The 125,825-nt window shown below is 46.2% G+C and overlaps 1 protein-coding gene across 1 annotated transcript; it reads left to right on the top strand.

Moving 5' to 3' along the window:
* Positions 1-4,288: 4,288 nt before the first annotated feature.
* On the top strand, positions 4,289-60,609 carry PCGF6 (polycomb group ring finger 6). The gene is made up of 10 exons (XM_073685336.1): positions 4,289-4,874; positions 11,194-11,293; positions 11,709-11,805; positions 15,134-15,189; positions 16,080-16,139; positions 16,431-16,539; positions 26,796-26,823; positions 38,099-38,197; positions 49,876-49,962; positions 58,010-60,609. The coding sequence occupies exons 1-10, from the start codon at positions 4,728-4,730 to the stop codon at positions 58,064-58,066; spliced, it is 840 nt and encodes a 279-aa protein (XP_073541437.1). The 5' UTR covers positions 4,289-4,727; the 3' UTR covers positions 58,067-60,609.
* Positions 60,610-125,825: the final 65,216 nt, after the last annotated feature.

Raw genomic sequence — 125,825 nt, 5'->3', positions numbered from 1 at the left:
GCTGCATTCCTGTGCCATGCAGGCGATCAGAGAAAAAAAAGTGAAAGTCCCATAGTGGGACAAAGTAATAAAGTATAAAAACTATCAGAAAGTGAAAAAAAAAAAAATTGTAAAAATAAAAAAAATAATCCACCAAAAATAAAAATATAATGTACCCATCAATAAATATTATTATAAAAAAAAACAATAAAAGTACACATATTTGGTATCGCCGCGTCCGGAACAACCTGACCTATAAAACTGTCCCACTAATTAACCCCTTCAGTGAACACGGTAAAAAATAAAAAACGAAGCAAAAAACAATGCTTTATCACCATACCGCCAAACAAAAAATGGAATAACACGCGACCAAAAACACAAATATAAATATAAATGGTACCGCTGAAAACGTCATCTCGTCCCGCAAAAAACAAGCCGCCATACAGCTCCATCAGCTGAAAAATAAAAAAGTTATAGCTCTCAGAATAAAGCTATGCTAAAAAATAATTTTTTATATAAAATTGCTTTTATTATGTAAAAGTGCAAAACATAGAAATACGATATAAATGTGGTACCGCTGTAAACGTACTGACCCGAAGAATAAAGCTGCCTTATCAATTTTACCACACGCGGAACAGAATAAAAAAAAAAAAACAATTCCTGAATTGTTGGTTTTTGTTTATTCTGCCTCCCAAAAATCGGAATAGAAAGCGATCAAAAAATGTCACGTGTGTGAAAATGGCACCAATAACAACGTCGACTCATCCCGCAAAAAACAAGCCGTCAAATGACTGTCTGACAAAATCTGGAAAAATTATAGCTCTCAAAATATGGCGATGCAAAAACTAGATTTTACAAAAAATGCGTCTTTTAGTGTGTGACAGCTGTAAGTCATAAAAACCCCATATGATTCTGGTATCGCTGTAGTCTCACCGACTCGAAGAATAAGGTCGTCTAATCACTTATACCGCATAAGGAACGGCGTCAAAAATAAACTCTTGGGTTAGGGTTGTGCTAGGGTTAGGGTTGTGCTACGGTTAGGGCTGGGTTTGGGGTTAGGGTTGTGATGGGGTTGGGATTTTTTTCAAAAGTAAGAAAAAAAGATGACGATATGGTGACTAGTGTTGAGCGCAAGTGCTCGCTACTTGAGTTTGCATCGGGTGTTCTGGTATGCATTGAGTATCGTGGGTATTTGAGTGACATACTCGAGTCTCCGGCCCATATGCTTCACGGCCCAAAAAACTTTACGGGGATTGACTGCCATGCACAAGCGATCCCCGCATGTTTTTTTTTGGGTGTCTAATAACCGTGAAACATCCGGGCGGGGACTCGAGCATGTCACTCGAGCACACGCAGTACATCGTGCATACCTGAGTACCCGATGCAAACTCAAGTAGCGAGCACTTGCGCTCAAGACTAATGACAACTTATTCAATATGATGACCTAATGTTATCAAATTCTGTGTCGTACCTCTGGGTTCAAAATGTTCACTATACATCTTAATAAAATTCTTGAGGGGTATAGTTTCCAAAATGGGGTCACTTGTGGGGGAGCTCCACTGTTTAGGCACATCAGGGGCTCTCCAAATGCGACATGGTGCCCGCTAACAAATTGAATGGAAAATCGTCTCAAATTGTTGGCGGACGCCATGTTGCGTTTGGAGAGCCCCTGCATGCCTAAACTTTGGAGCTGCCCCACAAGTGACCCCATTTTGGAAACTAGACCACCCAAGGCACCTATCTAGATGCATAATGAGCACTTGGAACCCCCAGGTGCTTCACAAATTGATTCGAAAAAGTGGAAAAAAAATACTTTTTCATTTTTCCGAATCAATTTGTGAAGCACCTGGGGGTTCCAAGTGCTCACTATGCATCTAGATAGGTGCCTTGGGGGGTCTAGTTTCCAAAATGGGGTCACTTGTGGGGGAGCTCCAATGTTTAGGCACACAGGAGCTCTCCAAACGCGACATAGTGTCCGCTAACAAATTGGAACCATGTCGCGTTTGGAGAGGCCCTGTGTGACTAAACATTGGAGCTCCCCCACAAATGACCCCATTTTGGAAACTAGACCACCCAAGGCACCTATCTAGATGCATAATGAGCACTTGGAACCCCCAGGTGCTTCACAAATTGATTCGTAAAAATGAATAAGTGAAAAAAAAAAACACTTTTTCATTTTTACGAATCAATTTGTGAAGCACCTGCGGGTTCCAAGTGCTCACTATGCATCTAGATAGGTGCCTTGGGTGGTCTAGTTTCCAAAATGGGGTCACTTGTGGGGGAGCTCCAATGTTTAGGCACACAGGAGCTCTCCAAACGCAACATGGTGTCCGCTAACAATTTGAGCCGATTTTCCATTCAATTTGTTAGCGGACACCATGTTGCATTTGGAGAGTCCCTGTGTGCCTAAACATTGGAGCTCCCCCACAAGTGACCACATTTTGGAAACTAGCCCCCCCCCAAGGCACCTATCTTGATGCATAGTGAGCACTTGGAACCCCCAGGTGCTTCACAAATTGATTCGTAAAAATCAAAGTGTTTTTTTTTTCACTTTTTCATTTTTACGAATCAATTTGTGAAGCACCTGGGGGTTCCAAGTGCTCACTATGCATCTAGATAGGTGCCTTGGGGGGTCTAGTTTCCAAAATGGGGTCACTTGTGGGGGAGCTCCAATGTTTGGGCACACAGGGGCTCTCCAAACGCAACATGGTGTCCGCTAACAATTTGAGCCGATTTTCCTTTCAATTTGTTAGCGGACACCATGTTGCATTTGGAGAGTCCCTGTGTGCCCAAACATTGGAGCTCCCCCAGAAGTAACCCCATTTTGGAAACTAGACCCCCTAAGGCACCTATCTAGATGCATAGTGAGCACTTGGAACCCCCAAGTCTAGTTTCCAAAATGGGGTCACTTGTGGGGGAGCTCCAATGTTTAGGCACATCAGGGGCTCTCCAAACGCAACATGGCGTCCGCTAATTATTCAAGCAAATTTTACAATCAAAAAGTCAAATGGCGCTCCTTCCCTTCCGAGCCCTGCCGTGCGCCCAAACAGTGTTTTTTCCCCACATATGGAGTATCTGCGTGCCCAGGGGAAATTGCACAACAAATTTTGGGGTCCATTTTTTCTTGTTACCCCTGCGAAAATAAAAAAAATGTGGTCTAAAGTAACATTTTTGTGAAAAAAGTTAAATGTTCATTTTTTTTCTTCCACATTCCAAAAATTCCTGTGAAGCACCTGAAGGGTTAATAAACTTATTAAATGTGGTTTTGAGCACCTTGAGGGGTGCAGTTTTTAGAATTGTGTCACTTTTGGGTATTTTCTGTCATAAAGACCTCTCAAAGTGACTTCAAATGTGATGTGGTCCCTAAAAAAATGGTTTTGTAAATTTTGCTGGAAAAATGAGAAATCGCTGGTCAACTTTTAACCCTTATAGCTCCATAACAAAAAAAAATTTGGTTCCAAAATTGTTCTGATGTAAAGTAGACATGTGGGAAATGTTATTTATTAACTCTTTTGTGTGACATATCTCTCTGATTTAAGGGCATAAAAATTCAAATTTTGAAAATTGCAAAATTTTCAAAATTTTTGCCAAATTTCAGTTTTTTTCACAAATAAACGCAAGTGATATCGAAGAAATTTTACCAAAATCATGAAGTACAATATGTCACGAAAAAACAATCTCAGAATCAGGGGAATCCGTTGAAGCATTCCAGAGTAATTACCTCATAAAGTGACAGTGGTCAGAATTGTAAAAATTGGCCTGGTCATTAACGTGCAAACCACCCTCGGGGGTTAAGGGGTTAAAAACAGGCAGTGAAATGTTTTACCTCACAAAATGAATCCTCTGCGACCCCCTGCTGTAATGTCTGTGTTGTCTTTTGCCTCCTCACCTGCCCAGGAGATGTGGTATGTTCTGTACACGGTCAGTCACAGACAATTTTTAAAATGAACTTTTGTACATGGGAAAACCCCTTTAATGATCAGTATTGTATTCGGTCACTATGTGGTGGTAATATGTGGTCTGGTCATGGTGTGGAGGTATTTCGCACATGTTTGGTTTGTGGCAGCTAAGGCCAGAGATTAGGTGCAGAAAACAGTAGAGGTGCTCGTCCTTTCCTATTTCAGTAGGTTCCTTTAGTACTAATTTTAAAACTTGTTTGAGACTCCTTTAATACCATTCACCATAGTAAGAAGTGACGGGCATGAGGGTACCTGCAGGGCAAGAAGGGGAAAGCGCTTTTACTTTTAGCTCCCCTAGTAGATTGAGGAAAGTGGGTGTGGTTTAAAATGGGCGTGGCTTCTTAACATAAACAGGGAACCTGTTGTTCAAGCTTTGCCTCTCACCCCTGTGCTGTGGTTTAGCAGTCACACATTTGGGACCCTAACACGGTTTTTTTTTTTTCATATACATTTCTGGAAAATTGGAAGGGTTGTTAATTTACACCCTGCACCTAATTGGGTGGGTGTGGGCAGGACCTGGACCTGCACGTTGGGAGTGATCCCTTTAAACCATCAGGTACCAGTGACCCACAGCATCACGGGTATTTCACGGTCGGCGCTCGCTTTGCAGCAGTACAGCCCATGGTCATCCTGACACATGATAGTTTTTATAGTTTTGCCACAAAACTACGATCGCTATAGGTAGCAATGAAAACTACAGTTCCCAGCAAGCCTGGCGCCACCTCACATGCGCAGATCTGTGTCGAAAAGAAAGTACCGCGCTGTTTGTAGAGCTGCTGCAGGGGAGGAATGGAGCTGGAGTTCGTGAACTCGGTAAAGTGTGAGGAGGAGGAGAGGACGGGGACGGCTCTGAGCTTTGCAGCCGCCGACATCACCCGCTCCTCGTTTGGAGATGAAGATGTCGGGCGCAGCGGGAGAGAGGAAGCGCTGCGCGAGGTGAGACCGGGCCCACGTGATCCGCGTGCAGTGACGTCACGCGCCTGTTTGACTGTTGTGTGTTTCTGGTCATGTGACAATAATACGATCTGATGACGTAATCAGACCATAGTAGTATATTACGTCATGTGGGGGCAGGTGTGATAGCTGAGGAAGTGTCAGACTCTGCACATACTATGTGCGATATTGTGCACTCTGATAAGTTATTGTGTCAGAACAAGTAAAGAAATGTGAGGTTTGTGTGGAGAAAGGTGTCATGGGAAGGTCCCGGTCCTGACTGTACAGAAAGGTGTAATGGGAAGGTCCCGGTCCTGACTGTACAGAAAGGTGTAATGGGAAGGTCCCAGTCCTGACTGTACAGAAAGGTGTAATGGGAAGGTCCCGGTCCTGACTGTACAGAAAGGTGTAATGGGAAGGTCCCGGTCCTGACTGTACAGAAAGGTGTAATGGGAAGGTCCTGGTCCTGACTGTACAGAAAGGTGTAATGGGAAGGTCCCGGTCCTCACTGTACAGAAAGGTGTAATGGGAAGGTCCCGGTCCTGACTGTACAGAAAGGTGTAATGGGAAGGTCCCGGTCCTCACTGTACAGAAAGGTGTAATGGGAAGGTTCCGGTCCTGACTGTGCAGAAAGGTGTAATGGGAAGGTTCCGGTCCTGACTGTACAGAAAGGTGTAATGGGAAGGTCCAGGTCCTGACTGTACAGAAAGGTGTAATGGGAAGGTTCCGGTCCTGACTGTTCAGAAAGGTGTAATGGGGAGGTCCCGGTCCTGACTGTACAGAAAGGTGTAATGGGGAGGTCCCGGTCCTCACTGTACAGAAAGATGTCATGGGAAGGTCCCGGTCCTCACTTTACAGAAAGGTCCCGGTCCTGACTGTACAGAAAGGTGTAATGAGAAGGTCCCGGTCCTGACTGTACAGAAAGGTGTAATGGAGAGGTCCCGATCCTGACTGTACAGAAAGGTGTAATGGGGAGGTCCCGATCCTGACTGTACAGAAAGGTGTCATGGGAAGGTCCCGGTCCTGACTGTATAGAAAGGTGTCATGGGAAGGTCCCGGTCCTGACTGTACAGAAAGGTGTAATGGGAAGGTTCCGGTCCTGACTGTACAGAAAGGTGTAATGGGAAGGTTCCGGTCCTGACTGTACAGAAAGGTGTAATGGGAAGGTCCCGGTCCTGACTGTACAGAAAGGTGTAATGGGAAGGTCCCGGTCCTGACTGTACAGAAAGGTGTAATGGGAAGGTCCCGGTCCTGACTGTACAGAAAGGTGTAATGGGGAGGTCCCAGTCCTGACTGTACAGAAAGGTGTCATGGGGAGGTCCCGGTCCTCACTGTACAGAAAGGTGTAATGGGGAGGTCCCGGTCCTGACTGTACAGAAAGGTGTCATGGGGAGGTCCCGGTCCTCACTGTACAGAAAGGTGTCATGGGAAGGTCCCGGTCCTCACTGTACAGAAAGGTATCATGGGAAGGTCCCGGTCCTCACTGTACAGAAAGGTGTAATGGGAAGGTCCCGGTCCTCACTGTACAGAAAGGTGTAATGGGAAGGTCCCGGTCCTGACTTTACAGAAAGATGTAATGGGAAGGTCCCGGTCCTGACTTTACAGAAAGATGTAATGGGAAGGTCCCGGTCCTGACTGTACAGAAAGGTGTAATGGGGAGGTCCCGGTCCTCACTGTACAGAAAGGTCCCGGTCCTGACTGTACAGAAAGGTGTAATGGGGAGGTCCCGGTCCTGACTGTACAAAAAGGTGTAATGGGGAGGTCCCGATCCTGACTGTACAGAAAAGTGTCATGGGAAGGTCCCGGTCCTGACTGTATAGAAAGGTGTCATGGGAAGGTCCCGGTCCTGACTGTACAGAAAGGTGTCATGGGAAGGTCCCGGTCCTGACTGTACAGAAAGGTGTAATGGGAAGGTCCTGGTCCTGACTGTACAAAAAGGTGTAATGGGAAGGTCCCGGTCCTGCCGGTGGGGAATGGTGTAATGGGAAGGTCCCGGTCCTGCCGGTGGGGAATGGTGTAATGGGGAGGTCCCTGTCCTGCCGGTGGGGAATGGTGTAATGGGGAGGTCCCTGTCCTGCCGGTGGGGAATGGTGTAATGGGGAGGTCCCTGTCCTGACTGTACAGAAAGGTGTAATGGGAAGGTTCCGGTCCTGACTGTACAGAAAGGTGTAATGGGAAGTTCCCGGTCCTGACTGTACAGAAAGGTGTAATGGGGAGGTCCCGGTCCTGACTGTACAGAAAGGTGTAATGGGAAGGTTCCGGTCCTGACTGTACAGAAAGGTGTAATGGGAAGTTCCCGGTCCTGACTGTACAGAAAGGTATAATGGGAAGGTCCCGGTCCTGACTGTACAGAAAGGTGTAATGGGGAGGTCCCGGTCCTGACTGTACAGAAAGGTGTAATGGGAAGGTCCCGGTCCTGACTGTACAGAAAGGTGTAATGGGAAGGTTCCGGTCCTGACTGTACAGAAAGGTGTAATGGGGAGGTCCCGGTCCTGACTGTGCAGAAAGGTGTAATGGGAAGGTCCTGGTCCTGACTGTGCAGAAAGGTGTAATGGGAAGGTCCCGGTCCTGCTGGTGGGGAATGGTGTAATGGGAAAGTCCCGGTCCTGACTGTACAGAAAGGTGTAATGGGAAGGTCCCGGTCCTGCTGGTGGGGAATGGTGTAATGGGAAAGTCCCGGTCCTGACTGTACAGAAAGGTGTAATGTGCCAGTCAAAATAAAAATCCAAAGAAACAGACTTATGCTATGTTCCCACATGTTGTGGACAGAGAATTCTGGTTTCTCATAGACTTTGCTGGTACTGCAAAACGCAGCTGAAAATTTGCATAAAAATCTGCAGCAAGATATGCTGAAAAAACCAACATTGCTGTTAGAGTAGAGCCTGGCCATGGAGCCATCTCTCTGCCCCCCACTATATACAGGTGCATCTCACTAAATTAGAATATCATCAAAAAGTTAATTTATTTCAGTTCTTCAATACAAAAAGTGAAAATCGTATATTATATAGAGTCATTACAAACAGAGTGATCTATTTCAAGTGTTTATTTCTGTTAATGTTGATGATTATGGCTTACAGCCAATGACAACACAAACGTCATTATCTCAGTAAATTAGAATACTTTATAACAACAGCTTGAAAAATGGTTTTAAAATCTGAAATGTTGGCCTACTGAAATGTATGTTCAGTAAATGTCCTCAGTACTTGGTCGGGGCTCCTTTTACGTCAATTACTGCATCAATGCGGCGTGACATGGAGGTGATAGATTCTCTATGGGGTTATGGTCAGGCGAGTTTGCTGCCAATCAAGCACAGTGATACTGTTGTTTGTAAACCAGGTATTAGTACTTTTGGCAGTGTGGACAGGGGCCAAGTCCTGCTGGAGAATGACATTTCCATCTCCAAAAAGCTTGTTGGCAGAGGGAAGCATGAAGTGCTCTAAAATTTCCTGGTAGACGGCTGCGCTGACTTTGGTCTTGATAAAACACAGTGGACCTACACCAGCAGATGACATGGCTCCCCAAACCATCACTGATTGTGGAAACTTCACACTAGACCTCAAGCAGCTTGGATTGTGTCCTCTCCACTCTTCCTCCAGACTCTGGGACCTTGATTTCCAAATGAAAATTGGAACTCTGGGCCTTTGTAGAGTGCGTCAATGACTGCCTTCTGGACATCTGTCAAGTCAGCAGACTTCCCCATGATTGTGGAGCCTACTGAAACAGACTAAGGGACATTTTTAAACGCTTAGGAAGCCTTTGCAGGTGTTTTTTGTTAATTATTTTAATTTACTGAGATAATGACTTTTGTGTTTTCATTGGCTGTAAGCCATAATCATCAACATTAACAGAAATAAACACGTGAAATAGATCCCTCTGATTGTAATGACTATATAATATATGAGTTTCACTTTTTGTATTGAAGAACTGAAATTAATTTACTTTTTGATGATATTCTAATTGAGTGAGATGCACCTGTATTTCACAGTCATGCAGCCATTAGCCCATCATGGTTGGGTGGAGCTCCTTTCGTGCTGCCATTGCAGAGCGCTGCCCCCTGTGATTTGTTTGTGAAGTGCTGAAATTTCTCTTAAATTTTTGTTTTACTGCTCCCTTTAGTAACAGGAAAATAAAAATGACAACAGAGCAGGATCCTTTACCTCGGCGGAAGCACTGACTGTCATGGGGAAGGAGATCTATGGGTCTTCTATCATGGTGCAGCCAATCACTGGCCTCATTGATGATGTTATTAGTGATTGTCTGCAGTGGTCATGTGTACATGATCAACTCTTATTTTATTCCCAATGCTCCCCTGAGTTTTCTGTTTAGTTTTTTTTTTTTATCCGCCATACAGTTCCAGACATACGGGCCTTTTAGTTTGTGCTATTTTTATATTTTTTACCAAGAGGGTGTGGCCGCAGGGCAATTATGCAGACCACACCCCCAAATAGTCCTTTGAGCCACGGCCCGTTGATAAAGACCACAAAAATAAAAAGGCCCCATATCTCTGGAACCGTTTGGCGGATTTGAAGGAAACCTGTCCGGCAATTCGTATTTCCCAAACCTCAAGCAGGACAAATCGAAATGTTCACATCCGATCAGTGCTGGAGCTGATATATGGGGCTGCCGGGTGTCGGACCCCCATCGATGTGATATTAATGACCTACCCAAGGATAGATCATCAGTATCATAAGCCTGGACAGCCCCTTAACGATCATATATGTTATACAGCCATTAATGATATTGAAGGAGGTTGTGCAGAAATCCAGCAGGGTTGGTTTTCTGCTGGTTATTGGGTTGTGGCATCTTGCCGGTCACCACATGACGCCATTAGTTTTCATTGTGATCTTATGTCGCTTGACCACCTTTCATCTTTTAGTCCCAGTCTTACTGTATGGTTTAGAGCTCACCCATTAGGACAGACCGGGGCATTATATTTTTGCTGGTGACAACGGGCTGCTCTCATCTACATAGATATTCATATCAGACGTTGTCCACTGTGACCCCCCCCCCCCCCCATCTACACGTTTTCACAGCCATCGATACCAGAGTAGTTTGCTGGTGCCAATCACAAATGTTTCAGCCATGTTGGTGTAACGTATCACGGAGCTGTAGCCATGTGCAAATACTTGTCTCTGATGCCCCGACACGTTACCTGAAAGTGTGCGTCCTGGCTGGATGTGTGGACTTGTGCTCTGAGGGCGCTACGCCCGTGCAGGCCATATGTAACCGATGTTGCTGGTTGGCCAGGACCAGATGTTTTGCAGTACCATGCTGGAGACCACCGTTTGAAAATAAACTTTTTACTGAATGGGAACTTGGTAAGATATATACAGGAGATAGCGGGTACAAAGTCTTATGAACTTTTCCTTCACAACTCAAAGTATTTCCCACACACAGATTCCTTCCTCTTTCCTCTATTCTCCTTTTTTTTCTTCTCCTCTTTACTCTCTCTACTTGTCCTCTGTATCCGCTGTTTCTCACTGTTTCACCACAAGCCAGCTCAGTACTACAGTCGTGTTTCGCAAGAGTCCTTTACTCATCCTGCAGTTTTGCGTCTTCTCTCCCCTTAGGGTGCTAGTATGGTCAGGCTTCAATCTCTCTGACGCTCTGGAACTCCCACTCGGGACTTTCAACTCGTCTGACGTACTTCGTCCTGTCCAGGTCTAATCGTCTGACGTACACTGTCCTGTCCAGGTCCGTTACCTTCAAGAGTTATAAATTCTGGACCTTTCTGCTAGTCGTCCTCTCCCACGGCTTGTCTCCGGTAGATCACTCTGTCTTTTAGTCACTTCTTTTCCAGATCATGCTATCTTTCTTTCGGTCTCCTCTCACATTATGGACACCCGATAATATGGCTCTGCTCACAATGGACCTTAAGTCCTCTTTCTATTCACTCCAGGCCCTATCTAACTTTCTAACAGGAAATTTTCATTTTCCCTTCAACTCAGCCCCTCCCACTTTGGGCTAGTCCTAAACATTAACTCTCACTATCCCTACTGTCAAACTACACACACTATCAATATTACTAACACTTTCTAACAAGCATCATGATTCACAGTCTACATCACATTTTGCATTACACCACATAACATTGGACTTGTTTCTTCAAGACTGAAACGTGGGCAGTATGTCCATCCCCTTACATTGGCACTTCTTAAATTTACAGAACACATTTCTTATTTTTTTTACCAATAGGGAATAATAGTTGAAAGATTGTAGTATTTTAATTCTTAAAGTAACCAGAACAGAAATAAACCAGTAGTACTCTTACCTTTCTACGCGTGTCATGGTGAGATACTGTCTCCTTATTCTGTACCCACAGCATATGATTGGCCTCGCTGACCTGAATCCCTACATCTTGTGCTCCATATGCCAGGGTTACTTCATCGATGCCACTACCATAACCGAATGCCTACATACATGTAAGTACTGGGCTGCGGAATCATACATGGCGGTGTGTTGTAGGTGTCCACCACTCTCATCTTTGGCTCATACACAGTATATAGACACTACGCGTTTCATGGACGGCCCTTCCCTTTCATCAGGTAAGTATATACAGTATATGGACCACCCATTTAAAGGGGTTGTCCACTGCCAGAAAATTTAGGAGCCAATTAATATAATAAGTGACGTGACTTGTTGTGTCACTTGTCAGCTGCGGCCTTTAGGCTTATTATTGTAATTGGGCTCCTGATACGCCGGGGTTGTCCATTAGTGGACAACCCCTTAAATTAGGCAACATATAAAATGTAATATAAAAATATTTTAATTTTGCTGAAATCGGTGGTATTCTACCAACTCTATAGTAATGTTTTTTTTCTGTTGTTTTTGTTCCAGTTTGTAAAAGCTGTATTGTGCGGCACTTCTATTACAGTAATCGGTGTCCGAAATGCAATGTTATAGTGCATCAAACACAGCCGCTTTATAACATCAGGTGGGTGTTATTACTGCGTAAAACCTCATTCAGACGGCTGTGATTCATATAAGAGTTGTAGGGGTCTGTTCACATGTCCATGTTTTATTACTGGCCCAGTTTCCACTATAAAACAAAAAAAATCAAAGTCGTGAATCAAACTCGCCAATAAAGGTCTATGGGTGTGTGAAAAACTCAGCGCCCTGGTGGCATCACAGTTGCATCTTAGTGCTGTCCGTTTTCACTGACTATTGATCTTTTTTGTCTTATTTGTTACTTTTGAACACCATTCATACCCCCCTCTAAGATGTCGCTCCACATGGGAAACCCAATGGGTGTCCACATCTACCACAGATGCGGTATTTTTTGTCTGCATCATAATAAAGATTAGGATGCCTTGTGCAGGGTCTTAGTGAGCAGACAATGACACCGAGGAGAGCATGCCCGTGTCGTGCTTTATGTCATAACAGAATATTGAGTTTCCCTAAGTAGAGAATAAAAAGAAAGTATAACCTCAATATGGGTTTGTAGGCCCCGGCAAGTACCAACCTACCCAAGAACCGCTCACGCTAGGGGGTCGTGCAATAAGCAAGCACAACACTGGGGGTCTGCGAATGGTGTAGGACAAAGCACTATAGGAATCTGCCGTGCCCGCTGCTTAGGAGCGAGCATTTGTGATGATCCATGCAAATAATTAAAAAGAACCTATTACAAATTTTACATGTTGAACTGGACACACAGTATAATAGTGGCTGCATATGTGTGTGTATATATATATATATATATATAATAAACCCTCAATACAGCAGCAAGACTATTAAAATGCCTTTTATTATACTCACCTAAGGGGCGGTCGGGTCCAATGGGCGTCACTGGTCTTGATCCAGTGCCTCCCCTCTTCTTTCGATGCCGTCCTCCTACACCGCTTCTTGTGGACGACACATTCTATGTCATTCACACAGGGTCTCCGGCATTGCGCTCCTGCGCAGGTGTACTTCTCTCTGCGCTGTCAAGGGGAGAGTAAAGTACAGCAGTGTGCATGCACCGTGGCTCTTTGGCGGCCTTTTCCTGTGCATTCGCACTACAGTACTTTACTCTGCCCTCGAAAGGGCAGAGAGAAGTACTCCTGCACAGGAGCGTGCTGCTGGACACTGTGTGTAAAGATACAGAGCTGTTCTCCTTGTCTATCCTCTTGTATGATTAGACAGTACTACAAGATAAACTTTTTGACTTTTTGACAGTTAGGGTGATTAATGAGTGGAACAGGCTGCCACGAGAGGTGGTGAGTTCCCCTTCAATGGACGTCTTCAAACAGAGGCTGGACAGACATCTGTCTGAGATGATCTAGTGAATCCTGCTTTGAGCAGGGGGTTGGACCAGATGACCCAGGAGGTCCCTTCCAACTCTACCATTCTATGATTCTAAGAGTAGAGATGTAACACCTTTCAGATAAGGTCCAAGTGGACAGAGGGGCAGCACAGTTTCATTTAGGCTATGTGCCCACGATGCAGAAATGCTCCGGATTTTTTCCTGAGCGTTTCTGCATCTCCCTGGTAGACAAAACGCATGCGGAGTGTACATGCGGATTGTACATGCGTTTTCCTGCCAGGGACAAGCGGATGTGAAGCGTTCTTCACTTGCATTTCCGCATGCGGGTGTCAAGCGCTTTCCAAGTGATTTTAGCACCACTTGGAAAGTGCTTGTCAACTTGGTCACACTATATAAATCATAAATCCATGCAAACAGCATGGATTTATATAGTGTGACCCAAGAGAATGTCAAAAAATAAAAAAATAAATATATACTTATCCTCCGATGGCCCGCGCTGTCTTGCTTCGCTCGGTCCCGGCTGCCGGCAGCGGTAGAGTGAAGGACCTGCCGACGTCAGCGTCGCGTGACCCGTCACATGACTCTGACGTCAGCGCAGGTCCTTCATTCCATCGCAAAGTGCCGGGAAGCAAGGAGGAGCGCAGCGCGGGCCGCCAGAAGGTAAGTATATATTTATTTTTTATTTTATTCTTTTTTTTACAGCTTTTTTAATGGTACCTGGGTGTGGATGAGTCTCTCCTCTCCTCCACACCCGGGTACCATCCGCACATTAGAACTCGCCAATTATGCAAGTACAGATGCAGTCTTGCGGAATTGGCGCGTTCTAATGCAAGTCAATGGCGGCGAAGACGCAGCACTTCCGCAAAATAATTAGTAGTGCTGCGTTTTTTTCCGCAATGATAATCCGCAGCGGAAATCTCCGCAGCATGTGCACAGCACATGCAGATTATCATTGGGGGACATGGCAGGCCTTCTACCATGCGTTTTTTAAGCGTTTCTGCAGCGTTTTTGCCGCTGCGAAAACGCTTAAAAAAAACGCATCGTGGGCACACAGCCTTAGTTGTGTCACATTGTAATCCTTTCTATCAGCTCTGCTGTACTGGCTCTCCTTCCACACTTGCTGTCCAGAGATGGGGCTACACTTTGTCTATTGTGTTCAAAGCAACTTTTGAGCACAGCAGACATAAGTGAGATTACTGACTCATCTCCAGACAGACAGTGTGGGGGAAGTGGCAGTACAACAGAGCTGATCGTGCTGTGAGAGTAGGAGAGCTGGTAGAAGGGTTTATATTGTGACACAGCTAAACTCAGCTATGATGCCCGTCCCCCCCACAGGAACCTTATCTGAAAGGTGTTAGAACTGTGCTCTAATCTCCCAGCACTGTCTAATTATGCAGGTGGATAGACTAGGAGATCATCTTTGTATACTTATATCTCACACACTGAGAAACCTAAGCTATGGTGGGGGCGTGTTCTTCTTTCTCCAGTGTTTTGCTGCCTGCTTATGATTGGTCAGCGTCCTACAGGAGGAAGAAGTACATGCCCCAAGTGAAAACTGTGTGATCCAACCCACTTGTCTTAACTAAAGTTAACTCATTAGGTGACAAATACTTTTATTGCTAATTTCTCCGCAACAGAGAGGCAAGATAAAACAAAAAACAAATAAATGTTTTATTCCTGTCTGCATCCACTATTACATTGTGTGTCCAGTTCAATATAAAAAATTTGGTGATGGGTCCTCTTTAACACATGTTGCACTGAAAATGACCAGGGCTTGGGTGCTATAAAGTCAGTATTTTTCTCCAGACTACGAGTTGTAAATGAGGGGGAGATGGGGGAAGAAAATATTTTCTTTCTGCCTCATTTGGCATCCTTATGTATTCAATAGAAATGAACAGAATCTGCAGCGTTTGGTGCCATCTTCCAAGATTAAAGCGTCTGTCGCTGGCATATAGTATATGGGCAATGCAGACCTGTTTGCTTTGCACACGGAATAATTGTGTAATCATTTATTTTTTAGGTTGGATAGACAGCTGCAGGACCTGGTCTTCAAATTAGTCGTTAATTTAGAAGATCGTGAGTGTTTCTTTCTTTTCGCTTGACTTAAAATGATATACTGTAAAATCTACAAAAAAATCCACTTTGGATGCAGATTATTCTGTGGATTTTTATCTTTTGCAATGCTGCTGATTCTTCCTATGTAAAGCGTCTTGCATGCAGTGAGTTTAGTCACTAATGTGCTGTCTGTAGCCCCTCAAGAGTCACATACATTCATAACACCATTTTTTTTTTTTTGGAATGTTTGTTTGCTTCAAATTCATTATGGTTTTTCCATTATTATGCAAATAGTTTTTAGTCTTCATCATTTTTGATGTTTACTCACTTATTGTGGTTTTCATTTTTCTGATTTTTTTCATGATTGAAACTTTTTAAGATATCGCAAACCTTTGATGAATTGAACTCTAGTGAAAGTAGAAAATCTGTCTCTTACATGGGACTGCTAGTCATTTTAACCCCTTCACCCCCCAACCATTTCTTTTGTTATTTATTTTCCTTCCCTTCTTCCAAGAGCCATTTTTTTTTCATATATGTCCATCAATATGGCCATGTGCGGGTTTATTTTTTGCTGACCGAGTTATACCAATGACACCATTGATTTTACCATATAGTGTATTGGACAATGGGAAATAAAATTCCAGGTGCAGTAAAATTGCAAAAAAAAAGTGGAATTCCACAATTTGTTTTTTTTAATTTTTATTTCTAAATGATAAAATTGACTTGGTAATGTGATTCCCCAGGTCATTGGCGCCATGCGATCACGTCACAGGAGCAGCTACTCCTCATTTCCTTTTGCATTACTTTTCTTTTATCTGCCCTATTGTCTGACTATGTAGCTCAATTATTGATATAAACGCTTCTCGTACAATGTAAAATATATAGATATATAATTTTTTTTTTTCTTTTAGGTGAGAAAAATCAAATGTATGATTTCTACAGAGAAAGAGGTCTTGAGGTGCCTAAACCTGGTGAGTAGCGTACATTTTTAACATACTGATAGGGAATGTAGATTGTGAGCCCCAATGGGGACAGTGCCAATAATGTCTGTAAATTGTCTGAATTGTAAAGCACTGCGGAATATGTTGGCGCTATATAAATAAAAAGATTATTATTATTATTATTTTTGCACCAGGCCCAATTATTTTCCTGCACCACTCATATTATTTTTACTTTCTATATTACTATTATTACTGTCCTATGTATTATCTTTGTTTCTTTATACATATACATGTATTATATTTATTTCTCTTTATACACAGTAGTGCCACATTCTGTGTCCACTGGTCGAGGAAGACAAAAGAAACCTCTTGGTCCTTTATTCCAGATTCCACCAGAGCTGGATGTGTCTCTTCTTCTGGAATTTATTGGGTGAGTAAACTTTAATTTTTTTCTTTTTAATTTATTTTATTATGTAATTATTTTATTTATTTTTGTTACGGGGTAAGTAATGTGTGCTAATCTATCAATGACACGTCTAACAGCATGAAAGGGAGTCTGTTTGCCAAAACTGACAGTATAAACTAAGCACATAAGTTTGTGGAGATATAGCCCTCATTAAAATCACACTTTCAGGCCTCCGGTAGACTTCTGTAAAACTGGGTCTAAGCACGGACTGTCCGCGGGCCTCCTGAGCTGAACGCGACAGTCTCATAGACATGTAGGAGACTGTCCAATTCTGGTGAGCACACCCATGCACCGTCCGTGCAATGCTTTGCAGTTTGTGCTTAGACCGAGTTCCATGGATGTTTGTAGGAGCCATTAGGGTTATGTGCAGAGGGGGTATTTTTGCTGGATTTTTGGTGCAGAAACTGAGCATTACTTAGTTTTTGAGAATTATTTCTTCTTCAAAAACTCCTCGAAAAACTCTGTATGCGCATATTTTTTTGTGTTGTAATCGCTGCCTCTTCTGCAGAAACTGAAGTTTAATCAGATATGCTAATTATGGTGCTTAGTGCATCCTGGGCGTGGCCACGAAGATGTTTTGCATGCCTCGTCTTTCTCATTTGTGATTGACAGCACTGGCTGCGCTGAGATTTCTCTGCCAACTATGCTTGCACTAGGTGTGACGATACAGCTTGTAATCTTATTCAGCCGGACATCTAGATTTGATAAGCCAAGAGAAATACCCTATTGTGTTTGTGTTGACTTGTGAATGTATGTGTGTTTCTATGGCTGGTCAAGAAGGACAGACCAGTATTTGTGTAACCCTGATTGTTTCAGAACCAGGAGAAGACAACAATGATGTTTCTTACTATGCTAATTGCATATTATATTAAGCTAGCTAGTTTATTTACAAGAGCCCCCTGCTATACCAACTATGTAAATTGATTAAAGGCTCAAACAGTGAAACCTGAGCCCTGTGGAATAATACCCTCCCTAACCCTTGCCCTGTGGATGTGTACCTGACAGAAAAAATGTGAACTATTTAAAGAACATATGCCTCTGTAGCAGTGAGATTTGAAGTAGAATCAGAGAGTCACTTTTTAAGACCATCAACTTGGTAGTATGGCTTTATCTAAAGAGACATAGATTTGGATTCTACATGATTCCAGCCTAAGTGTACACGGCCCTGACTGGAAAGATACAGATCTGCTCCACTGACCATCAGAGAACCCATGGATACATTTGGGGAGACCAAGTTGGGACGATGAAGTCACCTGGCCCCATGGATATGTTGTTTGGGGTTGCCAGGAGGGACCCTCCGGTCGCCTGGAACCCATGGAGACATTTGGAGAAGCCAGATTGAGACCAGCCGGTCATCTGGCCCCATGGAAACTCTCGGAGAGCCCAAGGTGGGACCCTCGAGTTTCCTGGTCTTGTACCTCGATGGATTGTCAGCTTCCTAAGCTTCCCGCTACCTTCTCTCTGTGGGAACCCTCCAGAAGCGCAGGGAAGGGGGTGGCACAAGTTGATGTAGTCGGCCCTGGAAGTCTCCAAAGTCTCAGCGGTTCTATCTCAGGCGGGCGGAAAAGGAAGGGTGAGACTGTGTAATATTATACCATCTTGGGTATTTGCTGGGATGATTCTATGTGTTTTATTGTCCGTTTGGTGGCTTAATAAAGTATTGCCACAATGTCTTACCCTCACCCTGAGTAGTATTATGCCCACTAAAGACCCTGGGTCTTCACATTTTGGTGTAGGCAAACCAGCAAATTCTCAGTTTCTGTAGAAATTAAACCACTAAAAGAGCAATATTTTTATTTTTGTATGGAGGAGGACTTTTTCCCTTACAAGGCTACAGTATGTACTTACGTTATATCATCAGTCTGGGCTGACAGATTTCCTTTACAGGCAGCATATGGATGTTATAGAGGAAAGTCCCTCTCTCAGGACCCCTCTATAAGCAGCTAACAAGGAGCGTCTCTTGCGTTGGTGGATTATGGCCTTCTGTTTCGTACATAGTTGGACAGAGCTGTGTCTAGTAGTGATGAGCGAGCATGCTCGCCACTGCTCGGTACCCGCCCGAGCATCTCCGTACTCGAGATGCTCGGAGCTCACCGAGTACTTTCGAGATGCTCGGGCCAGAGCTTGGGTCCCCGTCCTGCATGTTTGGCGCTATTTAGAGCACCAATCATGCAGGGATTGTCTGCCACTCACTGTAATGCTGCTGCCATGGTGGTTGTGGCATTACAGTGATTGCCCAAATCGATGGGAACAGTGCTCACAGTGAAACATGAAAAGCTGGCAATTCAGCAGCGGCATACACCGGTACCCGACAATTTAGAACAGAAAGAATAGAGCATCACACATAGATTAGATAGATAGAAACATGTCAGTCACATATATAATAAGTACAGTGATAGTGTTGGTTACTGTAGTTGTCATTTAGTGTTAAAATAAAGGATTTATTAAAAAAAAAATTGGTGTAGGGTTCCCCGTAATTTTAGTCTCTAGCGGAGGTTAAGCAGATGACTGGGGCAGATGTTTGAAGCCTGGGAAGGGGGTAATACCCACGGAGCTTCCCAGGCTACTAATATCAGCCCCCAGCTGAATACCTAGCCTTTACCAGCTATTAAAATGGGGGACCCCCCAAAACAATGACGTGGGGTCCCCCCTATTTTAATAGCTAACAAAGGCTAGGCGGACAGCTGGGGGCTGATATTAATAGCCCAGGAAGGGTGCCATGAATATTGGCCCCCTCCCAGGCTAGAAACACCAGCCGTCAGCCGCCCCAGAAATGGCGCATCCATAGGATGCGCCAATTCTGGCACTTAGCCTCGCTCTTCCCACTGCCCTGTAGCGGTGGCAGTGGGGTAATAGGGCTGGGGTTGATGCCAGCTGACATCAAGCCCAGGTTAGTAATGGAGAAGTGTCTATAAGACACCCCCATTACTAACCCCATAGTCAAAGTTAAAAAAAAAACACAAACACCCAGAATAAAGTCCTTTAATTGAAATAAACACACAATTCTTTATTGTTCTAAATTAAACCACACTTACCATCACACCCATTCCAGCTGAAGCCAACGATCTCCTGCAATAAAAATAAAATAATAAACCAACATCATCCTTACCTTTCCATGGTTCCCAGGATGGCTCCCGCTCTGCTACATTCACATGACAGGCTGGATCGCAGCTGAAAGCTGCCATCCAGCTTGCCATGCCGCAGACACTGAGAAGCGCAGGCATGCTTGCGCTCCTCAGTTTCTGGCTGTGACGGCATCCCGATGAGCCGAGTTCATGTCCAATGAACTCAGCTCACCTCATGCACGTCACTGACAGCGTGGGATAATTCTCCTGCCCATGTGGTGAGCGTGAGAGAATTCTACTGCGCTCACGGTAAGCGCAGGAGAATTCTCCCACGCTGTCAGTGACGTGCATGAGGTGAGCTGAGTTCATTGGACATGAACTCGGCTCATCTGGATGCCGTCACAGCCAGACACTGAGGAGCGCAAGCATGCCTGCGCTTCCCAGTGTCTGCGGCATGGCAAGCTGGATGGCAGCTTTCAGCTGCGATCCAGCCTGTCATGTGAATGTAGCAGAGCGGGAGCCGTCCTGGGAACCATGGAAAGGTAAGGATGATGTTGGTTTATTATTTTATTTTTATTGCAGGATATCGCTGGCTTCAGCTGGAATGGGCGTGATGGTAAGTATGGTTTAATTTAGAACAATAAAGAATTGTGTGTTTATTTCAATTAAAGGACTTTATTCTGGGTGTTTGTGGGTTTTTTTTTTTAACTTTGACTATGGGGTTACTAATGGGGGTGTCTTATAGACGCCTCTCCATTACTAACCTGGGCTTGATGTCAGCTGGCATTATAAGCTGACATCAACCCCAGCCCTATTACCCCACTGCCACCGCTACAGGGCAGTGGGAAGAGCGAGGCTAAGTGCCAGTGCATGATAATGCCCCGTCTCATGCTGCACATAACACATCTGCATCTCTGGCTGCTATGGGCATAAAAGGGGACAAACTTATGGTGTGGCCCCCATGCTCCCCTGACCTCAACCCCATTGAGAACCTCTGGAGCACCATCAAAAGGAGTGTCTATGATGGTGGGAGGCAGTTCACATCTAAGCAACAGCTCTGGGAGGGTATTCTGTCCTCATGCAAAACAAATGAAGCAGAAACCATCCAAAACCTGACAAATTGAATGGACTAGAGAGTTCAGAAGCTCCTTTCGAACAAGGGGTCCTATGTGCAAATGTAACATCACCTAGAATAAAGTTTTGAGTTGAAAACTGTTTGATTTCAGTTTGTGATAACCTGCTAATGCTTATAATTTCAAAAATGACCATTTTTTTGTTCTTTATTAAAATAAAAAGGTTGAAAACTCTGCTGTGCATAATAATTTGGAACATGCATTTTGAGTGCAGTTTGAGTTTTTTATTTTTTTTTAAATATACTGTTATCATAGGCAGTTTGTGCAAAAACCTTTCAATTGTACTCTAATAGTTATTTGACTGGAAAATTACAATGACTGCAATTCATATAGGTAATTTGGGAAAATCTGAGAAAATATTTTTTGCATAATAATTTGGAACACAGTGTATTACCCAGTGAGCCACCGCACCAGGGCCCTGGATGAGTTTGGTACAGCGCCAGAAGATGGCGCTTCTATGAACGGGCCATTTTCTGGGGTGGCTGCGGACTGCAATTTGCAGCGGGTGGGGGGGCAGAAAGCTTGGGTCTCCCTGCGCTGCGGATTCCAGCCCCCAGCTGCCTAGTTGTACCTGGCTGGACACAAAAATAGGGCGAAGCCCCACGTCAATTTTTTTTTAATTATTTCATGAAATTCATGAAATAATATAAAAAAAATTGACGTGGGGCTTCGCCCTATTTTTGTGTCCAGCCAGGTATAGCATCCAGGAACGGGCTGCCCCCAACCACCAGCTGCCTATTTGTACCTAGCCGGACACAACAATATAGGGAAGCCCTTTTTTTTATTATTATTTCATGAATTTAATGAAATAATTAAAAAAAAAAATACGTGGGGCTTCTCCCTATTTTTGTGTCCAACCAGGTACAACTAGGCATCTTGGGGCTGGAATCCGCAGCGCAGGGAGGCCCAAGATTTCTGCCCCACCCCCGCTGCAAATTGCAGTCCGCAGCCACGCCGGAAAATGGCTCGTTCATATAAGCGCCATCTTCTGGCGCTGTACCCAACTCATCCTGGGTTCTGGTGCGGTGGCTCACTGGGTAATAAAGGGGTTAGGGCCAGCTTGGCATTATCAGCTGGCCCTAAGCCCAAAATTCATGGGGTCACGCCAATATTAGACATGACCGCCATGAATTTCTAGTAAAGTATTAAAAAAAAACACAACACCCAGAATAAAGTCCTTTAATGTTCTGAATTAAACCATATTTACCATCATGCCCATTCCAGCTGAAGCCAATGTCTTCTGCAATAAAAGTAAAATAATAAACCAACTGACAGCGTAGGAGAATTCTCTTACGCTCACTGCATGGGCAGGAGATTTCTCCCACGCTGTCAGTGACGTGCATGAGGTGAGCTGAGTTCATTGGACATGAACTCGGCTCATCTGGATGCCGTCACAGCCAGACACTGAGGAGCGCAAGCATGCCTGCGCTTTCTCAGTGTCTGCGGCATGGCAAGCTGGATGGCAGCTTTCAGCTGTGATCCAGCCTGTCATATGAGTGTAGCAGAGCTGGAGCCGTCCTGGGAACCATGGAAAGGTAAGGATGAGGTTGGTTTATTATTTTACTTTTATTGCAGGAGATCGTTGGCTTCAGCTGGAATGGGCGTGATGGTAAGTATGGTTTAATTTAGAACAATAAAGAATTGTGTGTTTATTTCAATTAAAGGACTTTATTCTGGGTGTTTGTGGTTTTTTTTTAACTTTGACTATGGGGTTAGTAATGGGGGTGTCTTATAGACGCCTCTCCATTACTAACCTGGGCTTGATGTCAGCTGGCATTATAATCTAACATCAACCCCAGCCCTATTACCCCACTGCCACCGCTACAGGGCAGTGGGAAGAGTGAGGCTAAGTGCCAGAATTGGCGCATCCTATGGATGCGCCATTTCTGGGGCGGCTGACGGCTGGTGTTTCTAGCCTGGGAGGGGGCCAATATTCATGGCACCCTTACTGGGCTATTAATATCAGCCCCCAACTGTCTGCCTAGCCTTTGCTAGCTATTAAAATAAGGGGGACTCCACGTCATTTTTTTTTGGGGTCCCCCATTTTAATAGCTGGTAAAGGCTAGGTATTCAGCTGGGGGCTGATATTAGTAGCCTGGGAAGCTCCGTGGGTATTACCCCCTTCCCAGGCTTCAAACATCTGCCCCAGTCGTCTGCTTAACCTCCGCTAGAGACTAAAATACGGGGAACCCCACGTCAATTTTATTTTTAATAAATCCTTTATTTTAACACTAAATGACAACTACAGTAACCAACACTATCACTGTACTTAATATATATGTGACTGACATGTTTCTATCTATCTAATCTATGTGTGATGCTCTATTCTTTCTGTTCTAAATTGTCGGGTACCGGTGTATGCCGCTGCTGAATTGCCGGCTTTTTAAAAGAGACGGGTGCATGAAAATCGGAGGGCACTAGTTTGTTCCAAGTGCTCTGCTATGTTTTTCATGCACCTTCCTATATACCCTGCCTGCCTATATATTCTGCCTGCCTGACGTTTAATCGAGCACCTTTTCCATCGATTTGGGCAATTTTTGACCTTCTGCAGACCGCCGGGGGGGGGGGGGGACACCGCCAGAGAAATGCTCGAGTTTCCCATAGACTTGCATTGGGCTCTTTGCTCGGGTCGAGCACCCGAGTATTCCAATGTGCTCAACGCGAGCTTCGAGCACCCGAGCATTTTAGTGCTTGCTCATCACTAGTGTCTAGTACAAAAATAAATTTTCCCTGTTTTCTTATATAAAAAAGGGATATCTGCGAGTAAGCACACCAATCCCGGGGTCAGACAGCCATATTAAACCTCAGGCCAGTCCTGTGCGCAGCTCCAAGTGCTCATCTGGATAGTGGACGGAGCTGCCCACTGTGATATCATTGCTCCACTGCACACACTGCAAGAATTAATGCTGCACACTCGTGCCACCACCATTAGCTGTATATTGGAATTTACATTAGCTATCAGGATTTGCGTTCCTTACAGATCGCACTGATGATCAGACATTTCTCTAAGGGTTCGATTCATGTTTCTTTGGAAATGTTGTAGGCATCTAAAGCCATGTTCACACAGATTTTTTTGAGGCGTTCAAAAACCATGAGTTTTTCAACCAGAAAACGCTTCTGGAAACTCTCCAGTCCTTTGGATTTTTTTTAGGAGGATTTTTTTTTTTTCTTGAAGCTGTTTTGAATAGTTGTTTTTTTTACTGGACATTTGCTCAGAATGGAGTGGTTTCCTTCAGGATCCTGCACTTCAATTTTTCTTTTTCTTTTTTTTCACAAGGCATTTTGCAAAACGTCTGCAGAAAAGCCTAAAGAAGACCATTCAGTATTTACGAGAATCTGCCTTTTTTTTCTCATAGACATTACACAATACCTATTCCACTATTGGGCCTCGTTCAGACGTCAGTTTTTCACTTACCAGTACAATCAGTGGTTTTCACAGATAGAACTCGTACTGATTGTTGTCTATCGAGCTGTACACATGTCCGTGTATTTTTGCAGACCGAATGGTCCACACATAATCCTGGTGACATGTCTGGTTATTGATCCGTGTCACAGATCAGTCTCATCAATGAAAACATGGGATAGCTTTCAGATGCGAGAAAAATCATCACCTTCTGACTGAGCTCTTATTCTGTATTCTAAATGTTAAACGATGACCACAAGGGGGCAGAAGACACCAGCATTGGTTACAGGGTGGGTCATCTCTTAATCTCCTGTCTTCATGTGTACTTGGTGTTGCATCAGGTTCTAGGAATCTTTCTCTTTCACCAAAACATAAAGTGATAAATGCAAGATTCTCATCCCTAATAAAAGAAATCTCGAGCACTCCGAAATATTCGGCGAGCACCCGAGTGTGCTCGCCGGAAAGGGTTAATAAAACATACTCGATCATCACTAATATCTATCTTCTAAAGAACATACCTGCCCAGGATTGGAAAGTGTTATCAGTTATTTTTTTGGTTTGATGATCATTTCTGGATTAATATCCCAAAAACGAGGACCTGATTGCATCGAACTGTGATTTACTCTGTACAGCAGCCTTTCAGATTGTCACGGGAGATGGGTCCAGTGGAGGCTCCGAATAACTGATGACTATAGGGATGTAGATTCCTTAGCACATATATGTACACTGTATGGACAAACCTGTTGTGCCGCCTCCACATTACACCTGCAGGAGCTTTTATCACCTCCCATTCTGAATCCACAGATATTAATATGGAGCTAGTCCCCCCACCGTTTACAGCTATAACCGCTTCAGCTCTTCTGGGAAGATTTTCTTCAAGATTTTGGAGACGTCTTGTAGAAATTTTTACACCTTCATCCAGAAGAGCATTTGTGAGGTCAGACTGTGCCGGGCTTGTAATCTCCATTGTTGTTCATCTCCATGATGTTGGATGGGGTTGAGGTTCTGGGCTCTGTGCGGCCAATCACGTTCTTCCACACCAAACTCCTTCAACCATGCCTTTATGGATCTTGCTTTGGGCACAATAACGGGAAACAGAAAAGGGCCCTCTCCAAACTGTTCCCACAAAGCTGGAAGCTACAATTGTTCAAAATGTCTCCTATGTTGAGGCATTAAAGGGATCCCATCTCCCAAGATCCTACCCCAATATATTGTAGGTGTAATAACAATAATATTAGCAAATTCCTCCAATTATAAATGTATAGTTTTTCTGATTCGCTATGTCTCTTTCCTCATGTGCAGGCATTGCAGGACCTTAGGTACCCATGGTTACAACCACTGATATAGTGACAGCTAGTTTCTAGTGCTCGTAAACATGGATACCTAAGGTCCTGCAATGCCTGCACATGAGGAAAGAGACATAGAAATGTAGCATAGTTTTTCTGATTCGCTACTTTTTTTATTTAAGGGGTATTCCCATCTCCAAGATCCTATCCCAATATGTAGTAGGTGTAATAATAATAATATTAGCAAATACCTCTAATTAGAAATGTAGTATAGTTTTTCTGATTCGCGATCTCTCTTACCTCATGTTGAGGTATTGCAGGACCTTAGCTATCCACGGTTACAACCACTAGCAGCTAGCTAGCTGTGACTTTATCAGTGGACATAACCCTGAATACCTAAGGACCTGCAATGCCTGCACATGAGGAAAGAGACATAGCGAATCAAAAATTCTATACTACATTTCTAATTGAAGGTATTTGCTAATATTATTCCACCTACTACATATTGGGATAGGATCTTGGAGATGGGAATACCCCTTATAAATTTACTATATATTGGGGTAGCATCTTGGAGATGGGAATACCCTTTTAAGATTTCCCGTTACTGGAACGAAGTGGCCTAGGTCGACCCCTGAATAGCGACCCCATAGCATTATCTCTTCCATTTTTCATTAATATCATTCACAGGTGATCGTGGATTATTTAAGGAAGAAATTTCACATGCTGGCTTGTTAGCAGCACTGTCCTCGGAGCCACTGATGTATCAGTGATCTCCATAGAACGATTTTATATACCTGTGCAATGGGACTGAATGAAACATCTGAATTCAGTGATTGACAAGTGACCTAATGCTTTGTCCATGCAGTGTGAACATGTGTTTATTTGGGTAACATTACCTCTGTTGTGTGCTGTATGTTACAGCTGCTGTATTATATTTTGCTTCATTAGTATTTTTGCACTCTGGTTTGGCCTCGCAGCGCCGGTTAGGATGGATTCAATTACCCTGATGTATTGAAGCTGACGTTAAGAACTCCCTGGGATATAATCGCCTTCCCTGATGTGGGTCTTGTGACACACTACCCTGTTTTTTTCCTTCTTTAGTGATTGCTCCATACGAGGAGCTGGAAGTGCTTGTCGTCCACGTGACGCGCTGCATTATTTATGACAATGAAATGGTTCTGGAAGTGCATTAGGACCTCAAATGAAAAGACTTGTCATTATATGGAGAGAGTTTCACGTCGGCTTCCAACGTTTAAAAAATTTACAATGTCTGTCCTGGGAATTAGGTGATTGCCTTGTAGGTTTATTAAAGGTTTTTATGTTTTTCTTTTAGGGCTGATGAAGGCACTGGAAGCTTTAAGGTAAGGTTGTTACTATGAATTCTAACCTGACGATTATTTCTTGTATGGCATATGGGCATCACAAGGGAGGGTCATGACCACATGTTAGGTGGTTGGCCATCGTCAGTCCTATTGTACTACACTGTCTGATCTCTCTATGCGACCTATGATGGGAGTTTCCTAGGTTTGCAGAGAGAGACTGACTTTCAGTCAAAAGAGCAGATGCTTAGGAATTGGGCAGTCTGCGTAAGGGGCCGCGTAGAATAATGGCGGAACAGAATAAATGGACTAAAGCTCTCGGTAATAACAGCACTACTTTTTAGATGATGCACTGTGAAAGAAACACTTCAAGAAAAATGTTCCCTCTCCTTTTGCAAATTGTGACCAACAACTGTCTTCTGCCTCTCCAAAACATACACATTTGGCCTAATGTTGTTTCAGTAACAGAGGAAAGTTAATGACTCCCAGACATGTGGCACAGCTATCTGTTTTGGAAATAGAGGGTGTAGCAAAGTCAGGTTGGACAGGGTTAAATCCTTGCACTGCAGATCTTGATGCACCTGACTAGCTTTGACTAAGAACCAGGGCCAGTGATCACTAGGTGTCATTCTGCTGGATGGAGCAGAGTCAAGTGTGCTGAAGCTGGTGAGTGACCAGCCAAAATGTGAGCTGTAGCTGGGAGAGAGACAAAGCCCTAGTTTCTCTCTGAATGGAGACTGCACGAGTCACTTAGGAAAGCTGTACAGTGGGTGTGTTGGTGCTGCAGAGAACATGTGGAAGCTGCAACCTGTTAAGTGTGAACTGTGCATGGAGATGAACATGTCTGTTTGGCGCTGGAAGCTGCTGGAGCTGAGGCTGAATGTGATACCAAGATTGGTAGGAATGTACCTCTACTTTGTATAAAGTTTGCTCCAATAGAAAGGACTGTAATCTGTTTGTATGAGCCCGCACTGATATTTATGTGCCTACTGAATTAACTGTTTATTTCAGGGCTGTGGAGTCGGTACAAAATGGACGAACTCCGACTACTAAAATATATAATAAATTGAGTACATTAGTTCAATGCAGTTTGTGGGGAATATTTTTTCATAAGAATTTGGGAAAGTTATGAAATGTCCTATAAATGTCTGTCCTATTCCTGATCTAAGGGTCTAGTACGGTGTCCATTTTAGGACATGATCAGATGTCAAAATCAAACATCAGAATAATGTCAGTTTGAGGCTAAATACCCTGTCTGACGAGTGGTTCTGACGAGTGACTTTTACAACTGTAATAATAATAAAAAAAAAAAAAAAAAAAGTAACTGTTCGCTGATGGGACTTGAACCCAAAATTCTGTGTCCCAACGCCAGTACACTAACCACTGAGCTATAAACTCAGTTGTAAAAACCTCTGAGTTCTATTTGGTTATATGATTTTCCGTGCAAACTTGTCTAAAACTCATTGGGACTTATATACAGACTGCAAGCAAGCCAAATTCAAATGATGCTTGATTTTGATGTGTGACTTTCTTCAAACTTCAGAATCAGAATGACTTTTAGTCACCCTGAATATTTTCATGATTGATGTCATAAGACAAGAAAAGCTATCAGTTAGTATCACTTGACTGGATAGCTTAATGGTAAGGCATCAGCCTCTGAAACTACAGTGTTAGATTTCAAATCCCAGTAGGAATAAGATTTTTTTTTTTAATTATGGCTATTAAGCTCAGAAACTACAGGGGTGTTTTACTTTTAATATCTGACACTCTGATTGTCATCCTGATGTGTTAAGAGTTTCAGACACGCTGTCTATTTGCATGGTAAATTACATGCATTTTCCTGTAGAGTACAGCTTCAGGAACATGGCCGCGGCCACCGGAAGCTGCTCACTCTGCTCTGCAAACTCCGCTCACAGCAATATACCGGCCCCGGTACCCGGCCAGGCTCGGCCCCCAGCCAGATACCGGACCACCTCCCCTATTCTTCCGCCGCCGCGCCGCCCTGCGATCCCTCTCCACGACAACCGGCAAGTTGCGTTCGGACCATAAGACACCCCCCCCCATTTTCCTCCCAAATTTGGGGAGAAAAAAAGTTCATTCACACTGAAGGCATCAAAACTATGAATTAACACATGTGGAATTATATACTTAACAAAAAAGTGTGAAACAACTGAAAATATGTCTTATATTCTAGGTTCTTCAAAGTAGCCACCTTTTGCTTTGATGACTGCTTTGTACACTCTTGGCATTATCTTGATGAGCTTCAAGAGGTAGTCACCGGAAATGGTTTTCACTTCACAGGTGTGCCTTGTCAGGTTTAACAAGTGGGATTTCTTGCCTTATAAATGGGGTTGCGACGATCAGTTGTGTTGTGCAGAAGTCTGGTGGTTACACAGCTGATAGTCCTACTGAATAGACTGTTAGAATTTGTATTATGGCAAGAAAAAAGCAGCAAAGTAAAGTAAAACGAGTGGCCATCATTACTTTAAGAAATGAAGGTCAGTCAATGCGAAAAATTGGGAAAACTTTGAAAGTGTCCCCAAGTGCAGTTGCAAAAACCATCAAGCACTACAAAGAAACTGGCTCACATGAGGACCGCCCCAGGAAAGGAAGACCAAGAGTCACCTCTGCTTCTGAGGATAAGTTTATCCGAGTCACCAGCCTCAGAAATCGCAGGTTAACAGCAGCTCAGATTAGAGACCAGGTCAATGCCACACAGAGTTCTAGCAGCAGACACATCTCTACAACAACTGTTAAGAGGAGAATTTGTGCAACAGGCCTTCATGGTAAAATAGCTGCTAGGAAACCACTGCTAAGGACAGGCAACAAGCAGAAGAGACTTGTTTGGGCTAAAGAACACAAGGAATGGACATTAGACCAGTGGAAATCTGTGCTTTGGTCTGATGAGTCCAAATTTGAGATCTTTGGTTCCAACGACCGTGTCTTTGTGCGACGCAGAAAAGGTGAACGGATGGACTCTACATGCCTGGTTCCCACCGTGAAGCATGGAGGAGGAGGTGTGATGGTGTGGGGGTGCTTTGCTGGTGACACTGTTGAGGATTTATTCAAAATTGAAGGCATACTGAACCAGCATGGCTACCACAGTATCTTGCAGCGGCATGCTATTCCATCCGGTTTGCATTTAGTTGAACCATGATTTATTTTTCAACAGGACAATGACCCCAAACACACCTCCAGGCTGTGTAAGGGTATTTGACCAAGAAGGAGAGTGATGGGGTGCTACGCCAGATGACCTGACTTCCACAGTCACCAGACCTGAACCCAATCGAGATGGTTTGGGGTGAGCTGGACCGCAGAGTGAAGGCAAAAGGGCCAACAAGTGCTAAGCATCTCTGGGAACTCCTTCAAGACTGTTGGAAGACCATTTCCGGTGACTACCTCTTGAAGCTCATCAAGAGAATGCCAAGGGTGTGCAAAGCAGTCGTCAGAGCAAAAGGTGGCTACTTTGAAGAACCTAGAATATAAGACATATATTTTCAGTTGTTTCACACTTTTTTGTTAAGTATATAACTCCACATGTGGTAATTCATAGTTTTGATGCCTTCAGTGTGAATGTTTGTTCAATTTTCATAGTCATGAAAATACAGAAATATCTTTAAATGAGAAGGTGTGTCCAAACTTTTGGTCAGTACTGTGTGTGTGTATATATATACACAGTACAGACCAAAAGTTTGGACACACGTGCGGGGGGGGGGGGAGTGGTGGAAGAGCGGGGCACAGGAGGCAGCAGCCTACACTGTCCCTGCTGCTAAGGAAAATGAATATTCACTGCTCCCCACGCTCACGAGTCGGCGGCCATTTTCCTGTAGAGCACAACTTCAGAAAGATGGCCGTGGCCACTGGAAGCCGCTCACTCTGCAAACTTCGCTCACAGCAATACACCGGCCCTGGTACCCGGCCAGGCCCGACCCCCCCCAGCCAGATTCCAGCCCGCCTCACCTCTTCTTCCGCCGCCGCCCTGCGATGCCGCTCCGCCACCACAGCAATACATCTGAACCAGGCCCCCGGCTCCCTGGCACCCCAGGTACGAGGCCACCAGGCACCATCACCCCTGCCCTCAGCACCCCAGGTACCAGGCCACCAGCACCCCAGGTACTAAGCACCAGTCCACCAGCACCCTGGCCCCCAGCATCAGGGCACCAGGCCCCCAGGTACCAGAGCACCAAGCCCCCAGCGCCAGGCCCCCAGCCACCAGGTACCAGCATGCCTCTACTTCCGCCGGCTTCCTGAAGGACCCTGCCTCCTGTGACCCCAGTTCCACTGCCCCCCAAGTAAGATACCTATTCAGACTATAAGACGGACCCCGTATAAAAAATATTTTTTTTCCTATTTTCCACCCTAAAATTTGGGGTGCGTCTTATGGTCCGGTGCATCTTATAGTCCGAAAAATACGGTATACTACTATATATTACACATAATACACTCAAGGTCCAATTATAATTGCTTCCCAATTATGATATAATCACAACAAGAAGGTAGTGTCCTGTTACACTAGTTTCAAAAATAGGAAGATACCCAACATAATTTTAAAATGAATATTTTTATTGTATGCAATTTAAAATAAACTTTAGAAAAATCCAGGTACTTTTGGAAGAAGCCCAAGGCGAAACGGCGTCGTAAAAGACCGGCACCACCATCCACTCTCTGACACTGCTAATCTGTAAGTACATTCTCCATATCATTGGTCACACAGATGATAACATGGCAGAAACATCAACAAAAAAGCCCTAGCCTGACCCCTGTATATATTTGACTACTTATACCTGAATAGATTTTGGTCACTTGCACTTTATATTTGTATACGGAATTGTGTTTTTCACATACTATAACTTCTATTGATGGTCAATGGGACGGGGGGTATGAAAGGGCCTTTTGTTAAATGAACCTGGCCTTTGCACTTTACAGGTTTTTTGCACCTTTAATATGGGGATAGGTGCAAGTAAACATTAATTTATAGAATACAAATCTGTGGCAGTCATTGTGATTTCAGCTTGTGGTTGGTAGTGGTTGTATTTTGAAAGTACCTGGATTTTTCTAATGTTTGTTTTAAATTGCATAAAATAAAAATATTTATTTTAAAATTATGTTGGGTATCTTCCTATTTTTGAAACTAGTGTTACAGGATATTAGCTTCTTGTTGTGATTATATATTACACAGGTATATTTATGTACATATACATATTTATATATAGTAAGAGAGAATGCTATACGTATATACACATACGTGTGTTATATAGACAGAGGGGCTCAACCATAATGTGCAGTTACATTATGTTGCGCTATATATAAATCTGTAGATATAGAGAGTCAAAATTGGAACAGCACCATATCTTCAAAATATCAGGTGCAAGGTCCCCAAACAGATATCCATAAGTATAGACAGTATAGCAAAAAAACGGCAGACAGCACTCCTAAAGTTCTTTGAAAAAATATGGACTTTAATAGCCGTGCGGCGACGTTTCAGAGAGCTAACTTGATTTGTGATTCCAATCCTCTCCAGATCTGCCATTGTTGGTCCAATTAAATAAAAACGATACATCGGAGGCAAGAAAGCAAACACAGCCAGTGTCTGGCCCTCAGATGCCAAGTAACAAGCATAGTATTTTATTACACCCATAGAAGAAAGGGCAATGGCTAAGTACATTATCTATGGAAAAAGATATGCAAGTTGGGAAAAACAAAGTCGTTAATTATGGATTCTGCTGAATTCCTTGAAACTAGTTCTACCAAGTTTCCTATGCCTTCTGTAATAAAGAAAATTTAACACAGACACCTCTATATCAGAGACAACGCGCTGTGTTATTGCTTTTATGAATTACATGTATTAAGATAATACAAACACACAAAATTATCAAAGATATATACAGTAAGTTGTCAACGTGATAATCAAAACAAAGTTTACAATTATTTACCATAACAGCTGCATAGTTTTGGTTACTGCAGGGGAAATGTTCAGCAAGAATCATGAATTATCACAGTTTAGTAGAGAGATGTCATCACATGAAACATCCCCTTTAAGTTATATCTTGGTCCTATTAGAGGGGTGTATGTTGAATATATTTTTTTGTCTTCATCGTTAGAAGTCTGAACCCCTCAGGTTAAGAATCCCAGACTTAAATCAACACAACCAAATCAACAGCGAAATCTTACAAGGAGAAAACTGAACATGAGCATAACTAAAATGCACCCCTTCTTCCTATACTTTTATCGTATTAACTTTCCTTGCCGGCTCAAAGGGCTACACAGAACGTGCCTTGTTCACTTGCTTTACACTGATCACCAGTGATGGCAGCTCCGGTCAATATTATAGACTGTTTGTGATCAGTAGAAGACGATACAAATTATTCTCCTGTTTTATATAGACTGTGTCTATATATAAACTGTATTATTATTTATTATTATTATAGCGCCATTTATTCTATGGCGCTTTACATGTGAAAGGGGTATACATAATAAAAATAAGTACAATAATCTTTGAACAATACAAGTCAGTGACTGGTACAGGAGGAGCGAGGACCCTGCCCACGAGGGCTTAGAGTCTACAAGGGATGGGTGAGGATACAGTAGGTGAGGGCAGAGCTGGTCATGCAGCGATATGGTGGAGCGAGGGTTACTGCAGGTTGTACGCTGGGTCGGAAGAGGTGGGTCTTCAGGTTCCTTTTGAAGGTTTCCATGGTAGGCGAGAGTCTGATGTGTTGGGGTAGAGCGTTCCAGAGTAAGGGGGATGCTCAAGAGAAATCTTGTATGCGATTGTGAGAAGAGGAGGTAAGAGGGGAGTAGAGAAGGAGATCTTGTGAGGATCGGAGGTTGCGTGGAGGTCAGTACCAGGAGACTAGGTCACAGATATATGGAGGAGACAGGTTACGAATGGCTTTGTATGTCATGGTTAAGGTTTTGAACTGGAGTCTCTTGGCAATGGGGAGCCAGTGAAGAGATTGACAGAGATGAGAGGCCGGGGAATAGCGTGGGACAGGTGGATTAGTCGGGCAGCAGAGTTTAGGATAGATTGGAAATGTGCGAGAGTGTTGGAGGGGAGGCCACAGAGCAGGAGGTTGCAGTAGTTGAGGCGGGAGATGATGAGGGTGTGCACTAGTGTTTTTGAAGATTCGTGGTTGAGGAATGTGCAGATCCGGGAGATATTTTTGAGTTGGAGTCGGCAGGAAGTAGAAAGGGCTTGGCTGTGTGGATTGAAGGAGAGATTGGAGTCCAGGCTTACCCTGAGGCAGATGAAAATCAGTTGCAATGACTTCCAATGCCGATTTCTACCCTTAATGGCAAAACGATAATATTTTGATCAATCAGAAGATATACTAATAGCCAAATCTGAGAATCTGCAGGGGAGCCAAGAACCTTTAGTAATAGAAACAAAATTGCCAAACTAAGGCTGAGTTCACACGATGCGTATTTCATGCGTTTCCGCGGCGTTTTTGCAGTTGCGTAAACGCCGCGGAAACGCATGAAAAACGCATGGTAGAAGGGAAGCAATGTTCCCCAATTGAAATCCACATGTGCTGTGCCCATGATACGGATTTTTCCGCAGCGTGAACGCTGCGGTCAAAAATCCGCGGCGTGTCAATTAATTAAATAATTTTGCGGAAACGCGGCGATTTCGCCGTCATTGACTTGCATTAGAACGCGCCAATTCCGCAAGACCGCATCTGTACTTGCGTAATTGGTGCGTTCTAATGTGCGGATGGTACCCGGGTGTGGAGGAGAGGAGAGTCTCATCCACACCCAGGTACCATTAAAAAAGCTGTAAAAACAAGAATAAAATAAAAAATATATATATACTTACCATCTGTCGGCCCGCGCAGCGCTCGTACTTTGTTCCCGGCACTTGCAGTGAGTTGTAGGACCTGCGGTGACGTCAGAGTCTTGTGACGGGTCACGTGACGCTGACGTCGGCAGGTCTTTCAATTCAAAGTTGCTGGCAGCCGGGAGAACGGAGTGTAAGCAGGACAGCGCGGGCCATCGGAGGTAAGTATATACACTCTCTCGGGTCACACTATATATGCTGTTTGCATGGATTTATATAGTGTGACCTAGTTGTCAAGCACTTTCCAGGTGATGCTAAAATCGCCTGGAAAGCGCTTGTCAATCTGCATGCGTTTTTTCTGCCAGGGAGATGCAGAAATTATGCAGAAATTTTCTGCTTCATTTCTGCATCGTGTGCACATACCCTTAAAGTAGCAGTCCAGTTTTATTTCTAATACCACCTTAAGGTCACCACAGTGAGGGACAGAAACTTTTATCACTGTTACTGCTGATGATTACACAGCTTCCTTCAAACAATTATCACAAGACACCTCAATTTGGATAATAATTCAACTTCCTGACCGTATATTTGTAATATATTAGCTTATTTAAGACAATATATAGAGAAGGATAATCCTACTGTTCCCACAGCTGGCAGAGACTGCACTGGCTCTAGATGCCAATGTTATGTTGTACTGGTGCATCATGGGACTCTTACCATAGTGGAATCTGGGAATCAGAGGCTGCGCTGTATGGATGAAAGAACATTATGTATAAGCAAAAAAAAGTGTTGTGTGATAGACAATTAAAGTTGGGGGAGGAGGAGTTCAGAGATGGGAAAATAAATAGCTGGATCGCTTCTATAATTTACTAGTATACAACATTGACATATTATCAGTGGTCTTGTGTAATGAATAGTGACAAGCTGCCAGTATAAGAGATCAGATATTTCCCAACAATATACCAGCTGAAATCTACTCTGAAAGTACATGCATGTTATTCCTCTGGGAAGAATTGATATAGACTGCCAACTGGGCGTTACCGTTCCTTTTTCCAATAGGATATGTTCTTATAGTGTGACAGTCATCTCTGATTGGGCATTATGCAGGGACACGCCCCCATGAGAATTTTGCCCCCAGTTTATTCATACATTTCCAGGGAGAATAACAGAGGAATGACACAATGCAGAGTTTATTCTAAAGATACCAGTTATTTTATGGGAAATTCAAGTATTTAGAACAGATGTCAGGGACGCTCACAACTTTTTGTTACTGTCTGGTAAACTTGCTGTTATGTATCTGCTTGTCAGGCGACCTGAGAATACGTAGGCGAGGGTGTATTATTGCTGTCCTGCCCAACTCGGCTCGTTGTAAAAAACCCATAAAGATGCGGTTTCTTCTTTGTTGTTTTTTTTGCCGCTCGGAGATGAAGGAGCTGAAGTGAGCGGATGCGGAGTCCTGGCACTAACCACCGCAGCGACTGGACTCTGCTCATAAATGATTAATATCTATTTTTCTTATCGCTGGAGGAGCGGAGCTGTCCGTCTCATAGTGAAGACGGGGCATTAATGTGACAAGTCGTATTGTCGGAGGGGATGTTGCACTGTCATTTATTGTCCTCTGACTTCTCATGAACCCAGTTATCATTTTACTCCCCAGCTGACCTTACTTTAGATTGCTGAGCATTCGGTGGACATCTATTCCTCCTAATTCCTCCTCCGCATACACAGGCGTGCGTGCTCAGCTCAGCCAGGCATGCATGTGATTTCAATGGGAAGAGGGGGAAGCACGCAGCTGTCGGATACCTCTGGTGGTGGCTTATCTCCAGTGAAAACAAAGGATCAGGCATGCTGAAATACAATGCGCCATCCCATGCTTTCCCTGACATTTGCTGTTAGAGTGTTGGATTACCCCCATTAGATCTCGCTAAAATCAGCGATCTGGCCTACATTTAACTAGTCTTCAACCACCTTTGAACCAAGTATGGAAGTTGTACCCTATCCTTGGGACAGGGGATAATTTTGTGATCTCAGAGGTTCTGACTAGTGGGACCCCCACTAATCCAGAGAAAGGGGTTTTGCAGTGGCCCATCTAAATAGTTGAGGTCAAGCAAGTACCTCAACTGCCCGATGGATCACTGGTTGGACTAGCAGCGATCAGGAAGTCAACAGGGGATAACTTGCATACTAGGTCCGAAGGCTTTAAAGGATAAGTTGAGATTGGCCCCAATTTATGCTTATTTTTATGCCTATTCTTTTTATCCTGTTTTTCTGTCTGTTTTTAATCCTACATAAGCCCATACAACATGATGCTTAGGCTACAGATGAGCAAAGAAATTTGCAGGACCCTGTTGTGGTGGCCATTGGCAGGGAGCCCTGAGAACTGCCTTATAGCTACAGTAATCCCTGGCAGCTCTTCTGATCTGTAGACCTGGCTCCATATCATCGTTGGGCCTGACACATGCATGACGTCACACCGGACCGACTGATCAGAAGGGGCAGATCCCTGGTCCAACAGCCATTTCAGTATTCTGTGGCTGCTGGATTGGTATCCTCATCTCTCATTAAAGGGAATCTGTCAGCAGACTTTTGCTATTTAATCTCATAATCGTGTGACGTAGGGGCAGAGATCCTGATTCCAGCGATGTGTCACTTACTAGGCTGCGTGTTGTAGTTTCAATACAATGAGTGTTTTCTAACAGGAGATTATTACTACAGGACTAGGTCTCTCCTGCCAGGCAGTCCAGCTCATCTGCTTAACCACGCCCCCACCACTGATTGGCAGAGTACACAGGAAGCAGCCAATCAGAGGTGTGGGCAGGACTATTCACTGCTCAGCATTCTGAGCACTGCTACAGCAGAGAAAACAGGGATTCTATCCAAACTAAACCAAGCAGCCCAGTAAGTGACACAACGCTGGATTCAGGGTCTCTGCCTCTAAATTATACTGCTCTCAGATTACATGGCAAAAACCTGCTGACATATTCCCTTTTTCACCTCATTCAGATGTCCATATTTAACAGACGTGTTCTCTCCATGTCTTTCACGGACAGGGCACGTACCAGTTAAAGTTTATATGAGTGTTCTCATGTCTAGTATTTTTGGGCGGACACGCGTCCATTTACAATCCGATATGCGGATCAGACTCGCCCATTCAAATAAATAAGTCCATGAAAAAATAAGTAGCACTCATGCGCCGTTCGTGTCATCTGAGGGCTGTCCATTTTTAGTTCTTATTGTTTAATATGTTGGAGAAGCTTGGAAAATGTTATTTTCTTCTTTTTCCATCAGTTTGGCATAAATTTTTCTAGTATTAAAAAATATATATATTTTATCCTGCACACTGATGAAAAACTGTCCGTGTTTCTCATACGCAGAAAAGAAGGATATTTGTGAATAAATATCTTTATCGAAGGAATATTATCTGTTATCTTTGTCACAGCTATCAGTTCTTACTCTGTGACTAAAAAGCTAGAATCTGTACAATGTTGTGCCATCTGCACCGGCTCTAATATACCGGTCATTGTCTTCTATCTCTATTAGCCTTTGGAGAAAAAGTTTGTACACGTCTCAGGAGAAGCTACTATTGGACATGTTGAGAAATTCCTAAGAAGGAAGATGGAATTGAACGCAGGCTGTCAGGTGAGTGAACCAAAGCCGGAGCAGGTATGGGAGACTCAATGGGCAGATTTGATTTTTAGATATAGTGACCTTTTTTTTTTTACATAGCGGAAGGATATTACTGCGTACCAAGGAAGACTTGGCTTTCAAGAATCTAGAAGCCGACAACTTTTGCGTAAACTGTGTTTTCAGCCATAGTGGTTGTCAGGAGTACTATACTTCATTTTATAATTTTTATATAATATATATATATATATATATATATATATATATATATATATCTTTGACCCTACAGGACAGTGGAGGTTCAGGTCCTGAGACCCCCTCCACCGATTGCTCTGTAAAGCACTGAGAGGTGGGGAGGCTGTGCTTTGTGCCTACCCAGCTGCGCACTTCCGACCAAACTAGGTAATTAAAGGCTGTAAATATATAAAAAGATGAGTCAAAAGTTTAGTTATCATCAGAAAATGACCCATTGTTTATAGTACCATTCCAGTTTTTTTTTTATTATTTCAGTGATGGCACTAATGTTCCCTGACCCTAGTATTATACTCACCACCCGCAGTCTTCAGCTCTTCCCAGCGCTGCTTTGGTCCCAATCCGACATCATGTAACTGCAACTTCTGATTGACCAGAAGTCAGAGGTAACGGTCACAAGCTCTCAGTGTAAGTCTATGGGAACTTCGTTCTGGCTCTCAGACTTACATTGAGTTGTGACTTCAAGATCGCCCAGTAAACACTGGAGCGACACAGCAGGTCACAAACTGCTGGAGATGACTGGAGCGGCACTGGGAACAGATGAAGACAGCAGCTGGTTAGTATAAGACTAGGGGCAGAGAACTTAAATTAGTGACACCACACCAGTTGGGGGGAAAAAAATGCTGGATGGTACTTTAAATTAGGTTTTTGTGTTACATGTATTTAAAAATAAGTGGTAAATTTTTTTTATTACAGATTTTGCCATATAAAAAAATAAAAAATATAAATCTTGCAATTTTCACACTGGCCACTGGGGCTTTTTTAAACTGTACTTTCTCATTGTTTTAGGGAACACATGTACATTAGCAGCAATGAACAGACTCTGACCCTGTCTTTGCTTTGAAGCATCTAATGAGCGTCTACAATGGTCACTGTGACGGGAGGAGGAGCAGGGTCAGCTGTGATTGGTGGATCCTTTATTAGTTCATGAAAGAACATGCAGTAGAACTCTATAAAAAAAAAGATTTCTAGTTTTGTTTTTTTGTTTTTTTTTTGGTTTGTTTTATAAGATCTGGATATGTAAAAAAAAAAAACACTCCCAACATTTTTTTCTTTAAAATACATGTAACACAAAAGTCTGATTTAAACCATAGTTCATTTTTTGATGACACATTCCCTTTAAAGTGAACCTATCATCTATTTATATATTGATTCAGAAGCCCCTCTACTTGCCAAAATGTGCAAATGAGGCACTTGAGGGCGACCACTTGAAGCTGTATACTAATTGAGCCGTGCCTTTAATTGTGTCACCTTTAATTGTGAGCGTTGGTTCAGCTGCAGGGATCAGCCAATTTCTGTCCTGCAGTAATGCATGTGAGCCATAAATCCTCTTATCTTGTTTCCTTTGTGCCTGTGCTTACAATTTATGACTGTGACATACAATCATCTCCAGATGATTACTAGCCGGAATTCTGCTCAGAAGAAAACCCTCGGCATCGTCTCTACAAGGAGATCTCAATCCGCTTCTCCGCATGTAAAAACCAGCATCCGTTCTTCCATTGCAGGATTTCTCGGTGTGGTTTTCTTTAGTGCATTTCTTCCCCTGTTATTGTTGTTTATTAGGGTATTCGTGGTTGTGGTATAGTATTATTTCTGTGGCCGCTATTTCTTAGGAAACAATCTGTATGCGGTGGAGATCTAACGGCACTGATATTGATTGTGATCACTACACAGAAATGGAAGGCTTCACTATTCACTGAACTATTCACTGTAATATTTCCCAAAATATATATATATGCGCACACACACGTCACCAATTTTCTAAGTAAATCTATTTCTATAGCTGCTATTGACAGGAAATTCTCACCAGATGTCGTTAACAACCCATCCAATCCACACAGGCAAAGAAATCAAATCATAGATGTCTATAAATTGTCAGTAATAATGACACAGGGAAAAAGTATTGAACACGCTTACTGAAATTTATTAAATACTTTGTAAAAAAAAAAAAAAAAAAAAGCATTTGTTGGTGATGACATCTTCAGGATGCCGCCTGTATGGAGAAACTAGTTGCAGGCATTGCTCAGATGTGATTTTGGCCCATTCTTCAACACAAACACTTTTCACATCCTGAATGTGTCACGGGTGTGTCGCCACGAAGATCGTCACTATTACACAGCCTGACTTCTCGCAGCTGAGTTTTTGGTGCTTTGTGTTTTTCGGCAGTGAGGGAGTTAACTCTCTCTCTCTCTGTGCTAGACGAGGTCCAGCCTCGCCCAGCTGCAATCAATGCTGCTGTAGTGGGACTCCTTCAAATGCCTGCCGGTCTGTTAGGGAAGTGTCGGTGAAAGCATTTCATACAGACAAACAGAGCGGATCGTGGTGTTTTGGAGTTCTGAGCTAAGTGTATTTGGTGTGATTTTTCCCTTCCTCGCTTTATCATTTATCTCCTTTCCCGTTGGTGTTCCCTCTGTAGTTATGATGTAGTTTTTGTATGCAAGGTGGTTTTTGGTTTGACCCTTGTACTGTCTCGTTCGTCTAAGTACTGAGTGTTGGCATATTATTTCCTGTCCCCTATTGTTGTGATCGGGGTCCTTCTCAGGACTAGATTACTGAGGTGCAGGGATCCTCAGGAGGTAGGGGTTACGCTGGCGGCCTGGACCTCTGTACCTTTAACAGTACCTCCAGGTAGAGGGATTAGTCAGGGCCCCAGCTTAGGGTCAGCTTAGGCCCCTGACCTCCTGTACGCAGAGACAGCGTGACATTTTCACCGACCAACTAAGATTCTCTCCAGCTACCATGGATCCAGTGGCCAGTCTAGCTCGGCAGTTGCAGAGTTTGTCCATGGAGCTGGCGGACGTTAGGTCTAAGGTTTTATATCCCCAGGAGCAAGCCGGACAAGAACCTAAAGTAGCTCTCCCTGACAGGTTCACTGGGGGGCGGGACAAGTTTTTTGTTTTCCGGGAGGCATGCAAGTTGTACTTTCGGCTGCGGCCTCGGTCATCGGGGAGTGAAGGACAAAGGGTGGGAATTGTTATCTCGCTCCTACAAGGGGACCCACAATCTTGGGCGTTCTCTCTTCCCCCGGGCTCCCCGGCTCTCCAGTCAGTGGATAGGTTTTTTGCTGCTCTGGGTCTTGTATATGATGACCCGGATCGGATCTCCCTTGCTGAATCTAAGTTACGTAGGATCCAGCAGGGAGATCGTCCGGCGGAGGAATTCTGTTCGGAGTTCCGTAGGTGGGCCACGGACACCCAGTGGAATGACCCGGCTCTTAGGAGCCAGTTTTGTCAAGGTTTATCCGACAAATTAAAGGATGTGTTGGCACAGTATGACCCTCCCGCGTCACTGGAAGCCGCTATGGCCCTTGCTATTCGCATTGACAGACGGCTTCGGGAGAGCTGCGGGGTAACTCCGCCCCCTGTGATGACTCCACCTCCTACAAGGTCCTCTCATATGGAGGTTCCCCTGGTCAGTCCAGAGGAGCCTATGCAATTAGGAGGGACATCATTTCGGGGGAGGGGACCGGTGGTGCGCCATAAGACAGGAAGGTGTTTCTTCTGCGGGAGTAAGGGACATTTTATTGGGGGGTGTCCATCCCGTCCCTTGCAGAGTGAAGAGTCGTCGGAAAACTGTTGATCCCAGGTTGTGTGGTGGACGGCAATCTGGGAGTAGGTATTTCGTCCCTAGGTTCGTCTCAGTTTCTCGTACCGGCGGAGGTGGTGGTGGGTACGAGAACTGAGAGGATATCTGTTCTTCTGGATAGTGGAGCCGGGGCTAATCTGGTGGACGCTCGGTTTGCCCGGGTTCAAGGTATGCGATTGAGTGAGTTGGCTAAACCCATCCCCATATTCTCGATCGATGCCAGGCCTCTCGGTCAGGGAAGTTTTTTGCAAGCTGTGCATAACGTAAAACTTCAAGTGGGGGCGATACATAAAGAACTGTTGTCTTGCTACGTGTTGGAGGGTCTTCCTACTCCTATAGTGTTGGGCCTTCCTTGGTTAACTAAGCATAACCCGGTTATTAATTGGCAATCCAGAGAGATAAGCCAATGGAGTAAATTCTGTAATAAAAACTGCATGAATACGGTCATCGGTGCGGTTACTCCTAGGGTCTTACCTCCATTTCTGGCGGACTTTGAGGATGTATTCTCGGAGAAAGGGTGTCAGGAACTACCTCCTCATCGCGAGTATGACTGTTCTGTAAAACTGCTCCCTGAGGCCAAGTTACCTAAAGCTAGGTTGTATAACCTTTCTGGTCCTGAGAGGCAGGCCATGAAGGATTATATTTCAGAAAGTCTGGCTAAGGGGCATATTAGACCTTCATCTTCACCGGTGGCCGCGGGGTTCTTCTTTGTTAAGAAGAAAGATGGAGGCCTACGCCCTTGCCTGGATTTCCGTGAACTTAATCGGATTATGGTCCGAGATCCGTATCCGCTCCCACTTATTCCCGATCTCTTTAATCAGATCGTGGGCGCCAAATGGTTCTCTAAGTTGGATCTCAGGGGGGCGTACAATCTGATTAGGATGAAGGAGGGGGATGAGTGGAAGACGGCGTTTAACACTCCGGAGGGGCTTTATGAGAACCTTGTCATGCCATTCGGTCTGACTAATGCCCCGGCGGTGTTCCAACACTTTGTTAATGACATTTTTCGCCGCCTGGTGGGACAGTTTGTTGTCATATATCTGGATGATATCTTAATTTACTCGCCGGATCTGGTGTCTCATCAGGAGCACGTTAGGCAGGTGTTACAGATCTTGCGGGATAATAAACTGTATGCCAAATGGGAAAAGTGTGTGTTCGCCGTACAGGAACTCCAGTTTTTAGGCTTCCTGGTTTCAGCGTCCGGTTTTCGTATGGACCCTGGGAAAGTGCGGGCAGTTCTTGAGTGGGATCGGCCAGAGAATCCTAAGGCACTACAACGTTTCCTGGGGTTTGCTAATTATTACCGGAAGTTCATTCGTAATTTCTCGTCCATGGTTAAGCCTCTCACAGACATGACTAAAAAGGGAGCGGATTTTTCTAGGTGGTCTGACAAGGCTTGTCAAGCATTCTCCTCCTTGAAAAAATGTTTTGCCTCGGCACCGATACTCATTCAACCTGATACGTCACAGCCATTCATTGTAGAGGTAGACGCTTCCGAGGTAGGGGTGGGAGCAGTATTGTCACAAGGTTCGTCCCCTGGTAAGTGGCATCCGTGCGCCTTTTTCTCTAAAAAATTGTTGTCCGCTGAGAGGAATTACGATGTCGGCAATAGGGAACTCTTGGCCATTAAGTTAGCTTTTGAGGAGTGGCACCATTTTTTAGAGGGGGCAGTCCATCCGGTCACCGTCATCACCGATCACAAGAACCTGCTATATCTGGAGTCTGCAAAACGTCTGAATCCCAGACAAGCTAGGTGGTCATTGTTTTTTACCAGGTTTAATTTTGTCGTTACATATCGTCCTGGGTCAAAAAATGTAAAGGCGGATGCCTTATCTCGTAGTTTCCCTGGGGCCGGGAATACGGATGATCCGGTTCCTATCCTTCAGGAGGGGGTGGTGGTTTCGGCAGTATGCTCTGAGCTTGAGGAGGAGGTATTGGAGGCTCAGGGGGATGCCCCTGTTGGACCTCCGGGGAGACTGTTTGTTCCAGATCAGTTGCGACAAAAGGTGATCGAGGCACACCATAACTCAGTTTTTGCAGGACACCCGGGGAGTAAAGCAACGGTGGATCTCCTCTCGCGTCGGTTTTGGTGGCCTAACTTACATAAGGAGGTGGTAACTTTTGTCGCGTCCTGTGGGGTTTGTGCGCGCTCTAAGACCTCACATACCCGTCCGTCTGGGGCCCTCTTACCTTTGAAGATCCCGGAGCGTCCTTGGACTCATCTGTCTTTGGACTTTATTATGGACCTCCCGCCGTCTTCGGGTAAAACGGTCATACTCGTTGTAGTGGACAGGTTCAGCAAGATGGCACATTTTATCGCTCTTCCTGCTCTTCCTAATGCTAAAACTCTTGCGCAGGTGTTCATTGGGGAGATTGTGAGGCTTCACGGGGTACCCTCCGAGGTGGTGTCAGATCGGGGGTCTCAGTTTGTGTCCAAATTCTGGAAGGCGTTTTGTACACGGCGGGGGATGCATTTATCGTTCTCATCGGCTTTTCATCCTCAGACCAATGGTCAGACGGAACGTATGAACCAGAGCTTGGAGACATATCTCCGGTGTTTTGTGTCAGAGAACCAGGAGGACTGGGCTTCTTTCTTACCTCTGGCAGAGTTTGCTCTTAATAATAGGCAGAGCGAGTCCACTGGTAAGTCCCCGTTTTTTGGGGCATATGGTTTTCACCCCCAGTTTTGTACTTTCAGTAGGGGGGGCTCTTCGGGGGTTCCTGAGGAGGAACGATTTTCCTCATCACTCGCTTCAGTATGGAGAGGGGTGCTGAAGAATCTGAATACTATGGGGAACCGATACAAACGTATGGCTGATAGGAGGAGAGTGTCTGGTCCGGACCTAAGTGTGAACGATCAGGTATGGTTGTCTACCAGGAATATAAAACTTAAGGTTCCCTCCTGGAAACTGGGTCCCAGGTTCATCGGGCCGTACAGGATCAGTTCTATAATTAATCCGGTGGCATTCCGTCTTGACCTCCCCCCTACGTTTAAAATTCACAACGTGTTCCACAGATCGTTGCTTAAGAGGTATGTGGCGCCGGTGGTACCGTCACCTTTTACCTCCCCCTCCAGTGGTGGTCAATGGTAACTTGGAGTTCCAGGTATCGAGGGTCATCGATTCACGCTTTAATCGCCGGTCCCTTCAGTACCTGGTTCATTGGAAGGGGTATGGTCCTGAGGAGAGGATGTGGGTTCCTGCGTCGGATAGTAACGCAGACCGATTAGTTCGGGCCTTCCACACGACTCACCCGGATAGACCTGGCCCTGAGGGTCCGGAGGCCCCTCGTAGAAGGGGGGGTACTGTCACGGGTGTGTCGCCACGAAGATCGTCACGATTACACAGCCTGACTTCTCGCAGCTGAGTTTTTGGTGCTTTGTGTTTTTCGGCAGTGAGGGAGTTAACTCTCTCTCTCTCTGTGCTAGACGAGGTCCAGCCTCGCCCAGCTGCAATCAATGCTGCTGTAGTGGGACTCCTTCAAATGCCTGCCGGTCTGTTAGGGAAGTGTCGGTGAAAGCATTTCATACAGACAAACAGAGCGGATCGTGGTGTTTTGGAGTTCTGAGCTAAGTGTATTTGGTGTGATTTTTCCCTTCCTCGCTTTATCATTTATCTCCTTTCCCGTTGGTGTTCCCTCTGTAGTTGTGAGTAGTTTTTGTATGCAAGGTGGTTTTTGGTTTGACCCTTGTACTGTCTCGTTCGGCTAAGTACTGAGTGTTGGCATATTATTTCCTGTCCCCTATTGTTGTGATCGGGGTCCTTCTCAGGACTAGATTACTGAGGTGCAGGGATCCTCAGGAGGTAGGGGTTACGCTGGCGGCTTGGACCTCTGTACCTTTAAGAGTACCTCCAGGTAGAGGGATTAGTCAGGGCCCCAGCTTAGGGTCAGCTTAGGCCCCTGACCTCCTGTACGCAGAGACAGCGTGACGGAATGTCCTGTGGGCTCCTTCTATGAACTCTGAGCTTCTGTTCCTTCCATACATTTTCTCTTGGATTCAAGTCAGGTGATTGGCTCGGCCATTCTAGCAGCTTTATTTTCTTTCTCTGAAACCAGTTGAAAGTTTCCTTGGCTATGTGTTTGAGATCATTGTTTTGCTGAAATGTCCACCCTCGTTTCATCTTCATCATCCTGGTAGATAGCAGCAGATTTTTATCAACAATGTCACAGTACATTTATCCATTCATCCTTCCATATAAAGTTTGCCAAGCCGTATGCTGAAAAACAGCCATACACCATGATGTTCCCACCTCCAAACTTCACTGTTGGTATGGTGTTTTGGGACATATCCAGTGCCTTTTGGCCTCCAAACATGGTATGTTATGGCATCCAAAGAGTTAAATTTTACTTTCATCTGACCAGACTGTATTCTCCCAGTATTTCACAGGCTTGTATAAATGTTGTTCAGCAAACTAAACAGGCTTGAACATGCTTTTTGTTCAGCAATGGAGTCTTGTGTGGTGAGCGTGCATACAGGCCATGGAGGTTCAGTACATTACTTATAGGTTTTTGTTTAAACAATTGTACCTGCTGATTCCAGGTCTTTCTGTGGCTCCCCACTGGTGGTCCTTGGCTCTTGGACATCTGTTCTGATAATTCTTTTCTCTCCTCTGTCTTAAATCTTGCGGGGAGCACCTGGTTGTGGCCGGTTTATGGTGAAATGATGTTCTTTCCTCTTCTGAATTATGGCCCCAACAGTGCACATTAGAACCTTCAGTAGTTTAGAAATTCCTCTGTAACCAATGCCATCAGTATATTTTGGAACAATAAGGTTGCGAAAGTCTTGAGACTGCTCATTGGTTTTACCCATCATGAAATGGTTTTCTTGTGTGGCACCTTGGTAATGAGACACCTTTTTATAGGCCATGACTTGAACCAGCTGATATTATTTCTCACTAAGTGGCAGGATTGTTTTCTAATTACCGATAGATCTCAGCTGGTGCCATGACTTTCCATGGCTTTTTGCATCTCTTTCTTCAAGTGTTCCATACATTTTACCATAGAACATGTTAAAAAAAGAATTTAAAATAAAAATTAAAGATAATACTTACCTTCTGATGTCCTCCCGGTGTTTTCTTCGCTCCGTCTGGTCTGCTGTATGGGTCGCGGTGTTGTGAAGGACCTGCCATGACGTCATTGAGTCATGTGACCTGACACATGACTCAATGACGTCAGCGCAGGTCCTTCACACCACCGCGAGCCGCCCAAGACACCGGACGGAGCAGAGAAAACACCGGGAGGACATCGTAAGGTAAGTATTATCTTTAATTTTTACCATTATTATTCTTTTTTTTTAACTAACTTGGTCACACTATATAAATCTATGCTGGTTGCTTGGATTTATATAGTGTGAACAAGTTGTCAAGCACTTTCCAAGTGATGCTAAAATCGCTTGGAAAAGCGCTTGATAACCCGCATGCAGAAATGCATGCAAAAACGCTTGACAAACGCTTCTACCTGGCGGGAAAAACGCATGTAAAATCCGCATGCGTTTTTCCTGCCAGGGAGAAGCGGAAAAAATATGCAGCATTTCTGCATCGTGGGCACATAGCCTAAATGGTTTGTCTCTTTGGGGCTTGAGTACCAAATGTTTCAATCCTTTTTCTTCTAACAGTTTCAGCATTTTGAGACTTTCAGTACTCTTTTAGCACCCATTTTCTTGCATCAGTATTTAAATTATTTGCTATTATGGGTTCTCTGTACTATCTGAAAATAAAAAAGTTAAAATTTAAGTTATAATATAATATAACACAAACATCATAGTTATAATGAACACCATTGTTATAGTATAACCCTAACACAAACCCTATTACATTTAATGTCCACCTACTTTTGGTTCATTGTATATATGTATGTGTATATATATATATATATATATATATTTATATATATATATATATATATATATATATATATATATATATATATATATATATATATATATAATATGTGTGTGTGTATGTACCAATAAGCAACACCCCCACTGTAATGGACCAAATCCAGCCATATTTCATAATAGATAGATAGATAGATATGAAATATGGCTGGACTTGGTCCGTTACAGTGCTTATTGGTGAATTTGCCCATCGAGCACCATATCACTGGCCCAATATTGTGAATGTGAAAGTGGAGCGGTGCGGACCCTTGAACCATTCTTTTATTTGTATCCTGTATGTATGTCAGAAAAGACACTCTTATAATATTGTTTTTATTTTCGCACCCATCACCAAGAATACTTGCTTTAATGACAAACAATTACCCCATCCCCTTACCCCAAAAATTGTCTAAATATACATCGTTAAAAGAATAATGTCGACATGCACAAAAAGGTCAGGTTTAGAAGGGTTTCTTAAAAAAAACGGCCACTTAGGTCCAGAAAATGCGACGTCGATTGGCTCTATGTTCTCATCCGTATTTCAGACTGGTGCTGGTGCTGCTTCCTATTGCAGAATAGTGCGTGGTGATTATTTTATTTTATTTATTTTTCTTCCCATGATAAAAAAAAACACCCATTTGCACAAGCTCATTGGCTACAATTGGTCTGTTTTGCACACAGACTATATACAGAATACCTGCTCGTCTGGTCGCTAGTAGGAGGATCCCAGCATACCTGGCGTATTGGCATAATGCATACCATGTCACGACACAAGATCTTATCACAACATCTTTTTTTGTTGCTTTTTTTTGTTGGTTTTTCTTAAATTTTTGGTTATTTCCATGACTTTTATGCCCTGAGGATGACTTAACGCAAACCCCTGTGTACTAATATGACACATCTGCTACTGTGATAAAATACCAAAGTTGCAAAGTCACAAGACAGACCCCCTGGGTGCGGCTGCCGGCATAAGTCCAGCTGCATTTTATGCTGCGGAGGAAGGTGGCTGCAGTCAGTTCTGCCTCCTCCAGCGATATCACATTTTACATTTGCAATAATCCTTTGTCTTGATATGCAGATCCTCCACACCTCCCTCTGTATGAATAATTAACATTACCATACACAACGACGGCTGCCGGGATACAATGTATTAAACATGAATTCCAGAGCCTTTTATCCAGTGCACCACCGTAATAGTCTGTATACAGTACAGACCAAAAGTTTGGACTCACCTACTCATTTAAAGATTTTTCTGTATTTTCATGACTATGAAAGAGTGTGCAAAGCAGTCATCAAAGCAAAAGGTGGCTACTTTGAAGAACCTAGAATATAAGACATATTTTCAGTTGTTTCACACTTTTTTGTTAAGTATATAATTCCACATGTGTTAATGCATAGTTTTGATGCCTTCAGTGTGAATGTACAATTTTCATAGTCAAGAAAATACAGAAAAATCTTTAAATGAGAAGGTGTGTCCAAACTTTTGATCTGTACTGTATGTCCGTTAGTGCTGATAGTCTGTAACCTGCCACAAACCGCAGCTTATCGCGCCTCCTCTACCTCTAGTCCACACCTATGTTGTAGGACGTACAGATGAGTAATGAGCACTTGCGCTCATCACTAATAGTTGAGTTTTCATCGCGTGCTCGGGTATGTACGGAGTATCGCGGATGCTCGAGTGACCTGTTCGAGTCCCCATCCTGCATGTTTCGCAGCTGTCAGACAGCCATAAAACATGCGGGGAATGCCTGTCATACACGGGAAATCCCTGCATGTTTTTTGGCTGTCTATCAGCCGCGAAACATGCAGGACGGGGACTTGAGCACCCACAATACTCAGTACATACCCGAGCACCCGATGCAAACTCGAGTAATGAGCATTTGCGCTCATCACTAGTAAGTATAAATGTGCTTGATTTACCAGTATTTGGTTGGTTTGTAACCATCTAAGGGTTAAATTTTTGTATTTTGATTGTTGACAGGTGGATATTATATGTGCGGATCACCTCCTGGAACATTACCAGACATTAAGGGAAATTCTTGCTGAAATTGGGAAAAGCGCTCTCCAGGTATTGTATAACTGCAGTAACCAGGGGCATCCAGCACCAAGGAGTCATTTCACCACTGCCAGGCTTCCGTCATTCACATATACAGGTGTTTCTTACTATATTAGAATATCATCAAAAAGTTAATTTATTTCAGTTCTTCAATACAAAAAGTCATATTATATGGAGTCATTACAATCAGAGGGATCTATTTCAAGTGTTTATTTTTGTTAATGTTGATGATTATGGCTTACAGCCAATGAAAACACAAAAGTCATTATCTCAGTAAATTAGAATAATTAACAAAAAACACCTGCAAAGGCTTCCTAAGCATTTAAAAATACCCCTTCGTCTGTTTCAGTAGGCTCCACAATCATGGGGAAGACTGCTGACTTAACAGATGTCCAGAAGGCAGTCATTGACACACTCCACAAGGTCTCAGAGTTCCAATTTTCATTTGGAAATCAAGGTCCCAGAGTCTGGAGGAAGAGTGGAGAGGACACAATCTAAGCTGCTTGAGGTCTAGTGTGAAGTTTCCACAATCAGTGATGGTTTGGGGAGCCATGTCATCTGCTGGTGTAGGTCCACTGTGTTTTATCAAGACCAAAGTCAGCGCAGCCGTCTACCAGGAAATTTTAGAGCACTTCATGCTTCCCTCTGCTGACAAGCTTTTTGGAGATGGAAATGTCATTATCCAGCAGGACTTGGCACCTGTCCACACTGCCAAAAGTACTAATACCTGGTTTACAAACAACAGTATCACTGTGCTTGATTGGCAGCAAACTCGCCTGACCTTAACCCCATAGAGAATCTATTATAGAGAATCTATAGGGTATTGTCAGGAGGAAGATGAGAGACACCAGACCCAACAATGCAGACGAGCTGAAGGCTGCTATCAAAGCCACCTGGGCTTCCATAACACCTCAGCAGTGCCACAGGCTGATCACCTCCATGCCACGCCGCATTGATGCAGTAATTGATGCAAAAGGAGCCCCGACCAAGTATTGAGTGCATTTACTGAACATACATTTCAGATTTTAAAAACATTTTTCAAGCTGTTGTTATAAAGTATTCTAATTTACTGAGATAATGACTTTTGTGTTTTCATTGGCTGTAAGCCATAATCATCAACATTAACAGAAATAAACACTTGAAATAGATCACTCTGTGTGTAATGACGCCATATAATATATGAGTTTCACTTTTTTTTAGTGAAGAACTGAAATAAATTAACTCTTTGATGATATTCTAATTTAGTGAGATGCACCTGTAGGTCCTTTAATTTTTCAGCTTGTAAAAAAAAAGTTGGGGGGTGTAAGGTGAGAGAATAGGTAGGGGAAGGCTGATGGAGCAAAAAAGTGCCAACATTTGGGGGAAGAAAAATTGCCAGGAATCCAAAATTTTCACTACAAGTTGGAAATACAGGACTGTTTGTAGTGTGCTTAATATTTTCCTGATCTCTATATCTGGCAGCTTTCATTCAACCTGCCGCAAAATACATGGCATTTTTTATTTTTTGCACAAAAAAAACTGCAAACCACATCAAGACTGTTTGATTTTCATTTTGTGCCAAAGCCATGAATGTAATAATAGAAATATAAAAGAAAACTTCCAAATGAATTTACATTTTAACCTGTGTTCACAAAATTGCTCACCCCAAAATGCTGGTGTTTTTTTTTTTTTCTGTGTGAATTAAAGGGATTGTCCAGGACTTGGTCAATTAATATTAGATCATTGGGATCTGATACCGAACAGTCAGGTTGGAGTTGGGGCAGCACAGCTCCATACACTTAGTGGTCATTCCTGGTACTGCAGCTCAGCTCCTATTCGCTTCAATAGAAGCTAAGCTGCAGTACCCAGTACCGACCACTACGCAGTGTATGGCGCTGTGCTGTTCTGACTTTGTACACTGTCTACATCAGCTGATGATTGGAGGTGCTGGGCGTCAGACCCCTACCGATCTGATATGAATGACTGAATATAGGTCATCAAACTCTAAATAGAGAATTCATACTAATAATTTATTTTATTTATTTTTAAATTATTAATTTCGTGAATATCTTGGTGGGGGAATGAGTGCAGCGTGGTTGGAAATGTCATTTTTTTTTCTATTGTTCCATTGAAACCTTGTGAATAATGTCCAGTGCAGATACACCAGCCATCTCCGTCCTCCCTGTAAATCGTGTTGCTGCAGTGAGCTGAGGAGCGAGACGTCCATTATAGCTGACAGTTTTAGTGCCGGCTTTCCTGGCTCGTAGCATCTATGTAATTGCTCAGTGCAGCTAATTATTATTTTACTGGTTAGATTTTCACTGTCTGCTGAATCTCCAGTGTTAACCATAAAAATGTTATTTTTATTCTTTATATTATAAGCACAGCAGATTGATGGCAAAAAGCCACATCCACGTACATAATACTGCGGCTCGATAACTAACTAAATGGATAAAAGATGTGTAGAAACTCTAATAAAAATGTCATATGTTCTACCAGTTCTCTGAATGCTGAGCTCTGTATAACTGGTTGGACTACCTGGCAGCAGGTTTACTAGTTCTCTAGTGATAATCTGCTGATTAAAAGAGTAGTTACAGCAAGCAGCTCCGTCAGTGACACATCACTGGACTCAGGGTCTCTGCACCTACATCATTATACTCTCAGATTAGGCAGCGAAAACCTGGTGACAGAGTCCCTTTAATCCAGGGTGGGGAACCTGTTTTTTCTGCCAACGGCTATTTGGATATTTATACCATCAAAATTATCAATTTAAAAATGATCTACTATATTTGGTCAAGCAATTAATTATTTGATGGCTTTAACTGCTGCTCTTTGGTGAGGCTGGGTGGTATAGATGATGTTGCTAATCGTAACTGCTATTCCATGATTGTCTGGAGTGTAGTTAACTCTTTGTGATCAGTTTTGTAAAGAACTCTCAGCAGTAAGTCATACCGAACACAGAAGTATGTTACACTGCTGGTCTCCTCAATGTGCGAAATTCATACCTGCTCACAGATCATAGAACTCAGACACTGGAAGGCATGCTATAAACATTACAGGATACACTGAGACTTCTGTATACCTCACATAGGAGACACTGAGACTGCCATATACATCACATAGGATACACTGAGACTGCTGTATATACATCATGTAAGAGTCACTGGGGATGGAGCATATACATCACATAGACACTGGGGCTGAAACATACATAACAGGAGACGCTAGGGATGCAGCACATACATCATAGGGAATGCAGCACATACAACACGGGATGCTGGGGATGCAGCATATACGTCACAGGGGACTCTGGGGATGCAGCATATACATCATAGAGGATGCAGTATGTACATCGCTGGGGATGCAGCATATACATCATAGGGAATGCCACATATACATCATAGGGGATGCAGCACATACATCACGGGACGCTGGGGATGCAGCATATACGTCACAGGGGACTCTGGGGATGCAGCATATACATCATAGGGGAAGCAGCATATACATCATAGGGGATGCAGCACATACATCACAGGGGATGCAGCACATACATCACAGGGGACGCCGGGGATGCCGCATATACATCATAGGGGATGCCGCATATACATCATAGGGGATGCCGCATATACATCATAGGGGATGCAGCATATACATCATAGGGGATGCAGCATATACATCATAGGGGATGCAGCATATACATCATAGGGGATGCAGCATATACATCATAGGGGATGCCGCATATACATCATAGGGGATGCAGCATATACATCATAGGGGATGCAGCATATACATCATAGGGGATGCCACATATACATCATAGGGGATGCCGCATATACATCATAGGGGATGCCGCATATACATCATAGGGGATGCCGCATATACATCATAGGGGATGCCGCATATACATCATAGGGGATGCAGCATATACACCATAGGGGATGCAGCATATACATCATAGGGGATGCCGCATATACATCATAGGGGATGCCGCATATACATCATAGGGGATGCCGCATATACATCATAGGGGATGCCGCATATACATCATAGGGGATGCAGCATATACATCATAGGGGATGCAGCACATACATCATAGGGGATGCAGCACATACATCATAGGGGATGCAGCACATACATCATAGGGGATGCAGCATATACATCATGGGGGATGCAGCATATACATCATGGGGGATGCAGCATATACATCATGGGGGATGCAGCATATACATCATGGGGGATGCAGCATATACATCATAGGGGATGCAGCACATGCATCGCAGGGGATGCAGCACATGCATCGCAGGGGATGCAGCACATATATCACAGGGGACGCTGGAGGCAGGAGCATGCATCAGCAGCTTATATATAGGTGTAAAGTCCTCAGCGCCGCTCATCTGATGAGGAAGCGAGCGAGACCAAACAAACACTATGGTCAAACCTTAATGACGCCATATGACTTGAGACTTGCATTTTCTTCATGAAGCACTTGACCATGACCATTGGTCTTCGTTCGCATTTTTGAGCGCACAGTTAGTAGGGGCCATTTGTAAACTGGGTAACCTATATTTGTATAGGATAGTTACTGTTTATTGCATTGAGTGATTAATCACTTTGCAATACTAGTTTAGTAGGTTTTTCTGCAATTCTCTAGAAGAACATTATATGTTTTCTGTACTTTACCTAATTACTGTTACAGGATATAATTGCGGTGACTCCTTTTTACTTTCGAAGTCTCTAATCAGCAAGTGTAAATTGTGCCAAGCAGTAGAGTCCCAAGGTCCGCGTCAGTGATTATTTCTATTTTTATATTTTTCCTATCCACCATTAATAGGATAAAAGAAGTAAATTATAAGATGCGCTCAGTGGAAACTTTGTAGCTATATTTATATTGTTTTGGTGGAGGAATATTTGATAATGTGCTAATATAACGATCTGGCAGCGCAGTCGGGAAAGTGACCTTTGTATGGAAAGAATTCACAATCCGGGCAGAGCTATGGCCTTCTCAAAGTACTGCACTGCACATTTCCTCTCCATATACAACCCCTGGCAAAAATTATGGAATCACCGGGCTCGGAGGATGTTCATTCAGTTGTGTAATGTTGTTGAAAAAAAGCAGATCACAGACATGGCACAAAACTAAAGTCATTTCAAATGGCAACTTTAGGGCTTTAAGAAACACTAAAACAAACCAAGATTAAAAATGTGGTACTCAGTAAGGGTAATTTTTTTTCAGACCAAGCAGAGGGAAAAAATTATGGAATCGCTCAATTCTGAGGAAAAATTATGGAATCACCCTGTAAATTTTCATTTCCAAAACTAACACCTGCATCAAATTAGATCTGCTAGTTAGTCTGCATCTAAAAAGGAGTGATCACACCTTGGAGAGCTGTTGCACCAAGTGGACTGACATGAATCATGGCTCCAACACGAGAGATGTCAATTCAAACAAAGGAGAGGATTATCAAACTCTTACAAGAAGGTAAATCATCACACAATGTTGCAAAAGATGTTGGTTGTTCACAGTCAGCTGTGTCTAAAATCTGGACCAAATACAAACAACATGGGAAGATTGTTAAAGGCAAACATACTGGTACACCAAGGAAGACCTCAAAGCGTCAAGACCGGAAACTTTAAAGCAATATATCTCCAAAACAGGAAATGCACAACAAAACAAATGAGGAACGAATGGGAGGAAACGAGTCAATGTCTGTGACCGAACTGTAAGAAACCGCCTAAAGGAAATGGGATTTACATACAGAAAAGCTAAACATAAGCCATCAGTAACACCTAAACAGAAAAAAACAAGGTTACAATGGGCATAATTTTTGCCAGGGGTTGTATTTGAAGAAAGAAGCATTCTCATAACATACATGAAACCTGTCACTCCAGCTCTACTCTCCACTCAGTGCCACTACCTCTATGCTGTGAGACTTCAGGCAAATGAGTCATCAGTCAAGCAGGAGGCGGCGGCGGCGCAGGATGGAATAGAGCTGGAGTGACAGAGGCTTCAGATGTCCTATAACTCTTCAGCTTCATTTGCTTATCAATTCAAATGCTGGCTTCTCAGGAAAGGAGGAACAAACTGGCCATGTAACGCTATTCCTGGCCTTGTCTTTGAAAGATATATAACAGTATCTATGACATGATTTACTAACCATGGAACTGGGGCCACCGCTGCTTGATTGACTGAAAGCCTCTATACTGTGTGACTTCAAGCAAAGGAGTCATCAGTCAAGCAGGAGGCGGGAAATAGAGTTGGAGTGACAGAGGCTTCAGCTCTACAATTAGTCCTTCAGCCTCATTTCCATATCAATCAAACGCTGATTTCTCAGTAACAGAGGAACAGACTGGCCATGTAAAGGTATCACTGGACTTGTCTTTGAAAGTGCTACGTGCACACTGAAATAGTTTGGGGTGTGAAATCCTGCAGGTAGCTATCTAAAATATTAGATCCTACTAAATTATATATACAGTCCCTATTAGACCTGTGTGTCTCCATAGACTATAAACGGACCTGTATGTAATGTGATCCTGCAATTCCGTGTTGCTCAATAGAAGAGGGGACAGATAAAAATGTAGGTAGTAACACACGGCTGCAGCCAGAATATTACACGTTGTTGTGTTTTGTGCACTGATGCTTTAAATCCAAGCAGGGTGTTTCTGCACAGAAATCCTTGACTGGCTGGGCAGACGTGATTCCAGCTGGCAGACAGCCTGGCGGCCTGTGAGCAATTAACACAGGTGCCCAGGGACGGCAGAGGAGAAGCTAGCTGGTTAATAAGTTCCTAGCTTTCTGGTATTGCAACAGGGGTGTCGTTACCTCCATGCTGGCTCATCGGCACTTGACGATATATGTAAACGTATAATGTAACGCAATTTGCATGCACTATTGCACAAAGAAATAAGTATGAAGACTATTGTGTAGTCTTATAACACACCGTATACCTACAAAGAACTACACAACATTGTAGTGTGGAAATAAAATGAATTGTTGATTGATAAACAAGAAATAAAAATCAGGAAGGGGATAAAAACAACACCAGGCAGGGACAGATAGCATATACTATCTCTATGTACTGTATTGTTCAGTTTTTGGCATACTGTAATTTACTAAATTCTGTCTTTGATGAGCTATTGGGTTATTTGTCTTACTTTTTATGACATTTACTTTACCGCAATCAGTTGTGTGGCATATACTATCTGTCCCCACCTTGTTTTCCATCGGGTGTTGTTTTTATCCCTTTCCTGATTTTTATTTCTTGATTATCAATAAACAATTCATTTTATTTCCATACTACATTGTTGTATAGCTGTTTGTAGGTATACTGCAATTTAAATGCATGTGTAATTGAAATATTGCAGTAAATTTGCTTGTATTCTGCATCACCTCTCGCGCTTTCCTTCTGTGCTCACTTGGTGCCAGGTATCTAGTTATGTCACGCAAGGTGTGGGAAAGACTTAGTACAACATAAAGGGAAGAGGGAAAGGGAGCCCAGACTCTAGGGAAAGTGGGAAGTGGAGACCTCCTAGGCTGATCTAATATCACCCTGTCTCCACTAACAACCCTATATTGGTTCTTCACCCATTGCCACACACGAACCTCGCCCTGTCTTTCCCTGGCGTTAGGCCCTGGATAGGGAAGGGAGGGGGATGAGCGCTAGTCGATGCCCACTGACAACTAAAGACAACAAGGGGAACAAACAAGGGAAGATAGTTTAGCTTTAGTCGACTTCAGCGAGATGAAGACCCGTCCTCATACCTCCAGAGAGGATGAAGTAATGCACTTGCTCCGAGCCTTCACAAAGGGTAATGTGAGTATCGCTGACACCTCCCTCTAGCAGACAGCAGGTATTTATACACCCAGGCCAGGGTGTTAATTAGCCAGAGGAAGGTAGCAGCTGGGTCCTAGAGACAGCCTCTAAGAAGGTGTCTTTAATGCCAAACGTAGAGATCTCCTGCAACCAACTGCAGGGCGACTGTCACTTCTGACACACCCGTGATAAGTTAAATGATGCCATTTATGTAAGGCCAATATATCCTATTATAATCTGTATCCTTGTTCTGCATTGTTTGCCTTCAGGATGGATTACTCGTCCTTCACTTTGGCCTGGGCCTTTCTCCGATACCATTGACTTGAGAGGATTTTCTGAAAGTTTTCCTCCATGGGGCTCAGACGATGTGAAAATGAACACAGACGTTCCCTTTGTGAAGATGTGGGATGAGCACTGCGGCAGGGCTATTGCGGGTTTATGTGTCGTCAGTGTCACAAGCATCATTCTAATCAGTGCTTATGATATTGCATATTTCTCCTATATCAATGAGCTCGGTATTAGAAGTGATGGTCTCCAGATTGCTGGGAGTTGTAGTTACTAAGCCGCTGATTGCAAACCACTGATATAAATTTGCACTGGTAAGTCTTTGTAAAAACCAAATAATGACTTTCTGCATAGTGTAGTTTTACATAATTCCTTAGTTGTCCATGGAAAAGTTTAGCAGAAACTCTGTAAATTATGTTGTTAGTGTTAGTCCGGGCAAAGGTGGACCCGTTAGGCTGTGTGCACACAAAGGCGTTTGGAATGGATGTTTTATAAAATCTTCCTCAAAAACTCTTCCAATTTACACTTTTTATTTTTGTATTTTTTGGGGAGGGGGTTGAAGAGATTGATTTTGAAACTTATTTGGAGAGGTTTCATTCAAATTCCTCTTGAAACTATGCAATGACCAATCGTAATGCAGCAACGGGCACTTCAGGAAAAAAGAAAAACTTTTCCAAAACTCATCAAAACTGCTTCAGGAAATGAAAAACTCCTCCAAAACATTTGATTCCTAAAGTGGTTTGTGCTATTTAAAAAAAAATAAAAAAATCGGTTATTCATTGGAGCACTCTGTGTTGGGCTAGGATCACACATACAGTTTTGGATGCAGTTTTTTTTAGAAATGAAAACCAGGAATAGATATAAGGCTGCATTGACACTTCCATTTCCGTTTTTATATTTATGAAAAATCTTCTTTTTTTTGTCCTTGTCATCTGGTTTGCATATTAGTTTTTAAAAACTGAAACATGGAGACTGATTTTTTTTTTTTGATCCATTCACTCTCCACAATGGATCAGTTAAAAATAGATGAAGCACGGATAGAAAACTTGAAGTACAAAGTCTGTCTTCGGCTTTTCAGCAGTTTTAATGGATCCCCATAAACTTTAATAGCCGAGTCTGATTCACAAAACAGATGAGGATAGGACACTGTCATTTTTACATTGCTGTGCATTATGTTCATTATTTGTGGTGCTGACAGATCCCAAGCAGAATCCACCTGAAAAAGACGTTTTGTGCACATACCCTTAATTTATGTTCAGTTTTTTGTTTGTTTTTTTAAGGCCGTCAAATCCAACATGGTTTTCAAGAGAAATACAAATGGTGTTTGACAAGATTTTCTGATCCGACACATTTTTAAATTTCTTTTTATTGTGGTTTTCCGGAGGTTTTTAAAGAGGTTTTTACATCTTTTTTTTCTCTTGCACCCTTTTGATTTGACAGAATCAAGTTTAGCGCAGATTCCACAGGAAAGCCGCATGAAAAAGTGACTTGTAATTTATTTTTTTCTTCCTTTGCGGGGTTTTCAAAACCTTGTCGTAAAAACTCTCTGTATGCACAGTAATGTGGGTTTCCCATAAAAGTATTTGAAGCAATTATTTGATGTGGATTTAAAAGCGGATCTGTTTTAAAAATCCATGTTGGAAAACAAAAATCTGTGACTATATCCTTAAGTTATGTGTAAAAGATACGCTGGTCAGCACGACCACAGGGTGCGGCAGCAGCGTTTTGCCAATACTACTGAGAGCTGTTTGCCCCCTTTTAGCTGAGAGTCTCATATTAGGATTATTGGGGTATGTTCTCATGTGGCGAATCCCCAGTAAAGTTTCTGCATCATAAAAACACAGTAAAATCCGCAGTGACAATTTGCTGCTGCGTGACAAGTCTGGACTTTACTCACATTTCGCCCTATATTGCAAAGGTTAATTTAACTTGCTGCAGGTGTCAAATCCGCAACGCAGGTCAATTTTCGCAATGATATTCTTTATTCTTCCACAGCGTGGGAACGTGATTTAGTCAAATCTCAATGACAACACTGGTACTGTATACGTAGAACATTTTCTACTAGAGAATCCGCAGTAGAATATCCACTGCATTCATTACATGGCAATATACCCTCAAGCAGGGGAAATTAGCGATCACTATTATCCACAGGGTACCGACCTAGGTGAAGCTTCAGCGAATGGCTGCCAGAGCGAGGAACGACTGTTCCTAAATATCCAGACAAGCTAGATTCATTTAGTACCTTCATTTTACTACTTATAAAAATGTGTAAAAAAAAAAATTCACTTTATGTATAGTTTATGTGGATTCAATAAATTTGTTGCAAAGTCACTCAAATTTATGTTTCTCGGATGCTTCATTGAGGGACCCATGGTTTGTGTGCCCCCCCCAATGAAGTCTACGAGAAAGCTTTTACGTTGAGTACCAAAAATCCTCTTCTACAGGGAGAAATTAATTCACTTACAACTTCAGATTATTTAGTACTAGTGTACATGGATTTCTATAGGTGTTGGGAAGAAAAATATCTATTTCTTTCTTTTCTTTTTCCTGTATATACTTGTAATAAAGGCAGTTTCAACATAAAGTATTAGATGTCTTCTTAATATTGTTATTTGATTTGTTACTTGTTTTATAAAATACAGATTACTATAAAAGAGGTTTTCCCCAACCGTCTAATGACACACTAGCACTTAACTGCAGTACTATAAATCGGAAGGTTTAGCACAGTCCTGGAATTAAGGCCCTGGCCACACAGTGACCTAAAACAGTTGGTTTTTGAACAACACTTTCCTTTCAACCTTGTCACAACATGTGTCCTATGTCATGTCTGCATGCATGGTGTCACAATGGAGTTGGGACTATGGGTTCTAACTAGGTTCTTAGAACTAGGGGCGCCCTAGTCTATCCCTTTCCCCTGGATTACTCCTGAAGGTTGAGACGCGGGGGTCTCGTACCTTGCTATGCTCCTATATCAACCCTTATCTGTTCCTCCCCAAACACCCAGGGTAGTGGGGTGTATAAGATCATATTAACCAGACAAACAAGAGAAGACCAGCAGGGATAGATGAAAATACCAACCATACAAAATACATTCACCAGAGTGGAATACATGAGAGTTAAAGGAAGGAGAAGCCAAAATAGGAGAGGATGGGGATGTGCACACAGACAAAACCCCAAGCAACAATCTCATGAACAAATCTCCGAAATGCCAACTCCAACCACAAAGTACACCTCCAACTCTAAACCAGGCAGAAAGAACGAACACTGGCAACTCCTAAGTGCCAGAGGTGAGCATATATAGCAGACGGGAGTGGCCAACACTGAACAGATGAGACAATCCAGGTAGGAAAGCTCCAGCAGCTTCAACTGAACAGATTAACCCTTGCACTGCTAGCAAGGAAAAAGCATGCACTGTTTTATAAGATGGTGAAGTACTTCTAACCAGTGCAGGAGTTTGTGAAACTAGACACCGCGGTCTTCTGGGCCCTCTCTGTCTCACTATCCCCGTGGCACATGGAATGGGCTCAGGAACTGAGCGTGCACCATACCTGGTAGATTCAAGTTGTTACACAGCCAACATCTGCCTGTAACAGCAGCAACCAGAACTCGCTTGATGCTTTGCTGTCCCAGTTTTTCCTCTTATTTTAGTCTTGCTCCTCCCCTGAGTAATTCATTTTTTATTTTTTTTTGTTAAATTCACTATATGGTTCCAGTTATATGAGCCTTCTTATTTAGTGCTAGTTTTTATGGTCTTTACAAGCGTGGTCACAGGATCCTCGGGGACGTGTCTTTAGGCTACTCTGTATTATTAGCTTGTGAGCAAAAACACCCTTGGTAAAGGACAAAAAATTTTCATTAAGTAAATGGCCCATATCTCTGGAACCGAATGGCAGATTTAAAAACAACAAAAAAATGTCAATCAGGGTAGCGGCAAGAATAAAATTAGAGTAAAAACTGGCCACCTCTCATCTGGTAACAGGTCCTTTTAACTGTTTAGATGTCTCTAAAACTGGCATTTAGGGCTCTTTCACACGTCCTGATATTTCCGGTACCAGAGACGTCCGTGTGCGCCTGTGTGGTAACCGTATGCCGCATCAGGAGCACACATACCGGCGCATGGGAATCAGCGGTACAGTTAGCACTGTTCCCAAGCCCCCGCCGGGTGCTGAACGCTGCCCTCATCATGGTTCCCTGCTGGCGTTGCAATCAGCACCAGCAGGGGATAGTGATGAGAGTTGTAGTCTGCACCCGGTATAGCCACCTGTAAAAATAAGAATAAAATTTAAAAAACATATACTCACCTGTCCTAAGTGTTCCCCGCTGTAATCCATGCAACCGCTCACACCAAGGAGTCGGGGAGAATGACTCCTGCAGCGAGCGGGCCCCTGGTCTGTGCTGAGCTCAGTGAGAGACAGGACACTGCTTACTGAGCGCAGCTCTGGGGCCCACTCGCTGCAGGAGCATTCTCCCCAGCTCCTCTGCTGAGCGGTCGCATGGATTACAGCGGGGGACACTTAGGACAGGTGAGTATATGGATTTTTCTGTTTTATTCTTACTTTTACAGGTGCAGACACCGAGAGCAGACTACAACTCTCATCATTATTCCCTGCTGGTGCTGATCGCAGCACGGGTAGGGGACTATGATGATGGCAGCGTTCAGCACTAGCGCTTGGGAACAGCGCTAACTGTACCTCTGATTCCCAGATACCGGTACGTGTCACACAGCATCCGTGTGCGGTACGTGTTTACACGGACCCATTGACTTGAATGGGTCCGTGTGATCTGTTCTGCCGGCCAAAAACAGACATGTCTACATGTGGATCACACGGTCCGTGGAAACGCGCTGACGTGCGCACAGACCCATTCATTTGAAAGCCATGTTGCCGTGTCATTTTTTTTTTTTACCACACAGTGAACACCATAAAAACAATAAATTGGGTTTTATTTCATTGCACTTGTTTTTATTTTTATCCCCGTTTTTCAGTACGTTATAGGGTAAAATGAAGGGTGTCATTTAAAACTGCAACTTGTTTGGCAAAAAACAAGCTCTTGTACAGCTAAATAAAAAAAAATAAGCGGATCAGTCACCATAAATAGCTGCTTAAACTGAATAAATTATTAAATAAACCTCTTAGATCTGATGAGGCTGGTATATTTACTTACAAAATCCATGTCAGAATGGCTGTATAATCCTCATATTAAGACTGAACATTTTATGTGTCCGGCTACAACTACAGTGTTTATTTTATTTTAGACAAGAAAATGCACAAAGGATTATGTAGCCATTCTAACTTTGATTCTCATCGTAAGTACACAAGCATTATCAGGTTCTAGGAGATCTATTTAATGTATACAGTCTGTATTGCAAAATCTGGTGACCGGACCCACTTCAAGCTAAAATAACAGGAATACTAAAGTGATGCTTGGACCTTGCAATTGGAAATATGACCGCTGCCATCAGTTATCGGCTGCAGTGGTCACTTGGGATGAGACGTCATAGCAGTAGACTGAGCTGTACTGGCAGAAAATCATGCTGCAGTTACCTGGGGATGAGCATATAGTGGGGGGTTTACAATCCCCCCCCCCCCACCCCCCTATAGCAACTGCAAAATCCATACAACTTGGCATGGAGATCCCTAAGGTTGCTGCAAACCTCCACTTTCTCCTTTGTGATGAAATTAATACTGAATCAGTATAAGTTCTTGAAGGGGCGGCCGTGCAGCAAGCACACGTGGACAGTGAATGTAGACTTGCATTAATGGGGTATTCCCATCTCCAAGATCCCATCCCAATATGTAGGAGGTGTAATAATAATAATATTAGCAAATATCTCCAATTAGAAATGTAGTATAGTATTTTTGATTCGATATGTCTTTCCTCATGTGCAGGTATTGGAGGACCTTATGTATCCATGGTTACGTCCACTGATAAAGTGACAACTAGCTGCTAGTGGTCGTAACCGTGGATACCTAAGGTCCTGTAATGCCTGCACATGAGGTAAGTGGCATAGCGATTCAAAAATACTATACTGCATTTCTAATTGGAGGCATTTGCTAATATTATTACTACACCTACTACATATTGGGATAGGATCTTGGAGATGGGAATACCCCTTTAAAGAAAAAAAAAATAATGACAAGATTTTATTCATAGAAGCAAATGCAGTCAAGATTGCCGGTGTAGATGTGGGCTTGACCTTTTCAGGGCCAGTCTGACAATTAATAGTCTGATTTCACATGTCTAGTAGATCCTATGTAAAAATCTATTCTTCCACAGAGATTAATGAGCAAGAACATGATCTGCAATTTAACCAAATAAACAATCAATTGTGGTTGACTAGGAAAAGATGGACCATAAATCTCCTGTCGAATTTCTGAGATGGGAAATCCCACAGAGGATACTAGTAATGGACGACCTACGTCAGTGTTCTCCAAACCTACTGACAGCAAGAACTGAACAGTTCTCAAAGCTTGTCGTGTAGTATTGTCCTGTAGACCGGTGTCGTACTATCATCCTGGTGTCGCTCGCTCTCCCTGTTGTCGCTCGCTCTCCCTGTTGTCGCTCGCTCTCCCTGGTGTCATACTCTCTCCAGGGTGGCGTACTCTCTCCCTGGTGTCAATCTCCGGGGTGGCGTTCTCTCTCCGGGGTGGCGTTCTCTCTCCGGGATGACGTTCTGTTCTCTCTCCCTGGTATCGTTCCCTCTCCGTGGTGTCGTACCCTCTCTCCGTGGTGTCGTACCCTCTCTCCGTTGTGTCATACCCGCTCTCCGTGGTGTCGTACCCTCTCCCTGGTGTCGTACCCTCTCCCTGGTGTCGTACCCGCTCTCCCTGGTGTTGTTCCCTCTCCCTGGTGTCGTACCCTCTCCCTGGTGTCGTACCTTCTCTCCGTGGTGTCGTACCCTCTCCGTGCCACGGTTCTTCTTGCCTGCAAAGAAACTGCAACTTATTTAGTGCTGCAACAGGGTGTCGTTCTATTCCCGTTCCCTGGTGTCGTACCCTCTCCCTGGTGTCGTACCCTCTCTGTGGTGTCGTACACTCCGTGATGTCGTACCCTCTCCGTGCCGCCGTTCTTGCCTGCAAAGAAACTACAACTGCTGAATTGCTGCAACGGGGTGTCGTTCTGTTCTCTCTCCCTGGTGTCGTTCCCTCTCCATGGTGTCGTTCCCTCTCCGTGGTGTCGTTCCCTCTCCGTGGTGTCGTTCCCTCTCTGTGGTGTCATACCCTCCACCCGGTGTGTACCTTCTCCCTGGTGTCGTACCTTCTCTCCATGGTGTTGTACCCGCTCCGTGCCGGCATTCTTCTTGCCTGCAAAGAAACTGCAACTTATTAATTGCTGCAATGAGGTGTCGTTCTGTTCCCTCTCCGTGGTGCCGTTCCTTCTCCGTGGTGCCTTTCCCTCTCCATGGTGCCGTTCCCTCTCCGTGGTGTCGTACCCTTACCCTGGTGTCGTACCCCCTCTCCGTGGTGTCGTACCCTTACCCTGGTGTCGTACCCCCTCTCCGTGGTGTCGTACCCTCTCCGTGGTGTCGCACCCCCTCTCCCTGGTGTTGTACCCTCTTTCCCTGGTGTCGTACTCTCTCCCTGGTGTCTTACCCTCTCCTTAGTGTCGTACTTTCTCTCCCTGGTGTCGTACCCTCTCCGTGCCGCCATTCTTCTTGCCTGCAAAGAAACTGCAACTTATTAATTGCTGCAACGGGGTGTCGTTCTGTTCCCTCTCCCTGGTGCCATTCCCTCTCCCTGGTTCCATACCCTCTCCCTGGTTCCCTACCCTCTCCCCGGTGTGTACCTTCTCCCCGGAGTGTACCCTCTCCGTGGTGTCGTACCCCCTCTCCATGATGTCGTACCCCCTCTCCGTGATGTCGTACCACCTCTCCGTGGTGTCATACTCTGTCCGTGGTGTCATACCCTCTCTCTGTGGTGTCGGACCCCCTGTCCTTGGTGTCGTACCCTCTCTCCGTGGTGTCGTACCCTCTCCCTGGTGTTGTACCCTCTCCTTGGTGTCGTACCTTCTCTCCGTGCCGCCGTTCTTCTTGCCTGCAAAGAAACTGCAACTTATTAACTGCTGCAACGGGGTGTCATTCTGTTCCCTCTCCCTGGTGCCGTTCCCTCTCCCTGGTGCCGTTCCCTCTCCTTGGTGCCGTTCCCTCTCCCTGGTGCCGTACCCTCTCCCTGGTGCCGTACCCTCTCCCTGGTGCCGTACCCTCTACCTGGTGTCGTTCCCTCTCCCTGGTGACGTTCCCTCTCCCTGGTGTCGTTCCCTCTCCCTGGTGTGTACCTTCTCCCCGGAGTTAACCCTCTCCGTGGTGCCGTACCCCCTCTCCGTGGTGTCGTACCCTCTCTCTGTGGTGTCGTACCTCCTGTCCGTGGTGTCGTACCCCCTGTCCGTGGTGTCGTACCCCCTGTCCGTGGTGTCAATCTCCGGGGTGGCGTTCTCTCTCCGGGGTGGCGTTCTCTCTCCGGGGTGGCGTTCTCTCTCCGTGGTGTCGTACTCTCTCCGGGGTGTCGTATTCTCTCCGGGATGACATTCTGTTCTCTCTCCCTGGGATCGTTCCCTCTCTCCGTGGTGTCGTACCCTCTCTCCGTGGTGTCGTACCCTCTCTCCGTGGTGTCATACCCGCTCTCCGTGGTGTCGTACCCTCTCACTGGTGTTGTTCCCTCTCCCTGGTGTCGTACCCTCTCCCTGGTGTCGTACCCGCTCTCCCTGGTGTTGTTCCCTCTCCCTGGTGTCGTACCTTCTCTCCGTGGTGTCGTACCCCCTCTCCGTGGTGCCGTACCCCCTCTCCGTGGTGCCGTACCCCCTCTCCGTGGTGCCGTACCCCCTCTCCGTGGTGCCGTACCCCCTCTCTGTGGTGTCGTACCTCCTGTCCGTGGTGTCGTACCTCCTGTCCGTGGTGTCGTACCCCCTGTCCGTGGTGTCGTTACCTCTCCCTGGTGTCGTACTCTTTCTCTGTGGTGTCGTACCCTCTCTCCATGGTGTTGTTACCTCTCCCTGGTGTCGTACCCTGTCTCTCTGGTGTCGTAACCTCTCCGGGGTGTCGTACTGTCTCCCTGGTGTCGTACCCTCTCTCCGGGGTGTCGTTCTCTCTCCCTGGTGTTGTATTCTCTCCGGGGTGTCCTACTCTCTCCAGGGTGTCGTTCTGTTCCCTCTCCCTGGTGTCGTACCCTCTCTCCCTGGTGTCGTACCCTCTCTCCCTGGTGTCGTACCCTCTCTCCCTGGTGTTGTACCCTCTGTCCGTGGTGTCATACCCTCTCTCCCTTGTATCGTTCCCTCTCTCCGTGGTGTTGTACCTTCTCTCCGTGTTGTCTTACCCTCTCCGTGCCGCTGTTCTTCTTGCCTGCAAAGAAACTCCAACTTATTAATTGCTGCTACGGGGTGTCGTTCTATTCCCTCTCCCTGGTATCGTTCCCTCTCTCTGGTGTCGTACCCTCTCCCCGGTGTGTACCTTCTCCCCAGTGTGTACCTTCTCCCCGGAGTGTACCCTGTCCGTGGTGTCGTACCCCCTGTCCGTGGTGTCGTACCCCCTGTCCGTGGTGTCGTACCCCCTGTCCGTGGTGTCGTACCCCCTGTCCGTGGTGTCATTCCCCCTGTCCGTGGTGTCGTACCCTCTCTCCATGGTGTCGTTACCTCTCCCTGGTGTCGTACCCTTTCTCTGTGGTGTCGTACTCTCTCTGTGGTGTTGTACCCCCTCTCCGTGGTGTCGTACCCCCTCTCTGTGGTGTCGTACCCCCTCTCTGTGGTGTCGTACCCTTTCTCTGTGGTGTCGTACCCTCTCTCCATGGTGTTGTTACCTCTCCCTGGTGTCGTACCCTGTCTCTCTGGTGTCGTAACCTCTCCGTGGTGTCGTACTGTCTCCCTGGTGTCATACCCTCTCTCCGGGGTGTCGTTCTCTCTCCCTGGTGTTGTATTCTCTCCGGGGTGTTGTTCTGTTCCCTCTCCCTGGTGGCGTACCCTCTCTCCCTTGTATCGTTCCCTCTCTCCGTGGTGTCGTACCTTCTCTCCGTGGTGTCGTACCCTCTCCGTGCCGCCGTTCTTCTTGCCTGCAAAGAAACTCCAACTCATTAATTGCTGCAACGGGGTGTCGTTCTATTCCCTCTCCCTGGTGTTGTACCCCCTCTCCGTGGTGTCGTACCCTCTCTCCGTGGTGTCGTACCCTCTCTCCGTGGTGTCGTACCCTCTCTCCGTGGTGTCGTACTCTCTCTCCGTGGTGTCGTACACTCCGTGGTGTCGTACCCTCTCTCCGTGGTGTCGTACCCTCTCTCCGTGGTGTCGTACCCTCTCTCCGTGGTGTCGTACTGTCTCAGGGGTGTCGTTCTCTCTCCCTGGTGTCGTACCCTCTCTCCGGGGTGTCGTTTTCTCTCCCTGGTGTTGTATTCTCTCCGGGGTGTCGTTCTGTTCTCTCTCCGTGGTGTCGTACCCTCTCTCCGTGGTGTCTTACCCTCTCTCCGTGGTGTCGTACCCTCTCTCCGTGGTGTCGTACCTTCTCTCCGTGGTGTCTTACCTTCTCTCCGTGACGCCGTTCTTCTTGCCTGCAAAGAAACTGCAACTTATTAATTGCTGCAACGGGGTGTTGTTCTGTTCCCTCTCCCTGGTGCCGTTCCCTCTCCCTGGTGCCGTTCCCTCTCTCCGTGGTGTCGTAAGCTCTCCACGGTGTCGTACTGTCTCCGGGGTGTCGTTATCTCTCCCTGGTGTCGTACCCTCTCTCCGGGGTGTCGTTCTCTCTCCCTGGTGTTGTATTCTCTCTCCCTGGTTTCGTTCTGCTTTCTCTCCCTGGTGTCGTACCCTCTCCCTGGTGTCGTACCCTCTCCCTGGTGTCGTACCCTTTCCCCGGTGTGTACCTTCTCCCCGGTGTGTACCCTCTCGGTGGTGTCGTACCCTCTCCCTGGTGTGTACCTTTTCCCCGGTGTGTACCTTTTCCCCGGTGTGTACCCTCTCCGTGGTGTCGTACCCTCTCCGTGGTGTGTACCTTCTCCCCAGTGTGTACTCTCTCCCTGGTGCCGTACCCTCTCCCTGGTGCCGTACCCTCTACGTTGTGTCGTTGTCACGCTGTCTCTGTATACTGGAGGAGGGGGGCCTAAGCTGACCCTAAGCTGGGGCCCTGACTAATCCCTCAACCTGGAGGTACTGTTAAAGGTACAGAGGTCCAGGCCACCAGCGTAACCCCTACCTCCTGAGGATCCCTGCACCTAAGTAATCTAGTCCTGAGAAGGACCCCGATCACAACAAAAGGGGACAAGTAATAATATGCCCACACACAGTACTTAGACGAACGAGACAGTACAAGGGAAAAACCAAAACCACCTTGCATACAAAAACTACACAACTACAACAGAGGGAACACCAACGGGAAAGGAGATAAATGATAAAGCGAGGAAGGGAAAAAACACTCCAAATACACTTATCTCTGAAACTCCAAAAACCACGATCCGCTCTGTTAGTCTGCATGAAATGCTTTTACCGACACTTCCCTAACAGACCAGCAGGCATTTGAAGGAGTCACACTACAGCAGCATTGATTGCAGCTGGGCGAGGCTGGACCTCGTCTAGCACAGAGAGAGAGAGAATTAACTCCCTCACTGCCGAAAAACACAAAGCACCAAAAAGTCAGCTGCGAGAAGTCAGGCTGTGTAATCGTGACGATCTTCGTGGCGACACACCCGTGACAGTACCCCCCCTTCTACGAGGGGCCTCCGGACCCTCAGGGCCTGGTTTATCCGGGTGAGTCGTGTGGAAGGCCCGAACTAATCGGTCTGCGTTAATATCCGACGCAGGAACCCACATCCTCTCCTCAGGACCATACCCTTTCCAATGAACCAGGTACTGAAGGGACCGGCGATTAAAGCGTGAATCGATGACCCTCGATACCTGGAACTCCAAGTTACCCTTGACCACCACTGGAGGGGGAGGTAAAGGTGACGGTACCACCGGCGCCACATACCTCTTAAGCAACGATCTGTGGAACACGTTGTGAATTTTAAACGTAGGGGGGAGGTCAAGACGGAATGCCACCGGATTAATAATAGAACTGATTCTGTACGGCCCGATGAACCTGGGACCCAGTTTCCAGGAGGGAACCTTAAGTTTTATATTCCTGGTAGACAACCATACCCGATCGTTCACACTTAGGTCCGGACCAGACACTCTCCTCCTATCAGCCATACGTTTGTATCGGTTCCCCATAGTATTCAGATTCTTCAGCACCCCTCTCCATACTGAAGCGAGTGATGAGGAAAATTGTTCCTCCTCAGGAACCCCCGAAGAGCCCCCCCCTACTGAAAGTACAAAACTGGGGGTGAAAACCATATGCCCCAAAAAACGGGGACTTACCAGTGGACTCGCTCCGCCTATTATTAAGAGCAAACTCTGCTAGAGGTAAGAAAGAAGCCCAGTCCTCCTGGTTCTCTGACACAAAACACCGGAGATATGTCTCCAAGCTCTGGTTCATACGTTCCGTCTGACCATTGGTCTGAGGATGAAAAGCCGATGAGAATGACAAATGCATCCCCCGCCGTGCACAAAACGCCTTCCAGAACTTGGACACAAACTGAGACCCCCGATCAGACACCACCTCGGAGGGTACCCCGTGAAGCCTCACAATCTCCCCAATGAACACCTGCGCAAGAGTTTTAGCATTAGGGAGAGCCGGAAGAGCGATAAAATGTGCCATCTTGCTGAACCTGTCCACTACAACGAGTATGACCGTTTTACCCGAAGACGGAGGGAGGTCCGTAATAAAGTCCATAGACAGATGAGTCCAAGGACGCTCCGGGATCTTCAAAGGTAAGAGGGCCCCAGACGGACGGGTATGTGAGGTCTTAGAGCGCGCACAAACCCCACAGGACGCGACAAAAGTTACCACCTCCTTATGTAAGTTAGGCCACCAAAACCGACGCGAGAGGAGATCCACAGTTGCTCTACTCCCCGGGTGTCCTGCAAAAACTGAGTTATGGTGTGCCTCGATCACCTTTTGTCGCAACTGATCTGGAACAAACAGTCTCCCCGGAGGTCCAACAGGGGCGTCCCCCTGAGCCTCCAATACCTCCTCCTCCAGCTCAGAGCATACTGCCGAAACCACCACCCCCTCCTGAAGGATACGAATCGGGTCGTCCGTATTCCCGGCCCCAGGGAAACTACGAGATAAGGCATCCGCCTTTACATTTTTTGACCCAGGACGATATGTAACGACAAAATTAAACCTGGTAAAAAACAATGACCACCTAGCTTGTCTGGGATTCAGACGTTTCGCGGACTCCAGATATAGCAGGTTCTTGTGATCGGTGATGACGGTGACCGGATGGACTGCCCCCTCCAAAAAATGGCGCCACTCCTCAAAAGCTAACTTAATGGCCAAGAGTTCCCTATTGCCGACATCGTAATTCCTCTCAGCGGACGACAATTTTTTAGAGAAAAAGGCGCACGGATGCCACTTACCAGGGGACGAACCTTGTGACAATACTGCTCCCACCCCTACCTCGGAAGCGTCTACCTCTACAATGAATGGCTGTGACGCATCAGGTTGAATGAGTATGGGTGCCGAGGCAAAACATTTTTTCAAGGAGGAGAATGCTTGACAAGCCTTGTCAGACCACCTAGAAAAATCCGTCCCCTTTTTAGTCATGTCTGTGAGAGGCTTAACCACGGACGAGAAATTACGAATGAACTTCCGGTAATAATTAGCAAACCCCAGGAAACGTTGTAGTGCCTTAAGATTCTCTGGCCGATCCCACTCAAGAACTGCCCGCACTTTCCCAGGGTCCATACGAAAACCGGACGCTGAAACCAGGAAGCCTAAAAACTGGAGTTCCTGTACGGTGAACACACACTTTTCCCATTTGGCATACAGTTTATTATCCCGCAAGATCTGTAACACCTGCCTAACGTGCTCCTGATGAGACACCAGATCCGGCGAGTAAATTAAGATATCATCCAGATATACGACAACAAACTGTCCCACCAGGCAGCGAAAAATGTCATTAACAAAGTGTTGGAACACCGCCGGGGCATTAGTCAGACCGAATGGCATGACAAGGTTCTCATAATGCCCCTCCGGAGTGTTAAACGCCGTCTTCCACTCATCCCCCTCCTTCATCCTAATCAGATTGTACGCCCCCCTAAGATCCAACTTAGAGAACCATTTGGCGCCCACGATCTGATTAAAGAGATCGGGAATAAGTGGGAGCGGATACGGATCTCGGACCGTAATCCGATTAAGTTCACGGAAATCCAGGCAAGGGCGTAGGCCTCCATCTTTCTTCTTAACAAAGAAGAACCCCGCAGCCACCGGTGAAGATGAAGGTCTAATATGCCCCTTAGCCAGACTTTCTGAAATATAATCCCTCATGGCCTGCCTCTCAGGACCAGAAAGGTTATACAACCTAGCTTTAGGTAACTTGGCCTCAGGGAGCAGTTTTACAGAACAGTCATACTCGCGATGAGGAGGTAGTTCCTGACACCCTTTCTCCGAGAATACATCCTCAAAGTCCGCCAGAAATGGAGGTAAGACCCAAGGAGTAACCGCACCGATGACTGTGTTCATGCAGTTTTTATTACAGAATTTACTCCATTGGCTTATCTCTCTGGTTTGCCAATTAATAACCGGGTTATGCTTAGTTAACCAAGGAAGGCCCAACACTATAGGAGTGGGAAGACCCTCCAACACGTAGCAAGACAACAGTTCTTTATGTATCGCCCCCACTTGAAGTTTTACGTCATGCACAGCTTGCAAAAAACTTCCCTGACCGAGAGGCCTGGCATCGATCGAGAATATGGGGATGGGTTTAGCCAACTCACTCAATCGCATACCTTGAACCCGGGCAAACCGAGCATCAACCAGATTAGCCCCGGCCCCACTATCCAGAAGAACAGATATCCTCTCAGTTCTCGTACCCACCACCACCTCCGCCGGTACGAGAAACTGAGACGAACTTAGGGACGAAATACCTACTCCCAGATTGCCGTCCACCACACAACCTGGGATCAACAGTTTTCCGACGACTCTTCACTCTGCAAGGGACGGGATGGACACCCCCCCAATAAAATGTCCCTTTCTCCCGCAGAAGAAACACCTTCCTGTCTTATGGCGCACCACCGGTCCCCTCCCCCGAAATGATATCCCTCCTAATTGCATAGGCTCCTCTGGACTGACCAGGGGAACCACCATATGAGGGGACCTTGTAGGAGGTGGAGTCATCACAGGGGGTAGAGTTATCCCGCACCTCTCCCGAAGCCGTCTGTCAACGCGAATAGCAAGGGCCATAGCGGCTTCCAGTGACGCGGGAGAGTCATACTGTGCCAACACATCCTGTAATTTGTCGGATAAACCTTGACAAAACTGGCTCCTAAGAGCCGGGTCATTCCACTGGGTGTCCGTGGCCCACCTACGGAACTCCGAACAGAATTCCTCCGCCGGACGATCTCCCTGCTGGATCCTACGTAACTTAGACTCAGCAAGGGAGATCCGATCTGGGTCATCATATACGAGTCCCAGAGCAGCGAAAAACCTATCCACTGACTGGAGAGCCGGGGAGCCCGGGGGAAGAGAGAACGCCCAAGATTGTGGGTCCCCTTGTAGGAGCGAGATGACAATTCCCACCCTTTGTTCTTCACTCCCCGATGACCGAGGCCGCAGCCGAAAGTACAACTTGCATGCCTCCCGGAAAACAAAAAACTTGTCCCGCCCCCCAGTGAACCTGTCAGGGAGAGCTACTTTAGGTTCTGGTCCGGCTTGCTCCCGAGGATACAAAACCTTGGACCTAACGTCCGCCAGCTCCATGGACAAACTCTGCAACTGCCGAGCTAGACCGGCTACTGGATCCATGGTAGCTGGAGAAAAACTAAGTGGGTCGGTGAAAATGTCACGCTGTCTCTGTATACTGGAGGAGGGGGGCCTAAGCTGACCCTAAGCTGGGGCCCTGACTAATCCCTCAACCTGGAGGTACTGTTAAAGGTACAGAGGTCCAGGCCACCAGCGTAACCCCTACCTCCTGAGGATCCCTGCACCTAAGTAATCTAGTCCTGAGAAGGACCCCGATCACAACAAAAGGGGACAAGTAATAATATGCCCACACACCGTACTTAGACGAACGAGACAGTACAAGGGAAAAACCAAAACCACCTTGCATACAAAAACTACACAACTACAACAGAGGGAACACCAACGGGAAAGGAGATAAATGATAAAGCGAGGAAGGGAAAAAACACTCCAAATACACTTATCTCTGAAACTCCAAAAACCACGATCCGCTCTGTTAGTCTGCATGAAATGCTTTTACCGACACTTCCCTAACAGACCAGCAGGCATTTGAAGGAGTCTCACTACAGCAGCATTGATTGCAGCTGGGCGAGGCTGGACCTCGTCTAGCACAGAGAGAGAGAGAATTAACTCCCTCACTGCCGAAAAACACAAAGCACCAAAAAGTCAGCTGCGAGAAGTCAGGCTGTGTAATCGTGACGATCTTCGTGGCGACACACCCGTGACAGTCGTACCTTCTCCCCGGTGTGTACCCTCTCCCCGGTGTGTACCCTCTCCCCGGTGTGTACCCTCTCCGGGGTGTCGTACCCTCACGCTGGTGTCGTACCCTCATCCTGGTGTCGTACCTTCTCTCCGGGGTGTTGTACCTTTTCTCTGGGGTGTCGTACCCCCTCTCCCTGGTATCTTTCCCTCTCCCTGGTGTCATACCCTTTTCCCGGTGTGTACCTTCTCCCCGGTGTGTACCCTCTCGGTGGTGTTGAACCCTCTCCCCGATGTGTACATTCTCCCCGGTGTGTACCCTCTCCGGGGTGTCGTACCCTCTCTCCGTGGTGTCGTACCCTCTCTCCGTGGTGTCGTACCTTCTCTACGTGTTGTCGTACCCTCTCTGTGCCGCCTTTCTTGTTGCCTGCAAAGAAACTGCAACTTATTAATTGCTGCAATGGGGTGTCGTTCTGTTCCCTCTCCCTGGTGCCGTACCCTCTCCCTGGTGCCGTACCCTCTCCCTGGTTCCGTACCCTCTCCCTGGTTCCGTACCATCTCTGTGGTGTCGTACCTTCTCCCCGGTGTGTACCCTCTCCGTAGTGTCATACCCTCTCCCCGGTGTGTACCCTCTCCCTGGTGTCGTACCCTCTCTCCCTGGTGTCGTACCCTCTCTCCATGGTGTCGTACCTTCTCTACGTGTTGTCGTACCCTCTCTGTGCCGCCTTTCTTGTTGCCTGCAAAGAAACTGCAACTTATTAATTGCTGCAATGGGGTGTCGTTCTGTTCCCTCTCCCTGGTGCCGTACCCTCTCCCTGGTTCCGTACCCTCTCCCTGGTTCCGTACCATCTCCGTGGTGTCGTACCTTCTCCCCGGTGTGTACCCTCTCCATAGTGTCATACCCTCTCCCCGGTGTGTACCCTCTCCGGGGTGTCGTACCCTCACCCGGGTGTCGTACCCTCACCCTGGTGTCGTACCCTCTCCCCAGTGTGTACCTTCTCCCCGGTGTGTACCCGCTCCGTGGTGTCGTAACCCTCTACCTGGTGCCGTTCCCTCTCCCTGGTGCCGTTCCCTCTCCATGGTGTCGTACCTTCTCTACGTGTTGTCGTACCCTTTCCGTGCCGCCGTTCTTGTTGCCTGCAAAGAAACTGCAACTTATTAATTGCTGCAACGCGGTGTCGTTCTGTTCCCTCTCCCTGGTGCCGTACCCTCTCCCTGGTGCCGTACCCTCTCCCTGGTTCTGTACCCTCTCCCTGGTGTCGTACCTTCCCCCCGTGTGTACCCTCTCCGTGGTGTCGTACCCTCTCCCTGGTGTCGTACCCTTACTCTGGTGTCGTACCCTCTCCCCGGTGTGTACCTTCTCCCCGGTGTGTACCCTCTCCGTGGTGTCATACCCTCTCCCCGATTTGTACCCTCTCCGGGGTGTCGTACCTTCTCTCTGGGCTGTCGTACCCTCTCCGTGCCGTCGTTCTTCTTGCCTGCAAAGAAACTGCAACTTATTAATTGCTACAACGGACGACCAGCAATGTAAATTAATGATCGTTATTCCTTACTGATTACGTGTAATTACTAACCGGTACAGGAAACAGTGACATTAATTAGTTAAGGCATATTAATCCCAGTGCTTGAAAAAGAAGAGAATATTAACTATTTCCTGCACTTATACAGCCTGTTAAAGTGGAGCATTGAAACCAAAGGAATACTTGGTACAAGTTTGGTCTGTGTACACATGCAGAGTTTTTTTGCTGCGTATTTTTATACTAATTAAAAGTTGCTTTTTACAGTACTAGCAAACAAAAAAACGCGGGTTCAGTCAGTGGTCTGAGAATACAGAGCTCTGGCTGTAACCGCGCCCCATTCCTGACTGACAGTCGGCCCCAATACAGAGGGAGCGTCAGTCGGGGCTGGGGGCGCTGTTACAGCCGCCACTCTCTATACTCAGAGTGGTGACTGAAACCGGAATGCTGCCCCCGTGACTGAAACCGGAACGCTGCCAGTTTCAGTCAAGTTAATTTTCTTCCTACAGCGTTCAGTTAAGTGCAGGCGCCGGGCAGGTTAGTAACGATATTACCCTGCAGATTAACCCCATATCTGCAGGTTTATAGCGTTTTTTCTGGTGACAGATTCCATTTAAGGGCATTTTATACAGTGGATTTTTTTTCTGTATTCTGCAGATTTCTAAAATCTACCTGATTATTCATTTTATTGTATCCAGTTTCTATCAATCTGAAACCTAAATTGCACCACTTATCTGATAGCATTGCCTGCAATCCAGCAGCTAAGAATGAGAGTTCCCCACAGCAATGTGCTAACACATTGTAATTGCTGGCCATTACATCACTTATCTTTCGCAGATCCCGAGCAGCAGCCTGTGTTGTTATAGCCCGGAGCTGCATTCATAATTCTGCTATTTGAAACTGCTGACGATCTCTATATATGATTAATAGAGGCCTATATTTTGCTAGAGGCATGGTATTTTATTTAACACCAGATTACTGTATGGTGCCTGTTGTAACGATGGCACTTCTCAACAGCTTTATGTAGACATTCAGCCGGCAAGGAATACAAGAAAATTTCAGCCGTGAGGCTTGTAAAATTGTAAATACTACTATGGACTGTAGATGAGGCTGTAATCCGGGATCAGTAACGAGAAAGTAATGTAGGTATGACGCTCCATAGGGTTTATGTAGATTAATCAAAGTTTTTATCTTCTTAATATATTGCAATCATCATATTACTGTGTACTTACAATTGCTCATTTTGCCCTTCTACCAAGCTAATTTGTCTTTTCTCTGCGCTATATAGAAGCAGGAATTCTCTTATTCTATTATTCTGCATTTATCATTCCTCTCTTCAGCTCCTGAGTCCTGACCCAGCTGCTCCGCTCTTCCTCCTGCCATAGACTTTTGCTGTGACTCATGACTTATGCAGGGAAAATTGACCTCCTGTTTCTACACACAGCTTAGAAGGATTCAGCTAGTCTGTTCTTAATCACGTGATGTCATAGACCTAATGGAAAAGAGAATAATTATCTGGGTAGAAAGGTAAAATGAGCAATTGTAAAGTATACAGTGCTGTATAATGTGATGACTGCAATATATTAAGAGGATAAAAATTATGATTGGAGGAGTGCTTCTTTAAAGCGAACTTGTCACCGTGTTTTTCCCATATAACCTATGGCCAACACTTTTCAGCCCTGTGTTACCGCATTACACGAAACAATACACAAAAATAGCACAATACAAAACAGATTAGCAGCATAAAATGGATCAATGTACAAATAAGCCTAATAAATAAAAATATATATCAACCATAGATATATTTGAATAAACTATATGAAAAATTATGCATACATACTTATAAAAAATATATAGTAGATAGTACAGACCCAATGTACATGATAGAAGAAATTCCGCTCCTCAGCCCCGCATTCCAAAGCATGTTTCTCATTTGCTTCCTCAGGGAATGATGATGCATATGTACAATCTATGCCTTTTAATGGTTTAGATCACAAAAAAAAGTCAAATGTCAGGGTCTTATGCAAATAACTTACAAAAATTAAACCCTCTAGACATAAAAAATACCTTTTAATGAATAAAGATTAAAAATTCCAATTTAAACACCTATAACACATAGACAAATAAAGTGCATTAAAAAGGTGACTCAGTGCCAACTCCACATTAAGGATACATAATAGTTATACAAATGCAGATATGAGTCGTATATCCCTCCTAGAGTGAAGGGAACCCATATATAAAGTTCTTCAATAATGCCTCATCCTTATACCGGGTGATATGAAAACTAACCAATGTGGCAAGCCCCCAGGTCAAATCCTATTAAAAACAGCAGGAATACTGTAGAGAGTACATACAACCTATTAATCTAATCGCCTAAAGGCACAATTTTTTGGGATCCCACACCTGGATGTAGGGGGGGTCCAAGTAGGTGAACACTTACCAAAATATTTTGGTGAGACAATCTACAGTCATATGAAGATATATAGCGTTTACACAGGGGTAAATGATCCACAGGATAAGGTAAGATAAAACATGCAAAAATACACTAGTACATATTCCCCAATACACAATAACTTTACATAGTGCCACATTAGGAATACTTCCTTCGGCTCAATACCCTAAGGACCAAAGGATCAAAGTTGAGAAACTTATACACAGATGCTGAAATCCACTTAGAAACTGCACAGCACTTATCTGAAAATCAAAAGTATTCCCCCGTTCACCTCAACGCGCTTCCCCGTTGGATAATGGTTCATCAGGAGGCGATTCAAAGGATGCAGGACATAGTTATTGTGTATTGGGGAATAAGTACTAGTGTATTTTTGCATGTTTTATCTTTTAATTGTTTAGTACACTACTCAGCTAAACTAATTGTGAAAACCATAGGCCCCTATTCATCAAGACTGGTGATGTTGATGTCGGTCTTGACGAGGGGATGTGCTGGAGTAAGACACTACTGATTCCTTAGGAGGCACATACCTCTTAATAAATTAGGCACGTTTGTAAAGTGAATTAGATGTATTAGATAAGCTGTGGCGTCATGCCTCCTTCCCTCCCCAGGTCTTCCCACTCTGGCGGAGCTGGGCAAAACTGTTGTGAAAGCGCCAAAAATTGCAACGTTTTTGCGCAACACCACAAAAAATGTTTGCGACTTTTCAAAACGATTTATGAATCACTTTGATGAATATAGAGTCATTTTTTGGAGACTGATGCAAAATATAGAACATATTAGAGATTATTGTTCAGAAGGAACTTGGGTGTGAGAGGGCGGTAAACTTAAATATTCACCATTTCAGAATTTTTGCATCTTTTATGTTTTTACATCATTATTTTTTTATAATGGAAAGAGAACCACAAGTAAAACCTCACGTAGAGATAAATCTTTAAGTTTATTGTCATAATAGACATTATTAGCACGTGTTTGCTATGTAATATAACTAAATAAATTTAAAAAAAATGTGCTTTAAATAGAAAATGTAGTTCACTAAGACAAATAGGAGAACAGTTCCATGATATCCAATAGGGCCGATTAGGCACGAATAGACAATGGTTATTTCTTCCAAAACCTGCCACTGCCAGAACAATTCTCTGCCTAAGAAATAATTACCACAATTCATCAGGCTGGGCACTGAGACACTAGAGACATCGCCAATAACTAATGACCACACTACCGAGGCCAAATTACTGGCGGTAACAGCAGATGGCCGGTACCGCAGCCATCCATTAAAACAACTAGGATAATGTTGACATGTAGGGACTTACTGAACCTTTAATTTTACTTACAATGTATTTTCATCTTTAAAGGAAACATGTCATCAGAAAACGACTTATTGATTTTATGTTACATTTATTTATTTAGTAATTTTTTTTTATATTCCAGATTTGTACTTTCTGTTCTTTCAGGAAATCCACATGGGCATTGACAGCAATAGACTGACTCAGATCATACTTAATTCTATTGAAATATGCTATGAGCATGCCATGATTAGAGCAGAGGTCATTGTGAAGGGGCTGGAGCAGTGTCATCGCCTGTTGTGAATGGTGGACCCTGTGTTATCTACTGTGAATAGAGGTGTCACCTTTAATTGAAATCCTGTCTGTGATGATAATGAGACTCCTGAACACTCAAGAAGTGTGAGTCTAGTATTGGATTTAGTTGTTAATGTGGATATTTTTTACAATATGGAAAATTAAAAAAGAAAATACATTTAAAATGAATTAGAACTTTTAAAGGGAATCTGCCAGTAGGATCAACCCTCCTAAGCCAACTACGTGTGCATACAGGTTATAAAAAGTAAAATAAAATGATAATTTGTTATCCGAAATCCAATATCTTATTCCAGAGAAATCCAAGTTTTTCTTAAAATGTAAATGAGCTGTTAAGATCTATGGGCCGGACATAGATCTCCCTGAGACTCTGCCTCCAGAGCTTATTGAAATGTAAAGGGGGTGTTACCAGTTACCATTCACCCATGAACCTCAACAATTTGCTGCATTAGATTGGGCTAATCTGCAGGTAAATAGAGTTGAAATCATCCCTGCCTGTCTGCCTTAGGGCTCATTCAGACGTCCGATTTTCTCGTATCAGTGCTATCCATGGTTTTCACAGATGGCACTTGTGGCGCCCCTGAGGGTTCGACCGCCACAGGGATGCTGCACTTCTCTAATGGAGTGTAGTGTTCCTCCTCTGAGGTAAGAACAGCGTGATGGTCAGGACCCTACCTCCACATCCAACACCACACTTTTCCCACCAGAGGGAGCTAGAATGCACTAGGTGCTGCCCCTGCTGGAAGTGGGAGACTGGGGAACCAAGAGATAGGGGAACCATTTAGTGGGTGAGGGTGGAGGACTCACATTTTAGTGACACTGTAAATTTCATATTTAATATACAGCCATCTTGGCTCTTGGTTCTTTTGACTGTTCCTTATCGTGACCTTCCTCCCTGAGCGTGGATCCTTGCAGCTGTACTCTACAATGTGAGTAAAAACCCTGGAAGTTAACCCCTAGGGCCTCCGGACTCTTTATTCTGCACTACACCGCACTACGCAGCACCAGACCTCCTTGGCTACTACCCCCCTCCGTCCTGTTCCTCTGCCCTGAGGCCCTGCTCCGCCTGTGGGGAGTAGTAACAACCTCGGCTGCCATAACACCATGCCTCGGCGGACTGCAGCAGTGCTGGTGGCCTTCACCAGGTGCCACAGGTGGCGTAGTCGAAATCAGCCACTCAACCCAGATAAGCCCATACCATATTTTTTAAATGTGACGGCCCTGGGCATGGAGCGGGTCCGGGCCATGGCTGCACCCCATCTCTCCATCACAGGACCCGACTCCGAGTCCCCCATCTCCCAGGGTAAGGGCTTACAGAAGGCTTTGAGGCGTCACACACTCGTACCTGTGATAGTCTATGGGGCCATTCACATGTCTGTGATTTTTCGCGGACCAAGCAGTAGGCGTAAAATCGCGGAGTCAAGTCAGATTTTGATCCGAAGGTCGGATCAAAATCGACAATGCAAGTCTGTGGGTCCATGAAAAAAATCAGACCACATTCGGATAGTATCTGAGTGCGACCTGATTTTCACGGACTGTCAGGAAGGAGAAGGTGGAGAGAATTCTTTTTTTTTTATTTTCTCCCAGTACAAAAAAAACTGATGGCGCTCAAACCACACTCTGATCAAGATAATTGGTCAGTTTTTCTTGTACAAGTGAAAATCGGACGTCTAAATGAGGCCTGACTTACGAAGGGAGAAAATTGATATATCCTCATTTCCAGTCATAGGGATGCAGGGGGCGGATACAGTCACTGCTTACTATACTGTGAGCGCACTGTAATCCCTCCCCGGCACTTTGATTGACAGCCTGCTCTGCACACACACGGTGCAGAGCAGGCCGGGGAGTGATCACAGCTGCTACTTATAGTGTAGTAAGCTGTGACTGTAATGGCTCTGTGCATCGCCCCTATAGCTGGAAACAAGCGGCTGCAGGGAGGATATAAGAACATTTTCTCCCTTTAGCCGCCAGGCATTATTTTACCTGCAGATTAACTCTGCATCTGCAGGTAAATAACGTTTCTGGACATGACAGGTCTGGCCAGCCTTTATCGTAAGCATTCCCTATATTCTAGCTCCAATGAACTGCTACACAGAGTATGGCTCAGTTCCTGCAATGTCAACAAGACGTGGGAAGCAAATACCGGAGTGATAATAGCCCTGTAGAGTTGGCACCGATCCCCTCTGTCCCTAATAAACCTGGAGCCACTTGTAAACTCTTAACAGGTTCAGTACATGTAAATCTCACCCGAGTCACATCCAGATTTACAGTCAGTAACTCCCTTCCCGTCACCATTGTCGCAGGCATTCTGCTTTTCTTCAGGGAAATTCCTGTGCCATTTGCTCCCTCATAACATAATTACAATCGAGCTGAGCAGAGGCCGCAGAGAATATTATGTTAATGTCGTCTTCCTGCAACCTCTCCGCAAGAACCTCTCATAATGTGATGGAAGACGGCTCCAATTCATAGCGGCACAGCCGCTACGGAGCAATGCCAGCGTGTCATGTAGTCTTACACTAAATACATAAAATGTCAGCCAAGGACAGTTTTATAGATCGCGGCCTTGTGGTGTTATATATACCTGGACTATCCTAGTTTTATAGTCCATAATCACTGTTTCTAGAGCTTACTGGGCCAAAAGCTAAAATTTGACTTAAAGGAACCCGTCACCAAGTTTATCCCATATGAGGTAAGGCCAGTACCTTTAAGCACTCGTATACAGCAATCTAATATGCTGGATATACAGGTGCATCTCACTAAATTAGAATATCATCAAAAAGTTAATTTATTTCAGTTCTTCAGTATATGAAAACACGAAAGTCATTATCTAAGTAAATTAGAATACTTTATATCAACAGCTTGAAATGTTTTTAAATTCTGAAATGTATGTTCAGTAAATGTCCTCAATACTTTGTCGGGGTCCTTTTGTATCAATTACTGCATCAATGCGGCGTGGCATGGAGGCGATCAGCCTGTGGCACTGCTGAGGTGTTATGGAAGCCCAGGTTGCTTTGATAGCAGCCTTCAGCTCGTCTGCATTGTTGGATCTGGTGTCTCTCATCTTCCTCTTGACAATACCCCATAGATTCTCTATAATAGATTCTCTATGGGGTTATGGTCAGGTGAGTTTGCTGGCCAACCAAGCACAGTGATACTGTTGTTTGTAAACCAGATATTGGTATTTTTCAGTATACCCCCAATCCAGCCTGCAAGACAAGTAATAGACCTTTTACTATACTCACCTGGGGGGCGGTCCAGTCTGAGGGGCGTCGCTGGTCTTGATCCGGTGCCTCCTCTCTTCTTCCTATCACTGTCCTTCTGTGCTTTGTGTGGATGACGCGTCCTACGTCATCCACACAGTGTCCCGCGGCATCGCACTCCTGCGCAGGTGTACTTTTCTCTACCCTTTCAGGGGCAGAATAAACTACTGCAGTGCGCATGCGCCAGGGCTTTTTGGCGTTTTTCCCCCAAAAAAATTCTCCAAAGCGCTCGTCACTAGATGTCTCCCTTCTTTTTGACTTGCTGCCTCCTGTCTGTTGTCAAGTGTAATCCTTCACTATCTTCTCTCTGATTACACAAAGTGAGAGGGTCTTTCTCTCTTGTCTGTGAAACAGCATGCAGGCATAATAAAGCCTGGCTCTCAGTTCAGGACATACAAGCTATTGGATAATGTAAGATGCAGTGCATAATGGCAAGTAGAGAAAAGGAAATGCTAGCTCCTTTAGTGCTGGCAGAATGCTGATAAAGAGGAAACATTCACTCTGTAAGAGTGGATAAACAGAATCAGAGCATGAGAATTGGGACAGTTACTGGACATCCCAGACTTGTATGATTACCAGTAGCAGTTTACCTTGTTTTGAGGGATGAGAAAGGAATGTGAGGGCACAACACCATGCTTGTCTTGTGTGAACCTATAGGTATGCAGAAGACCTGTCATCAGGTTTTTGCTCTTATTTTGTTCTCGCTGCTTCCCTGAGTATTGATTATTTTTATTATTATTATTTTTAATCCTCCATATAGAGGATCTGTGCCTTTTTAGTTAGTGCTAATTTTAATGTTCTTTTACGAGGGGGCGTGGCCCACAGGTTAATAATGCAGCACAGGCTAAAGACACGCCCCAGAGGATCCTTTGAGCAACTCCCTCTTGGAAAACCATATAAAAATGAGCACTAAATAAAATCTCTGAAATCATTTGGCAAACAAAAAAAGAAAAGAATATTCGGGAGGGCAGCAGCAGGAATAAAATTAGAATAAAAAACTAAAGTCACTCATAACATTGTATCTTCTCAAAGCATCTTCCATGCTCGAGAACAACATGTTCACTTCCTTAATGATATCCTTCATAGTAATGGGAATTGTTCATATTCACACCATCTGTCCAACAAATCAAGGGCTTTTTGTCTCCAGGGCTTCTTCAAGGGCAAGACAACCCAGACAACTACCTAAGTCTGATGCAGTTACAATACACTGTGCTTCTTAATATATTTGTATCTGAAATGTCATGTAACCGGAGTGGTGTAACCACCCATCATGGCGGCTCTCCCTATGGATGTATATGGCCTTACAACATCAGGCGTAAAGGGGTTCCGTCTACATGGTAATGTCCCCCATAGCTGATGAGCTCACTGATCGGCTGCCAGATGGTCAAGGTGTTGTGAGTGCCACAGCCAATACCACATACTGAGAGCAGTGGTGGAGACTCACTGGAGGACCTGGGGAAGGTGAGTTTACTTCAATTTGTGTTTTTAAAACAAAATACAGCGAGAGATTAATTTTATTTGAAAGGGAACAATCCCTTTTAAGCCTTGTGTTTTTAAACATTGTACCCAAGAATCTTAAAGTCCTGCTTGATACTGAGAGGTGAGCATCTACAGATACCTACAAGGATGCACTGGTCATACCTGGATGGAAAAGATGCACAATATATGTGGTTTGCACAGGCGTCGTGGCTGGGATCAGTAAACATACCGTCATCTGCCGTCATATGCAAAGTGCATCTGCCCCGCTCATCTCTCAATGCAGGCGTGAGTAGAGAACCATCATCTGCCCCAATCACCTCTCAATGCAGGTGTGAGTAGAGAACCGTCATGTGCCCCACTCACCTCTCAATGCGAAGTGAGTAGAGAACCGTCATCTGCACAATATATGTGGTTTGCACAGGCGTCGTGGCTGGGATCAGCAAACATACCGTCATCTGCCGTCATATGCAAAGTGCATCTGCCCCGCTCATCTCTCAATGCAGGCGTGAGTAGAGAACGGTCATCTGCCTCGCTCACCTCTCAATGCAGGCGTGAGTAGAGAACCGTCATCTGCCCCACTCACCTCTCAATGCAGGCGTGAGTAGAGAACCGTCATCTGCCCCACTCACCTCTCAATGCAGGCGTGAGTAGAGAACCGCCATCTGCCCCACTCACCTCTCAATGCGGAAGTGAGTAGAGAACCGTCATCTGCCCCGCTCACCTCTCAATGCGAAGTGAGTAGAGAACTTTCATCTGCCCCGCTCACCTCTCAATGCAAAGTGAGTAGAGAACTGTCATCTGCCCTGCTCAGCTCTCAATGCAGGCGTGAATAGAGAACAGTCATCTGGCCCGCTCACCTCTCAATGCAAAGTGAGTAGAGAACCGTCATCTTCCCCACCCACCTCTCAATGCGAAGTGAGTAGAGAACCGTCATCTGCCCTGCTCACCTCTCAATGCGAAGTGAGTAGAGAACTGTCATCAGCCCCGCTCACCTCTCAATGCGGAAGTGAGCAGAGTACCATCATCTGCCCCGCTCATCTCTCAATGCAGGCATGAGTTGAGTACCGTCATCTGCCCCGCTCACCTCTCAATGCGGAAGTGAGCAGAGTACCATCATCTGCCCCGCTCATCTCTCAATGCAGGCATGAGTTGAGTACCATCATCTGCCCCGCTCACCTCTCAATGCGGAAGTGAGCAGAGTACCGTCATCTTCCCCGCTCACCACTCAATGCGGAAGTGAGCAGAGTACCGTCATCTGCCCTGCTCATCTCTCAATGCAGGCGTGAGAAGAGAACCGTCATCTGCCCCGCTCACCTCTCAATGCGGAAGTGAACAGAGTACCATCATCTGCCCTGCTCATCTCTCAATGCAGGCGTGAGTAGAGAACCGTCATCTGCCCCGCTCACCTCTCAATGCGAAGTGAGTAGAGAACCGTCATCTGCCTCGCTCACCTCTCAATGCGGAAGTGAGCAGAGTACCATCATCTGCCCCGCTCATCTCTCAATGCAGGCGTGAGTAGAAAACAGTAATCTGCCTCGATCACCTCTCAATGCAGGCATGAGTAGAGAACCATCATCTGCCCTGCTCACCTCTCAATGTGAAGTGAGCAGAGAACCATCATCTGCCCTGCTCACCTCTCAGTGCAGTTGTGAGTAGAGAACCGTCATCTGCCCCGCTCATCTCTCAATGCGAAGTGAGCAGAGTACCGTCATCTGCCCCGCTCACCTCTCAGTGCAGGTGTGAGAAGAGAACCATCATCTGCCCCGCTCACCTCTCAGTGCAGGTGTGAGAAGAGAACTGTCATCTGCCCCACTCATCTCTCAATGTGAAGTGAGTAGAGAACTGTCATCAGCCCCGCTCACCTCTCAGTACAGGTGTGAGTAGAGAACAATCATCTGCCCCACTCACCTCTCAATGCAGGCGTGAGTAGAGTAGGATCAAACATTTAAGAACACACAGCAAAAGAGACACTTTTAGAGCGGAGTAAACATAGATATGTATCGATTATGGGGCTGAAAAGTAGAGCAAGCTACAGTATATTAATATAATGCATGGCACTTCTCTTTAAAGCAGATTTATCACCATATTTTACAATAAAAACTCAATACATTATTACATAGATCTCTTAGACCTGATTAAGCTGATGTACTCATTTTGGAAATCTATATCAAAATGGCGGTATAATTCTTTTTGGAAGTTTTCCTAGATAGACTAGTCCAAGAACGCCATCGAAGAATTCCTTTCCCAAAGTTCATACCCCTGTTTTAGTGAAAATCCACCCCATAGTTTAGTACGAAGTCAAATCTGATAGTGATACTGTATACAGAACTCTGTTCATGATTTACTGTGTATAGAGGAGAATATGGTGCCTTCCAGGAGCCCCGCTCAGTGGCACATGGGGAGTCTATAGGTCTGCTCCTGTGCCGCTCTGTAATGCCAGGTGGACGCGCCCTGGGCCTATGTGATGTAGCGTTGCGCACGCAGGGACTACCCGGAGCCGGATCTGATAGGGGTAGTAGTCTCGTGGCGGTGACCCGGTCCGTGCCCAGGGAGTCAGACTAAGTGGCGGTATATTAGCAGTAGATGTAGGACGACTACGCCACCCGTTGAATGCAGCTATGGAGCTGCCGCTGCAGGGCAGACCGCTGAGGCCGGTGGAAGGATGGTGCAGCGTGGATGGTATAACCCCCAACGGGAGGGGTATGGCCTCAGGGCAGCCGACGTGGATGATGGGGGTAGCAGGAATCACTCAGAGACGATGCGGTGTAGTTCAGGGTCTTTACTGGTGACAAAGATAGACCCTCCCGGAGTACTGGCTAGCGGTCGGGGCCTGGTCAGTCCTTGAGCTGATGGGATCCCCCTTGGCCAGGCGGAGTTGTAGGCCTCCCCAACTAATTGTACTCTTCTGGCTACCTTGCTAGAGGCGGGTAAAGGTAGCCCACGTCCCTGAGTGTACCGTGTGGTGCTCACCCGTATGGCCGGTGACTCGGGGCCTTCTAGTAGCTTCCGCTCCACGACGGCGGTGCTGGTCCCACTCTTGTGACCGAGCCTTCGGGTTTCTGGGCCAGAGAACCTGAAATCCCCTGCCGGTCGGTTTCTGCTGCTGGGTAGGAGTTAGTCCCCACAGCCTCGGACTCCGGGTTCGGTAAGAAATCTTCAATCAGGGCGAGCTCTACAGCTTCCAGCCCTGACCTCCTCTTAGCACGACTCCCACAGAGCTCCTGATCTTTCTTTCCTATTACTGCTTCTCTTCTTCTCTCTACTCTTCAGACTAACCCTGCCTCAGCCCCAGGTTTATATAGGGGAAGTCCTTCCCCTCCCAGGACTGGGCAGGAGGTGTGGCATGCATAGGATTCCTGACCAAGAGACCTCCCACCTGCTCTCAGACATAACATTGCTGTTACTGTGGAAACCAGACCCCTGGGGTGCCACATTCCCCCCTAGTGAAATTTAGTACTCCGGGACTAAACATATTTTTAGAAAAACATAACCAATACAAACAGAAACGGTACAATAATAAAAAAAAACATATTAGAATGGTCACGGCGTGTCCGCAACCGGGTGCAGTTTTTGAAGAAAAGCAAGGTGTCCATTTCACCAAAACAGGGAGACGTAACCAGGTAGGGGTCTGTCCTGCCCCGAGTCCTTAACAGTCTTTAGTCCATTCCTAAGTTACGCTCCAACCAATTGTACAAGGATTCCCGGTAATCCACCAAGGACTCCTAAAAATAACTAGAAACACATAATTATTTACAAGTAACAGACAGGTGACCACAAATAAAACAATTTAAACACTTCAAATCCTCCAACGTGCGGGTAACTGGCCTCTAGTGGCCCTAGTGGACCTACGGAGCTGACTGTCTGGCCCTGAACTACAGGGTGTAGGAGCTGTCAAGGATAAACTGGGCAGCTGTCTACGGGCTCTTTGGCTCACTAGGGGTATGGCAGGCTCACTATAAGCATTGATCCTCCTGATCTGCTTGTGTGCAGTCTTCTGCCTCCTGGACCGGCTGTTCTTCCAGCTCTACCGGTTGCTCCGTAAGTACTTGGGATGCTGGTTGGAGGAACGTGAGGACGGGTACCACAACTGCACCATTGACTTGAGTCCAGGACCGAGGGAAGTCTCCGAGCACAGTACTAACCACATCTTCCCTTTCCTCTACGGGTCGAGGGTCTTCTTGTTCCTCTTCAGGGTTCCGTAGCTGTTCGGGACACTTCTTCAGGTGATCCCGGGATACAATGGTTGTGGTTTCCCCTCCGTCTTTACTGATGGTACAGACCTTTGGGTTGTCATGGCTTGAGGGCAGTACGATGTACGGGTCCTTCTCCCACTGGTCGTCCAACTTGTGGAGCCGTCTTTTCCTCTTCAAGACCTGCTCTCCGGGTACCAAGGGAACAGCGGGAGCATACTGGTTGTAAGTTTTCTCTTGTCTTTCCCTAGCTAGACAGAGACTTCGCTCCACGCTCTCCTGTACTTTCCGGTACTGCTGCTGCCTCTCTGTGTCCCAGTCTGCTTCCGGTGAAGTGTCCTCGGGTGTCAGGACTCCCATCTCCAGGTCAACAGGTAGCTTACCGGGTCTTGCCCTCATTAGGTAAGCCGGGGTACAGTTGGTGGAACCTACAGGGATGTAGTTGTATAGATCCACCAGGTCGGGCAGCTTCTCAGGCCACAGACTGCGTTCTTCCAGGGGCAATGTTTTTAGAAGATCTATCACCACCTGGTTCATTTTCTCACAAAGTCCATTAGTTTGCGGATGATAGGGTGTCGTCCTGATCTTCCGGCAGCCATACAGAGTACAGAACTCTTGGAAGACCTCCGCTTCAAAGGCAGGTCCCTGGTCCGTCAGCACCTGCTCTGGGTAGCCGTGTGGACTGCAGAAGTGCTGCTGGAAGGCTCTAGCTGCTGTTTGAGCCGTTAAGTCCTTGACGGGGACGACAACCAAGAACCGGGAGTAGTGATCCACGATGGTTAATGCGTAGACGTAGCCACTTCTGCTTGGGGTCAGTTTTACATGATCCAAGGCGACCAGTTCCAACGGCTGCCGGGTGACGATGGACTGAAGGGGGGTCTTCTGGATGGCACGGTCCTTCCTTCTTAGGTTGAATGGGCCACAGTCTCTGCACCACCTCTCGATGGTTCCTCTCATGCCTACCCAATGGAACCGCCCGCGCAGCAGGAACTCCAGCTTCTTCCATCCGAAGTGCCCAGCCCCGTCGTGGTATGCCTCCATCACCATAGCTGCGTCCCTTCTTGGCACCACTACTTGCCAGATCAGTTCATGCGTCCGGGAGTTAACCATTCTGCGGCACAACTTCCCCTTGTAAAGGAACAGTCGACTCTTCTCTGCCCACAGTTGCTTGGCCTCCTCCGGAGCGTCTGAGTCAAGGCGAGCTTCTGGCTGAGTCAGCATCTCCTTCACCAGCCGGACGGCAGGGTCACTGTCTTGCGTTTCCGCCCAGTTGTAGTGAGGTAAGGGGTTGAACGTAGCGGCTTGCTTACCCCTTACACGGTGGGAATACTGGATAGTCCCATGACGGTGGAACGCAGGGAGTTCGACCTCTTCCAAGTCTTCTGAATCCTCACCCTCGTCCGGTAGGTTTGGCTTCCTGGACAGGGCGTCCGCGTTGGTATTGGAGCGTCCTGCCCGGTATTTGATTGTAAACTCATAGTTGGACAAGCGGGCCATCCATCTCTGCTCTAGGGCACCGAGTCTTGCAGTGTCCAGGTGTGTCAACGGGTTGTTATCCGTGTACACGGTGAACCGGGAAGAAGCGAGGTAGTGCTTAAAGCGTTCGGTGACTGCCCACACCACTGCCAGGAACTCTAGGTTAAATGAGCTGTAATTCTCAGGGTTTCTTTCGGTGGGTCGCAGTTTTCGGCTGGCGTAAGCAATTACCCGTTCTTTCCCCTGCTGGATCTGGGACAGTACGGCTCCTAGCCCGATGTTACTGGCGTCGGTGTAGAGGATAAAGGGCTGGCTATAATCAGGGTACGCCAGGATTTCATCCCCCGTGAGGGCCATCTTCAGCTGACGGAAGGACTCTTCTTCCAGCTTCTCCCATCTGAAGGGTGGCTTCTGGTTCTTGGCTTTCCTGGACTGGCCTATCAGGAGGTCCTGCATAGGGGCTGCCTTTTTGGTGAAACCGGGAATGAACCTTCGGTAGTAGCCTACCAACCCGAGGAACTGCCTCACTTCCTTTACGCTGGAGGGACTTGGCCATTCCTTAATTGCGGTGATCTTATCAGGGTCGGGAGCCACTCCGTCCGCACTCACCACGTGTCCCAGGTACTGCACCTTTGGCTTCAGGAGGTGACACTTGGAGGGTTTCACCTTTAGGCCGTAGCTTGCCAGAGCTTCGAACACTTCCGCCAGGTGTTTCAGGTGGTCCTCATAAGTCTTGGAATATACGATGACATCGTCCAGGTACAACAAAACCGTCTCAAAGTTTCGGTGTCCCAGACAGCATTCCATCAATCGTTGGAAGGTTCCTGGTGCGTTACAGAGCCCGAACGGCATGCAGGTAAACTCACTAAGTCCCATCGGGGTGGTGAATGCAGTTTTCTCCCGGTCCGCCTCTGCTACAGGAACCTGCCAGTACCCGCTAGTGAGATCCAAGGTAGAGAAGAAGTTAGCAGATTTTAAAGCAGCCAAAGACTCCTCTATCCTTGGTAAGGGGTACGCATCCTTGTGTGTGATACGGTTGATTTTCCGGTAATCTACACACATTCTCATGGTGTTGTCTTTCTTTTTGACCAAGACTAGTGGAGCTGCCCAGGGGCTACAGCTATCTCTGATTACCCCAGCCTCCTTCATGTCTCTAAGCATCCCCTTGGCGTGTTGGTAGTGTGCAGGGGGTACGGGTCGATACCTCTCTTTTATGGGAGGATGGTCTCCCGTGGGGATGTGGTGTTCTACCCCCTTGACTCGCCCGAAGTCTAACGGGTGTTTACTAAACACTCTCTCATACTCTTGAACCACCCGATAGACTCCCTGTTTCTGGTGTGAGGGAGTGGAGTCAGTACCCAAATGTAGTTGCTGACACCAATCCTCCATTTGTTGTTTAGAGCCGTTACCTTCTTCCGGAGAAGATGGAGGCAAGGGTTCTACGGACTGTATGAAATTCTGATTGATAGTATACAATTTGGCTAGCGTGGCATACCGGGGCAGGTACACTTTCCTCTTCCCGATATTTATTATGCGAACGGGCACCCTCCCATGGCGTACATTGACCACCCCCCGTGCTGTCAAAATGGTGGGCCTACTGTCTGAGTAAACTGGTTCTACCATTGCCTGGTAATCTCTACCCCTCAGACCAATAGCCGCCCGGCACCAAATCATCATTTCACTTTTTGGGGGCATGGCAATAGGAAAAGGGTCACACATTCTCACGCTACCAATCTCACCGCCGGAGAGTTCCACCTGTTGCCATCGCATCAGTGCCCGGATCTCTTTTTGGAGCACTCGCTGCTGGCCGGAGCTGGCGTTCTTGGCAACCTGCTGTAAAATAAAAATCACCTCTGCAAGACAATTTTCAATTACATTAGTTCCTAGAGTTATCTTAGGGTGACTCTCGCGCTTGTCAATGTCCACAATGATCAGTCCCTGGGCTGCCAGCTCGACTCTACCGATTTTAATGGTCACCTCTTTAAATCCGATCTGTGGCACGGGCTGACCATTGCTGGCGATGATACTCAAGTCGTCGTCAGGTTAGCGGGTTATATCCGAGTCATTCCAGTACTGCTTGAAGAGCACGTACGGGATGGTGGTGACCTGTGACCCAGTGTCCAGTAGGGCACTCATAGGAATGCCATCCAGTACCACAGGCAAGACTGGACGTCCTCCCACATATTTGTCACGCCAGTTTGATGGGCCTGATGATCTTTTTCCTAGGGGTTGGCCCTCTACCCTAGGTTGTGCCAGTTTAAAGGACAGTACCTTGCCATATGTCCGGGTTGATTGCAGCGGCGGCAGATAGGTTGTCCGTCCTCGTTGTATCGGTCGCTGGGTCTTCCTCTGGCCGGTGGGGTCCTCCTTGGTCGGCGCCACGGGATGTCCTCCGGTCCGGATGCCAGCTGGATCTTCCCTGGAGTAGAAACCTGTAAAGACTGCACAGTTCGGGTTAGCGCAGCAACGCTTTTAGCTAGCTCTTGGACCTGATGGTGCAGGTCGGGAGCCGGGTCATTGTTCAAAGCCTGCGCATCAGCTCCCACAGGCCCTGCCGACAAGGGCGCCGCCTCCTGGTGGTAAGTGGTAGTGGGGCGTCTGTGGGTCACAACGCCACCTGGTGCCGGTTCTCGGAGCACCCGGATGGCTCTGTCCTTGAACTGTGCAAATCCCAGATGAGGGTCCTGTAAGGCCATTGCCCGCAACTGGGTTCGGTGGGCATTGCAATATAAACCCTCTATAAATTGTTCAGTCAACAGCCGGTCCTCGTCTCCCACGCCGTCAGGGTCAGTCTGCTTAATGGCTCTCAGGGCCTCTTGTAGGTTTAGTGCATAGTCCCTTATACTCTCTTGTGCTCGCTGCTTGCACCCGTAGAATCTAAGCTTGATCTCGGCTGAGGTGCGGGTATCAAAGGTGTCCTTCAGCCGGGTTAGTATCCCTGCGACAGTCCTCCTCCCAGGTGGCCAGGACTTTACCTCCCTTTGGGCTGCCCCAGTTAATTGGGCCACCAGGATGCTCACTTTTTGCTCTTCTGTGAGGGGGTACACCTGGAAGAGGCTATCCAGCTTTTCTCTAAAATCATGCAGAGTATGTGACTCCCCTGAGTACTGGGGTAGCCAGGCTGCTCCCGGGATATAGGGCATGGTGAAAGGCATGACTGCAGCAGCGGTGGCGCTGGCGGGGGTTGAGGCAGTGAAGCTCTCCTCCGTATCCGACATCTTCCTCCCCCCTAGTGGACCGTGGCCTACCTTGCGATGATCCTCTTCCGTAGGCCGCGGCTCCGCAGTGGATCGTCAGGGTTGAGGACCTTCCGTCGCGCTCCTGTGACGTCAGCGTCTGCTGGGCTCCTTCCAGGACCTTACGCGACGTCTGGACGTGAGGCGGAGCTTCAGTTCTCGCGCGCTTTCGGAGTCCACGCCCCTCTTCTTCCCGCGCGGCGTCTTCAAGATGGCGTCCAACGGCGGGAAAACTCCACGGATGGCGGGAAGAAGGCAAAAGATGGCGCCGGATGGCGGGAATCTTCACGGATGGCGGGAAGAAGGCTGAAGATGGCGCCGGATGGCGGGAATCTTCACGGATGGCGGGAAGAAGGCTGAAGATGGCGCCGGATGGCAGGAATCTTCACCACTGGTAAGTTTGAACAGTCTTTTTCAGGCACGCAGTACCCGGTGGTTGCGGGCACGAAATCCTGCCGACTACGCCAAAAGTTGACGCGCCCTGGGCCTATGTGATGTAGCGTTGCGCACGCAGGGACTACCCGGAGCCGGATCTGATAGGGGTAGTAGTCTCGTGGCGGTGACCCGGTCCGTGCCCAGGGAGTCAGACTAAGTGGCGGTATATTAGCAGTAGATGTAGGACGACTACGCCACCCGTTGAATGCAGCTATGGAGCTGCCGCTGCAGGGCAGACCGCTGAGGCCGGTGGAAGGATGGTGCAGCGTGGATGGTATAACCCCCAACGGGAGGGGTATGGCCTCAGGGCAGCCGACGTGGATGATGGGGGTAGCAGGAATCACTCAGAGACGATGCGGTGTAGTTCAGGGTCTTTACTGGTGACAAAGATAGACCCTCCCGGAGTACTGGCTAGCGGTCGGGGCCTGGTCAGTCCTTGAGCTGATGGGATCCCCCTTGGCCAGGCGGAGTTGTAGGCCTCCCCAACTAATTGTACTCTTCTGGCTACCTTGCTAGAGGCGGGTAAAGGTAGCCCACGTCCCTGAGTGTACCGTGTGGTTCTCACCTGTATGGCCGGTGACTCGGGGCCTTCTAGTAGCTTCCGCTCCACGACGGCGGTGCTGGTCCCACTCTTGTGACCGAGCCTTCGGGTTTCTGGGCCAGAGAACCTGAAATCCCCTGCCGGTCGGTTTCTGCTGCTGGGTAGGAGTTAGTCCCCACAGCCTCGGACTCCGGGTCCGGTAAGAAATCTTCAATCAGGGCGAGCTCTACAGCTTCCAGCCCTGACCTCCTCTTAGCACGACTCCCACAGAGCTCCTGATCTTTCTTTCCTATTACTGCTTCTCTTCTTCTCTCTACTCTTCAGACTAACCCTGCCTCAGCCCCAGGTTTATATAGGGGAAGTCCTTCCCCTCCCAGAACTGGGCAGGAGGTGTGGCATGCATAGGATTCCTGACCAAGAGACCTCCCACCTGCTCTCAGACATAACATTGCTGTTACTGTGGAAACCAGACCCCTGGGGTGCCACAGATGGACCCGAAGACTTGGGCTGAGAATACAAAAAAGGGGTCAATGTGGGTGAATAGAATAGAAGGGGGTGCTTGTCTAGCAGCTGAAAACCCAAGAAGACCAAACTTTATTATAATATTAGGGACCTGATTATTACTTGACAAGCCGCTGACCAGCTCTCAGCCCGCACAAAAATGGCCAAGAGGACAATATCTTCCCTGTCTCCCTTGATTGCCACTTTAGGTAAAACCTATGTGAGCCTCCGACCGGTCTTTTATTTTCTGACAATGTTTCACTGCTGAACTTGAGATGACTCTGGTGTTTTCAGCTAATGATCCAGCGTGTTTTTTTTAGTTGCATAAACTGAATTCCCTGCAGGATTGCTCCACCGCTCAGTGACTCACCATTTCCCAATTCATAACATCTCACTACAGCAGCCACAGGAGAGGTCACATCTCATTTATATCAGACAAGGAAAGGCTGGCATCTAATATTTTCAACTGAGTGGTGAAGCTAAGTGCAACTCAAACAGGAGTCAGTAGCAGTGGAACTACAACTCCCAACATTTCACAATGGCTAAACAGCCATTATCTGTGACAAAAAGTTGAATATGTTCCAGAATACAAAGAAATACAAACTAAATCATTAAAAATATATTTTTTATTGAATCAATACATAATATAGATGAAAAAAAAGACTGGACAAGAAGCCTATAAATGATGAAGAACACAGGCCACGAATCATAAAGTCCAAATCAGTCAGTTTGACATACGGTGGAGACCAAAAGTTTTGCATTTTTTTTTAAAAGTGTGATTACTTCTGTCCGGTTGTTGTGATGCCATTTTCCTGGTGATTTTAGTAAACCGGAAGCAAATAGTTGTCAGCTATAAGGAAGAAATTTGTGTTTGAAATTGTTTTATCCCTTTATGTGTTACTTTTCAACATTTGCTGGACCGAATGTTTTGCATAGGTAGTCGAATTTTGCCTAAATTTAAATTTTTTTTATGTGTGTATTTTTAGGTTAAAACATGGCAAAGACAAAGCCAAATTTGTCAGTCAGTCAGGCAAAAGCCAAAAAGAAGTAGCTATGTGACGCGCCCCCTGGGCCTGTGCTGTGCTGGGGAACCCGGAACCGGGCCTGTTGTAGGATGCTGGGGGTTGTAGTCTCCGTGTGGCGGTGACCCGGTCCGTGCCCAGGGTGGTCAAACCAGTGGCAGTCTTAATGTATAGCAAATGTCCGACTACGCCACCCGTGGATTGCGGTCAGTGGGGACCGCCACTGCGCTGCCGACCGCTGAGCTGATGTTGTTTGCGCAGCCAAGTATGGGATAACTACCCACGGGAGAAGTATTGCCTCAGGGCAGCTAATGTGAGAGATGATGGGAGTGATGGTGTGAGGGTCCCAGTGCTAATGGTGCTGGTGCGGCAAGGAATCACAGAGACGTGAGGTGCAGTTCAGGGTCTTTACTGATGGTACAAGGCAGACCCTCCCGGGAGTACTGGCTAGTATAAGGGGCCTGGTCAGTCTGCGAGCAAGCAGGAGTTCCCCTGGCCAGGTGGAGTTGTAGGCCTCCCCGTTTATCTGCACTCTTCCTGGCTACCTTGCTGTCAGCGGTTACAAGTAGCCCACGTCCCTGAGTATACCGTGTGGTGCTCACCCGTATGGCTGGTGACTTGGGGCCTTCTGTTAGCCTCCGCTCCTGGATGGCGGCGCTGGTCCCTTCTTTGTGACTGAGCCTCCGGGCTTCTATGGCCAGAGGACCTGAAATCCCCTGCCGGCTGGTTTCTGCTGCTGGGTATATATCAGTCCCCACAGCCTCGGACTCCTGTGTCCGGTTTTAGTAACTTCAGCCAGGGCGAGCTATATCTCTGCTCACAGCCCCTGGCCTTCTGCCTCTGCTCCTACAGAGCTCCTCTTGTCACTTTCCCTCTCCAGGCTCTGACTGCTCTGCTTGTTCTGCAGGCTCTGTCTGACTTAATCCCGCCCCAGACCCAGTTTATAAGGGCAGATTCCTCCCCTCCCAGGTCTGGGTGGGCCGTGTTGCATGCTTAGGGCTCCTGACCAGAGAACCCTCCCACTTGCTCTCAGACATAATATCTCTATTACTGTGGCAACCAGACCCCTGGGGTGTCACATTCCCCCCTAGTAAATTTTAGTACTCCGGGACTAAACACATTTTTAAAACATAATAACAGGGTATAAACAATAATACGATAACATATTTACAAGAAGCTTTAGTTCTTTAAAGGTCACGGCGTGTCCGCAACCGGGTGTCCATATCACCCAAGGTGAAGCTTTAAGCGAAGTAGGGGACCTGTCCAAAGCAAACCCCTTGCGTTGTCCTTGGGCGTGGCTGCAAGGGTAGACTAACTATTTTGGGCCGCAAGGAGGCCACGCCAGACAGGTTTTCTCTTCCGCGGCCGTCTTCACAAGAGGCACCAAGGTGCAACTATCTACAATACTGTTCCGGTTATCCAGTGTCCACAACCTGTTAGTCCATAAAAATCTGCAGGGTAACTGAGAAACATAATTAATAACAGGCAACAAACATAAACCATAAACAGTTAACAGATAAATTCACAGTGCATTAGTTTAGATTCTCCAGCGAGCGGGCATCTGACCTCTAGTGACTCTAGTGGACCTACGGAGCTCACTAACTGGTTCTGCACTACAGGGTGTAGGAGGTGTTATGGGTAAGCTGGGCAGCTGTCTGCGCACTCTTTGGCTCACTAGGGGCACGGCAGGCTCACTACTAGCAGAGGGTTGATCCTCCTGTACTGCTGGTGTGGACTCTTCTGCCTCTTGGGCCGGCTGCTCTTCCAGCTCTACCGGTTCCTCTGTAGGCACTTGCGGGGCTGGCTGGAGAAAGGTGAGGACGGGTACCACGACAGCGCCGTTTACTTGTGTCCAAGACCGGGGGAAGTCTCCGAGTACGGTACTGATCATTTCTTCCCTTTCCTCTGCGGGTTGAGGGTTTCCTTGATCTTCTTCAGGGCTTTGCAGCTGCTCGGGACACTTCTTCAGGTGGTCTCTGGAGACAATGGCTGTGGTTTCTCCTCCATCCTTACTGATTACGCAGATTTTTGGGTTCTCATGGCTTGATGGCAGTACGGTGTACGGGTCCTTCTCCCACTGGTCGTCCAACTTGTGGAGCCGCCTCTTCCTCTTCAAGACCTGCTCTCCAGGTACCAGGGGAACAGCGGGAGCATACTGGTTATAAGCCTTCTCTTGCCTTTCTCTAGCTTGAGACAGACTTCGCTCGACGCTCTCCTGTACTTTCCGATACTGCTGCTGCCGTTCTGTATCCCAGTCTGCCTCTGGCGAGGTGTCCTCAGGCGTCAGGACTCCCATATCCAGGTCAATAGGCAGCTTACCAGGTCTTGCTCTCATAGGTAAGCCGGGGTACAGTTGGTGGAACCTACAGGGATGTGGTTATACTGGTCCACCAGATTGGGCAGTTTCTCAGGCCACAGACTGCGTTCTTCCAGGGGCAATGTTTTTAGCAGATCTATCACCACCTGGTTCATCTTCTCGCAGAGTCCATTGGTTTGAGGGTGATAGGGCGTTGTTCTTATCTTCTTGCAGCCATACAGGTTGCAGAACTCCTGGAAGACCTCCGCTTCGAAGGCTGGTCCTTGGTCTGTCAACACTTGGTCCGGGTACCCGTGTGGACGGCAGAAGTGCTGCTGGAAGGCTCTAGCTGCTGTTTGAGCCGTTAAGTCCTTGACCGGGACCACCACCAGGAACCGGGAGTAATGATCTACGATTGTGAGGGCGTAAACATACCCAGATCTGCTTGGAGCCAGTTTCACATGGTCCAGGGCTACCAGTTCCAGTGGCTGTCTGGTGATGATGGGCTGCAGGGGAGTCTTCTGGCTGGCTCGGTCTTTTCTTCTCAGGTGGCACGGGCCACAGTCTCTGCACCACCTCTCGATGGCTCCTCTCATGCCTACCCAGTAGAACCGTTCACGCAACAAGAACTCCAGCTTCTTCCATCCGAAATGCCCTGCTCCGTTGTGGTATGCCTCCAGAACCATAGCCGCGTCTCGTCTTGGGACCACTACCTGCCAGGTCAACTCATGTGTTCGAGAGTTAACCATTCTCCGGCACAACTTCTCTCTGTAGAGGAACAGCTTACTTTTCTCCTTCCACAGTTGCTTGGTCTCCTCCGGAGCATCTGGGTCAAGACGGGCATCGGCCTGGGTCAGCATTTCCTTCACCAAATGGACTGGGGGATCACTGTCTTGCGTCTCCGCCCAGTTGTAGTGGGGCAAGGGATTGAACGTCACGGAGCACCTGTCCTTCACACGGTGGGAATACAGGGTAATCCCATGACGGTGGAACGCAGGGAGCTCAACTTCTTCCAGATCTTCTGGATCTTCCCCTACGTCCAGTAAGTTCGGCATTCTAGACAGGGCATCCGCGTTGGCATTTGAGCGTCCTGCCCGGTATTTGATGGTGAATTCAAAGTTGGACAGGCGGGCCATCCATCTCTGTTCCAGGGCACCGAGCCTTGCAGTGTCCAGGTGTGTCAACGGGTTGTTATCCGTGTACACGGTGAATTTGGAGGAGGCAAGGTAATGCTTGAAACGTTCGGTCACTGCCCACACTACTGCCAGGAACTCCAGCTTGAATGAGCTATAATTCTCAGGGTTCCTCTCCGTGGGCCGTAGCTTTCGGCTGGCGTAAGCGATTACCCGTTCTTTCCCTTGCTGGATCTGGGACAGTACGGCTCCTAGCCCGATGTTGCTTGCGTCCGTGTGGAGGATAAAGGGCTGGCTGTAGTCTGGATATGCCAGGATTTCATCCCCCGTGAGGGCCATCTTCAGCTGGCAGAAGGACTCCTCTTCCAGCTTTTCCCACCTAAAGGGCGGCTTCTGGTTTTTGGCTTTCCGAGATTGACCTATCAGGAGGTCCTGCATAGGGGCTGCCATTTTGGTGAAACCGGGAATGAATCTTCAGTAGTAGCCTACCAACCCGAGGAACTGCCGCACTTCCTTTATGCTGGAGGGTCTTGGCCAGTCCTTAATCACGGTGATCTTATCAGGGTCAGGAGCCACTCCGTCAGCACTCACCACGTGTCCCAGGTATTGCACCTTTGGTTTCAGGAGGTGACACTTGGAGGGTTTCACCTTTAGGCCGCAGTTTGCCAGAGCTTCGAACACTTCTGCCAGGTGTTTCAGGTGGTCCTCGTAGGTCTTGGAATAGACGATGACATCGTCCAGGTATAACAGGACCGTCTCGAAGTTCCGGTGTCCCAGACAGCATTCCATCAACCGTTGGAAGGTCCCTGGTGCGTTGCAGAGCCCAAACGGCATACAGTTAAATTCGCTGAGACCCATCGGGGTGGTGAATGCGGTCTTCTCCCGGTCCGCCTCTGCTACAGGAACCTGCCAGTACCTGCTAGTGAGATCCAAAGTAGAGAAGAAGTTAGCAGATTTTAATGCAGCTAAGGACTCTTCTATCCTTGGTAACGGGTACGCATCTTTGTGTGTGATACGGTTGACCTTCCTGTAGTCTACACACATTCTCATGGTGTTGTCTTTCTTTTTCACTAAGACTAGTGGAGCTGCCCAGGGGCTACAGCTGTCCCTGATTACCCCAGCCTCCTTCATGTCTCTAAGCATCCCCTTGGCGTGTTGGTAATGTGCCGGGAGTACGGGTCGGTATCTCTCCTTTATGGGAGGATGGTCTCCCGTGGGGATGTAGTGTTCTACCCCCTTTACTCGCCCGAAGTCTAGCGGGTGTTTACTAAACACTCTCTCGTACTCTCGAACCACCCGATAGACTCCCTGTTTCTGGTGTGAGGGAGTGGAGTCAGTACCCAAATGCAGTTGCTGACACCAGTCCTCCATTGGTTTCTTAGAGCCGTTACCTTCCTCTGGTTGAGATGGAGGCAAGGGTTCCACGGCCTGTACAGAGTTCTGGTTGATGGTGAACAATTTGGCTAGCGTGGCATACCGGGGCAGGTGTACTTCTCTCTCCCCGATATTTATGATGCGAACGGGCACCCTCCCATGGCGTACATCGACCACCCCCCGTGCCGTCAAAATGGTGGGCCTACTGTCTGAGTAGACGGGTTCTACCATTGCTTGGTAGTCTCTACCTCTTAGACCAATAGCTGCCCGGCACCAAATAATCATCTCACTTTTTGGGGGCATGGCTACCTATCTCACCACCAGATAGTTCCACCTGTTGCCGCTTCATCAGTGCCCGGATCTCTTTTTGGAGCACACGCTGCTGGCCGAAACTGGCGTTCTTGGCAACCTGCTGTAAAATGAGAATCACCTCTGCAAGACAATTTTCAATCACATTAGTTCCCAAGGTTATTCTAGGGTGACTCTCATGACGGTCTATGTCCACTATAATCAGTCCTTGTGCCGACAGTTCGACTTTACCGATCTTAATGGTCACCTCTTTGAATCCCACCTGCGGCACGGGCTGACCATTGCTGGCGATGATACTCAGGTCGTCATCTGGGTAGCGGGTTATGTCCGAGTCATTCCAGTACTGTTTAAAGAGCACGTACGGGATGGTGGTCACCTGTGACCCAGTGTCTAGTAGGGCACTCATAGGAATGCCATCCAGTACCACAGGCAAGATTGGACGTCCCCCTACGTATTTATCACGCCAGTTTGATGGGCCTGATGGTCTTATGCCTGGGGGTTGGCCCTCTACCCCAGGTTGTGCCCTTTTAAATGACAGTACCTTGCCACATGTCCGGGTTGATTGCAGCGGCGGCAGATGGGTCGTCCGTCCTCGTTGTATCTGTCGCTGTGTCTTCCTCTGGCCGGTGGGGTCCTCCTCAGTCAGCGCCACGGGACGTCCTCCGGTCCGGATGCCAGCTGGATCTTTCCTGGAGAAGAGACCTGTAAAGACTGCACAGTTCTGGTTAGCGCGGCAACGGTCTTAGTCAGCTCTTGGACCTGATGGTGCAGGTCTGAAGCCGGGTCACTGTTTAAAGCCTGCGCATCAGCTCCCACAGGCCCTGCAGACAAGGGCGCCGTCTCCTGGTGGTAAGTGATAGCAGGGCACCTGTGGGTCACAGCGCCACCTGTTGCCGGTTCTCGGAGCACCCGGATGGCTCTGTCCTTGAACTGTGCAAAGTCCAGGTCAGGGTCCTGTAAGGCCATTGCCCGCAACTGGGTTCGGTGGGCATTGCACAGTAGATCCTCAATAAATTGTTCAGTCAACAGCTTATCTTCATTTCCCACGCTGTCAGGGTCTGCCTGCTTAATGTCTCTCAGGGCCTCTTGTAGGTTTAGAGCATAGTCTCTTATACTCTCATGTGCCCGCTGTTTACACCCGTAAAATCTGAGCTTTATTTCGGCTGAGGTGCGGGTATCAAATGTGTCTTTCAGCCGGGCTAGTATTTCTCTGACAGTCCTCTTCCTCCCAGGTGGCCAGGACTTTACCTCCCTTTGGGCTGCCCCGATTAATTGGGCCACCAGGATGCTCACTTTTTGCTCTTCTGTGAGGGGGTACACCTGGAAGAGGCTATCCAGTCTTTCTCTAAAGTCATTTAGAGTATGTGACTCCCCTGAGTACTGGGGTAGCCAGGTTGCCCCCGGGATATAGGGCATGGTGAATGGCATGACTGCTGCAGCGGTTGCGCTGGCGGTGGCTGTGGCAGTGGAGCTCCCCTCGGTATCCGGCATCCTCCTCCCCCCTAGTGGACCGTGGCCTACCTTGCGATGCTCTTCTTCCGTAGGCCGCGGCTCCGTAGTCGATCGTCGGGGTTGAAGACCTGGCGTCGCGCTCCGATGACGTCAGCGTCGCTCTTCCTCCCTTCCAGGACCTTGCGCAGCGTCAGAGCGTGGGGCGGAGCGTGGGGCGGAGCTTCGGATCTCGCGCGCTTCTTCCCGTGCGGCGTCCCGAAGATGGCGTCCGAAGGCGGGAAAAAGCTGCGGATGGCGGGAAGAAGGCAGAAGACGGCGGGAAACGGTCCAAGATGGAGTCTGATGGCGGGAATCGGCTCCGGATGGCGGGAAACGACTCCGGACGGCGGGAAACTTCACCACAGGTAAGTATAAAAGTCTCTTTTTCAGGCACGCAGTACCCGGTGGTTGCGGGCACGAAATTCTGCCGACTACGCCAAAGTTGACGCGCCCCCTGGGCCTGTGCTGTGCTGGGGAACCCGGAACCGGGCCTGTTGTAGGATGCTGGGGGTTGTAGTCTCCGTGTGGCGGTGACCCGGTCCGTGCCCAGGGTGGTCAAACCAGTGGCAGTCTTAATGTATAGCAAATGTCCGACTACGCCACCCGTGGATTGCGGTCAGTGGGGACCGCCGCTGCGCTGCCGACCGCTGAGGCTGATGTTGTTTGCGCAGCCGAGTATGGGATAACTCCCCACGGGAGAAGTATTGCCTCAGGGCAGCTAATGTGAGAGATGATGGGAGTGATGGTGTGAGGGTCCCAGTGCTAATGGTGCTGGTGCGGCAAGGAATCACAGAGACGTGAGGTGCAGTTCAGGGTCTTTACTGATGGTACAAGGCAGACCCTCCCGGGAGTACTGGCTAGTATAAGGGGCCTGGTCAGTCTGCGAGCAAGCAGGAGTTCCCCTGGCCAGGTGGAGTTGTAGGCCTCCCCGTTTATCTGCACTCTTCCTGGCTACCTTGCTGTCAGCGGTTACAAGTAGCCCACGTCCCTGAGTATACCGTGTGGTGCTCACCCGTATGGCTGGTGACTTGGGGCCTTCTGTTAGCCTCCGCTCCTGGATGGCGGCGCTGGTCCCTTCTTTGTGACTGAGCCTCCGGGCTTCTATGGCCAGAGGACCTGGAATCCCCTGCCGGCTGGTTTCTGCTGCTGGGTATATATCAGTCCCCACAGCCTCGGACTCCTGTGTCCGGTTTTAGTAACTTCAGCCAGGGCGAGCTATATCTCTGCTCACAGCCCCTGGCCTTCTGCCTCTGCTCCTACAGAGCTGCTGTTGTCACTTTCCCTCTCCAGGCTCTGACTGCTCTACTTGTTCTGCAGGCTCTGTGTGACTTAATCCCACCCCAGACCCAGTTTATAAGGGCAGATTCCTCCCCTCCCAGGTCTGGGTGGGCCGTGTTGCATGCTTAGGGCTCCTGACCAGAGAACCCTCCCACTTGCTCTCAGACATAATATCTCTATTACTGTGGCAACCAGACCCCTGGGGTGTCACATATGCAATTCAACTGTTCTCAGAGTTAAGTGTCACGTATATTAAAGAAAGAAAAAGAAGGTTATGGAACAGCTGACAAACCTAGAAGTGGACGACCACGGAAAACTTCCTCCAGAGTTGATCACATTTTTAGGAAAAAGTCAGTATCTGATGTCCATAAAAGTGCTGGACAAATATCACACGAAATGAATGAAGAATATATGGGGTGAAAGTGAGTCGCAAAACATTAAAGAAACTTAAAAAATATAACTTTTAATTTCATCAATAGTAAAACTCTTTTGCCCTCCTTCAACTCTCTGACGGGGGTGGGGGGCGTTAAATGGTGCACCTATATTCTCTCAGCACCACCTAATCTATACACCCAAATGCAACAATGATTAGAATACCAAAAAGACCCCTTAGGACCCACAAAAACATCATAAAAAAGATCATTATAAGGATTCTCCCAGCACAGTTTCGACTATATTTTTAAAAATCCCATCAATAAATCAATTACATAAAGTGACATAGTGCATGTACAGATAAGACATGTATGGGATCTCACCCATTCATCATCACAATGGAGTCATATCCCAAGGGGATCCTCTTGTTCTTCATGGTTCACCGGGTCAGACTGTCTACCCTGTCATGCCCCTTTCGTTGACCCCTACCCTAACAAGAGCAGTACCCAAGTATGGTACTCGTGCTGCTACCCCACAAAAATCCCTCCCTATGCGTTTCCTTCTCCCTAAGGAGAACTCATCAGGGGAGTGTACTTGCAATAATGGGGCATGAGATGTAAATTCCAAATTGCCCAGGTTTAAGCAGGCAAAAGTGTCTTAGTACTAATGTGGTGCCCCTGAGGGTTCGACCGCCACAGGGACGCTGCACTTCTCTAATGGAGTGTAGTGTCCCTCCTCTGAGGTAAGAACAGTGCGATGGTCAGGACCCTTCCTTCACATCCAACACCACACTTCTCCCACCAGAGGGGGCTAGAATGCACTAGGTGCTGCCCTCCTGGTTACCGGGAGACTGGGGAACCAAGAGCTAGGGGAACCATTTAGTGGGTGAGGGTGGAGGACTCACATTTTAGTGACACTTTATATTTCATATTTAATAAAAAAAGCCATTTTGGTTTGGGTCTTTGTATTGTGATCTCCCTCCCTGAGCGTGGATCCTGTGTGGGCCTGCAGAGGACGGAGACACGGCCCTCGTACCTTAGCCTTGGGTCGAGGGGCAGGTTGCAGATAATGAATGTCTCAACCTGGTCAAGGACCATGACCAAGAAGGCCCGGAGCTCAGGAGTGTAGCTCCACAGCAAATGGATCCCAGGGAGGATGCAGACAGAGCGGTATACGCCACCTGTCCTCGCCACCTGATACACTCAGAGGGAGTCCGGCTGCAAGAGGGATATCGGCCCCCAATACCCGACCTTGCTACTCTACGTCCTGGTCGGGAAAGCCCGGTAGGCCCTGAGGATCCCACCGGGTAACGGAAGGAGCGGAGCTGCCACCCGTACCCTTTTTCTGAGAGGAGCTCAGAGGGAGACCCGGCCTATCTACACACACACAGACAGGAAAGTACCCGGTCTGCAGTCTAGGAACACTCTGGTGCGGGGTCCTGATTGAACGCTGGACTTATTCGGAGGTTGTCGGACCCTCGTCTCTGGTGACCGCAGAACTCTGCGAGGAGCAGGGAGAAGCCTTGCAGCTGTACTCTACAATGTGAGTAAAAACCCTGGAAGTTAACCCCTATGGCCTCCGGACTCTTTATTCTGCATTACACCGCACTACGCAGCACCAGACCTCCTAGACTACTACCCCCGTCATCCTGTCCCTCTGCCCTGAGGCCTTGCTCCGCCTGTGGGGAGTAGTAACAACGACGGCCGCCATAATACCATGCCTCAGCGGACTGCAGTGGCGCTGGTGGCCTTCACCAGGTGCCACAGGTGGCGTAGTCAAGATCAGCCACTCAACCCGGATAAGCCCGTACCATCTCTTTTTGTTTTAGTGTGACGACCCTGGGCACGGGTCGGGTCCGGGCCACGGCTGCACCCCATCTCTACATCAAAGGACCCGACTCAGAGTCCCCCATCTCCCAAGGTAAGGGCTTACAGAGGACGCACGTGAGTCACACACTAACAACGTGAAAAAATACAAAAAGAACTAGTGGTCGTGTTCCTAAAACAGGAGGCTCCGAGTGCTGCATCCTCCTTCAAAGAATTCTATTACTCAAAAATTGGTTAGCAAAGAAAAATGTTTGCCTATTGCAATGGCCCAGCCAATCACCCTATAGAGCACCTTAGGGATTAGTTAGGGCGACCAGTTGGGGCCCGTACACATAGCAATAAAGATGAATTGTTTTCAGATTTGCAAATGGAATGGAGAAAGAACCCTTAAGATGTCTTGAATACTCGAGTGGCTTCAATGTCCTGTTGGTGTTGTGCAGTAATTAACCCCATTCCGACCAGGTCAGTAATAGTACGTAGCTGTGCCCTGGGACTTATGGACCAGTTCCGTACTCCCGCACCGCTCCCAGCACATTAACCCCCGCAATGCTGCGATCTAAGTCGATCGCAGCATTGCGTGGGCAAGGGGGGAGGTAAGCGCCGGTACTCGCCTCCTCTCCGGCCTCCAGCGCTGTCTGCGGCAGCTTACAGATGTTGTCATGACGACCTGATGTCGTCATGACAACATCCGGGTTACCAGGAGGCAGGAAATTACTTTGGTCATGCGCAGTACATGACCAAAGTAATGTCTCCTCTGTGTGCAGTGCTGACAGGCTGCATGGCATAGGGAGCTGCTGCTCTCTATGCTATACAGCTGATGAGGCTGCAAAAAGTGAAAGTCCCATAGTGGGACAATGTGTAAAAGTAAAAAAAAAAGGGTAGGAAAGTGAATAAAAAAATTGTAAAAATATTTTTTAAAAAATGAAAAAAATAATCCCCAAAATATAAAAATATATTGTACCCATAATATTTATTTATTATGAAAAAAAAATAAACCAATAAAAATAAACATATTTTGTATTGCCACGTCCGGAACGACCTGACCTATAAAACTGTCCCACTAGTTAACCCCTTTAGTGAACACGGTAAAAAATAAAAATAAAAAATGAAGCAAAAAACAATGCTTTATCATCATACCGCCAAACAGAAAATGGAATAACACGCAATCAAAAAGACGAATGTAAATAAAAATGGTACCGCTGAAAACGTCATCTCGTCCCGCAAAAAAACAAGCCCCAATACAGCTCTATCATCTGAAAAATAAAAAAGTTATAGCTCTCAGAATAAAGCGATGCAAAAAAAGTATTTTTTCTAGAAAATAGTTTTTATTGTGTAAAAGCGCCAAAACATGAAAAAAAGATATAAATGCAGCACCGCTGTAAACGTATTGCCTTATCAATTTTACTACACGCGGAACAGCATAAAAGAAATAAAAAAAAAAACAATTCCGGAATTGCTGGTTTTTGTTTATTCCTCCTCACAAATATCGGAATAGAAAGCGATCAAAAAATGTCACATGCCTGAAAATGGTACCACTAAAAATGTCAACTTGTCCTGCAAAAAACAAGCCATAACATGACTCTGTCGGCCAAAATATGGAAAAATTATAGCTCTCAAAATATGGCGATGCAAAAACTAGTCTTTGCAAAAAAAAAACGTCTTTTAGTGTGTGACACCTGTCAGTCATAAAAACCTGATATGAATATGGTATCGCTGTCATCGCACCGAACCGAAGAATAAAGTTGTCTAATCACTTACACAACAGGAAGAACGGCGTAAAACAATAAGCGCTAGGGTTAGAGTTGTATTAGGGTTGGGGTTGGAGTTAGGGTTGGGGTTGGGTTTAGGGTTGGGCTAGGGTTAGGGTTCGGTTTGTATTAGGGTTGGGGTTAGGGTTGAGATTTTTTCAAAAGTAAAGAAAAAAATGATGACGATATGGCGACCAGTGTTGAGCGCAAGTGCTCGTTACTTGAGATTGAATAGGGTGCTCAGGTATGCACTGAGTATCACGGGTGTTCAAGTGACATGCTTGAGTGTCTGCCCTATATGCTTCGCGGCCAAAAAAAACGTTGCTGGGATCGCTTGCCATGCAAAAGTGATCCCCGCATGTTTTTTGGGGTGTCTAACAACCGTGAAACATGTGGGGTAGGGACTTGAACTTGTCACTCGAGCACGCGTGATACATGGTGCATACCTGAGTACCCGATGCAAACTCAAGTAGCAAGCACTTGCGCTCAATACTAATGACAACTTATTCAATATGATGACCTAATGTTATCAAATTCTGTCGTACACTATACCCTTTGATAAAATCCTTGAGGGGTCTAGTTTCCAAAATGGAGTCAATTGTGGGAGGTTTCCACTATTTAGGCACATCAGGGGCTCCCGAAAAGCGACATGGCATCCGCTCTTGATTCCAGCCAATTTTGCGCTCAAAAAGTCACACAGTGCTCCTTCCCTTCTGAACCCTGATGTGCGCCCAAACAGTGTATTTTCCCCACATATGGGGTATTGGCGTACTCAGGAGAAATTGCACAACAGTTTTTAGGTTCCATTTTCTTCTCTTACCCTTGTGAAAATAAAAAATCTGGGGCTAAAATATCATTTTTGTGGAAAAAGTTAGATTTTTTTTTTATTTTAACAGCTCCATGTAATAAACTTCTGTGAAGCACCTGGGGGTTAAGGGTGCTCACCACACATATAGATAAGTTCCCTGAGGGGTCTAGTTTCCAAAATGGTGTCACTTGTGGGGGGTTTCCACTGTTTAGGCACATCAGGGGCACATCCGCTAATTATTCTAGCAAATTTTACATTCAAAAAGTCAAATGGCGCTCCTTCCCTTCCGAGCCCTGCCGTGCACCCAAGCAGTGGTTTTCCCCAACATATGGGGTATTGATTTACTCAGGAGAGATTGCACAACAAGTTCCATGGTGCAATTTCTCCTGCTACCCTTATGAAAATGCAAAAATGGGGTCTGAAAAACATTTTTTGTGGGAAAAATATGAAAATTTTATTTTCAAGGCTCCATGTTATAAACTTCTGTGAAGCACCTGGGGGTTCAAGGTGCTCACCACACATCTAGATAAGTTCCTTGAGGGGTCTAGTTTCCAAAATGGTGTCATTTATGGGGGGTTTCCACTGTTAAGCACATCAGGGGCTCTCCAAACCCAACATGGCATCCGCTAATTATTCAAGCAAATTTTACATTCAAAAAGTCAAATGGCGCTCCTTCCCTTCTGAGCTCTGCCCTGCGCCTAAACAGTGTTTTTTCCCCACGTATGGGATATCTGCGTGCTCTGGGGAAATTGCACAACAAATTTTAGGGTCCATTTTTTTCTGTTACCCCTGCAAAAATAAAAAAGTTGGGGTCTAAAGTAACATTTTTGTGAAAAAAGTTAAATATTCATTTTTTTTCTTCCCCATTCCAAAAATTCCTGTGAAGCACCTGAAGGGTTAATAAACTTCTTGCATGTGGTTTTGAGCACCTTGAGAGATGCAGTTTTTAGAATGGTGTCACTTTTGGGTATTTTCTGCCATAAAGGCCCCTCAAAGTCACTTCAAATGTGATGTGGTCCCTAAAAAAATTGTTTTGTAAATTTTGTTGTAAAAATTAGAAATCGTTGGTCAACTTTTAACTCTTATAGCTCCCTAATAAAAAAAAATTGGGGTTCCAAAATTGTGTTGATGTAAAGTAAACATGTGGGAAATGTTATTTGTTAACTATTTTGTGAGATATATCTCTCTGATTTAAGGGCATAAAAATTAAAATTTTGATAATTGCAAAATTTTCAAAGTTTTCGCCAAATTTCGGATTTTTTCACAAATAAACACAAGTGATATCGAAGAAATTTTACCACTATCATGAAGTAAAATATGTCACGAAAAAACAGTCTCAGAATCAGCAGGATCCGTTGAAGCGTTCCAGAGGTATTACCTTATAAAGTGACAGTGGTCAGAAATGTATAAGTTGGCCTGGTCATTAACATGCAAACCACCCTCGAGGGGTAAAGGGGTTAAAGGGGTTTTTTCAAGAACAAAAGTTAATTTTAATCAATATATCTTGGAATAATAATAATTTCCACTATTGGATGTGTTTAAATAAAATGTTCCTGTGCTGAGATAATTTTATAAATGTGCCCCTGCTGTGTACTGTGTAATGGCTGTGTCTGACCGTACAGGAACATGGTCTGATCATACCACATCTCCTGGGCTGGAGAGGAAGCAAAAGAGTATACAGACAGGACAGCAGGGGATCACAGCTGATTCTTTATTTAAGTAAAACATTGCTTAACAACAAGAAGTGAAATGTTTTATCTCACAAAAATAATCACCTGTGATACAGCCTACATGCTATTTATGCCTATACATGGTAATCAATGGATCTAAAATAGTTGGGATGCCCTAGGTAGCAAAGAGATGGATAGTATAATAATAACATAGTAACATAGGTTGAATAAAGACCTAGGTCCATCCAGTTCAACCTTCCTCCCCCAATTGTACTCCCTACACTAACTTACTAACTTACTGGGACTAGGCCTCACAAATGTATTATTACCATTTTTATTATTGCTGCACTATTACAATTAAAAATGAACTCGTTTATAATTTTTTAATTAGTTTTATATTTTGTATTTCTCTTGTGATTCTAATAATGGTATTACTAAAATCCCTATGCCGAAATCTATTTATCCAGAAGAAGGCAAAAACCCCAGTACACATTCAGCCAATTTGCGCCACAGGGAAAAATTCCTTCTTGACCCCGAGAAAAGGCGATCAGTCCTAGAACCCTGGATCAAACCGATTTATGATACTAGTCATGTAATTACTATTCCTGTTCTAAATGTACTACTATAGTTGTAATATTTTGTCTAATTTAATTATAACCCACAATGTTATGTGTATTGAGGAAATCGTCCAGCCCTTTTTTGAAAGCTGTTATAGTGTCGGCCATCACTACCTCTTGCGGTCGGCATTCCACAGCCTGACTGCTCTGACTGTAAAGAACCCTTTCCTGTTTAGCTGTCAGAATCGCCTTTCTTCCACCTGTAATGAGTGCCCCCCTGGTCCTTAGTATGGTCTTTGGAAGGAATAAGTCATGTGCTATTCCTTTCTACTGATCTCACATATATTTATACATGTACAGTACAGACCAAAAGTTTGGACACACCTTCTCATTTAAAGATTTTTCTGTATTTTCATGACTTTGAAAATTGTACATTCACACTGAAGGCATCAAAACTATGAATTAACACATGTGGAATTATATACTTAACAAAAAAGTGTGAAACAACTGAAAATATGTCTTATATTCTAGGTTCTTCAAAGTAGCCACCTTTTGCTTTGATGACTGCTTTGCACACTCTTGGCATTCTCTTGATGAGCTTCAAAAGGTAGTCACCGGAAATGGTTTTCACTTCACAGGTGTGCCCTGTCAGGTTTAATAAGTGGGATTTCTTGCCTTATAAATGGGGTTGGGTCCATAAGTTGTGTTGTGCAGAAGTCTGGTGGATACACAGCTGATAGTCCTACTGAATAGACTGTTAGCTGCTTTTTTCTTGCCATAATACAAATTCTAAGTAAAGAAAAACGAGTGGCCATCATTACTTTAAGAAATGAAGGTCAGTCAGTCTGAAAAATTGGGCAAACTTTGAATGTGTCCCCAAGTGCAGTTGCAAAAACCATCAAGCGCTACAAAGAAACTGGCTGACATGAGGACCGCCCCAGGAAAGGAAGACCAAGAGTCACCTCTGCTTCTGAGGATAAGTCTATCCGAGTCACCAGCCTCAGAAATCGCAGGTTAACAGCAGCTCAGATTAGAGATCAGGTCAATGCCACACAGAGTTCTAGCAGCAGACACATCTCTACAACAACTGTTAAGAGGAAACTTTGTGCAGCAGGCCTTCATGGTAAAATAGATGCTAGGAAACCACTGCTATGGACAGGCAACAAGCAGAAGACACTTGTTTGGGCTAAAGAACACAAGGAATGAACATTAGACCAGTGGAAATCTGTGCTTTGGTCTGATGAGTCCAAATTTGAGATCTTTGGTTCCAACCACCGTGTCTTTGTGCGACGCAGAAAAGGTGAATGGATGGACTCTACATGCCTGGTTCCCACCGTGAAGCATGGAGGAGGAGGTGTGATGGTGTGGGGGTGCTTTGCTGGTGACACTGTTGGGGATTTATTCAAAATTGAAGGCATACTGAACCAGCATGGCTACCACAGCATCTTGCAGCGGCATGCTATTCCATCCGGTTTGCGTTTAGTTGGACCATCATTTATTTTTCAACAGGACAATGACCTCAAACACACCTCCAGGCTGTGTAAGGGCTATTTGACCAAGAAGGAGAGTGATGGGGTGCTACGCCAGATGACCTGGCCACCACAGTCACCAGACCTGAACCCAATGGAGATGGTTTAGGGTGAGCTGAACCGCAGAGTGAAGGCAAAAGGGCCAACAAGTGCTAAGCATCTCTGGGAACTCCTTCAAGACTGTTGGAAGATCATTTCCGGTGACTACTTCTTGAAGCTCATCAAGAGAATGCCAAGAGTGTGCAAAGCAGTCATCAAAGCAAAAGGTGGCTACTTTGAAGAACTTAGAATATAAGACATATTTTCAGTTGTTTCACACTTTTTTGTTAAGTATATAATTCCACATGTGTTAATTCATAGTTTTTATGCCTTCAGTGTGAATGTACAATTTTCAAAGTCATGAAAATACAGAAAAATCTTTAAATGAGAAGGTGTGTCCAAACTTTTGGTCTGTACTGTAAATGAGATCCCCTCTGAGGCGTCATTTTTCTAAGCTAAACAAGCTTAACTTTTTCAACTTCTCATCATATGAGAGGCCTTCCATCCCTTATAATAATCTAGTTGCTGAGTTGTACTGACTGTAACTTCTGAATATCCTTTTTAAAATGTGGAGTCCAAAGCTGGATTCCATATTCTAGATGTGGCCTCACAAGTGATTTATAAAGGGGAAATGGTACGTTGGGATTGCGGGATTTTGTTTCTCTTTTTATACATCCTAAAATCTTGCTTGCTTTTGCGGCTGCTGCTTGACATTGAGTACTGCTGCTCAGCTTACTTGTAACCAGAATACCCAAGTCCTTCTCCTGTTCTGTAGTCCCGAGTATACTCCCATTTAATGTATATGCAGAGATTACTCCGTCCTAGGTGCATTACTCTACATTTATCAACATTAAACCTCATCTGCCAAGTGTTTGCCCATTCATTCATCTTATCCAGATTGTTCTGCAATATTGTAATGTCAAGATCAGATTTTAATATCATACATAGTTTTGTGTCATCAGCAAAGACTGATACTTTACTCACAATCCTATCCCCCAGGTCATTAATAAAGAGGTTAAAAAGAATCGGTCCTAGCACAGATCCCTGCGGTCCCCACTGCTGACTATATCCCATTTAGAGAACGTACCATTTATGAGGACTTTTTGTTTCCTATCATTTAGCTAACTCCTTACCTATCTACATTTAGTTCCCCCAAATCCTTGCTTCTGTAGTTTCAGTATAAGGTTGTGATGTGGTACAGAATCAAATGCCTTTGAAAAGTCCAAATAAATCACATCAGCCACATTACCAACATCTAGATTTGCACTTACCTCCTCATAGAACCTCAAGATGTTGGTTAGACACGACATATAAGAAAAGTACTAACATGCGAATGCTACCAAGGGAAAATACTGTGCTCTGTGTCTCCAACCACACTGAAGCCGTTTCGCCTCTCTTCTTCTGGGCGAGTGTTTTTCTTGTTCTGGTCAGGCGTATGCCACCAGTAAGATGTGCATATGTCATTAAGTAGCATGCAAGTCTTACTAAATTCAGTGCATCTTATTACTGCACGCCCAATTCTTTCCAAGGAAGAATGGATGAAAATCCCTCAAACAAGAATAGAAAGACTCTTGTCTCTATATAAAAAGCGTTTACAAGCTGTGATACTCTCAAAAGGAGGTGCTACTATGTACTAACCATGCAGGGTGCCCAAACTTTTGCATCTGCCCATTTTCCTTTTTGCAATTTTTAAAATGTAAAAGATGAAAATATATATAATATGTTTATTTTAAGACCTTGATTGTTTGTATTGTTATATACGATTAATAATAAAAATCTATTGTGCATAAATTTGTACTGTTTAAAAATGAGTTCAGTAAATCTCCCCCATTTATGTCCTCTTGGATTCTGATAGAAAATAAAATCACTGTTTCGCTCGGTATGGGGATAAAGCAGAGGCTCCTGGATTTCTTTGAAAGAGATGTGTGTATGAGGTGTTAACTAGTGAATCCTTGCAATTGTTTGGATAAAATGATTTTTTTTTTCTTTTAACTAGCTAAATTTCAAATAAAAAAAAAAATAAAATAAATGGAGAGAACGTGTCACTCATTCGTTGGTAATTACTTTATTTAAAATACGATTCTAAAACAACGTCTCATTCCTCCCGGCCGTGACGAAAACTGGGATTTATTTATAGATCAATCAGGAGAGAAAATACTTTTTTTTGCCCTTGAGGGAGATGTGAAGGGAAAAGGGCGGCAATCAATGCTCATTATTCACAACATTTCAAGATTCTCTGTAAAGATTGGAATGTCAGAGACTAAAGCTTTTCCTTAGATAACCCCTGAGGTGTCCAAACCATTGATGTTTTCTTTCTTGCTGTATCTTTATGCCCATCGATCTGACGTTCGCTCCTGACTATTCCGTGACCGTCACACGTGCACCATGTTTGCTAATGTCATGTCTACAGTAAACTCATCTATTATTGCTCTTAGGTTGATTGTTGGATAATGATGTTTTCTGGAATTGTAATGACTTGGGCACCAGGGAGTAGGCGAAAGGTCACGATCGATTGAGTAAATCCTTTTGTTTCGCTGACTTCTGGAATTACTATTCATGTGGATTATATATTCTTTACCCACTTTTTTTTTTTTTAGAAATGCTTATTTCTCATTGTTTTTTTTCCAGGGAGGATTGTTAAATATTTTCCTATCAAATACATGGAAATTAAAATTGTTAAAGGGGTAATGTTTCTGAAAACCCAAATGTCAATGTAAAGAACTGAACTTTCCATTATCTAGAATATGCTGATATATTACTGAGTTAGGTGTTTTTAGCCAGACCTATTGCAAACTGATGCATAACATCATCCACTCAGCCATGCTGCTATGTCCACATGGTTAAGTGGATTCTAAAGACCCTCAGTCCAGATGTGCGGTTCTAGTGCTGCGCGGACAGATGATGGGGTGCAGTAAGATGAACGGGTGCTGGCCGTGGAGGCTGTAATGGCTGGATGGTAGGATAGTAGACCACAAGAGAGGAGAGCCCATTGATGTGCATCTGCACACTTACTCTAGTTATATAGCAGAGATCAGCAATGTAGCAGAGTTATGTAGGTTTGGTGACTTAACTAACAATGTAACAGAGCCCAGCGATGTGACAGAGTGGAGTATTGTAGCTAAGTCAAGCGGCATAGCAGAGCTGGGTATGTCACTGTATTAAAGGAAGAATGCCCAGTATTACAGCCGAGTGGATTGTTGTAGCAGAGCCCAGTGATGTAGCAGAGATGGTGTTGTCAGATTATTCACTAGTATTGGAGTACCAGCAAGGGGATCAAAGAAAAAAATTAAACAAAGTATTGGCTAGCAAGCCAATTATCTAAATGGACAGGCGTGTGCTGCCGCCTTAGCCGACCTATAAAGTTGGGGAGCATGAATTCAGAGGTATGTGGTTAATATACTGACCCAATGCACAGAGGAACAGAAGGAGCCAGCCATAGCAGGAAACAAGTGGGTAAGCCAGCGCTGGAGCTGGGACAGGTGGGAAACACATGCAATCTTCATAGACAAACACTGCTATTAGTGTGGCTTGTACTAGAAAGCTCAGTGACCTAAAACATGGCACTGTCAGAGGATGACAACTTTGCCACTGCCTCTAGTGCAACAGTACAAGAACTGTGTATTAAATGGGTTTCCATAGTCGAGACACTGCCAGCAAGTCTAAGATCACCTGTCAGTTTAATAAGTGGGATTTCTTGCCTTATAAATGGGGTTGGGACCATCAGTTGTGTTGTGCAGAAGTCTGGTGGATACACAGCTCATAGTCCTACTGAATAGACTGTTAGCTGCTTTTTTCTTGCCATAATACAAATTCTAAGTAAAGAGAAACGAGTGGCCAACATTACTTTAAGAAATGAAGGTCAGTCAGTGCAAAAAATTGGGAAAACTTTGAAAGTGTCCCCAAGTGCAGTTGCAAAAACCATCAAGCGCTACAAAGAAACTGGCTCACATGAGGACCGCCCCAGGAAATGAAGACCAAGAGTCACCTCTGCTTCTGAGGATAAGTTTATCCGAGTCACCAGCCTCAGAAATCGCAGGTTAACAGCAGCTCAGATTAGAGACCAGGTCAATGCCACACAGAGTTCTAGCAGCAGACACATCTCTTCAACAACTGTTAAGAGGAGACTTTGTGCAGCAGGCCTTCATGGTAAAATAGGTGCTAGGAAACCACTGCTATGGACAGGCAACAAGCAGAAGAGACTTGTTTGGGCTAAAGAACACAAGGAATGGACATTAGACCAGTGGAAATCTATGCTTTGGTCTGATGAGTCCAAATTTTAGATCTTTGGTTCCAACCACCGTGTCTTTATGCAAGGCAGAAAAGGTGAACGGATGGACTGTACATGCCTGGTTCCCACCGTGAAGCATGGAGGAGGAGGTGTGATGGTGTGGGGGTGCTTTGCTGGTGACACTGTTAGGGATTTATTCAAAATTGAAGGCATACTGAACCAGCATGGCTACCACAGCATCCTGCAGTTGAATGCTATTCCATCCGGTTTGCGTTTAGTTGGACCATCATTTATTTTTCAACAGGACAATGACCCCAAACACACCTCCAGGCTGTGTAAGGGCTCTTTGACCAAGAAGGAGAGTGATGGGGTGCTACGCCAGATGGCCTGGCCTCCATAGTCACCAGACCTGAACCCAATCGAGATGGTTTGGGGTGAGCTGGACCGCAGAGTGAAGGCAAAAGGGCCAACAAGTGCTAAGTAGTGTTGAGCGAGCACTAAAATGCTCGGGTGCTTGAAGCTCGCGCCGAGCTCGCCGTGATACTCGGGTGCTCGATCCGAGCAACGAGCCCAATGTTAGTCTATGGGAGACTCGAGCATTTTTGCGGTGGCAGCCCCGGCAGTCTTTTAAAAGCCTAACAAGTGCCCAAAACGATAGTGACAGTGCTCAAATGACATAGGGACAGCATGAGGATCGCCCCAGGAAGCATTTCTGACCCCCAGGTCACTGCTGTCAACAACGTGGTCAGGGGTATTAAGCCACTTTTACAGGCTCACAATAAAACGTTCAAAAACGAAAGTGAAACTTTTTTCCTGTGAAATATGTTAAGGAGCATCCTTTCCAGGGTAAAGACTTGTGTATAAGTTAAAATAAATGACCAAAAACAAAAATACTCCTCCACACCTTCGGCTATGTTCACAAGTAGCATTTTTTATGCGTTTTTGCACTTTTGTATTGCTTTCAACTATGACAAATGCATTCACCGTGAAATGTCATTTTAACATTTTACAACCTTATCTGGCCATGTGCTGTGTGACACATGCATAAAGTGCTGAAGAGAGAAGGGAACAACATGGAGAAGACCCCTGGAACCATCTCTGACTCCCAGGTCACTGTCTAAAAGTGTGCCCATCATAAGTGATCCTTACCACATCAGAAGATGCAGACTTGCAACTATCCCCATGCAAGTTCTAGTCCCAGGGCAGTGTTCAATTGTACCTCCCCCATTCCTTGCAATACAAGCTCAAGTATGCAGCCTGCCACCCACCCACCCCCAGGCTGCAATACCATACTGCTTGCTTGCTTGAACTTAAAATTGGGCCTTTTAGGCATGTGGAGGCGGAATCTGGCCACCACGTCATGGCTGTGTTGGCGGCCTGGAATCCATACTCAGTCCCCAGCCGCCCGGCGGCCGGGTGTCCATACTCGGTCCCCAGCCGCCCCGCGGCCGGGTGTCCACACACGGTCCCCAGCCGCCTGGGGGCAGCCGGGTGTCCATAAACGGTCCCCAGCCGCCCCTATTTCTCCTTGGAACATCCCCCCACACACTTTTCTTAGCCCGGCCTGCTTTAGGCAGCATTGGACGAGCCCACCAGAGAACCAGACTCCTCCGGTGGGCCCTGACTTCCAGTGGAATTGAGAGTGCCAAGGTGAGGAGCATGATGATGATGACAGAAGTTAGCATCTGCTATGTTTTCTTATAATGCAAGTGTAAGTGTGCAGCCTGCCCCACACCCACCCCCAGACTGCAATTCCATACTGCTAGCTTGCATTTGAAATGGGGCCTTTTAGTTTGGAGGAGGCCGAAGCTGGCCACTACCTCATGGCTGCTTCGGCAGCGAGGTATCCATACTTAGTCCCCAGCCGCCTGGTGGCCGGGTGTCCCCACTTGCTCCCCAGCCTCCAGGGGGTGGCCGGGTGTCCATACTCGGTCCCCAGCCACCCCTATTTGTCCCGGTAACCTTTCCCACACTTTTCTTAGCCTGGCCTGCTTTAGGGCAGCATTGGCCGAGCCCACCGGACTATCAGACTCCTCCGGTGGGCCCTGGCTTCTCCATCAGGGGAGTTGAGAGTTCCAAGGTGAGGAGCATGATGAGGATGATAGAAGTTAGCATCTGCTTTGTTTTGTTGTAATGCAAGCGCATGTATGTAGTAGCGGCTAGGCCTGAGGTGGTCATTGTTTTGGCGCATATCCTACCTCCTCCGAGGATTGCTGGATGTTTTCCTGCTACTATCCAAGTTCTATGACTCCCGTTAAAGCAAAGCTTCAGGTGATAAATGATGGATGAGGTAGTGGCAAAGGAGAAAGAGCAGGAGGAACAGGGACCATTCACATCAATATCAGGCCAGTCAACCAGATATGTCTTGTAGGATATGTTTCTGTAACAAAAGGAGCTGTTCGGCTACACAGTTATAGGGCATACAGTGAGTGCAATGCCTGCCAAAAATTTCGAGCCACTCCAATGCCCCTTGGAAATGACATGGAGGTCAGAGGGCGTTAACTAAACCTTTTTTTCCATTTATAGCAACTGGGTCTCCCATGCACTGTTGGCCTAAGCAGTGAATGGAAGGCTTTCCAAAAATTATGAGGAACTGCAATGCCCCTTACAAGAGCCATGTGTGGCACCCCAGGGGTCTGGTCACCACAGTAATAGAGATATTATGTCGGAGAGCAAGTGGGAGGTTTCCTGGTCAGGATCCCTTAAACATGCAACATCCTCCTGCCCCAATCCTGGGAGGGGAGAATTCTGCCCTTATAAACTGGATCTGGGGCGGGGTTGAGTGAGTCAGAGAACAGTCAGAGTCAGAGTGAGAGCAAGGGAAAGTAACAGCAAGGAGCTCTGTAGGAGCTAGGAGCTAAAGACCAGGGGCTGGAAGCTGAGCAGAGCTCGCCCTGGCAGAAGACAATAGGAACCGGACACAGGAGTCCGAAGCTGTGAGGACTTATATATCCAGCAGCAGAAACCAGCCGGCAGGGGATTTCAGGTCCTCTGGCCATAGAAGCCCGGAGGCTCAGTCACAAGCAAGGGACCAGCACCGCCGTCGTGGAGCGGAGGCTAACAGAAGGCCCCAAGTCACCAGCCTTACGGGTGAGCACTACACGGTACACTGAGGGACGTGGGCTACTTCTACCCGCTTACAGCAAGGTAGCCAGGAAGAGTGCAGACAGACGGGGAGGCCTACAACTCCACCTGGCCAGGGGAACTCCTGCTTGCACACAGACTGACCAGGCCTCTTATGCTATCCAGTACTCCCGGGAGGGTCTACCTTATAATCATCAGTAAAGACCCTGAACTGCACTGCAAAGACTCTGAGTCATTCCTGCTGCGCTCGTGCACCATTACCCCCATCATCCACACTCACTGCCCTGAGGCTATACTCCTCCCGAGGGGAGTTATCCCATTCTATGCTGCGCACACAACACCAGCCTCAGCGGTCTGCCTCGCAGCGGTGGTACTCCCTGACCGCAATCCACGGGTGGCGCAGTCGGACAATTAACCTCAAAACCTAAGAAAGACTGCCACTGGTTTGACCAGCCTGACCGGGTCACCGCCACGAAGACTACAGACCCCAGAGACCCTGCACCGGGTATCCCACACACGTGTACACACGGCCCAGGGGGCGCGTCACATGCAGTACAGCATATTACAAACATAAATCCCATTATTGGGGAGTGGGTGTCCCATGGTATTTGCTTATGCTTTCCAAGCAAAAGCTGCCAAAAATTAGGACGGAGCAACTTGCAATGCCCCTTACAAGAGCCATGCAGTACAGCATATTACAAACATAAGTCCCATTATTGGGGAGTGGGTGTCCCATGGTATTTGCTTATGCTTTCCAAGCAAAAGCTGCCAAAAATTAGGACGGAGCAACTTGCAATGCCCCTTACAAGAGCCATGCAGTACAGCATATTACAAACATAAGTCCCATTATTGGGGAGTGGGTGTCCCATAGTATTTGCTTATGCTTTCCCAGCAAAATCTGCCAAAAATTAGGACGGAGCTACTTGCAATGACCCTTACAAGAGCCATTATTGGGTGTCCCATAGTATTTGCTTATGCTTTCCCAGCAAAAGCTGCCAAAAATTAGGACGGAGCAACTTGCAATGCCCCTTACAAGAGCCATGCAGTACAGCATATTACAAACATAAGTCCCATTATTGGGGAGTGGGTGTCCCATAGTATTTGCTTATGCCTTGCAAAAATAAGGACGGAGGAACTTACAATGCTGGCACCCTGGTGGTATAGTGGTGGTGGAGGCTGAGGATAAGGAGAAGAAGATTAAACAGCCGAAACGAGGAAACGTATACCCATGTGTGGGTGTGAAGCGGTGCATGTGAATACACCTCCCGAAATAACACAGTGGATTTGACTTTATGTTACTCTGCTGTCATTTGGTGGTGATGAGAAGTCTGGCCCAATACAGCCCTTGTTCATTTTGATAAGGGTCAGCTTGTCAGCATTGTCAGTTGACAGGCGAGTGCGCTTTTCAGTTATAATTCCCCCAGCGGCACTAAAAACACGCTCCGATAACACGCTAGCGGCAGGGCAGGGCAGGACCTCCACGGCGTACAGAGCGAGTTCATTCCAAGTGTCCAGCTTGGATAACCAATAATTAAAAGGCACAGAGGAATCACGGAGGACGCTGGTACGATCGGCAAGGTACTCCCTCACCATCTTTTGAAACTTTCCACTCCTTGTGAGAGTACCCCGCGCCTCAGGGCCTGTAAGCTGGGCGGGTGTCAGAAAACTGTCCCAGAACGTTGACAGTGTTCCCCTGCCTCTGCTGGATTGGAGTTGCATCTCTCTCACCTGTACGCCTTGGTTGGGCAACGAACTGTGACCTCTGCTGCTAGCGTGTTCAGATGGGAATTTTTTTAAGAGTTCTGCAGCAAGGGCCTTCTGGTATTGCCCCATTTTTGTAGACCTCTCCACCTCAGGAATAAGAGAGTGAAAGTTCTCCTTGTAGCGGGGGTCTACAAGTGTCACCAACCAGTAATGACTGTCACCCAACATTTTGACAACGCGAGGGTCATGGTTAAGGCAGCGTAACATAAAGTCAGCCATGCGTGCCAGACTGGTAACGGGCAAGATTTCCGTGTCCTCACCAAGATGACGACTGACCATGCTCTCCTCCTCCTCCTCCTCTTCCTCCTCCCCCCTGTCCTCAGGCCACCCACGCTGAACCGACGGTATGACACTTGTACAGGTACTACCGTCTACAACGCATGATAGCAGCACCTGGCCAGGGGAACTCCTGCTTGCACACAGACTGACCAGGCCTCTTATGCTATCCAGTACTCCCGGGAGGGTCTACCTTATAATCATCAGTAAAGACCCTGAACTGCACTGCAAAGACTCTGAGTCATTCCTGCTGCGCTCGTGCACCATTACCCCCATCATCCACACTCACTGCCCTGAGGCTATACTCCTCCCGAGGGGAGTTATCCCATTCTATGCTGCGCACACAACACCAGCCTCAGCGGTCTGCCTCGCAGCGGTGGTACTCCCTGACCGCAATCCACGGGTGGCGCAGTCGGACAATTAACCTCAAAACCTAAGAAAGACTGCCACTGGTTTGACCAGCCTGACCGGGTCACCGCCACGAAGACTACAGACCCCAGAGACCCTGCACCGGGTATCCCACACACGTGTACACACGGCCCAGGGGGCGCGTCACATGCAGTACAGCATATTACAAACATAAATCCCATTATTGGGGAGTGGGTGTCCCATAGTATTTGCTTATGCTTTCCCAGCAAAATCTGCCAAAAATTAGGACGGAGCTACTTGCAATGACCCTTACAAGAGCCATGCAGTACAGCATATTACAAACATAAGTCCCATTATTGGGGAGTGGGTGTCCCATAGTATTTGCTTATGCTTTCCCAGCAAAAGCTGCCAAAAATTAGGATGGAGCAACTTGCAATGTCCCTTACAAGAGCCATGCAGTACAGCATATTACAAACATAAGTCCCATTATTGGGGAGTGGGTGTCCCATAGTATTTGCTTATGCTTTCCCAGCAAAAGCTGCCAAAAATTAGGACGGAGCAACTTGCAATGCCCCTTACAAGAGCCATGCAGTACAGCATATTACAAACATAAGTCCCATTATTGGGGAGTGGGTGTCCCATAGTATTTGCTTATGCTTTCCCAGCAAAAGCTGCCAAAAATTAGGACGTAGCAACTTGCAATGCCCCTTACAAGAGCCATGCAGTACAGCATATTACAAACATAAGTCCCATTATTGGGGAGTGGGTGTCCCATAGTATTTGCTTATGCTTTCCCAGCAAAAGCTGCCAAAAATTAGGACGGAGCAACTTGCAATGCCCCTTACAAGAGCCATGCAGTACAGCATATTACAAACATAAGTCCCATTATTGGGGAGTGGGTGTCCCATAGTATTTGCTTATGCCTTGCAAAAATAAGGACGGAGGAACTTACAATGCTGGCACCCTGGTGGTATAGTGGTGGTGGAGGCTGAGGATAAGGAGAAGAAGATTAAACAGCCGAAACGAGGAAACGTATACCCATGTGTGGGTGTGAAGCGGTGCATGTGAATACACCTCCCGAAATAACACAGTGGATTTGACTTTATGTTACTCTGCTGTCATTTGGTGGTGATGAGAAGTCTGGCCCAATACAGCCCTTGTTCATTTTGATAAGGGTCAGCTTGTCAGCATTGTCAGTTGACAGGCGAGTGCGCTTTTCAGTTATAATTCCCCCAGCGGCACTAAAAACACGCTCCGATAACACGCTAGCGGCAGGGCAGGGCAGGACCTCCACGGCGTACAGAGCGAGTTCATTCCAAGTGTCCAGCTTGGATAACCAATAATTAAAAGGCACAGAGGAATCACGGAGGACGCTGGTACGATCGGCAAGGTACTCCCTCACCATCTTTTGAAACTTTCCACTCCTTGTGAGAGTACCCCGCGCCTCAGGGCCTGTAAGCTGGGCGGGTGTCAGAAAACTGTCCCAGAACGTTGACAGTGTTCCCCTGCCTCTGCTGGATTGGAGTTGCATCTCTCTCACCTGTACGCCTTGATTGGGCAACGAACTGTGACCTCTGCTGCTAGCGTGTTCAGATGGGAATTTTTTTAAGAGTTCTGCAGCAAGGGCCTTCTGGTATTGCCCCATTTTTGTAGACCTCTCCACCTCAGGAATAAGAGAGTGAAAGTTCTCCTTGTAGCGGGGGTCTACAAGTGTCACCAACCAGTAATGACTGTCACCCAACATTTTGACAACGCGAGGGTCATGGTTAAGGCAGCGTAACATAAAGTCAGCCATGCGTGCCAGACTGGTAACGGGCAAGATTTCCGTGTCCTCACCAAGATGACGACTGACCATGCTCTCCTCCTCCTCCTCCTCTTCCTCCTCCCCCTTGTCCTCAGGCCACCCACGCTGAACCGACGGTATGACACTTGTACAGGTACTACCGTCTACAACGCATGATAGCAGCACCTGTTCTTCCTCCTCCTCCTCTCCCTCATTGTCCCCCAATGCACGTTGGGATGAGATGAGGCTGGGCTGTGTGTAATCGCCCTCTACGGCTTCTTGATCCATCTCATCATACTCTGGCTGCAATGCCTCCTCTTTAATTCTCTGCAGAGAGCGTTGCAAAAGACAGACAAGTGGGATGCTGACACTAATGATGGCGTCATCGCCACTCACCATCTTGGTGGCCTCCTCAAAGTTTGTCAGGATGGTACATATGTCAGACATCCAGCTCTACTCCTGAGGTCTAATGTGTGGAGTCTGACCTGAATATCGATGGCCTTGTTGCAGCTGGTACTCCACAACTGCTCTCTTCTGCTCACAAATCCTTTGCAACATGTGGAGGGTAGAGTTCCAACGTGTGGGGACATCACACACCAGTCGGTGTGCCGGAAGCTGCGAAAGCTGCTGCAACACAGCAAGGGCGGCGGAAGCTGTAGCCGACTTGCGAAAATGAGATGACAGGCGGCGTACTTTCACGAGTAGATCTGACAACTCGGGGTACGATTTAAGAAACCGCTGAACCACGAGGTTAAGCACATGAGCCAGGCATGGTACGTGTGTGATCTCACCTCGCCTCAGAGCCGCCACCAGGTTACGGCCATTGTCACACACGACCATGCCGGGATGTAGGTTCAGCGGTCTCAGCCACAGATCTGCCTGCTCTTTCACAGCTGTCCACAACTCACAAGCAGTGTGAGGTTTATCACCTAAGCTTATGAGTTTCAGCACAGCCTGTTGCCGCTTGGCGGAGGCAGTACTGCAGTGCTTCCAGCTTGTAACTGATGTGGTGATATCTGAGATGGAGGCTGAACATGAGGAGGAGGAGGAGGAGGAGGATGCGCAGGAACTGTACACTGTGGGGGCAACTCTGACTGACATAGGGCCCGCAATCCTGTGTGGGAAGGATGTGTTCCGTCCCAAGGTCCAACTGGGTTCCGGCTTCCACTATGTTTACCCAGTGTGCCGTCAGAGAGATGTACCGTCCCTGGCCACAAGCACTTGTCCACGTGTCCGTTGTCAGGTGGACTCTCCCAGTAACTGCGTTGTTGAGGGCACGGCAGATGCTTTGGGACACGTGCTTGTGTAGTGCGGGGATGGCACACCGGGCAAAATAGTGTCGGCTGGGGACCGAGTACCGAGGGACGGCCACCGCCATAAGATTGCGGAAGGATTCCGTCTCCACCAGCCTAAAAGGCAGCATTTCCAATGCAAGCAGTCGTGAAATGTGCGAATTTAGGACTGTGGCCTGTGGGGCGTTAGCTGCGAATTTCCGCTTTCGTTCAACGGTCTGGGATATGGACAATTGAACGCTGCGGTGGGACGTGGACGTGGACGTTGATGCTGTTTCTTGAGAAACTGCCATAACAAGTGAAGACTGAGAGGAGGGGGCATCTTTACATGCAGTATGGACAGGGGATTGCCTTGCACACACAACAGGGGGTTCTATTGCACGCACAACAGTGGAAGAAGCAGTGGTGACACCCGCTGACACT

The sequence above is a fragment of the Phyllobates terribilis genome, unplaced genomic scaffold, assembly GCF_046119375.1.
Source record: "Phyllobates terribilis strain yellow unplaced genomic scaffold, ASM4611937v1 Scaffold_5__5_contigs__length_657084704, whole genome shotgun sequence".
In the NCBI taxonomy this organism is placed as follows: Eukaryota; Metazoa; Chordata; class Amphibia; order Anura; family Dendrobatidae; genus Phyllobates; species Phyllobates terribilis.
The sequence above is the reverse complement of the archived record's forward strand: the minus strand, read 5'-3'. Positions and strand labels throughout refer to the sequence as shown.

Bases quoted from the DNA above. Each gene is read 5' to 3' on its own strand.
- PCGF6 (XM_073685336.1), top strand. From the start codon at position 4,728: ATGGAGCTGGAGTTCGTGAACTCGGTAAAGTGTGAGGAGGAGGAGAGG. The intron at 4,875-11,193 runs GTGAGACCGGGC...CTGTACCCACAG, and splicing joins GAGAGGAAGCGCTGCGCGAG to CATATGATTGGCCTCGCTGA. The intron at 38,198-49,875 runs GTGAGTGAACCA...GATTGTTGACAG, and splicing joins AATTGAACGCAGGCTGTCAG to GTGGATATTATATGTGCGGA.